General features: G+C 50.1%; 1 protein-coding gene across 2 annotated transcripts; it reads left to right on the top strand.

Moving 5' to 3' along the window:
• The first annotated feature begins 59,252 nt into the window (after positions 1–59,252).
• ESRRB (estrogen related receptor beta) lies at positions 59,253–112,973 on the top strand. Of its 2 annotated transcripts, XM_037501996.1 has the most exons (6): positions 59,253–59,670; positions 79,551–79,667; positions 98,983–99,093; positions 99,546–99,707; positions 107,514–107,783; positions 112,341–112,973. In XM_037501996.1, the coding sequence occupies exons 1-6, from the start codon at positions 59,274–59,276 to the stop codon at positions 112,583–112,585; spliced, it is 1,302 nt and encodes a 433-aa protein (XP_037357893.1). In that variant the 5' UTR covers positions 59,253–59,273; the 3' UTR covers positions 112,586–112,973. The 2 variants fall into 2 exon arrangements, with proteins under 2 accessions (XP_037357893.1, XP_037357891.1); XM_037501994.1 differs by lacking the exons at positions 59,253–59,670; positions 79,551–79,667 and adding an exon at positions 88,687–88,859.
• The last annotated feature ends 29,494 nt before the right edge of the window (positions 112,974–142,467 follow it).

Genomic DNA, 142,467 nt, shown 5'->3' with positions numbered 1-142,467 from the left:
AATGGGCTTCAAATGGTCATCTGGTTTTGAACCACTTACCCTCAGAGCTTCAACTTTCTCCTCAATTGATAAAACGAGAATGATGATACCCACCTGGATGTAGAGTGGCCTGACTATTCCGTGCTAGGGGGCTCCGGCAGAACAATGCCCCGCCCAGCACAGAGCATGACTCCACCCAAACAACGAAAAAGAGAGAAAATGAAAATGCTACAATACCAGGGACAGGTCAAAACAGAGAACACGCCATGTGATGAATGGGAAGTAGAGTTTCTGTCTATTGCTGGCACTGGACAAAAGGCAGACCCACTCAGCTGCAGGAAGATGGAGTAGATGGAGCCATGATGAAGGATGCAGATGCTGAGGGCACTTCTGGACACTTTTGGCATCAGGGATGGTTGCTACTAATCTACTTGGGGACAAATTCCCTTAAAAAAAATCCCACAGAAATGTGGGCAGTCCCCCTGTAGGTTTTTTTTTTTTTTAAAGATTTATTTATTCATGCATACAAGAACCGGGGTACAGGCCAGATTTGCAGGAGGGTGAGAGGATTCACCAGAGACAGAGCAGGGAACAGAACAGGCAGACTGACGAAATACTCTGCTGAGGGGAGCAGCGGGCGAGACAGGAGAGGTCTGCTGCTCCATGTGGGTAGCTCCCTGCCCAGGGATCGAACTCATGCTGCAGAGGCTGCAGACAGCTTCACAGCACTGCACTCAACCACCTGTGCCACCAGGGGAGGCCCAGTCCCCCTGTTTCTGTTTCTCAGGACCACCAGCCGCTCTGTGAGTGGGAAGAGACAAAGAACAACTGGGCAAAAAAAGGAGGTGTGGTGTCTGACCTTGAACTTTAGACTCCTGCATGCCTCTTCCATATAATGGAATTACACTTGGCAATGATGATGGAATAATTAATAATCATCATATTAAATCATTATTAAAACCAAATCATTACTAGAATTATTATTTTCCTGATTTGTTAATTCTAAAACAATTCAAAACAGAGTAAATTTCTATGTTAAAGATCCTATTGAAATTCAGTAAAATTTGTCACCTAGAAATGAACTAATATTTGAACCTACAGATATCATACACTTCAGTTCTGCTATGTTTCACAGTTTAAAATTTTAAGTGCAGAGGCCTCCCTGGTGGTGCAAAGGGTTAAGCACCACACTATGAAGCAATCCGCAGCCTCTGCAGCATGAGTTCGATCCCAGCCAGGGAGCAACCCACATGGCACAGCAGACCTCTGGGCAGCAATTCTGGAACCAGATGGATAGGCTTGAATGGTTTCTGTAAACACACCCCCAAAATTAGGAGGTCCCATCCAGAGGTAGAATACTTCCCCTCGTAAAATAAGGAGGGCGTGTTATCTCATTTTCCTTTCCCTTATAGTTTGAAAGGCCAGGGGCTTCCCTGGTGGTGCAGGGGTTGAGATGCGACCTATGAAGCTGTCCGCAGCCACTGCAGCACGAGTGCAATCCCCGGCCAGGGAGCTACCCACATGGCACAGCAGACCTCTCCTGACTCGCCCGCTGCTCCCCTCAGCAGTGTATTTCAGTCAGTCTGCCTGTTCTGTTCCCCACTCTGTCTCTGGTGAATCCTCTCACCCCCTACATCTCTGGCCTGTACCCCAGCTCTTGTATGCATACATAAATAACTCTTTAAAAAAATAAATAAAAATTTAAGTGCAAATTACTTCAAGGGATCACATGGAAAAACACGTCAAAGTGACTCCAGTTCTTTCTGTGCTGTCTTCATTGATTGGGGATATACCGTTTGCACACCAGTGGAGCACTGAGGCACAGACCAGGGCCAACCCACCCCAGCCTGTCCCACGTTCATCTCTCTCCTTGTGGGGTTCAAAAACCTCTCAGTTTTCCACTTTTCTGCAAGTCCTTTCCACCTGAAGCAAGCCTGAATGATTCTGTGCCTTGCAAACTTTCTCTTGACACGCCCATGTAGCTAAGTGTGTACAGCTGACTTTATAACTTCCACATGGGTTCCAATTCGTCTTAAAGACTAGGTCAAGAGAACATGCTAGGTTGACGCCATATTCTTATGACTCAGCAGTAGCTTCAATGATTGCTTAGGACTTAGACCAACAAAGAGAATTTCTTGAATGGGAGTATTTTATCACTGACATGATTTTGACTTGATGAAGCAAGAGGATAACACAAAAAAGCAGCTGAGTTTTCATAGGTCTTATTATTGCTTGTTAGTACAGATAATGGCTGTCTTATTGTACCCACAGCTGACGCCACCCCCTGGCAGCGTACACCTCCAGGTGTGGCAGACACCCCTGGTCCCAGCAACTCTTCTAACAGGGATTTGTTTGACACTGAACATCAGTGAACTCAGGAAAAGTGAGTCTGGACCCCAGCTTCAGGGAGTAGACATAGCTAACCCAATCCGGGGCTCCATTCTCCTCTGACAGTGACAGGGTTGGGGGAGGGGAGGCACGTGACTGGATTTGGCCCAAGGTGTGAGGAGGCCTGCTGCATGGGGGCGGGGACTCCTTCCTCCAGACTGACGTCAAGTCAAAACAAAGCAATGAAAAGCAAGCGAGAGACACAGGAGCGACAACCCCCCTCCCGTGTACTTGCACACCCCGCCTGGAGTGGGACACGGTGCGGGAGGGAGCTACCTAGGCCAGGAGGCAACGAGCCGCAGGTGAAAGCTGGGCTGCTAAGGATGACAGAGCAAAGAGATTTGAAAGTCCTGGCTTCCAGAAGCTTTGCTGTACGAGATCATGGCTCCTTCTCCTGAAGCCACTGGACTCTCCTGCCCTTGAAGCCAGAAGCACAGGGGCTGTTGCTGGGTGGGTGTGAGGTGGAGAGAAGATGCTCGCCTGAGAAAGCAGCTTAGCTCAGAAGGGAGAAAACCCCAGAGAAGGGAGAGCAGGGCATGTGCTGACCCCTTGGTCTCCGGGCACCCAGGGAGAAGGAAGTAGAGGGCGTGGGGAAGGGATGTTGGGTCAGATGGTCACGTCAGTGGGATTCGGGGGGCACCATCGACGTGGACATCTTGGCAACTGGACCCGAGCCACCCTGTCGGGGCGGGTGGGGGGTTGAGCGGGAGGCTGGGGCAGGCTCCAGCTGGGCCTTTGTGAGCAGTGAGTCTGCACCTGGTGTAGTAACTCCCCGAAGTGACCCACCGGTCGTTGTCCTTGTGTGCTGTCCCCCCCCACCACAGAAGGGGGTGGGAAATAAGAAAATGGTTTAAACTGAGAGAAAGTCAGTGGCCCTGAGCCGTTTGCTGATTCAGTTTTTATCGTAGCCCTGGACCCTAGAAAACAGAGCCTGAGGCCAGCATTAAGCTGCTGACTCTTCCTCTGAGAGGGTAAGGGCAGGGCGCTGAGGACGATGAAAGAGGGAAAGGGAGGCGCGCAGAGGTGCCACCGAGGAGGACCCCGGCTTTGCGGCCACCTCCTGGGAGGCTCCCGGGAGCTGGCGGGCGCCACGCAGGCGCCTTTTCTGAGAGTCTATAAATAAGAAATCAGACCAGTGCACAGAAGGCGCAAGAAAGGAGGGATTCGGGGAGCTACCCTCCTGAATTCCTGGGGTGCATCATCTGGAGCTCCAGGAAGCCAGATTTCAGGTTCTGCAGGAGACTTGGGGGTGGCCCTGGGGGCCCGCAGGGAGTACCCACCAAGAGAAAGAGGAGGCTGTCAAAGGGGCCCAGGGCCACACTGACCGGGAGGTGGTGCCCCAAGTCTTTGTCTTGAAGGATGCAGGGCCACCCCGCGCCAGCCTGCCCTGCACTGTCCCTCCCCTTGTGGGGTTCAGATGCCTCTCAGTTCCCCACTTTTCTGCAAGCCCTTTCCACATCACCCTTCCAGTTTGCTTTCAGAGCAAGCCCCGTAGGGTTGAGCATAAAATTCCATCTGTGCCTTTAGTAAGGGGGAGTAAAAAGGAATTATTGCTGCGCCTTGCTCGGCTGGGTTTTGTAGAATTACCCCAAAGCAGTGTTTATCATGCCATTGAGCTGGAGGCCCGTGTTTAATGTGCTATCTGCTCTGACCCCAGATGTCTGTCTGCTTCGCTGCTCTCCCCAGCTCGTCCGCCGTCCGCCTCGTCGTGGGGTCACTGCTGACAAGTGTATTACCGGTGTTTATCCATATTAAATCTTGTACTGTTGACGGCCTCGCCCCCATTTTTCTAAACTCTCTTTACATCTTCTGCGGCTCCCCTTCTTGCCTTGTTTTGCCCTTCTTGCAGAGGCAAACACTTTCGGGAATTCTACCGAAGTGCCATGTTGCTACAAAGCTTGAGCCTTCATGTGGAATTGGTTCTGACCCATTCATAATTACGGGGTTCAAGGCAGCGGGGAGTGGGGGCACACCAATACGCGCGGCTTCATTCCAATATAGAGCTGGGAAGGCAGCGGCTGGCTAGTGCTTTTCTCATGTAAGAGCACAGTCAAAGGGCCTCCCCAGTGGCGCAGCGGTTGAGCGCTGGGTGGCGAAGCTGCCCGCAGCCTCTGCAGCGCTGGTTCGATCCCCGACTGCTCCCCGGCCACCAGAGGAGGGTCCCACATGGCGCGCAGACCTCTCCTGCCGCCCGCTGCTCCCCTCAGCAGTGTGTTTCGTCAGTCTGCCTGTTCTGCTCCCCGCTCTGGCTCTGGCGAATTCTCTTACCCTCTCGCGCTTCTGACTGTACCCAGGGCTTGTATAAATAAATAAATCTTTAAAAAAAAAAAAAAAAAGAACACCGTCAAAGCTGTCGTGCTAATCACCTCTTCTGGAGGCTCGGCACTTTACAGCTTATAGAACTCTAACATTTGATTTTTTTCTAAAACCTTGATGCATTTGCTGAATTTTTCCCTTACCACAAAACATATTAGAGCAAAAAATAAAAGCATCGCGTCCTGAAAAATCATGAAATGGGTTCTACCTTGATTGAGTCATCAGGCAATGAAAACACATTTGAATGCTCCCACTTTGGAATGTTAATGAATTAATTTTAATTAATATTAACAAGACAGACGAAGCCGACATACTTCTCACTAAATGACAACGCTTTACATGTGTGCATACTCGCCAAAAAGTTTCATGTCCTGGGTGGTTTCCGTGAGATAATTCTCCTGGGGGGCTGAAATGGACACAGAGGCTTGGTTTGTGACTTTGCAAAACAAATCGTTCCTTCTTGCTGGGACCATGCTCGCCATGAGATTCGCGGTTGAAACCATCTTCCACCAAAAAGAAATCTTCCTTTCACCAACGAGGAGATGCGAGGAACAAATCACTTGTGCTGCCATTTGAAACCAACTGTGTTTTATGCTTAAATTGAGGCAAAAATCAAAAGCAAGTGGATGATAAATTAATATGTGACACAGAAGAAAATAAGGTCAAATTTCTTGGTACAAGGGGAAAAAAACCCACAACCTAATGTAATGGAAAATATTTCCTTGGGCAGATCATGCGCTCAGGAGCTGGTTGTTCAGTCTCTCAGGTGCCGGCGCTGTCAAGGCAGAGTCTTCTTTTCCTCTCCTTCCTTTATCGGCTTCTCCTCTCCCTCTTCCCTCCTCCCTCTTCTCTCTCTTGCTCCTCCTCTTTTTTCTTCTAGAAATTGCAGCAGGGGACACAGCCGCTACGGCTCTGATGTGCTCCTGTGCTCCTCGTGACTGGGAGGGAAAAGATCTTTGTTCCCAAGGAGAACCGGGTCTCTGCTCCCTGACCCGCCGCCTGTCTGCTCCCTGCAGCTGCCGCCTTGCCTAGGACCTGCGGGAAGAAGGAGTTGTTTTGGCGAACAGAGAACTTTAATATACTATTCAGTCGTGTTCGGTGATAACGGAATCCTGAGGTTCGAGGGACAAAAATGGAGCCCTGAGATACTTGGAAGTTACCCCAAGGCCCCTGGTGGGGATTTCAGAGAATGAGACGGGTAAGGGTGGCGGTGCAAGGGAGCCAAGCATTTTCCACTGAAGGCATCTCCTTCCTAGGTTATCTTCAGTGTCATGGTGCCCGTGCTAATAGGACATGGGCCTTCCTGCCCCAATAATGGCCCGTTCCAGCTTCAGGAAAAGCCATCCTATTTGCACCGCATTTATCTGTCAGCAGGAGACTATTATGAGAGCACAAACTGACATTGTATTAGTGTTATCAGTTAATTATGAGCCTTGGGATGTGTGCCAGCCAATGGGCTGGCAGTCTGTTGACCACCACTCACGGATATAACTCCACACCCTAAATTCGAGCATGTGAGAAAAGAGGGGGCCCACAGAGGTATGTAGGCAGGGATATTTCCCCTGGCCTGGAGTCTATGGAGTCCTGTCCCCAGAGATGCACCAGTTAGGCTCACTGTGCAGGCCAGGGCCACTGTAACCATCATGGACTGTCCATGGATGCACTTCCTGGACTCGCCTCCCCCAGCCTTCACCCTGGGGTGGAACAGACACGAGCTTGGATGGTGATCCAGACAGTTCCACGGAGCCAACCTCTCCTCCCCGGGCAGGTGGTAAGAAGTGGCTGCACACCTGGTGTGTTTCCAGGCATCCTTCCCACCTAGGACCCAGGGTCCAGGGAACATGGATGAGGGACAGGGATAGCACGACCACTCAGGCAGCGCCTGACATTCACTGAACTTAGGCGGCATGTGGGGGGCTCTCCAAAAATTCCTTTTGGGTCTTAACTTTTGGTGACAAAACCATCAAGCCCTGTGCTCTCCCCAGGCCCACACTCTGTCCCTCGGCTTCTGCCCAGTTGTCCAGTGAGAAAAGCCTCCTCTTGCCCTGGGACTTAGAGCAACACCACCCCTGGAGGGGATTCAAGGCCCCAGAGATGCTGCTGGCTGCTGCCTTACATTTGCAGAAATGGCCTGGGGGTAGGGGAGTCAGGGGGGATGCTGCAGCAAGACAGGGAGACTGCATGCCAAGGCCAGGCTCTGTCAAGGTGGAGACATTCCCCCAATCTGTGGCAGCAGGCATGAGCTGGGTGGGCAGCACAGAGCACAAGGTGCAGGGGTGAGCCTGAGATCTAGATGCAGGCTGCAGCGGCCTATTCTCAGGACTCAGTCCAACCCGGCTGGGAGGGAACCCGGCTAGTGGGGACCTGTATTCTGCTACCTACCACCCTTTTGGGGTTTCTGGACTTTGAGACACAGGTTTGGAGAACAGAGTGGGCTGGATTGTGTCTGGGGGTGTCTCTCAGCTTCTCTGCTGCCTGGGGCGTTAATCGTGACTGGACAGCAGGTCATGGATCTGGTGTCCGCCCTCAGTCCTTCCTTCCCACCCCCACCCCCCAGGAAACCATTCGGGGAAGGGTGTGGACACCAGTGATGTGTGTGTATGTATGTGTGTGTGCGCGCGCGTGAGTGTGAATGTGGAGTGCGTTGCTGATGGCACTGCTTTTGTTGGCTTCATATTCCTGAGGAAAGAGCTCGAACTCAGGAAGGAGAGAGAAGTGAAGAGACTTATGCACCAAAATTCAGGAGTTGAGCCAGTAGAAATCGGAGCCCACAGCGGCGTGCTTTGCCAGTTATTCTCTGTGACCTTGGGTAGGTCACTTCACCACAGAGGCAAATTTACATATTTCCTTCCTTGTGAAAATCTCCTGATGGTTCTTGAGGGTTCCCTGAGCACCTCTTAGCTGTGAGGTTCTGTGAATGGAATAAATACCTGTTTTAAGGGTTTGTCATAAGAACAAAGTGAGCTGCTGTCCCTTTACACCTTCCCTTTCGGCTAACTCGTCCATCTGGGGGTGCCAGTACTGATTCATAGGCTAATGGAGGGGTGGCGTTTTGCAAGGGGGAGATTACAAAGAGCACCTGTCATAGGCCAGTGGTGAAAGTAGGAAATGATAATGGATGGAATGATTTTCAATACTGAAGGAACCCAAGAGCTCTCCCCACCCCACTGTACCCTCTGTCCCCCACATGCACCACCTTTGTTTTCTGGAGCAGAGATGACTTTGGCAAGGTCCCATGCAGTAGTTGGGACCTGGCCCCAGAGTCCTCCGTGCTCTCCCACGCTGCTGCTTCTCCGGCTGGAGGGATGGAGACAGACCTGGCTTTGGGGAGGGTCCCATCCGCCTCCTTGAGAGGGCTGAGAACAGAGAGGGGGAAAGGCTGGCGCATGAGCAGTGTGTGACTTGGTCAAGTCTGCCTGGAACCACCTACCAGACTGGGTTAGGTCCTCAGGGTGCCCTCATCTCCCTTCTAGTAGAGTCTACAGACTCACTCTTGCCAGGGAGGGCAGGAGAAAGAGCTGGACCCCAGGACGGTGTGGGAGAAGGCTGGACTGGCATCGTAGAGGACAGTATGAAAGGGGACACCCCATTCCCACCTGGAGGACCCCCAGCTAGTGCCCCAGAGCGAGGATCTCAGTTCCCTTCATTCCTGCATTAGTCTAGATTTTCACCAACAAGACCTCTTACTTTTCTTCACTTGCTCCCAGTGACTTTGGATCCATTCCTTTGGGCTGTGAGGCTTTCTTTCTTTTCATGCTTCACCAAAGATGCTCTGGCTCCAGTTTAAAATGGCCCACTGACCCTAGAACAAGGACCCGAGTGATCCCATAAACCTGTGACGTCTACCTCCCTTGTGGGACAGCCAGCCCGTCCCTTAGTAGGCTCTGACGCTCTACCCCAAGCTACTGTCCTTTAATGATTCATTGAACAAAATCGTTATCTAGCAACTGCGCAACTGCCCCAGGTACCGTTAAGCATGGGGGTTCTCCAGTGAACAAAAACAGGCAGGGTCCCTGCCCTCGTGGAGCTTACAGTCCAAGGGGGGAGGGGGGTATCTTTCATCCCTATATATGCGTCATTGCAAACTGATACATGACCTGAAGCACAGTGAGCAGCAGAAGGTTTGGGGCAGTCTGAGGTGGGGTGCTCTAGACGCAGGTGCCAAGACTAAGAAGGGAGGCAGAGGGCCACGCGGAGCCTGTCCTCAGAAGCCTTCCTTGTGGGCTACCAGGGAAACTGGGGCCTCTTTCCTAAGTGCAACGAGGAGGGCCCACTGGATGTGTGTTTCCCCAGCACCCCTTGGCTGCTGTTTGCTTAGAGAATGGATCTCGGGGGGGTCAGAAGGAGGCCAGGAAGCCAGTCACTGAGCTGTGGGCAAGGATGGTGGCATGTTGAAGCCAGGCTGGAGCAAAGTGTCTTCACGCCCTTCTTTCTGTCTCTAATGCAACGGAGTACCTATATGGTTAAAAAAAAAAAAAATCCGGGGCTGCTGGGGTTTCTGCTGACAGACATCTTCATCGGTCCCTCTGTGAGATGCCGAGCCCCACGCCCGAGAAGCCCACGCGTTCCTCCACTCCCGCACACGTGAAAAATCGCGGCTCTGATTCCCAGCCTGCACGCGCCTCCATTTATCCAAGTCAAGCATCATCTGCGGCCCCGCTGCCCACTCCCCAGCCCCTCCCCAGCGGCTGACCCCGCCTGGGCGACTCCCGGCCATCCTGTTTTTACCCCAAGTGCTGGAGCCGGGCCTGCAGTGACATTCCATGTAGACATTATTTTGATGATAAAATGATGTCATCCCCCTACTGCTCATTGTCTTCTGCAGAATATAGAAGGGGGAGGTGGTCTCTCCGAGGGGCTTGTCCCCCCTTGAAATAATTCTGTACCTCCCACCTTCCGCACTCATTTGAATCATCCAATTGATTATTATCCTGGTGGCTGGCGCATCTCAAAAGATGAAAAGCCCCAGAAGAAGGATGGGGCTTGACAAATAGCTTGTTTTGGTACAGTGGCAGCCCATAACACTCGGGTTCATGGAGGGAGCAGCAGACAGGGCTGCAGGTGTGTCGTAGCCAGGGACTCAGGTGTGTGTGCTGAAGCTTCTACTCGCGCGCCTCGAAGTGGAGGTGGCAGGGAAGTTGGTGGTTTTCATCACAACTGCATTTTTCTAAGCAGACAGAAAATTTATTTGCTGTGTCCACGTCCCGGGTGCTTTTCTGAGAGTTGCCAAAGAAGAGAGCAACATGGTGGACGCCTAGGGAGAGCTGTTCACAGATGCGCCCCTGCGTCTAGGCATAGGAGAGGGGCGCAGAATCCAAGGCCCAGGTGAGGACAGCTGCGAAGGGAATCTTGCTCTTCTGCTGTCCCGCTGGCTTTCACCTGCTGGCCTTACTTACCCTTTGCACTTCCGGGCACCAAACCTGAGTTTGAGCCAGTGACTTTCTAAGACAGGAGTGGTGGTGGGGTGGGTGTGTGTTGAGGGGGTGCAGGGAGTTCTTGTCCTTGGTGTGAGAGTGGAGAGATGCCATTCATTCCAAATGTGCAAAACCAACGCCTTCCAAAAGGCTGAGAGGTGAGTTCTCCGGGCCTGGCAGGGCAGAGACCAGGTGGTGGGCAGATCTGTAAGCTGCAAATCTATCAAACCACCCCCTACCCCTCTGCCTCAGTCCCACCACCAGCAACTTGGGCAATTTTTTTTTCTTTAATGGCAGAGGGCAGGCCCTGCGGCTGCACGGCCCAGTCCGCCTTCCTGCTCCTCAGGAGGTGGGGACCTCGCGCGGGCGCCTGATCCAGGGAAGGCTCCCCGGCTCGCCCCCTCCCCCCGCCCCTCCCCAGCTCGATTCTGCCACTTTAAGTCCAGCCCCCGGAGAGAGCCAATCGCAGCCACCCCGCGCATCGGTCTCCAGCCTTAAAGCTACAGTGGGGTGAGCGGGCTCAGGTCCCGGCGCCCGCGCCCGCGCCGCGGCTTCGCGTCCCCACCGCCGGCTCGAGTGTGGGCACGAGTGGGCGCGCCGGGCTGTGCGCGCGGCTCTGCTCCCTCTCGCCGGCCCCGCGCCGCGCGCCCTGCGCTCCCGCACCCCTGCCCGCGCCGGCCGTGCCCTTCACCCGCTCCCGGCCAGCTCCCCGCCGCCCGCCGCCGCCCGCCGGGAATGCCAACGCGGGACTGATGGACGCGTCAGAACTCTGCCTCCCGGACCCCCTCGGCTACCACAACCAGTAGGTGCCCTGCCTCTCGGCGCGTCTGTCTGTCCTTCTGCCGTCCCAGGGTGTCTGTCTGTGGTGGGTGTCGCGTTCCTCCCAGGCAGGAGCTGGGGGCACTCGGGGGGCTTCTGAGCAGGGGAGCCGCGCGCTGGCTGGGTTTCCTTCTCGGGGGTACACCGGACTCCAACTTCTCCCGCGCCCCAACTTCTCCCGCACCCCGTTTTATAAACCTCACTTTTAGGCTCGAGCAGCGCTCTCGCAGGCGCTTGTCCCGTCTGCGCGTCCCCCTCGGCCGGGCGATGTTTGCGTCTCAGCGGCCGGGGAGGCGAAGCCCAGAACAGGTGCGGGGTGCGCGGGGCTGTCCCGGCCCGCCCGCCCGCGAAAGCCTCCCGTCGGCCCTTCCACTGGAACATTTATTTCCTTGCTGGGGACTAAAAAAGGATCCCGGCCTGGGGCCGAAATCGGACGTACCTCAGCGGTTTGGAAACTGCGGGCGGCCAGCGCTGCGCGCGCCCCGCGATCTCCGTGGGGCGCCCCGAGGGAGCGCGGCGCGCGGTCTCCCCCGGCGCTCCGGGGGCGCGGGCAGCGGGCGGGCCCGCAGTGCGCCCCGCACGCCCCTCCGAGAGAGCCCGCGTGGCGCCGGGAGCGGGGCCGGCCGGCCAGGCGCGGTGGCGGCCGCAAAGTTGGTGCTCGGCTTTTGGGGAGGCCGCCCCGGCGGAGCCGCGGGCGCTGTTTCCCCCGCCGGGGAGGGGGCGGCTCTGCGCTCGCCGCGCGCTCAGCCGCGGTTGTCCGAGCCGCGCGGGTTTGGGCCGCGGCGGGAGCGCCGGACCCAGCTCCCCGGAACCCTGAATTCCGCGCTCGGGGGATGCGCAGAGCGCGCAGGGTGGGAAAGTGGCGAACTCAGCCGTCCGCCCGCCCAAAGGCGGGGAGCTGCCCGGGGCACCATTCCCGGCTCTCTGGAGTCCTGCCCCGGCCCCCCTAAGGCTTCCCCGGCGGTGCCCCCCGCGGTCGCGCCGCCGCCCCACCTGACCAGGTACCGGCCTCGGCTCCCCCTCGGGCGCCCGCGCCCCGCTGCGCTCCGGGAGGTGCCCGGCTTCTGCTGCGGGCGGACGCGAGCAGCGGCCCCTCCGACGGCTGAAAATAATAGTGATGATAATAATAGTAACGCTAGGTTCTGGGGACTTGCTTAACTTTGTGCTTTTCTTGCTCCTCTTTTTTTTTTTTTTTTTTTTTTTTTGAGGCAAACTAAGCTAACACAGTCAGTTCCAGCTCCTACACTCGTGTTTGTCCCATTGGCCCCTCCCCAGAGAACCACCACATCCACAAAGCAAACACCCTGGATGATGTGGGGTTCAGCGCGCGTGCTTAAACCTCCCCTCCCTGCGCAGACGACCTGACCTCCACCCGGGGGGAATCAGCCCGAGAGGGGGCAACTTCACAGCAGCGTCTCCAGCCGCTGGCCTGCCCGAGCCCGCCGCCACGATGACCTTTGGGGTCTAGTTTTAGGATCTCCCTGGACAGAGGATGCCAATACTGAGACAGTGTCCAAAAAAGGCGATTGAGTTGGGTGATAAGGGAAATTCCTAATTATAATGCATTCAGATTTCCATCAGCTTGAAAAGTGGCTTTTCATTCTCTTTAGAGGTTGCAGGGCTCTCAGCCTGGATGGCGGGGGTGGGAGTGGGTGGGTAGTGCCAGGCGCCGCTCGTCCTAAAGCATAGTGGGAGGCAGCCTAGAGAAACCTCAGGTGTGGGGAAGTGAGGCTGTGAATAATGTTTGACCCTGGTGGGACATTTCCTCACATAAAATTACCAGTATGACAAATATTGGATATTTAAATTATTTAGGTTCCCTCTCTCCAGAGGTGACTTCTTTACTTGGACTTGAAATATATCTCTGTGTATTTGTCCCTGGTGGAAGTCACAGACAATAAATATGGAATTTGTAGGGGGGAAGTCCGGTCTTTCATTGTGTCCGCCAGGAAAGCAGAGGGAGATGGAGGATTCCGCAGCTGGGTAATTCATGGAGTTGAGGGCAACTGTGACCTGAGTTTGAGGAGAAATAGGGGCAAACGGGGACTGTCGGGAAGCAGCAGAGGGGAATGAGGAAACCGAGGCCCTGAGTATCTGGGAAGGGTTTGATGTGGAAATCATTTATAAAGGCAAACTGACAAGGGTTTGGAGTCCCTACCTTTCCTGGTTTCTTTGCAAAATATTAGCTTCTCACTCCACGGGGCACAGGAAAAAACAGAATTATACCTGCTATTTCCGGTGAGGAACTAAGTGTCCCATGAGATGCCATTTCTCCAAGCCCCGGAATGTGCTGGGCAGCAGCCCCAAGCACTGATGAGCTCGCCCCATATACAGATGTATGTCTGCCCCCCACCTGCTGAAGGTTTGCAGCTGCTGCGGTACAGGGGTGCAGAATTTCCAAGGACAAGCTTGTGGCCCTCAGTGTGTGTGGTGGGTTTGGGGGTGCGTGTCTTTCTGACCTCAACCCCAGAGCTTTGTGACAAGTAGCTGGCAGCAGAGTAGCAAAACAGAGGACGGGGTTCTTTGATTTGTGGGAGGAACAGTAGGATGGGTGTTTCTCAGGGAACCTCTACCTGAGGGGGTTTCCGTGTTTCTACTCATATGGCTTCATGACATTCCTAGACTTAAAGGCTATACAGACCATACTTGAGTGAGAAAGAACTCTCCAGACCTGCTTCTCCCCTGCTAACATACAGAGAGCATTCTTAGCGCTTTGGAGTTATTCTCACTTTCTTAGGTGAGAAACAGTCACACGCACAAACATGCACACAGATGCGTCTGTCCCTCCGTACCTCTCTCTCCTTCGTTTTCATTTTCCTGTAGCCACCCCTGTAGGTGACTCCATTACCATTTCTAATCAATATTTTATGTACATATATAATCAGCCAGCGCGGGAGTGGGAGCGCTGGCCTGTGAGCGCCGGTGTATAAATGTGTCCGTGACGGGACAGCTGGAGACCCCGACACCAAACCCAGGGAGCAGGGGGGGTTGCCCCCCACCTTCCGAAAACCACTTTGCTGTTGTTAAAGAAACAAAGAACAAACTGTCCTGCAGGTAAAATATGTGGGTTCACACGTAGGAAAAATGCCACATGGTAATTCAGAATCAGTGACCCAGAGAAAAACAAAGGGGGAAATTAATTTTTAATGGTACATTTAAAAATAAATCAGAGTGAGGACATCAGTCTTGGTTTTCCAAGGGAGGGGCTCTAGGAGATAAAGCTCTCTGTGCATGCTGCTCTTCTGCAGGCGCGGCAGGCGGCTGTGGACGGGAACGGGGTGATAGGAGGCTGGACTCGTGCAGCACCCCCAGGCCATAAACTAGGAGGAAACATTAGGTCAATGAGGAGGCCCTACTCCTGGGAAGGCCCTTTCCAGCTCAGTGAGATCCTGGTAACTGGAAATTTCCTCTTGGAGCTTATAATTTCCCCAGCTCCCTTCATTTTGGAAACAACTGTCTGCTCGACCCATAATTAGGACACAGGAAAACATGTTTCTTCAAAATATTCTTACAATGATGAAACAGCCTGACCCACCAAACAGGAATCTTTTCATTCTATTGATTTGGAGTAATCAATAAATATTCCATTTAGGCTGGGAGAGGAGGGACAGAGGGGACTTTCGGGGAAAGCGCTGCGGGGGAAGTGACTGTGATAGAGATTTCATGTCACAACTCTGCCTTCTCAGAATGTCCCCAAGCCTAGCTCCGGGGCCCCTGGAACTTGGTCTTGAATGCTTGATTCCTGGTCCTTGACATCTGGCCCTTGGGTTTTGAAAGATAATCTAAACTCATTGAAAAAGTTTATCTCCCTCCTCAGTCCCCTGCAAATGCCTACTTTCTTTTGAGTGCTTGGAATTCAACAGAGCTGTGCAGATGTAGCCAGCCAAAGAAAAGGGGTGAGAGAGAGAGAGAGGCTGAGCTTTGCAGGGATTTGGGAGGGTGGGAGGGGTGGGCAGTGGAGTTGGGTGTGCACATGAGCAGGAATTCGGAAGATGGTCAAAGGGTTGGACAAGAGACAGGATGTTTTTGATGCTGTCCTGCAGTGTCCCCTCTTTAAAACTTGCTTTCCAGATGCTGTCAGTGGTGTCCTCAGCATGATTAAAATTTTTATGGTTCTAATGGAAGAGGAAGGAATAGCAGACATTTAGACCATAACCCACTATTTCAAGGTTAAGACCAATCCACACCCCAAACCCTGTCTGCATCCCTTTCCACACCTACCTGCAGTCTTAGTGCTCTGTCCCTCCAGGAAGTGAGGCCCTTGGGGTACAGACCAGCTTAACCAGAATCAGCCAGGACTCAGCACAGCTCTGTTGGGAGCCTCTATCTTAGAGCCTGATGGTTCTTGCCTGAACATTCCATGGGGGCCCCAGCTTAGCTCGAGTGCTTGGTCTCTTGTGCCTGCTGTAGTCTCTGTAGTTTCTGGAGGATATGTGGACCCAGGAGGGGGTTGTGAATGTGGGGTCCATAGACCACAGAAGCCATGAAGGCTACAACTTGGGGATGTGTTTGGACCAGATAAATCGGAGCCCACGTTCCACCTGTTTGCCCTTGAAGCCGTTCACTGATTTCTAGGGATAAATCAAAGATCATTTTAGCGCCATAAGAGCTGATGGATGACCCCTGACTGGGCTTCCTCTCTGGTGAGTTTCCCCTTCCTCAGCTCTGGCGGCTCACACCTCAGGCACCATCATTCACCTGGTTATTCACAGGGGAGGGGCCCACAGGCTTCCCCTGACCCCAGGGTCTCCTGGCGTGGCTGGGGTGGCCTGGGGCGGGATTACATCGGTTGCCCCATCGGCTGGTGTGGTCTGGTCCCTGTGCAGGGAGGTTGTGGTATTTATAATTGCAAATGTAATTAGCAGACCAGCTCTGGGGGACGGGATGCTCAACTTCTCTGCACATCACGGGTGACCCCTGTGATGGCTAGCCGGGCAGATTAACCCTCAGCGGGCCAGCCAGCCCCCTGCTCTGGCGAGGCCCCTGACCTTTCACGGAAAATAGACGTCCCGGGTAACCCATGGCAGGGCCAGTCCCCTTCCTCAGCGGGGTTGTCGGGGCAGTGAGTGGGAGAAGCCAGTAGCTGGTGGTGGTGCTGGGAGGGTTCCTTCCTTTGGCCACTGGGCAAGTGACCCTGGCTTCTTGTGACAGGGTGACCCTGCAAGGCAGGCTGCGCTGGGCATTTTCTCCTTCTCTTTCCCAGACACTGGCAGGATCTGATGGGAGACTTTGGGTGCACGCTGGCCTGGGGCTCGGGGGCCTAGTGGGAGAAAGCAAGGTTCTCCAGCGGATGCCTCAGGACTCCAGCGTGGTCCCCAAGGCCCAGTGGGCAGTAGATAGCGATGCCTGCTGGCCCAGGCTCTGTGGGTGAGCGGCAGGGCCTCCAGCTTGGGGAGGGAGGTCCACTCGGATGTGTGGGGAGGCTGCCATCGGTAAGCGTGGCGCAGTTTGTTTCCGAGAGCAGAGACCTCCCCAGCCAAGCAACCAACAAAGGACACCGAAAAACCAGACATGGAAACATGGGGTCTCCGGGGATTTTTTGTCCCCCTGTCCCCTCCTGCGTGTGCACTTGAATCTGCCTCTGGACTCCCTTTCTGTTCTGATCAGGATTAGAATAGAAAGGATCTTAACAGCACCTTTGTTTATAAGCAATGGCTTAAGGGGGTATCAAGCCCTTTCTTGTTGCTGTTGAAGCCCTTCGCGGAGAGGATATCTCTGAACCCCAAACATCAAAAGCTGCATCTGGGCCTAAGAGAGATTTCACCGAAGAAGGTCTGCGTGTTTCACGTGTGTGAAGGTGTATTGCTGTGGGTGTTCCTCTTTAGGGTGGGGGTAACAGGGGAAGGGGGCTCTGCTCTTAAACACGGTCCTCCACTGCCTACTGTACCCCTTACTGGCTGAGGTCAAGCTATGTCTACATTCCAGCGGGGGCTGCTGAGCCTTGGGGTTTTTCCATGGCGTGAAAGCCACACCAAGGGACCTGCGGACTGGCTATCCCTGCAGCTGAAGGAGCTCAGGCTTTCTTAAGAGGCTCTCTCCAGCTCTCTGGCCTGGGTCGCGCCGGCAGGGAAGGGAGCCTGCCGTCTCTGGGATGACAGATGGCCACGCTCAGAGGGGCAGCTCTGTTCCAGGCTCCCGACTTCCCCTCTCTCCCTGGATATAGCCATCGACAGGCTGTAGCTTAGAGGGTCAAATGGTTTCTGAAGTCATACTGGTTCATCTGCCCATGGGACTTTTAGTGTGGAATTGGACAAGATGGGGAAAAAAAAAATCTATCTGCTAAATATCTTAAATTCAGAGTTGTGTGAGCTGCAGTTAAACTCAAAACAAAGTTTTTCCCAGGGGTTAGAGACATAATTTTTTTTTATCTTCATTTGGCTGTGCTTTCTAATCTATATGCATTTTTAGTCCCAAAGAATTCCCCCCCTGTCTCCCCCCCGACCCCCCTTAGACTTTAAAATATTCTGTTCAATATTGCCATTCAGTGTCCCTGGGTCGAGCCTTTTCTTGGAATGGTTTTCTGAATAATGTTATTTTATTTCTCAATGTCATGTCATCCAGAGGTCAAAAGGCAGTTAAACAAACTCTGACAAGGTTTTGTTTTTAATCTTCGGGTTTCAAATGTGATCAATTTTCATTTAAAACTATATCAGGGTCCTCTCCTGCCAATCACACCCGCACTCAGCCTCATGCCTGAACACCAGGGTTTCCCGAGATACTGCATGGAAACTGCAGGCGTGTGAAGTGCCCAATTAGAGTCAAGCTTTCTGGAGAACTAGGAGTTTCAAAACCCCAGGTGTTGAGTGTTATTTTAACTAGACTGTCTTTTTTTTTTTAAGTGCTGGAATTAACTTGAATCCGTAAATTAGTTTCTTGTTTTATTCTTCTTGTCATTAATTTTTAAATTTGAATTCTAATTACTTAGATGTATGTTTTTGCCATCCTTACCTGATGTGTATTTTTTAAAGGATACCTGGAAAAGCACTTTTGAACATCACTGGCCTTTTCATCTGTTCTGGTTCTGAGGGCAGAGAGCAGGAGGCAGGTGGAAGGGGCTGATGAGATGTTGCTTAAATTTTACAATGTAACATTTTCTTTTGTCTCCACTTCTTCAATTTCCTCTATTTTCATTCAGCTTACTCTTGATGACTCTTGGCCTTTCATCCTTCTGAGATTTCAGATGTTTTAGGGGAAAACGGGTAGGCTCCATGGGTCCGTGTGTGCGTGTTTGAGTGTGTGAAGTGGCCGAGCTATTTCCAGGGGCTGAGCATGATCAGGTGAAGTCCCAAAGCGGAGCGCCTGTTCCTGGCCACTCTGTTCTGGTTCAGCCATCAATACCTTGATCCGCTGTCAATGGCCTGCTCATGTTTTGGTGGAAATAAAGACGGTGAAAACCTCCTGTTCACTAACATCCAGTTTCCGGGCTGGCTGTGTCGGTTGCCTGAGGAAAGAGGTAAGAGGGGCTGGAGGTGTGGTGAGGAGCTCAGGAAGCCCCAAACTTTATTCAAAGCCAATTTTCAGTTCTCTCATCTTACCTGCTACTGCTCTGAGCTCTAGTTTGGGTCTTAGTGATGCCGAGTAAATGAGCTAGTCTACGCTTTTGTTTTTGCCTTCCTAATCGATAGGCACAAAGCCTTTCCCTTTGATGGTGAAATATCCCTTCGGCGCGCACGCAGAGAGCAGTATTTATCCTTTCCCGTTTAGCTTTACTCTTTGTCACTCGTCTCTTGGGTGTGTTCACATTGTCTACCTAAGCAGTCAAGCTAACAAGCTTTGGCAGAAAAAACACTGCTTTTACAGAAATATTAGCAATAATGCCATGCATGAATGTAATAATGATGACAATGGTAAGAACAGCTTGTAGCTTTTTCTCCCCCCAAAGCGCAAAGCAATTCTCTGCCCCGGTCTCTTATAGTAACTGGACAAAGGTTGCCGCGTCTTCCCTCCGAACAGAAATGTCTTCCGGGGAACATGCACAGGCTTGAGGTTGCATGTCTGTATTCAACCAGGAGCTAAAATTGCCTGCTCTCGGAATATGAACAGACCGGTCGAGGAGAATACCGTGTTAGCCACCTGCCCCCCCTGAAAAACACTGGGTGTGTTGCCTTTGAACTAGGGAGGGAGAAATGCTTCTTGTTGAGGACGCTGTGTCAGGTCAGACGCCACTGCCACCAGCTTCTGGTGGCACCAGCCCATGCCATACTCAGCCTCCCAGTCCCCACCCCCACCACACACACACCCTTACCTCTTTCATTCCTTGGTTCCTCTGGCCAAGTTCTCTGGAGAGGTTTGCAGACCAAAGGCACACAGAGGACAGGGGGTTATGACTTGGCACATATGAATAGCTGGGAAAAGAACGGTGTGAAGAGAGAGGCAAAGTCACCTCTCTACCCTTGATCGCCTTCTTGGCCATTCAGCTTCTCCCAGGCCATTGTCCCTGTGCCTGGTGCCTCAGCCTGTCCTCTGCGGCCAGAGATTAGCAGAGGGCACTGGGGGCTGACCCTTCTGGATTCCCCTAACCCCTCCCGTGACTCCCAGCCCCTCTGTCCATTGCTTTTGAAATTGGCGCTGCCTTTGCTATTTCCTCTCTCTCTCTCTCTCTCTTTTTTTTTTTTGGTGTGGGACCTTGGAAATAGGCAGTTCATACATCAGCCTAATAGACTAGGAAGCATAAACAGGAATATATCAGGGTCCTATGGTCATCTGCATTTTTTAATTTCTACTTTAATATTCTTACTCATGTTCTTACTCAATTTTTTTTGCTCAAAAGAAAAAAAATTTCTAAAGCTTTGGTTTGTTAATTGATTATTAACCAATTTAACAAACAAAACATCCCACCCCTTAGGAGCCCCAGCCAGGCCATGGGGCTGTGCTGCTCAGGTCAAGATCTGCTTTTCCCTTCAATCCGCAAGAAACGTGATAGCTTCAATTCCCTCGCTGGATCCCGAGTAAAAAATTAATTCATGAATAATAAAAACCAATCAGTCTTGTTGAGTTTAAGAAGGATTAGGAGAAAGGGTGTTTTTTCTCACTGAGAACATTTGGAATCTGCGTGTCATTGTCACCGAATGTTCGAGGTGGCTTGAGTGGGGTCTTTATTCACAACAAATGAGCTGTTTGTGATCCGTGGTGTCACGTCTTCCTCAGCAGTAAGGCAAATTTACTGATGCCTGGTTCGGGTTTCCCACCCGCTTCTCCCACTTAATCCCATACCCCAAGCCAGCTATAATTCATTGAAATTAGGACAGTTTGCTGTATAAGTGGCATATAACAAAATAGCAACAGACCTGGCATTGCATTATGAATAAGTCAGGTTGTTGATAAAATGTAGTCCTTGGTTTCCCGCCCCCCCTTTCTAGGATGTAGTAGACCAGAAATGTACATACCTTTTCAAGAACTACAGAAATTAGGTTTGTAAATACTCTTTAGTTTCCACTAATAGTATCTATCTCCCAGGATTGTTGTGAAGTTTAAATAAGTAATTTACAAGGACCAGACACATAGTAGGTACACATTAAATGTTCAATATGATTACTTTTTAGATGTTATCTTTTGGAAGTAATTTTTCATCCCTTTGACTTCACCTCACAATGAGAGCCTTCCTCAGCAGTGGGTTTGGGGTGCTTGATCTGATTACTCTGTTTAATGTGATCAGTGTGGCTTGGGTTTCCCTAGGTAACACAAGGGGATTAGAGAAGGAGTTACAGGTTAAGGAGGGCATGATAAACAGGAAATTTCCTCTGAATAAATCCCTATATCCTCCTAGGTAGAGTTGTGCAACAAATACAGGACGGCCAGTTATTTGGATCGCAAACAACAATTTTTAACATAGGTTTATTATACAGTATTTGCTAAATCTGGCATCCTTACCCATAGGTGTTTTTCATATTGCACTGATTCAGAAACACATTTCCCTTAGTTTTTCTGCTTTTCACAAAAGCCAAAAGAACAATTGTGTTTAATTTTTTTCAAGTTGTTTTTTAAATGAAAATCCTTAACTTTTTGCCAATATTGACTTGTTAAGTTGACCATGTCCTTAGAAGTTAGAGCATTCGAGTAATTTCCAGATCTAGTGATAGAGTTGCAATGAGGTAAATAAATCTGCAATGAGGTAAATAAATCTGCTATGCTGAGTCTCCCAGCATAGCACCCACAGCTACTGAAGTCCACCTTAGGGAAGAACAGGGGTAAGTGGAGTCGTTTTGGGAACCTGAGTTGCTGAACTGCTAGAACTAGAGACTCCTGCAATTGAAAGCTCCCCTTGCACCTTGGAGCAAGGCCAAGCAGGGGTCTCCCCCTGCAAGCCCACAGAGGACAGGAGACTGACCCTTTGGAGACATTCCCTAGGAGGCTGCGAGGTAAACCACTCAGTTTAGGACAATGGGCTGAAACTGAAATGGAACCAGCCAAGAGCGTGGATGAACTGGGGCTCACTGACCATGGGCTAGGGAACCCCAGCCTCTCTGCACTCGCCTCTCAGAGCAGCAAAGGCTCACAACCATTGTTTTAAGAGAGGCACCCTCAATAGCTCAGCGTATGGGAAGAGCTCTAGAGCCCCCTACAGGCCCTCGGTGACATTGCACCTCCTGGGTGCTGGTCCCAGGACAGAGCCTTCCTCTGTGGAGCTACCCAGCAGGTGAGCCTGCAGAAACGCAGGATCCTGGAGAAGTGAGCACAGACTCAGGCTTCAGAAAGCAGCCCTGGTTTTGGAACTGCCTCTCGGAGCCATGCTCCATGCTCCTTCGCACTGTAGCTGCCTTCTAGTGCAGTGTGCAACCCCTCCCTACCCACACGTGCACACCTACATACACACTCACTGCCTCTGTGGCTAGTCCAATCTCCTGGCAACTTGGTCTGAGAAAAGCCCTCCAGCTGCGTTAGCACAAGCAAACTGTGGATTGTAATAACAATGGTAGTAATTGACATTTAGTGAGCACTTAGTATGTACCAAGCTTTGTCCTAAGAACACTTCCTATATTAGCTCATTTCTTGCTCACAGCAACCCTGCAAAATAGGTCCTATTACCATCCCCATTTCATGGGCAAAGAAGCAGAGACACAGAGACATTAGGTCACTTACCCAAGGTCACACAGCAGCACAGCCAGGATCCCTGAGGCCCCCAGATGGTCTGGGCCTTTGAGTCTGTCCTCACCATACTTGGCAGCTGAATCTCAGCTTCTCAGCCTGTATTTTCTCCCACCCAGCCTCTCCTCTCATTCCCTCTTCACCAACTTGCCAATGATTCCTAAATGCGAATCTCCGCCTCCCACTCCCGTGTCTGACTTGCATTCCCAGGGCTTCCTCACACCAGCAATACAAAGTCGGATGGCAGCATCACACTCCAAACCCACATGCCCTATGTCTTCCTGTCTCTCCTTCCCTTGACACAGGGACCCCAGGCGAGGCATGGAGCTATCTTCAGCCTTCTCTCCTTGGGCTGGACAACTGTTATCTAAACATACACCCCAGATCTATTCTTTCCTATTGTTTCTTCCTCCTCTCACTCCTCCTGCCTGGAAAACTTCTATTTATTCTTTAAAATCCTGCTCGTGTAATCCCCTTGGACTGAAGCCATCCTTGCTCTGACCCCTTCTGGAAGGAGTTAATCTCTCCTTGCAGCCACAATCTAGCCTGTGTCCCTGCCTGGAATGTAATCTGTTATTTTGGCATATGTGCCTATCTTTCCCCACCAGATCATGTGCCGACAGGGTGTGAGTCTGTGCCCATGTCCCTGGTGCCTACAACAGCACCTGGCACAGAGTAGGTGCTTAATAAATGCTTGTGGGGCTACTCCAGGGGCCTTAGAAGTGGGTTAAAGGGAGCTTCAGGGAGCAAAAGAGGGAGGGAGGTAGAAAGCTTTGGGGGAAGCTGCAAGGGCTATATCTGCGAGTCTGTTGCTTTGCTGGCCCACGGGACAGGTCTAGCTGGCCATTGGGCATCTGGGCCTTCCCTGGGCAGTAAGTGCAGTGGTCAGAGGAGAAGCTTGAGCTCCAGGTTAACTTGAATCTAACTCTTGGTGTCCAATGTGTGCTGGAACCAGCTCAAACTGGCTTGGGAGAGCCAGGAATTTTGTGAGTCAATCGTTAAACACAACCATTGTTGTGTTTGTATGTATGCAAATGTTTGTATGTATGCAAAATGTATGCAAATACACAGTGTATTAGAAAGAGGGGCAATAAGTACTCATCACTTCCTAATGTTTTACTACATTTAATTCTATGTTTTTGGAGTAATTTTACATCTAAGGTGCCTGCATGGTGGGCATGCAAGGGGGTGGTGAGTTATGGCCCTTCTCTTCCCAGTTGGGCATCCATGAGGCCACGTTGCTACCTTGAAACCGGCCAGGCTGGGAGTGTTCCCACCATGGAAACTGGCAGCTGCTATGGTCAGTCCCCTTCACCCAACCAGTTGTTAAGTGTTTGGCCCCACAGCATGGCCTGTCTGCCTCAAGTCCAGCCCTGTGCCCTGGACAAGTGACTTAGTGTCTCTCTGCCTCAGAGTCCTCGATTCCTTTTGTTGGGTTGCTATAAAGATTAAAAATGAATAAACATAAAGTCTTTGAAGCAGAGGCTGGAACACAGTAAGTGTTCAATAAGTTTGGTTCTTTTCAACCTTCTTCGTTGTCCCTGTTGAAAATCCTCCCAAACAGATGACCTTCCAGAGAGCAGTATATACGTTTCATGCTCAGAATGTGAGGCTATTGCCTTTTCCTGCTGGGCCTTTGCCCCCGGGGCTTACTGGAGTAGCTCAGAACAGAAAGCAGAACACGTTACTTTTCCAAGGGGAGAGGCCCTAGTGGTGAGGACGATGCCCCAGACATAGGGCATGTGGGTTTGGACGATGTGTGGGAATAGGACCCCAGCAGCCACCTCCATGACTGGACAGGCGAGGGTGGCACAGGGAGGTCAGGAGAGGGCCAGTGCAGATGCTAAGACCCGTCAAGCTTCAGGGTGAAGGGAGGCTCTGAAGGTGGCTGCAGTGGGTCCCTAAGACCATGTGAGGGGGCAGCTACTCTCCCTGAAAATGCTAGGGAGCACAGCCAAGGGTCCCTCTGGTATTGAAGGGAATATTCTGGCTTATTCCCAAATTTGTGCATGTGCTGTGAACGGGTTGAGTTGGGATTGCATTGGCCGTGCTGCCGATGCTGGGGATGGCCCAGGGAAGTGGGAAGTTGAGAGGCTCTGGCCTGCAGCTCCCAGGAGAGCAGAGCCCAGGAGAGGCCAGAGTGAGCTGGAGCTCCCCAAGATTCCTCCTTGGGCCTCACCCAACTCTGCCCTCCACAGAAGTCTTTGCATAGGCAGCTACAGGCTTTGACATCAGGAGGCCCAGCTCGGTGACTCCTGTGCGTACCTGACCAGCCCAGTGCTTTCAATGCTAAGTGAACTGTGTGGGAATGGGACCCCAGCAGCCACCTCCATGATTGGACAGGCGAGGGTGGCACAGGGAGGTCAGGAGAGGGCCAGTGCAGATGCTAAAACCCGTCAAGCTTTAGGGTGAAGCTTACTGCTAGCCCAGAGACACCAGGTTATGGCTGGAGCTGCACAGCTTTCTGGGCCAGAAGGTGCATCTTGTCACCTGAGGTCTCATTTCCTTCTCTGAATCCTTGGTCTGTAGAGAAATGCCCTTGAAAATGGCCTTGCCGAGGAGACAGCCTCTCTGCCAGCTCTTCATGAGAGTTGTCCCTGAGCTCCTCAAGGGCCGATCTGGATCTAATTCATTTGTGAATGTGTAGCACAGGCCGGCATGGGGGGGCCATCTTGGATACATTTGGAGAAAATTTGCACTTTGGGCTGAGTGGTTGGTGCGTCCCCTGCATAGTTGTACAGGTTGTTCACTGATCAAGAGTGCCTGGGTGAGAGGGTAGGTAATGTCTCAACCGAATTCATGTTGAGGCCCATGAGGCAGGGGAGAGAGAGGGTGAGTACCCAAGGGGTTTGGGACCTACATGGGGGTTGAGGGACCCCAGACGCAGACTCATGCATTGGGCCTGGCCTCCTTGACTAACAAATACTCCGATTCTCTACCCCCTCTGTGTCTGTCTGCCCAGCACCACGCCTGCAGCCTGATAATTTTTCAGGCTTTGTGTTTCTCAGCAGGCACAGAGCAGGAAGGGGCACCCAGGCCCTGCTCTTGCTGCTGCTGTTAAATCAGGATGCCCAGGGGAGCAGAGACATGCTGGGGCTCTGTATTCTCAGACCTACCCTGCCAGGTGTTGTGGGTGTGGGTGTGGGCAAGCCAGGGGCCTGGTGGACAGTGTCCCATGGTCCTGGGCTCCAAGGGCCTCTGTGAGTAGATTTTAAGGAACTGGAGTTGAGCACCTCATGGGGTGCAGGAGGGGAAGGGAAGCGCTGTATTTATTGGGTGTTTGAAGGCATGAGCTCTAGTTTTAGAGTAACACCGAAGTAGGGGATCCCGACCCCACGTTAGGGAGGAAGAACCTGGGGACTGGAGGGGTTAAGTGACTTGTCCACTCAGAGTGGGTCTAAATCCATCTTCCTGAAATAGCTTCGAACTCAAGGCGCCTGGAGAACCACGTGCCATGTGGCCCTGCTTCTCTCATGGAACCCCTGTGGTTCCAGGCCAGGCCTGCTGTCATTTTTCCCACTACGTGAATGAGTGACCCAAATTGAACCTCTCAGCTGACCCTAGGCTCGGGAAGGGGGAGCATGTGGTTCATGAGTCTGTCCCCCTGGCCTTCCTCCTGGGATGGCTGTGCCACGTAGAAGTGGTGAGGTGGGCTGCTGTGCTGAGACGGGAGGAGCAGGGAAGAGTGAGGGACAAGCTCTGGGTCAGTTCTCCGCATGGCCTTGGCCTTTGCAGAGAGGAGCCGCTTGACAGCGGTCAGCGTGTTTGAGCTGGAACTTGGGCCTGTGTGACCAGGGCCTGGTTTCCTCTGACCCTGGGGCACAGTGGAGAGGAAGGCCTCCTGTGGTCAGGGTGGTGCTGTGGCCAGATGCTAGCAGACCTGGGGTGGTGATCTTATCTTCCTTGTGTACCCCAAGTCCCCCCCCCGCTCCGCAACTCCATGCCTGTTCAATAGAACAGTCCCAGGAGGAGTCCCTGTGTGCTTGACTTGGGACCACAGTAGGGAACCTCCTAGCTCTCCCAGGCACCCTTCATCAAAACGTTCTCATTAACCTACAGTGTCCTAACACGGCTCTAGTAGATATCCCATGTGTAGCAGTGGTGGTTAGACATGCTCAGGCCCTGCAACCACCCAAGTTTTTACTCTGTGCCAGACGCTTGCTTGCCTGTGGTAATTGTAATAAAAATAGTTACACATGGCCTGACCATGGATCTTTTTTTGGTCTGCAAATGTTTTTATCTAAAATGCTTTACATTATAGGATATGAAGACATTGCATAAAATACCTTTACTGCAAAGAAAAAGGTTACCTGGGATCAGTGCAGTCCCAGAAAACAGGAACCCCAGGCAGCCACACCATGCCTCAGGGAGGGTGGAGGCCAGGCCCAGTGCCCAAGTGGAGGGTGTGGCCCTGGTAGGCAGCTGTGTATGGGTGAATCTGTGCCCACACGCACAGACCCAAGCTGGAGGATGTGCCAGGAGCAGGTGCCCACGTAGGGCAGGTGGACCCGCAGGTCCTCAGTCCGCAGGTAGCTCAGTCTAGTGCTCCTACTCTTGCCTGAGATCTCACTTTCCAAAGTCACCTCAGCTCCTGGCCATGCAGGTGAGGCCAGACTGGCAGACGTAGCCACGCCAGGCTAAACCAGTTTCTCTCTGATTCAGCAGCTCTTTTCTCTTCCTCCATCATACTTTCTTCTCATCCTTTTCTCTGCCTCTGTCATCCTAGGCCTGCTCCTTTGTAGTTTTCTCTTCCTGCTGCTATGACAACAGTAATAAAGACTCACTCCTGGGAGCCCCCGTGGCTGCTGTGCAGGACTTCCTACCTCTCCGAGGGAGAAGGGGGAACAACACCGTGAGAGGCTCCTCAGAGCCTCAGCCCTCATTTTACAGATAGAGGCTGAGGCGCAGAGCAGGCGGGCCGAGTCTTCAGGCCTGCCCCTCTGTGAGGAACTAAGCCCTCTGAACCTGTTGACCTCACCCCATTTGTCTTTGCCCTCAGCTGCTTTAAGGGCCAACACGGACTGGTCCTGAGGACCTGACCTTGAGCCCTGGGAACAAGCGCTACAGATCACCGACCCCACGTGCCACTGTCTGTTGTCACACGGCGCACCTGCCTCAGGCCAGGCGTGGCATCTTAAGTGCAGGAGCCAGACTGAAACCAGCACCGGGCTGGACAGACTGACACAAACAATTCTGATTTTAAAAAGTCAAAGAACTTCTGTTACCCTCAATCATATACAGTGTTGTGAACCAATATCCCCTCAATAAAATAAATGAGAAAATGCAACATCAAAGAATTGGAAGCATTTCCACAGGTGGAGACTGGTAGGAGAGGAGCTGATTGTCCCCGGCAAGGTGGCCTCCTCCTCTGAAAGGCTCTTCTGCTGTCCATCCCCAGGCGGGCTTGTAGCCCCCTTCGCGCACCTCTTCTGGGATCGCCTCTCGTGGCTGTTTTCTGCTCTTGGTGACCAAAGTGGAAACACGCGGTGAGGTGCTTGTCTCTCAGTGCGTGAGAGGAGGAGACAGGAGAGAGGCAGTAAGGACTGTGTTCTCCGGCTCAAACTGGTGTCCTCTTGCCTCAGTCATGGTTGGCATGGAAATAAGAATGCAAAGCCCTGCTGCCAGCCTGTGGGTGCCCCCAGGCAGCATCCAGCTACTGCAGCCCACGTCCAAGGTCAGCACCCAGCTGGCCATCCCTGATCTGAGGTCAGTGTCAGGCCCGGCAATATTCCCATGCAGGTAAACACAGCTGAGCCGGGAGGCAGCAGCAGGACTCCCAGGAGGAAGGAGAGGGGCTCCACCTGCACCAGGTGGACACACAGAACAGACAGCCCCTGTGTGGGATGCTGGAGGAGGTGGGACTTTGGATGTCAGACGGGGCTGAAGCCACCTGGCACCTCTGACCTCCTGCCTTGCTGTGCAGCTTTGGGTGAGTCCCCAACCTTTCTGTGCCATGCTGGCTTCAAGCGTTTTGGGAAGTTTTAATAAAGTAACGCTCATAAAATGCTCACACAGGGTGCTGTCAGGCCCTCACAAAGTCCCACATGCCCCAAGCATGCTCTATAAACTGTTGCTGTGGCTGTTGAAGGAAACAATGCAGATTCATTTTAAAGTATCCCTGAAGTATGAGTTTGTTACATAGCTTTCCCATTAATGAGGAATAAAGGCACCAAGGTTATGATATGGGAAATCAAGGAATGTTTTCTATTAAAAGGAAGCCCTTACGGGCCCCTCTGGACTATAACAGAAATATAGGCAAAATAGAGTTAAGTAGAAAAAATGCAGGTGGCTGAACAGAATATATCGTAAAGTCACATGCATGGCTTTTTAAGTTCTAAATGCTGGGTACACACTGGAAACTTCTGGAAGGAGACACAGAAAGCTGTCATTTGAGTTACCTCTGGGGAATCTGCTTGAGAATTCTGGAATTGGGGAAGATTTTTTTACTTTTGACTTTACCCTTTTGATGGTATGTGAGTATGTATTCTATAATGAGAACAATTTGAATTTAAAAAGAATTTAAGGGCACCAAAGCAAGCAAGCCAACTTACAAACCCTCCCACGAAAAACAGAAAGCAAAGGGTCCTTATACAAAGTTAGAAGCCGGCGTTCTTAGCGGCTTCCAGAAATGGCCTTTCTCTGCCCTGGCTGTCTGCCCACCGGCTCCCCTTCAACTCCTTGCCTTGCATTTCCCAGCCAGCCGGCAAGGCCTCCGCTAGCCATTGCTCAGAGGAGCGTGCTAGGGAGTTAGCCCTCGGGCTGGGCGCCGTGGATGAGGCAGCTGGGCTCTGCCCAGCTTGGCAGGGGTTGGCCTCTCCACTTGGTTCTTTCTACACTTCACGCCTCACATGGCCAGGCCGATGGAGTCACTGGGGGATCGTGCCTGGCCGAGGGGAGCTGCCCCCCTACCTAGGAAGCCATTAATCTTGTGTCTGCGCGGCTGCTCATCCCCCCACTCCAGCCGCCCTGGCAGAGACCAACCCAGGAAAGGACATGAAAGGGGCGCTGGGCGTCTCTCCATGGTGGATCGTGACCCTGGAAATGCCATCTGGCTTTTCTGTGTGTCTTCTGACACCAATTCCCTAGGTCGGGACACATCAAAGAGAACCTCGTCTGGTGACATTTCTCATTATTCCTTTTGGCAGGGCCTCAGGATTCAAGGTCACAGGCAGACAGGTGCCTCCAGGGGCTGCCTGTGGTGCCTGGGGCGTCCCCGTCCTGGGGAGGCCTCTGGGAGGGCCTTGCAGAAGGTGGCCCAGGACAGCCTAGAGGGCAGGACCCTGACCACTGCGCCTGGTGGGCCAGTCCCACAGGGCCAGGCCCCACAACAGAATCACTGGCACCACCCAGTGATTTCCTTTTCTGTATCCCGACTCTTCTCGCGCAAGGCCGCCAAGTGCCAGATGCCCTGTGTGGGCCATCAGCAGAAGGGTGGAGTTCAGCCTCGTCCCTAGGAATGCCGGCTTTAGTCACAGATCTGTATTTTCTTAAAGAAAGCTGAGGTTGCTGGCTTTGGAGTAATTCCAAAATAGAATTACTTGGGAAAAAATAATTTGGGACGTAAGAGAGGGTCTTGGATTAACCTGAATGTCTGGGGCTCGGAAATGGACTGCTTGGAGCAGTGAGTTGCCCGGCGCAGGAGGTGTGTAAGTGGACAGTGGACCCGTGTGGAATGTCAGAGAGGACACGACTTCGGGCAGGGGGTTGAGCACTTGGTCTCTTTAGAATAATTTCCTTCATTTCGTATCAGTGGGGAGCAGAGGGGTAACCTTTGTGGGGCCTCATCGGAGACATCATCTCACTTTTTCATTGTGATCTTTCCACTTTGGGCCAGTGGCTCTGCCCCAGCTTGCACTTGGTAGTTTGGGTCAATAACCCTGTCTACGTGTTGATATGTGCCAGGCACGGCACTGCATGCTTTCCCCATTTTATGCCTTTGAATCTTCGTCCTGCAGAGGAGGCACAGAGGTATTTCATTTTACAAGTGAAAAGTCAGGGGCACAGAGACTGAGTAGCAGCCCCAAAGGTCACAGTGCTGATAAAAGGCAAAGCCGGAATTCGCACCCGGAGTCGCTTCCGTGTACACTGCTGGCACACCTGCAGCTGACACACGCTTCCCCTGGGTACTTCCCTCTCTTTCGTGGAAACTGGCCCTTCCTTTTGAGAGTTTACCCCGCAGGGTTTAAAGGCAGCCAAGAAACTGTGCTTTGCTGCCTCTCACCTGGCAGGTCCAGTGGGCGGGAGGCCAGAGCTTCCCCGGAGCCTCAGAGGCACCACCTGAGGCAGGCGGGGGCCTCCATCTGGAGAAGGGGGTGCATCTTACCAGAATCAGCCTTTCTAATCGCTGACACCCTCTTCTGATCGTTGTACAGATGTTGAAACCGAGGCCCAGAGAGGCTGCAAGATTTACCCAAGGTTAATCAGCTTGGGGACCGTGGTGTCAGACTCAAATCAGGGTCTGCCTGCCTCTTCAGCTCATTCTCACCTTCGCAGTCCTGAGTTCTGCAGTTCAGCGTTGCTGTCGTGTTGCGAGGATGCTGGGAGAACAGAAAGGGTGCAGTCGCTGGGGTGGGTTAGGCATCATTCGAATCGTCGTTTCCAAATGGGGCCCTTGAGGCCCCAGAGTGCCTTGCTGACATCAGGAGTTAGGGGCAGCGTGGACCCCTGGCCCCTCCGCACCCCCTGGCTCCACTTGGCCTTTGTTGCCAATGGGCCCAAACACTGGAGGCTGGTTCTCTGGCAGGGAATGGTCCCAGGGGCGTGAGCAAGGGGACGAGGCTGGCTGATTTGTTGGATGGCCGCTTTGTTATTTTAAATCAATGCACACGTCTTTATTTAAACGGATGAATGTTTTGGCTAATCTGACAGGAAGCTCACAGTGGAGGAGTCCAAGGTCCTAGCATGGCCTCTTTGGTAGATCTGTACACTGAGCCTCTGAACCTCCATTTTCTCATGTGCAGGAGGAAGATGACAGCTCCCAGCTTCTGGTTCGGTACAGGGCAGGGTTGTGTGAGATCTGACCCCCGGGGGCACATGCTCTGGCAGTGCCGCTATCAACCACAACTTGTTAGGGTGTCTGAATGGGCATCATCTTCTTTGAATAAACTCACTGGTGGCAAATCTTCTTCCTTGGGGGTGGATTTAATTTTTAATGCAGCCAAGGTCATTTGGAAGCACATGTAGAGAATTAGCAGGGTGACAAAGCTGAGCAAAGCAATTCTCGATTACAACGAAAAGTGAGGATGTGACTCTATTTCTTAGATAACCTGGCTCTGAAGGGGGTTCCCAAGTTGTGCTCCAAAAATGCTTTGACTGTAGTCAGTGTCACCAGGAACTGGGTAGAGAGGCCCAAGGTGACCAGGTTGAAGGGGACAGCTCTTGCCGAGTGTATAAATATCAGTTGGTCACGATGGGTCTCCTGACTTCGCGCTCACACCCCGCTGCTCCTAACCAGCTGCACATGCAGGTGTCGGGGGACTCGGTCAGTTGACAGGGCCACAGTCAGACTCAGGTCTTGCTCCGCACAGAACAGGTAAAGCCACGGCCAGGTGCCTCCAACTTTCTTGTCCTACAAGGCAAACCTGCAAATTACCCAGCAGAATCCATGCTGCTTCGGCTGGGAGGGTCAAACACGCTGGAATGTCCGAAAGTCCAATTGGAGGCAAGTGGGAAAGAAGAGGACACCCCTCCCGGCCCCAGCCTGGCACCTCCTTTGCGCTTGAGAATTAGCCTGGCGGGAGGAGCCCTGAATGTGGGCACTTACTTTATTCTCCTTTTCTTGTGCTGCCACCCCCTGGAAAACTCCTGGAGAAGCTGTGCCAGGAAGGCAGGGATTTAGAGGTTTGAAGACTTGCTAGCCTGGAGCATAGTTTGGGGAGAGAGCGCAAGGGCCGCGCACTCTGGTCTCCACGGCCCGTCTAAAGACTGTTCAAATAAGAACAGAATGAACAGAATCGAGCGCATCTCGAGCCTCTTAGAAACCCTCCTCTCAAGTGGAAGCTTGTTCTTCAAGCTGAGGGCCTTTCTCACTGGGGTGTTAGAAGGGGTTTTCGATTTTGAAATGAGGGTTACACGAGGTCCTTCTTTTCTTTCATGTTCTCACTTGACGGAATAGTCACCCTCATATTGCTTCCCAAGTTCAGTGGCAATGGGGTTTATCTCGCGGGATGGAAAGACAAGGAATCCCTGACATAGAACCCAGAACCCAGCGGTCAGGTGTCCTCAAGCTGTGCAGAGAAGCTTGGACCAGGTGAAGACACAGGAACAGTGTCCCTCCCTGCTGTCCTTCATGAAGGGGGAGCCCAGGAGGTGGGGCTCTGCCCAGCTCCCCAGGAGCGCTCCTCTGCCCCCCGCAGGGTGGGGAGGGAGGTGGGAGATTTCTTCCTGCTTTGGGGCCTCAGCGTCTGTCCTCACCCTCCTCTGAGTTGGGCCTCCTGCAGGGAGCCTCCAGCTGTGAGTCTGAGGAAAAAGACTCCTGCAGCTTCGCTTCGTGGTGATTGCAGTTCAGGTCCAGGCCTCTGCAGAGGCCTAGATGTTCACGGGGAATCGAGAAGAAAAAAGCCCTCAACTTGGGTCAAAGGAGAAGGGAACAAAAAAGGGAACTCTGAAAGGCACTGGGAATTGTTGCTCGTGAAAGAATCTGCCTTCTTAACCCCGCTTCCATCTTTTCAGCCTGAAAGACTTCAGATTAAAGATACCACGCTGAGCTGAGCGGCCCAGTGATATATAATACTTCAGAGAGCACCCTGGCGCTTGTGCTGGGGGTAGCTCCATTTTCTGGAAGTGGGTAGGACTTGAGACCTACAGATTCCGACCCTTACCTACAGTATTTTCTGAAGGCTTCAAGGAACTCAAGTACTTCGAGATCATCTTTGGGGAAGGGAAGTTTTTGTGGTTGCGTTAGTCAGGGTTCTCCAGAGCAACAGAACAAGAATATACGTGTGTGTATACATCCAGCGTGTACATACGCTCACATGCATACATACGAATATATAAATGTATATCAATCTCTCTCCCTTTACGTAGCTATACCTGCATGTGTATTTACAGCCAGAGGTGTAGGTACAGATAGAGATTTATTACAAGGGACTGGCTCGAGTGATTGTGGATGCTGACTAATCCCAAGATCTGTGGTGAATCAACAAGTCGCCGGGCCTGAAAACCAGCAGTGCCCATGGTGTTGTTGCTCTCCGGCTTCCAGCAGGTTCAAGACCCAGAAAGAGCCGAGGTTTCAGTTTGATACAAAACCAGTAACAAGCCCATGTCCCAGTTGGAAGGAGGGACTCTCACTTTGTTTTTTGTTTTTTTTTTGTTGTTGTTGTTATCTTTAAAGATCTATTTATCTATGCACACAAGAACTGGGTACAGGCCAGAGGTGTGGGGGGTGGGGTGGTTGGGTGAGAGGATCCACCAGAGACAGAGTGGGGAACAGAACGGGCAGACTGACTGAAATACACTGCTGAGGGGAGCAGCGGGCGAGGCAGGAGGGGTCTGCTGTGCCATGTGGGTAGCTCCCTGGCCAGGGATTGAACTCCTCCTACTGCAGTGGTTGTGGATAGCTTCATAGTGCTGCATCTTAACCCCTCGCGCCACCAGGGAGGTCCAAATCTCTCTCACTTTGGAGAAGATCTGATCTGCCTTTTTGTTCTTCTCATGCTTTCTGCTGGATGAGCCCCACCCACCTTAAGAGGTACAGTCTGCCGACTTATATACCAGCCTCCTCTAGAAACCCTCAAGGACACACCCAGAATAATGTCTGACTAAATATCTGAGCATCTCGGGGCCCATTCAAATTGACACAAAATTAGCCAGCACTGTGGTCACATGAGTTTAGGACAGTACACTCTGCCCTGTTGTAGGCCTCCTGTATAGCATGCTGGTATAGAAAATTTCTGAGAAGTCCTGCAGGGAAGAAATCTATTTGACTTGTTCATCCCAGTGTTTTCCTTATTGATGGAACCACTTTGTGTTTTTTGCCTGGAGGGAGTAAGACAACTGTTAAACCCCCATGGAATGGGGTTCCTAGGACCATGCATTGGGGAACACTGCCCTGAGACATCCAGGTCAGCCTCACTGCTCCTCAGAACTTCCCCTGCCTTGACCTCCATCCCCCAAACACTTAATTCTGGCTTCTTGGTCTCTCTTCTCTACGCTGTCCGTTCTGCTGTGCTAGCTCTGAAAAGGTGGCCTGGCCAGGTTGGAGCCTTCCTGCATGGTCACGGTCAAACCACATCCAAAAGTAAGAGGACTCAAAGCAGAACTTTCTGAGAGTGCTCATGAGGCTGCATGAACGGTGCTAAGCTCAGTGCTAAGCTCTCTCTGTGCTTGTTCTCATTTAATCTTCCCAGCCATCCCTTGAGGAAGGAAATGGAATCTCATTTTACAGAGAAGAAATAGGCAGAGAGTTTCTATGACTTTCTAGCCAGTGGGAAGGCAGGATTTGTACCCAGGTGTCTGTTCCAGAACCATGTCCTTAACCATACCAGCCTGCTTCCTGCTGTGTCCTTTAAGAGAAAGGAAGCAAGGCCCAGCCAGACAAGTGACTTGAAACCAGACAGAGTGTTCACTGACAAGATGCCATTTGATAGCAAAGAAGGAAAATTGGGAGGCCTGGCATAATGCCAGTCAGGGAAGAGAGAATGTGTGTGTTCCTAAAATGCGCTCGTGTTCCAGAAGAACACGACTCGGGGTGCCCTGGGTCATCTCTGCCTTGCTGGTGACAGCACCCACTCAGCCCCGCATTCTCTTGGTGCATGAGTGACCCGTGCCCTCAGGGGTGATCCCAGAGCTGCAGGCTGGTGGAGGTGGTAACAGGCAGCAAAACCCTGCTAATTGGGAGCAGGACTTCCAGCCCAGTGATGGGCATGGCTGGGCATGGCATAGCCTGGGTGCTCTCAAGTATCTGGCACACTGTCTGCCTCCCTGCTTAGTGAACAAGGTTGCTGTGTCCTATTTTACAGGACGGTGTGCCATGGAGGAAGAGAGATGTGTGTGTGTGTGTGTGTGTGTGTGCGCGCGTGCCTGAGTGGATATAATTGTGTGTCTTCAGCAGCCAGCACCCACCAGGGGCCTGGCCCTGACACAGAGTTACCACAGTAGTGTATTTCATGTGTGCACTTGCACCGATGTGTGTGTGTGTGTGTGTGTGTCACACATAAATGTATTCCTGCAGCTTACAGCACTTTCATCCACACCGGACCATATCATTCCATTATTTTACCATGACGTTACTCGCCCTCACCTTATCCTTGTTAATCATTTGTCCCTCCCATTAGAATAAAAATTCCCTGAGATCAGGAACCTTATTTTCTTTGCCAGACAGTGTCTAAAACATCGCAGCACTGAGTCAATGTTATGAAAGAACGCGCACACTGCTTTCAGGAAATGCTTTCGATCAATTTACACCTTCCAATGGGCTGCCACCTCCTCAGCAGTGCCCCTCAGGAAGCTGCAGTTCCTCTCCTCCTCCTCCCTCCATCCCTTCCCCTCCTGGGTCTTCAGTCTCCCCTGGCTCCAGCCCGGCCACCTGAGTAACCTTAATGATGTTTTTTGACATTTTTTCTGAAAGACAAAAGTCATTTGGAACCAAGCACGTGAGTGGTCTGTTGGCCAAGCTGCTCGCTAGTCCAGAAACGATACATGAGGTTTAGTCATCAGGCTTCTTTCACAAAATAGTAATATCTTTTTTTGAGGAAGGCCCACCGGTGTCCAGAGGATAGGGTGCACCCATCCGGATTTCCTGGTGAGGGCGCTGGGGAGCTTCATTTGGACACTGAGCCATGGGCAGGACAGATGCGCCTGGCGGGTCTTCCTAGAGAGCCAGGGGGTGAGCGGCACTGAGTGTGCGCGAACACATCCCCGAGGGGATGCAGAGAGCCTGGAATCTTCCTGGCCCTGCTGTGCTCAGGGCTGTGGCCCACCCTCAGGGTTGAGCAACCCTCAGCCCAGAGCCCCTCCAATTTACTATGTGTCACCTGGACCTGGGCAGGGACCCTGCACTGATGTCCTCTCCTCTGTACTCCAGCCCAGCCCTGCCCTGGGTGGGCGTCTTGCTCTACCCTGGGGTCCTAGCCCGCCTGGAGGAGCAGGACGCAGCATTGGGGGGCTGGCCTCTGCAGGGGCTGGCGTGCAGGTGGGTGGGACACAAGGGCTGAGCCTGCCTGGAAGACTGTACCTTGCTGGGGAGATCTCTCGCTCTGTCCCCTGCACTAGTCTCTGGGCAGCACTGCCCCTTCCTGCCCATGCTCAGGGGCCCTGATCCCGGGCCCTGTGCCTGAAGCCTGACCCACAGTGTGGCCCTGTAAGCTACACACACTCAGCTAAGGCTTTTTTAAGATCTTCACCAATTTTGTCACACATGCTAAATGCCTCATTAATATGATCTTCATTGTGAAGACTGTAAGTGTTAAAAATCATTTGGAATTTTTTGGATGCAAAGAAGTTATTGAACTTGACTGGATTTCCTGGAAATCATCGGTTCAACTCAGAAACTCTTACCAAGGCGAGCTCCCCTGCTGGTTATTTTCAGGTATGATGAGGTTTATGACGACACCGTTAACCAAGCAAGTGGACCTCATGCCATGCCTTAGGACATTTAATCAAACATTTAGAAGGTTTTGATTTCACTGTTTTCCTTTTCATATTTGGGGATTAATACTCTTATTTATTTCAATCATGTAAAGACCTTCGGGAAAATCCACAGGCCAGAGGCCTGTGTTTGGGCACATACTGTGAGGTCTGGGGCCCCTCAACATGTCCATTAGGGAACTAGATGAGCTGACCCTGTTCCAGCAAGGGGATGGGGGGAGGTGGGGAGCTAGAGGGCTGGGGAAGGGCAGGAAGAGGGGTGGAGGAGGAAGAGGAGTTGGCTGGAGAAGTCCAGGGTCTCCCTAGGATGGCTGGGCTAGTGGGTGGAGCTGGAACTAGGAGTCCAGGCCTGGTTCTGCCTCTGGCATTGGGGGCTGAGTGCCCTGAAGCCAATGAGCCCAGCGTGGGTTTGCTATTTCCAAAGCAGTTAGATCCTCCCACTTGCTTGTATCAAGTGGCTTGTGAATCCTCTGGGTGCAGCTCCTGGGTGGGTGACTGTGGATGCCGGACTTCATGGCCTCTGACAGACACCAGCAGCACACGGCATGCAGCCATGTATGCACCGGCAATCTCCCAGGGCAGGGCTTCAGGCTGCAGTTGTCAAACCAGGCAGGTTTGAAAGGCCATTTGGCCTTCACCCACAAGGAGTGCAAAAGACCAGGCTGGTAGTAGCCTGGGTCGTCTAGTCCTATTCAGTGATTCCATCTTTCAGGCATTCCACAAAATGTACTGCGTGCTTTCTTAGAGGACCCAGAGGGATTAATACAGTCCCATCCTCAAGGAACCTAAACGATAAATGATGCCCCAAAGCACAAGAGGAGCAACCCCCTCCATGCACAGTGCTCACACACAGTAGGTGCTCAATAAGTCTTTGCTGCTTGAGCAAGATGCCGGGGGAACATGGAGTAGACCGTGAGAAACTCGCCAGGGAAGACTTCATGAAGGAAGAGAGAAAAGGCATTCCAGATAAAGGTGTGAAAGCCATTAAGTTTTCAGGAAGTGGCAAGAAATTTGGTGGGAGTGGAGAGCGAGAAAGAGGTGACTTTTATGGAGTACTCAGCTCCAAGCAGGCATTGTTCTAAGCCCCCGTTGCATCCCTCATCTCTTTAACCCTTGGGATGGGTCCTCTTGCTTTCACTCTCACCTTGAGCCTCAGTTTCTCCAGGGGTTTCTCCTTGCTCTGTAAACCTCTTGTGCTTTGGGGCGTCATTTATCATGTAGGTTCCTTGAGGATGGGACTGTATTAATCCCTCTGGGTCCTCTAAGAAAGCACGCAGTACATTTTGTGGAATGCCTGAAAGACGGACTCACTGAATAGGACTAGACGACCCAGGCGTCCCTTGCAGTTTCTTGGGGGCATGAAAGCTGTGCACATGGGACATCTGGGGAAAGATGGCAGGATTCACAGAGGACTTGGAAATAGTGGTTACTGCGGGGAAGCTGGCTGGGGGCAGGGATTAGCGGAGAAAGAACGCCACACCGGTCCCTGGACACTTATGGTGTCTCTCAGATTAAGTGACAAGAAACCTTCAGGGGAAGGAGTTGGGGTAGACTCAGTTTGGAAGGAGGAAGAGAAGATGAGGGGGGTGCTGCTCCCCTCTCCCTGAGGGAAGGATGCTGTGGCGACAGACTTCTGCCTTCATACAGTGTGTACATTTTATCTCCACAGACTTCTTGCAGACTTGGTTTAAAGATCTCAGCTCAATACCATTAGTGTGTATCTGGAGAGGGCCCTTTGTAAAATTGATTAGAAAGTGGGCTTTTGCATGTGGGGTGGGGAGTGGGGTGGGACCTAATCAGATTTGAGCACTAGATGGTATCTAATTCCCCCTGCATCTAGCAATGGCTTGGGGACCTCCCCAGGAACCAGGGCCCCTAATTTGGTTTGCGAATACATTAGCCCAACAAGCTGAGGGGCTCCTTTGGGGAGAGGGTTTTTGGGGGATGGGGTAGGGAGACGGTGAGAAGGCTGAGGGAATGAACGGGGTGGTTTCTGTCTGGGTCCTGGGTGGGTTATAGCCCAAAATTACCAAAGATGAATTTACCCAATCCAAGAGAGTGAGGCAAACGTTCAGGGGACTTGTTATTGTAATGCTTGCCACTTAACTGAGCCCCTATCTCTGTGTGTATATATATGCATATAGATTTCATTTTAAGCCCTTTTTAAAAAGAAAAAAAATCACATGTATAATAAAAAAGTCAAATGAGAGTGAGTCCTGCCTGCTTGCTGGGAATCTTGTGGATGGCCTCCTTCCACTCACTTCCTTACCCTGTGTGTGTGTGTGTGTTTATGTGTATGTGTGTGTGCACTCAAGTGGCAGTGTGTGCTGCAAAATAAGTGTGGCATCAGCACCTAGAGTCAATGCCCACTTTCATTACAGGTTATAATAATAGTGCCCACCTCATCAATTGCTTGGGAGGTCTGAGTTGAGAGGTTGGCATGGCCCCCGGCACATAGTTAACTCTCAAATATTAGTGCCTGTTGGCCTTACTAGCCTCTAGTACATTACTGGTCTATCTATTATCTGCAGGTCACCGCCACTAGAACATAAGAATAGGATTGTTCTTATATTACTAGTATAGTATCTACTATTATGTACTTATAGCACAGTATTATTAGTGTCTAATATTATTAAAATATAATTCTAACCATAGCAGAATGGTTTTGAGTACAATTAGTGTCGTTTCAGGCATACAGGAGACACCTAATTAACATGATTTCCCATTTTTGTTCCCTTCATTTTATCTGCTTTAAATCAAGATCTCAGTTCCCTCTTATCTATGTTCTGAAGCTTATTTCTGTAAAGTGTACCAGTTTTATTTCTCACTCAACGTATTTGCTGAGCACCTGCTGTTTACCTGCACTGTGCTATATGTGGGAGGACACAAAGACAAATAAACATCACGGACCCTGCCCTCCAGAGGCTAATAATCAAATAGGGGAGACCCACTGAGAATGCAGAATAATTGCAGGCTGACCTGGCGGGGGTTGGCGGGGGGAGTAGGGGAATGGCAAGCGGGTAAAGGGATAGACTTTCTCTGCCCACAAGGAGGGTTTGTAGTGACAAGAATAACTGGGCCCTGATGCTGTGCTGTAAATCCCAGAATTATGTAACAGCTGGATTATAGGCGATTATTAGCTTTGCTTAAAGATTTTTCGTTTACACGAGGATCAGCTGCAGGGGTTGCTTTAAATAGCTAGCTTGGCTAACACATTTGTATTGCAAAGAAAAGGTGGATGGGAGAAAAACAGAGGACAGGACTGGAAGTGGCTAAGCCAGCAGCAGGACCGTCATTTTATCCCTTGGAGCCTCAGTTTTCTTGATGAAAGTGGAAGTTCATCCAGTCCTGGCATTGCTGCTGAGATGCTGCTGCTGGATGTGGAGGGCCCTGCAGGTGTGTGGTGGCTCCAGCTGCAGGGTCCTGGCACATGAGGTGGGGCAGACACACAGCATGGGTTGGGGTGTGATGTGCCAACTCTGCAGACACCCCAGGATTGCACCCCCACCCTACCGAAGTTCCAGTGTTTAACCCCTTTAATCTAGCACCCAGGGATTTTCTGGAATCAGCCCTTGCACATGCCTCCATCCAGAGGTACTCTGATGCCCTTACCTACCATTGTCCTGGCTCTACCCTCTGCCATACAGCCCTATCCTGCTGCGCCCAAGCTTCCTCCACTTCCCTGGACATGTATTGCTCTTTCACATCTCATGTGATTTGAACATGATGGCATCACTGCCTCAAAGGCCATTCCACACCTGCTTCTTCAATTGGCCTTGTTCCCATCCTACCTGTCCTTTAGAACAGCCTAGGTGACTCTGCCTCCAGGAAGCCTTCCCTGATTCCCACCTCCTCAGGAGGACTAGATAGGCCTTCTAGCTACTTCAGGCGTCCCATGCATATGGGAGTGTGACTCTTTTGTAATACTTTATTATTGTCCGCTTGTTTGTATTTGCTATGAACTGCTGAGCTTTAGGGGCAGGGTCCCTGTTGTGTTTGACTCTGTAAATGTGTGGGAAATGAAATTAAACACAGGGCAGTAGTAACTAGTTTTTATATGAGGCCAATGTGCTTCATCCCTGGGAACATAGAACACCCCTTCTCCCCCAGAAGCATATGGCATGTGCTGAAGAGCAGACCTTGGTGTTAGACCAAGGAGTCCAAATAAGCTCTGGCCCTGCCCCAGCTGTGTGATCAAATTACTTTGCCCCTCAGTTTCCCCATCTTTAAAATGGGATTGTAAGAGTTCTGACCTCTTAGAGTTGCTGTGAAGACAAAATAAATCAGCCAAGCGTGCTGCACGGACACTGCTGGGACTCATTCCGTCTGCGGCTGTGGGTTTTATTCTCCAGGGCCCTGGAATTCTGCCCTGTGGGTCCCCCTAGGGCCCAGCGCCCTCAGGTTGCTGAGCTTGCTGTTTCTCTCCCTCTCTCCGGTGAACTTTCTCCCTTCCCCCACCCACACCAACGAGTCAGCACAGAACTAATCCAATTTGACTTGATTATTAGTCATTACTTTCTGCTGCTGTTTTTGTTTATTACTTTTTAAAAAAAAATCTAGATTTAATTGAGTTGATTGATTAGCACAATCACTGATTGAAAGGTGATCCTTGGTGACCCTCTCCTCTCCCCACCTGGATCTCCCCCCAGAGAGGACCCAGGCTGGCTGCTGGCATCGCCAGGGCTTCTGCCCCAGGGGTGCACAGTAGGGGCCCAGTGGGCTGTGAGCCAAGTGTCTGGCTTTGGTGGGCCAAGTGACCTCTAACCTGGGTTAGTGACCAGGAAGCCTTCCTTGATTCATTTACCTCTCAGAACCTGAGTTTCTTCCTCTGCAAAAAGGGGATTGAACTAAAAGAGCTTTGTCCATCTAAGAACCCTGCCCCCTGCTGTGGTCTGTGAATCATTCGTTCATTCAGCATCCCAGAGGCCTGCGCCAGGCCAGCACTTAGCCAGGTGGTGCTGGATCCAGACGGAAGCAAGATGCAGCCCTGACTTCGAGGAGCTGCCGGGGAGACGGACTGCCAGCAAGCCCGGCTTTCATAACTCCAGTGTGTTCTGGGGTCAACAGAGCTTCAGAGGGGAGTCCCTAATCCAGAAGAGTCGTTGAGGGGGCCACGTCGGGGTTTAGCCCAAAACAAATAACAAGCAAAACTGAACAGACTGACAGGAGAAGTGACCTTGATGGAGGTCACCCCTCCCTGCCAAGCACCTTCTCGTTTTTCTCTTTAAACCCCCCCTTCCCCCCACAGCTCTCTGAATAAGGGGATATCAGTTTTACAGAGGAAACATGTACGACTTGGAGAAACCGGGTTACTTGCCTGGAGTCCCACAGCAAGTGAGTGAAATGGAGTCTGAATGATACCGAAGTGGATCCTCTTTATACAGCTTCATCCAGCATCCATGTTACAAAATCAAATAATTTGAGGAAGGGTTTTTTAAAAGGTCAACTAATTTTCTGCAAATATCACATCTCTTTTCATTTTTGAATGTTGTCTTCCATACACACCCTTTTTATAATGTGATGTGTGTAGCCAGTGCCAAGGTCCTGAGGTAGGGAAGCTCTTGGTGTGCTTGGGGAAGAACAAGGAGGCCATGTGGCGGGGAAGCGGGAGAGAGAGTGGAAAGGGAGCCAGGGACTGGATTTTCTCGCAGGCTGTTTTGCCATTGGGCTTTCCACAAGTCCATCACTTGAGCTGGTGGATGCAGCGCTTTTACCAACACGGAGGTTGTTTCCAGCCATGTTTGTGTGTGCACACGCGTGTGTGTTTGAGATGTCTGTGTTGTAATAGTCACAGGTCACCTTCCGAGTACGTGGCTTTTGCTTCTGATGAACTATCTCGGGGTCAGTGGGTAGGGGTGAGAAAACTACTTCAAATGTTTGATCGTCAGTGTGGCTCTAGACCAGGAAGGTCACACTGTGACTTTGGGCGGAGACAAGGCCTTCCAGGCCACGGCCTGTGTGCAAAGGAGCAGAGCCGAGCTAGGAGTGGCCAGACTGGTCCTACCTCCCTTGTTGGGTTTCCTCCTCACTATCCTTCCGTTGCTATCTATGGTTTGTCACTTTTGTCACAGCAAAGAAACTGACAATGGGGCCTCCCCGGTGGCACAGCGGTTGAGCGCTGGGTTGCGAAGCTGCCCTCAGCCTCTGCAGCGCCGGTTCGATCCCCGGCTGCTCCCCGGCCTCCGGAGGAGGGTCCCACATGGCGCGCAGACCTCTCCTGCCGCCCGCTGCTCCCCTCAGCAGTGTACTTCGGTCCTTCTGCCTGCTCTGCTCCCCGCTCTGGCTCTGGTGAATTCTCTCACCCTCCCATGCTTCTGACTGAACCCAGTGCTTGTATAAATAAATAAATAAATAAATAAATAAATAAATAAATAAATAAATAAATAAATAAATCTTAAAAAAAAAAAAAAAGAAACTGACAATGAATTAAACTCTGTGCTTTATTCTGATTTCACTCGTGTTTCCACTGCTGGCCCTTCCCCTTCGAGGATCCCAGCTGCAAGCCCACCCTGCATTTAGTTGTCACGCTCTTTACTTTCCTCTCTCTCTGACAGTTTCGCAAACTCCCCTTAGTTTCATGACCTTGAGAGTTTTGAGGCCTGCTGCCTGGGTATTTTGCTATTGCATTTCTTTCTTTTTTTTTTTTTTTAAGATTTATTTATTTATGCATACAAGAACTGGGGTACAGGCCAGAGGTGTGGGGGGTGAGAGGATCCACCAGAGACAGAATGGGGAGCAGAACAGGCAGTCTGACCGAAATACACTGCTGAGGGGAGCAGCAGGTGAACCAGGAGAGGTCTGCTGCGCCATGTGGGTAGCTCCCTGGCCAGTCAGGGATTGAACTGGCATTGCAGAGGCTACGGACAGCTTCACAGCACTGTGCTCAACCCCTTGCACCACCAGGGAGGCCCTGCTATTACATTTCTAAACTTTCTATTTCCACTTGGAATCCAGATATTGAGGCTGTGAAATGTTGAGGTCAAGCTCAGAACTCAAGAGCCCAAGGGGCCTGGATTCAAATCCTGGCTCTGTCCCCAACCACAAAGTAACACTGAACCAGGAAAACTTGCACCCCATATGCTCCCCCGTGACAGTGGGGGCGAGGGCACCTGCCTGGAGAGGTCAGCTGGGATGTCCACGAGTGCTCATGACTCAGTTCTCATCCGTTTCATCTGTGGCCGGGCTCCTGGTGGCACCCTTGGCCCGAGCCACCTGTTCACTCCCTCTCCAGGAGCCAGGGTTGTGAACAACCAGACTGGGCGGGCTGGTGGCGGGGGTGGGGGGGGGACGCGGGAGAAGCTGACAATTTGGCTTGAGGCTGCATTTGGCAACGCTTTGGAAAATATTCTCCTGATTTGATCGTTACAGTAACTCTGTGTGGTAGTGAGATGGGTTCACCTGCTTTAGGGAAGGTAAGGAACCTGCAGAAGGTCATGGAGGAAGCTGAAGGCAGAGCTGTGACTTGGGGAGCCTGGGGAAGCCGGGTTTGGAGTTCTTGCAGGGTGTCCTGGCCTGAGCCTGCTGGGTGGATGGGCGGGCAGCTCTGGGTGGATGTGGATTGCAAAGTCCTGCTCCTGGCTCCTGGGGTGGAGGCATCTGTTGCATTTCAGGAGGACTGGGCTTGGCTTAGCAAACACACAGGGCCGGAGACTGGAGAGTTATGGGTCCCCGGTTCCCCCCATCTGCACACGTCATACGATCTCAGGCCATTGTATTACAAGGAGTGCTTCATTTTGTGGTGTGGATTTTTTTTTTTTCTTTAGGTGATTTCATTTTTAACCCTTGAGTTACCTACGAAACCAGCATGAGTAAAAAGCTCATGACTAGTGTTCTGCTTCCTGGGCAAACCCCAGGATATGGCTTCTTTCTAGAAGGCCCGTGTGTTCCCTACTATCTCATTTGGTATTTGCCCTAGGTGCTGTGTGTCTGCAGGCCTCTCTGGCAGATGGCTAGATCTGTCTCCATTTTCCAGAAAGAGACGTAGTCATGACTGAGGCAAGACAGGGCAAGTGACTATATCTCAAGGACACACAGTCTTGGAGCTGGGGCATATTAAGAACTTGGAAGACCCTTGTGCTGTTTACTATTTTTGCAAAAGCCTGAAGTGTAAGCTACAATTTTGCTACAAGATCGGAGGCCACCCTTCACAGAGGACCTAGGAGTATATGTTGGGAGTGGGAGAACTCACCTTAGGTCAGTGCAGTGTGAGGACAAAGGATAAAGAACTTTGGCACTTACGCCAAATACCCAGGTTTACCTTCATTTCAAACAAGGGACACAGCGGTTCTGAAAAAGGGTCCGGGTGGCCTGTGACAGCCAGCCCCTTGATACTGGGAGCTCCTAACCGATCCACTTGGAACTTTATAAATTTAGGACTCAAAGCTCTGCAGCCCCCTCCCCAGTAACACACACATGTGACATGGCTCTGACAGCTCTCCTGGCTCTCAGTGACATCTCCTGCCTGTCCCCGGTGCTGAGATGTGCCCAGGTTTCCAGATCTCTGAATGGCCAGTGTCCCACCAGCAGGCTGTGTTCACTGCTCCCCAGTCCTTTTGGTCCTGGTAGCTGGTCTCTGGACACTGGTCACTGAGCTTGGGGAGTCCAGCCCAGAGTTCTGCTAGGCCTGTTGCCTTAGTCCATTTGGGCTGCCATAGCAAGAGAGCACCAAGTGGGTGACTTATAAACCACAGAGACTTGTTTCTCACAATTCTGGAAACTGAAAGTCCAAGATGCAGGTGCCGGCAGGTTCAGTGTCTGGTGATGACCTGCTTCCTGGCTCTTGCTTGCCTGTGTCCTCTGGGGGTGAAGGGAGCAAGGGAGCTGTCTGGAGTTTCTTCTAGAAGGACAGGAATCCATGCATGAGGGCTCTACCCTCATAACTTCATCACCTCCCAAAGGCCTGTCTCCCAATATCATCATATTGGCAGTTGGGTTTCAACATATGAATTTGGGGACACACATATGGTACCAGCTTTATCTACCTCATGTCCTTCCTTGCGCCCACCAGGAAGAGGACTGAGGTTCTTTCTCCTTTGCCACCTTTAAAGGCCAGATTGACCAAGAAAGGAAAGAAGGAACTGAATTTGGGGTCACCACACTTCTCCAGAGAAGGTCTTTGAATTTTGTGGGGGGGAGGGGAGATCCCAGGGTAACTGAACCCTCAGTGGGTGTCAGGATAGATTCAAATTCCAGACCTTACTTTTCAACATACCAGAGAAACTGTGTGAGCCATGAGACTCAAAATCTATGTTGCGTTGATTGATTTTCCCATCTGTAAAATGGATGAAACCCCCAAAGTCATTGTGAGGATTAAATATGGCCGCTATGGAAAGCGCTGTGCTTATGAAGACAGGAAATTTAACAGTATTATTATTCCATTCAACAATACAATAGTGCTCATGTCTTTTTTTTTCCCCTCCAAATGGTGTCCTTACCCAATGAAGCTGAGGAGACTTTTTGGATCTGGTTTACAGAGGCAGCAATGAAATGCAGGGAAATGTAGCGGAGACTGGAGGCCTCTCAACAAAGCTGGGGCTGGAGGGTCTGGGGTGCTAGGAGGCCACTGTCTAGGTTAGGGATGGCCCACCCTGGCACCCTGCAGTCACCAGGACCTTCCCTGGTAGGAATGACAATAGCCCCTTCCCACTGCCACCCTCTACTCCCCAAGAGCAATTCTGCTCATCCACCTCCCTGACCTCTCCGACTCAGCTGTCTTCCCCACCCGCCCCCCTGACTTGCCAGGGAAAGGAGGGCCCTAGTCCAATTCAGTCTGCAGGGGGTGGGGTGGGGTGCTGCCCCTCTCCAGCCAGCATCAGGGCTGGTGTCATTGCCAGCAGCATCTTGAAGGAGTGAAGTTTGCATTAGTGAGTGGACATTGAAATGCAAAATAACATTTTGATGGAGCCAGAAGGCCATTTATTTATCAAATCAATAGTCAAAGTGCCCCTCCTGGAGGAGGCAGCATGATAAGTGACTGCATTGCAAAGGGCAGGCCCATTCAGCCCTCCTGATGGCCCAGATTAAAGAAGGGCAGGGCGGAAGGAACATGGGAATGGCCCCACCTCTGCTTCCCCTTTGCTTATTTTCTTCTTAGACCCTGTTTTGTTTGTAGGTTTTTTTTTTTTGTTTTTTTTTTTTGGCTGTTGTTTTTGTCAAACCTCCTTGCTGTGACTGAAAGGAGCTGCCCTCCCCCCTCCCCAGAGGGGAGAATTACCTGAGAAATAATTGGAACAGCTGAAGTTTATTGAGCATTTACTATGCACTAGCACTGGTGCCCTTTAATCCTCAGGAAGAGTCTGTAAGTCTTGGCATCTTCATTTTACCCATTTTACAGATGAGGAGCCTGAGGCATGGAGGGGTGGGTTAAGCAGCTGGGTGCACAGCCAGTAAGTGGAAAGTCTGGTGTGTTAGACCCTGGTGACCTGGGTCCTATTCAGTCCCCTCTCTCAAGGGCAGGGAGTGGCTGGACCCTTTGCTCGTCTACAGGGGGCTCCAACTCTGAAATCAAAGCTACCTTTTCCTAATCCCATTTCCTACAGGATTTCATAAAGAACACCCACTCTTGTGCTAAAATATCTTTTCAACTTTTCAAAAACCAGGTTTTGATGAAGGGCCTCAGACACTAGCCCCAAACACTAGCCTCTCTAAGTTGCTTTCAAACATATTAATCAGGGTTTTGAGGGCTTTGAAAACTAAAACAGAAAGTATGAAAAATCCACTCGTTATTCGTAAAGACTTTGAAGCAGGATTGGTGGGCTTCTATGGGGCAGGAAGATGATGTGGGTCCTCTTGGTGGGCCTCCTGGACTCGGGTCTCAGCTCCGTCCCCATGGCAGCAGCTGGCTCCCTTGCTCAGACCGGCCTGTTGGGTGCCTCAGGTCTGTGACTGTCACATCGTGGGGGGCTGCAGGTCTTAGGGACTCATCTCCCACCCACAGAACGGCCTCATTCACTTGTTCACTCAACAAATATTTATTGAGCACCTATTGTGTGTGATTCAGACGTGGGAGAATGGTGGAGGAGAAAGAAAGGAAGGAAGCAGCCATAGCCTGGCCCTTGATCCAGAGGGCAAAGGTGGAAACATGATGGATGCACTCAGTAAGCAGTGTGGCCGGCATGGCGTGACAAGGGGGACAGGATGGGGGCAGCATCGCAGAGATGGCGAGGCAGCCCCCAAGGCTTCAGAGCTGCGGTAGCTTTCCTGGGAGTGTGTCAGGAAGCCCCTGGCTGTCTAGAGTGCAGGAGTCTTGTCACTTACCATCCTCCCCCTCACTCCAGTACTTCGCGGCTGTGTGACTCCTGCCACAATCTTTAGCCCCTTCTGGCCTCAGTTTCCTCACCTGCAAAATGGGGGCACATTCTGAGAAATGCAACCTCAGGTGATTTGGAGTTGTGTGGGCGCCATCAAGTGAGCTGACATAAACCTAGATGTACAGGTTTGGCACGCTGCTGTCACAGATGTGCCACGCTGGCTGAAACCTGGCACAGCACCTTCTGTGATTCCGTGCCTGCACAGAGCAAGCCCTTACCATCACTGCATCTTCACCATCACCGGGGCGGAGCTGCAATAGTTAAAATGTGCTCCTGAGTTAAAATGTCTCTCTCATCTGCCCAGACTACCTGATAGCATAAGTTGAAAAACTGAGTCAAGTATCAGGGGTGCTGGGAGTCTTAAGCTTTCTGTGTCATTCCTGCCATGCATCAGGCCAAAGAGAAAAGGCCCGTGCTGTGAGCAGGCAGTGGATGGAAGGGTTGGCTCCCTCACTGGGTCTATATGCTGCCTGTGGGATCATACAAGGAAGGATGCCGGGAAGCCCAGCAACAGCACACAAAAGAGATAGATGTGTGATGGCTCGAGTAGAGTGGAAGTCAGTAGTGTAAGCAAGCCCCTTAAAACAACAGATTCCATCTTCGGGTTATATGAACAGAAGTATAATGTCTAGGAAAAGGGAGGTGTAGTCACTGCTCTGCTCTGCACTGGTCCGAACTTACCTGAAGAACTATGCTCAGTCTTGATGCTCTTCTTTAGGAAGAGTAGACAGAGCCCATGGATTATTCCCTAAGGAGGTAGAATGTAGGTCCTTGTGAGGAGAGGGTTCAGCGGGGAGCAGGGAGCTGCCTTCTGCAATCTGGAGGGAAGGCTGTAGTATGGAAAGCTTAGACTTACTCTGCAGGTCCTGAATGGAAGAGTTGTGTGAACTATATCTGGAAGCTTCAGAGGGAAGAAGTATTTTGGATTTTGACAACTAACTTTAAAAAAAATTGGGGAGTGTTCTGAGGTGGAAACAGCTGCCTTCTGACCACGGGTGTCCCTGGGATCTTCAACAAAGGCAGGCAGCTGCTTGATGACAGGGACAGACCAGAGTCCTTTGATGTCGGCCTGGCCTGAGTGCCCTGCCTGCCTCTCCTGTCGTGCCACCTTCCTACCCCACCTCCCTCTCCCTCCTTCCCTCCCTCCCTCCAGCCACACCAGCCACCTGCAGATCCTCTGCCACAGAGCTTTCATTTCTTTTTTTTTTAAGCCTTTTTAAAAAATTTATGCATAGAAGAACTGGGGTACAGGCCAGAGGTGCAGGGGGAAGGGGAGAGTAAGAGGATTCACCAGAGACAGAGTGGGGAGCAGAACAGGCAGATTGACTGAGATACACTGCTGAGGGGAGCAGCGGGGGAGACAGGAGAGGTCTGCGGCACCACATGGGCCACCTCCCTGGCCGGGGATTGAACTCAGGCCATAGCAGTGACAGTGCTGAGACTTAACCCCTAGGCCACCAGGGAGCCCCCAGAGCTTTCTTTTCGTGCATGCCTCCCTCCTCTTTCTTCTGGCCTTGCTGAAATGTCACCTCGTTAGAGAAGGCTTCTCTGGCTCTCTCCCCTTCCCCTGTTCTTTCTTCATAGCATTTGCTACTGACCAAATGTATACGCTTTGGTTGTTTATTTACTCCACTCATGGCGGTGGGAGCCTTCGCTCTAGCACAGACAGCTCAGTGTTTCCGTGGCTTACCACAACAAAACTTTCCATCTTGCCCCCTACCACTTTGGTGGGGTTGCCTGTCAAGTGGTCATTCAGGGGCCCAGGCCCCTTCCAGTTTGTGGTTCTGCCACCCCCAAGGCTTTGGATCCCCTTCCTGGATCCTTTAGCTCCATCCTTTGGAGCCTCTGCCTGGACCCTGTGTGCTCAGACCGGGAAAGACCCAGAGGGGGCTGGAGGTGGGAATTGCTGGGGGAGGTTTTTATGGGCCAGACAGAAGAGGGATTCACCTCTTGCCCACATTCCCCCGGCCGGGACCCAGTTACAAGGCTGCGACGGCCAGTGAGGGTGATGGGGAATGAGTCTTCCGGTGCCTGGGAAGAAAATGAAACTGTGTTTAGTAAACGCAACAGCAGGCTCAGCTAGTCTTAGTTATCATGTTTCATTGGATCTATGACATCATCTACTGTGAGACACCATTATTTTTGGAAGCGCTGATTAAATGAACCTACGGCATGCCATCAATTCCAGAGGCATTCTGAGTGCCAGGATGGGAACGTGTGGAGGAAATGGTGCAGCTTGAAGTCAATGACATATGATGGCGCCCCTGCTCGAGGGCAGGAGGCTGTGCAGTGGGCGCACCAACCCCTCCCTGGGCTGGGAAGTGGCTGGCACCCAGCACTCGGGAGTAAGAGAACAGAGAATGGCTGAGGGGGAGTGGATGGGTGTGTGTGACCTGCTCTTGTGGTGAAGTGTCAGAGCCCCCCTTGGGTGCGCTCCAGTGCCAAGGAGTCCGGCAGTCTCACTCGACCGAGCAAAGGTGCTTCCAGAAGCATAAGCAGCAGCCAGTAGCTAGGAAGCCTCCCAGGCGTCTGGCCTGGGGCTATGCACTTTTCTCTGCTGCCAGCTATGATAATCTTCTCCCCCCTGCACATTGGTGCGAAGTGTGACCTTGCTCACCTTTGAGCTGTCCATCTTACTGCTCCTGTCCCTGGAGAGGCAGCCCTGACACCACAGCCCTCATGAGAGAGACCCACTGGTCCAGCTTGGGTCAGGTGCTCACCCCTGGGTCAGTCAGCTGCGTCCGCAGGGTGGAGGTCTGTGAGAATGTGGCAATTCCTGGGGGAGCCCGGGCAGCACACAGGTGCAAGGAGGAGAGAGAGACTGCTGGGGTCGGATGTCGGCTCCCAGGAGGGAGCTTCTTTAGTTCAAGTGGTTGGTGCTAATAGTGCTCGACTAAGGAGGCCCTTGCCTGAAAAAGGACTTTCTTGGTGGACATTCCTGCTTGCAGAGCGGGCACGCAAATGCACGACTACTTGGGTGGGAGGGGAGATGCACGGATGGATGAATGATAGGACAGAGGGACCAAGACAGTCTTGCTGTAGGATCCAACTTTTTTTTTAAAAAAAAGATTTATTTATTTATGCATACAAGAGCTGGGGTGCAGGCCAGAGGTCTGGGGGGTGAAGGATTCACCAGAGACAGAGTGGGGAACAGAACAGGCAGATTGACTGAAGGGGAGAAGCAGGCGAGTCAGGAGAGGTCTGTTTCACAATGTGGGTAGCTCCCTGGCCGGGGATCGAACTCGTGCTGCAGTGGCTGTGGCTAGCTTCATAGGTTGTGTCTTAACCCCTTGTGCCACCAGGGAGGCCCCAGAAGCCAACTTTTTAGAGTGTAAGTGGAGGCCGTCTCCACGTTACAGAAAGGAGTGCCGGTAAGACCTGCTCACGTGTACTTAGTGAGCACTTACTGTATGCCAGGCACTGTTCCAAACTCCTCTCTGTGAACTCACTGATCCTCAGGACCATCCTGTGAAGTGAATACTGTCATTATCTCTGCTTTACAGACAAGGAAACTGAGGCACTGAGAAGTTAAATTACTTGTAAGAGAGAGAACTGGGATGCAAGCCCAGGCAGTCTGGCCCCAGCCACGAAGCTCTGTGGCTGCACATGGGCTACAGTGGGGAGCAAACGCTGCCTAGAAATTGTTGTTCCGTGGCACTGGGTGGGATGTGGGTGCCACATGCTTCCTCCAGGGCAAAAATAAAAACACGTTCAGGAAGGCTCCAGGTGAATTCACAGATGTCAGCTCTCCAAGAACTGCTGAAAGGGAGAACCCCAGAGGGTGTCCAGGGGCCTATTTCTGAATGAGTGACGCCCTCCTTCCGCCACACGCACCCTTTGTGGTGATCCAAGCCCAGGGTGGTCAGTGGGGCCATGTGTCTGTCCAGGGAAGTCACCGGGTGCCTCTGGGTCTTGCAGGGAGCAGCTGACCGACAGCACCGAGATGGGCCTGAGTTTCCAAGTGGTCTCACCTAGAAGGTCCACTTTTTCCACTGCATGCAAAACTGTGGGCTGGGCCAGCAGCTGCGTCCCCTGTGGCCCAGCTCTGTCCCTGGACCGGGGCCTCCCAGCCACCCTGGCGGGACAGCCCCCGGCATCCATTTGTCTCCTCCTGCTGTGGCGGCGTCTCTCTCTTCTCATTATGATGGATGCAGCCTGGAAAATCATGGATAAAAAGCCCCGATTGAAAGGCACTAATTACCCATCATTATTTTCTATGCTGTAATTTGTGTGGAATGAGATTTCAATCAGTTGTCCGGGATCAGCCTGGTTTTGACTAATCTTTCTAACGACAAGATGCTTAATTACAGATTTTCGCCTGAGCTCTAGCAGGCGGAAGGCAGGCTGTCACTGAAGCCGGTTTGCTATTGGGTCATTTTGCAGTCCTGGGTCCCAGAGGGGCCCCCAAGGGGAGAAAGAGCGGGTGGAAGGGGTACCCCTGAGGAGACCAGGTAGGCTGGATCGGTTGCGCTGGTTCTGAGGGTGGCAGCGGTGTGGCCAGGAGCGTGGCCAGTGGCCTCTGTCTGCGTCAGCTTGGTCCCCAGGCAATCGCCAACTCCTGTGTCTCTAAGCCCCCAGCCAGCCCACCCAGCCTGGCTCTGGGTAGAGACTTTGAGCAGCTCAGCTCCTCATCCGGAAGCCTGCAGGGCTTGCAGGAGAATCCCAGAGCGCTTCGGATGCTCTCGGTCAGTGCGGCCGTGTGTCTGTCCAGAGAAGGGTCCGCTGTTGCAAGAGTCACGTGTGCAAGATTTCAGGGACTGCAGTGGCTGATTCGGAACCATCAGGGTTAGGTCAGTGGGGATTAAAGAAATATCTGCGTTTAAGAAAAATATGTAATCAGTGATGTCCGATTGCACAGGACTGGATTAATCATGACCTTTGGTTTATAACTTATCGTTGGTCACTTCCTTCCTCTCTGCTCTGCTGCTCTTCCCTCCCTCCGTCCCTTTCTCTTCCCCCCTTCTCCTTCTCACCCTCTCCTCCCTCCCCCTCCCATCCTCCTCCCTCTCTTCCCCTCTCCCCTCCTCCCCCCCCTCTCCCTCTCCTCCCCCCCTCCCCTCCTCCTCCTCTCCCCCCCTCCTCTCTCCCCCCCCCTCCTCCCCCCTCCTCCCTCCCCCCCCCCTCTTCCTCCTCCCCCCTCCCCTCCCTCCTCCTCCCTCCTCCTCCCCCCTCCCTCCCCCTCCTCCTCCTCTCCTCTCCCCCTCCTCCCTCCCTCTCCTCTCCCCCTCCCCCTCCCCCCTCCCCTCCTCCCTCCTCTCTCTCTCCTCCCCCCCTCCTCTCCCTCCTCCCCTCTCCCTCCTCCCCCTCTCCCTTCCTCCTCCTCCTCTCTCCCTCCCCCTCCTCTCTCCCTCCTCCCTCCTCCTCCTCGTCCCTCCTCCCCTCTCCCTCCTCCTCTGTCCCTCCTCCCTCCTCCCATCTCCCTCCTCTCTCCCTCTTCCCTCCTCCTCTCTCCCTCCTTCCTCCTCTCTCCCTCCTCCTCTTTCCCTCCTCCATCCTCCCCTCTCCCTCCTCCCTCCCAGGTAATAAATGCCCAGGAATCCACATCCCATCAGGAATGCTAGGACCTTGGCAGTTATTCCCATCCAGCCACATGATCCTGTCTTTTCTGCCCCCCTATTAAAAGCCCATTCTGCATTATTTTTTTCCCCATTCTGCATTATTTAATAATATTTTTAAAGGAAGTTTAGCTGTGTTACTTTCAGAAGCCCCAGGGGCAGGTTGATAACAAATAAAGCCTTGCCGGAGGCTCCCAGTCTGCTTTAATGAACTGCCCCATGGCCCCTGCTCGGCACATTAATTACAGAAATGTATGGAAGAGTCCTCCGTGTTCAGAAACCATTTTTCTTCTGTAGAGTGGATTCCCGTTTCAGGCTTATTTATCCTCTTAATTTGCTGAACCAACCCCTGGCCCTCCTGGTAAATGGCAAGCTCCTCGTGCAATTATCTTCCAGATCGCGAGCCTTGGTTGCGGGAAGGGCCGCTGGGTTTCCTGGAAGGCGTTTCCTGGGGAATCATGGAGCAGCCAGCTTGCACTGAGTGCTTGCTGGGCACCAGCCCCTACTTGTTTCCCCTGCGTTAACTCATGCTCACCCTGAGCAGCCTCTAAAGGAGGGCCACGTGGAGCCCATTTTGCAGAGGAGGACCCTGAGGCCCACACAGGGTCATCTGTTTACTTTAGTGAGCAGCTTCCAGGTGGTAGACCTGGCCAGTCGCGTGCCAGTTCAGTGACTCAGCTGCTTGCCTCTGCTCCAGGGCTGGCGCAGCACAGAAGCAAAGGAGAGCTTGAGGGGTGCGAGATTTTTTTCTTGCGCCTGGTGGGGTGAACTCTGTCAGTAGAGAAAAGCCACCCAAGTTAATCAGGGCAGTCCATGCCCCTCCCTTCCAGAAGCCTCTCTGCTACTGCCTGCCCGTCAGAAGGCCACTTCGAAGGGGCTAGATTCCTGGGGTCCCATTTAAAAATGTATTGTCTCTTGCTAGTGGCCTGGAATTTCTTTTCCTCCCAAGGTCTATGCAACATAACTCAACAGTTTGGGTTTTACTCAGAACTTCCCTGTGTTAGGAAAGTCTTCAACCCACTTGGCTGCTGGCAAAGGCAGAGAGCCCACCCCTGAGGCAGGAGAGAGGCCAAGTCTAATCAGGTGGTGGTGAAATTGAGGCCAGGGCAGCTCTGGCTGCGCTCCTGTTAGATGGATCCAGGGGAAAATGGCGCCTTCAGGGACTTTGGCCTCTGCCTACGCCATTTCAAAGACCACTCAGATAGGGTATCTGTTGCCTCCTGGTAAAGTCAATAGTCATCAGCCCCGTTGGAAACTGTGTCCCAGCCACCACAGCTGAGCATCTCGACGTGTCTCCCTCCCCAGAGCACAGTGCCAGCCACCCCACCCCTCTCTCTTATCCGGGGCTGTGCTCTCCCTGCACCCCATCTCAGCCACCCTCATTGGGGCCACACCTTCCTCAGCCTTGGCTACTCCTGAAATCTTCCCTAACCCGGTGTCCCAACCAGGGACACCTGGCTTATTTCTCCTCCTCTGATGCCTCTGACTGCTTCTCTACCTTTTCCTGGTACTGCCTTCTCTCTATCCTTCCTTTGCATTTTGCTTCTGGATAAACAAATATCTTGAATGGCAAGGGAGTGGGCTGCTTTCCTGGAGGGTCCTGCCTCTGCAGCACCTTCCCTCCCCTACCGGGTGCATGCGAAGCCAGGCTGCCAGAGGGACTCGGTGCCCCCCCGTCCCCAAGTTCTCTGCTCTCACACTGTGGATCCAGACATGACAGTGAGGAGGGTCCAGGACTTGGGAGATCTTCTCTGCATTTGTGTGGATTGTAAACATGGGGCCTCCGCCCAGTATGATGCTTTCTGCAGCCTGGCACTGGGGGAGCAGACTACTATAGAAAAAAGACCCAAAGAACCTGGGCCTGGGACAAACTGCTGATTTGAATCTCAGCTTCTCCTGTCACCCGGGTGACCTGGGACAAATTTTAAACTCTAGCTTTTCTCTTCTGTAAAATGGGGATATTCGTGTCTGGCAGTCAGCTGTGAGGATTCAGGATGATGGTACAAAAGGTGTCCAGCATATGACTGAGCTTGATGAGTGGCCACTGGTCTGGTTCGGCCACTGACCCTGCAGCAGAGGGCCAGCTGGGAGTGAAAAGAAGAGCCTAGAAGGAACTTTCTTTTTTAAAAAAGGATTTATTTTTATTTATTTATGCATACAAGAACTGGGGTGTAGGCCAGAGGTACAGGGAGTAAGAGAATTCACCAGAGACAGAGTGGGGAGCAGAACAGGTGGATCTACTGAAATACACTGCTGAGGGGAGCAGTGGGCGAGACAGGAGAGGTCTGCTGCACCATGTGGGTCAGCTCCCTGTTCAGGGATCAAACTCATGCTGCTGTGGCTGGCAATAGCTTGATAGCCCTGAGACTTTAACCCCTGCGCCACCAGGGAGATCCCTAGAAGGAACTTTCAACACAGAAGAGAAGCTGTGTCCTCCTCAGGGTCTCCATTCAGTCTGCAAATATGAATGAATAAGTGAATGAGTGAATGAACAAGTGCATGAGCAAGCAAATGAGTGAGTGAATCAATGAGTGAATTGTTATAGGACAGGGAGAGGGGCAGCCCAAACCCCGCATACCTGTCTTTTTTAAATGGGTTCTGCCATCCGCCGCATCAACACAAAACACATGAGACTTTAATGGGAAGGATCTTTAATAAAACTAGGAAACAATACAGGTAAGGCAAAGAGTCTAGTTTCTAAATGAAGCACCCAAAGTTACCCGTCCCCTCGTGGGTAAAAGTCTATCCAAATGGGATTGGCCCAGAGCAAGGCCCCAAAGCCTGCCACAAGTCTAAAGCATCTTCCAGTGGGGACCCACAGAAAAGGGTCAGAAACAACCAGACAAGCCCGGAAGGAAAAGAGCAAAATCAACATCAAGATAAAAGCTGCCATTGTCACCTCCCCACGGGTCTCACCCACATCTGTGTCACCCAGTCCACGACCAAAAGACAAGCGCAGTTTCTTCACGTGTCTCTAGGCTCCATGCGCCTCCTCCAGGTCTCCTGGCTCCATCTTGCTCCTTCCTTCCTCAGTCTCTTCTGCAGCTTCTCCTCTTCCTGCTCAGCTCCACCCTCCCTTGGGTGGGGCAGGGAAACTCCCCCTTTCCTGGGGGCCACCCTGTTGCAATATGAGTGTGTAAAGCAAGACCAGAAGGGCACAGCAGGGAACTCACGTCAGACCTTTCTTCCAATTCTTGTGTCTCTCCTTCCTGTGAGAGTATGAACTTGAGACTGGGGGCCATGCCCACCATCTTCTGTTATCTGATCAGCACTTGGCACATAGTAGGTGCCCCAAATCTGTGTTGACTCTCCCTGGAAAGACATTCTAGTGGCACAAAGATAATGGTCATTGACAGGGAGGGCTACAGGGATGGGATTGTTAGATCCCCTCAGCTGGGACTAGGGCACCAAATTCATACCTTGGCTTTCCACATTGACTGAGATCAAGGTCAACTTTGCTTCCTTCTTAGCTTTTGGAAGCCACTGGGGATGGGGTCCAGACAAGGTGTGTCTTGGCTGCAAAGATCATAGCAAAATGCTTTGTGTCCTTCTGAACCAACCAAGGAGAAGGGCAGGAGGGGAAACTGAGGCTGAGGGATGAAAACCCTGCCAACTTTGGGTGTCCTTCAGGGTTGGCTGAGCCATAAACTGGGTGAACAGTTGGGAAACTGTGGCCCACCATCCCCCTGGACGTGGCTTCGGCCTCTCTGTCTACTTCCTCTGGACAACATGCTTCTTGCAGCTTTAAGGGACAGATCTGAAGCAGGCAGATATAATACATGCTCATTGATTAGTCATTGCTATAATTATTGTCTATGTCAAATGTATCTCCCAAAATCTCTGGAGATTTCGTGAGTTTGGGGCCGGAGTCTGGGAGTGTTTTTGCCCTGTAGGATTTATCACAGTGGCCCTGGGACAATCTGAGCTGCAGAGCTCAAAGATGCGAACAGGAGGGGCTCACATAGCAAAGAGCTCCGCTCGGCTCTCCTCCATCTGCCCTGTGGAAGATGCCTTCTGGCAGATGACCCTGAGGTGCATGTTCCCCGGACCCACCACTGCTGGTGGGTGGGGGGAGGCAGGTGGCCTTGAGGAACCCAGGGAGATGAGGGCACAGGAGTCAGGATGTAGAAGGGTCCATGGAGACTAATCTGAGCACCCTCTGAGATGCAAGGGAAACTTGGGGCTTGGAGGAGAGGCATCTTGGGGGACTTGGGTACATACAATTTGAATCAAAGAGTCCCAGGTGCCTCTGTTTCAAACTCTACATTCCAGGAGATAACCAACTTCAGAGCGAGAGCTTGCCTGCTCTCTTCTGTTTATCAGAGGCCGCTCCCATCTTCTGGTGACAACTCCCCATGGGCTGGGAGTTCCTTGTCTCACATATGCAAGTGTGATGGTCCACGCCATCCCTGGGAGAGAGGTCTGTTAGGTACCAAATCATTAGTGGGGCCAGGGACACTGGAGGCCCCTCCCTCTGCATTTGCTGGTATTGGGGTGGGCGGGGCCTTTGTAAGTATGGTAAGGCAGCCTCGTCCCTTTCCTCAGGGGGCTGCTCAGAAAACAGGGACTACCTCCTAGTGTCATTGGCAGCAGGACCCGGACTGCTGCCCCAGTAGACACTCCTCCATTGAGACCCTCGCTCCCAGCAGGGAGGCGTCTCCCCCCACTAATGGGGTGTCCTACCTGCCGACCTCTCTGGGCTCTCTCCCTCTCTCCTCTTAGCTGCTCCTCAGGCAGCACTAGACCTCCTCTCTGCCTCCACTGGGGCCACATGGCCGGGGGGACCCCGCTCCAAGCCCTGAACCACCCCATCCCTGCTCACCCGAGCTCTTGGGTGTGGGCTACAGCTGGAGGCTCCTGACAGCACACCCCCTTTTTCCTACTTCGAGCTTTTCTAGCCCACCCTGACAGCTTTTCTAGCCTCTCCCGAGAGCTGGGAGGTGTCGGGTCACACCCCTGCCACGGCTCACCCACCCAGCATGGCTCTGGGAGGAGGGGCTTTCATTCTAAGACTCTGTGCAGTGACCCGCCCTGTCAGTAATGCTCCCCCCTTTCTGGGTGAGACAGGGGGACTTGAAGTTTGAAATAGGGTTAAAGAACACCAGGAACTACAGGGAGTCAGGGTGGGAAGGTACCCCCTGCTGCCTGATGGAGACACAGAGTTCTTTGTGGGGGTGGGGTGGGGTGGTGCATGGAAACAGCCTGTGCTGGAGCTGGAAAGGGGAATGGGAGAGGGCATCCGGGAGGGAGCCAACTCCAGCTGGGCCTCATGCAAAGCCAAAACCCAAAGGGCAGCCTCCCCAGCCCTGCCTTTTGCCCCGGCAGGTGACTTGGCGCCTCAGGTCCCCCCTCCATGGTGGCTAACTTCAGGGGAACTTCCAAGCTTGGGCTTGTTTTATCTGATGCCCCAGTGGTGCCAGGTGAAGTGGGTGGTGAGGTCTGGTCCAGGGCCTAGCAATGGTAGCCTCCATCTATCCATTTTATAGTTTTTCTGGAAGCGGTTTTGTGCCTGTCTCCAACCAGCAGTTTGCAAACCAAGGGGTGCGGTGCCTAAGCTGGCCTTTCTTGATCAAAAGTAGGTTTTTTTTTGAGAACTCAGAAGGTTCCAGGTGACAATACCAGAAACCTGCTCTGGGGCTGTGCGGTTTCTTGACCACTTGACCTTCTCCGCCAGCATTTTATCTCCCGGGCTTCAGCCTAGAGGCCCTCGGGCCAACCCTCCCATGGTGCAGGAGCCCAGAGCTAATTCCTGGGGCGGGCGCCACACCCACCGCGCCCTGGGAGCTGACTTCCCGCCCTCTGTCCGCAGGCTGCTCAGCAGGATGTCCGCAGACGACCGGCACCTGGGCTCCAGCTGCGGCTCCTTTATCAAGACGGAGCCGTCCAGCCCGTCCTCGGGCATCGATGCCCTCAGCCACCACAGCCCCAGCGGCTCGTCCGACGCCAGCGGCGGCTTCGGCCTGGCCCTGGGCGCCCACGCCAACGGTCTGGACTCGCCGCCCATGTTCGCGGGCGCCGGGCTGGGAGGCGCCCCGTGCCGCAAGAGCTACGAGGACTGTGCCGGCGGCATCATGGAGGACTCGGCCATCAAGTGCGAGTACATGCTCAACGCCATCCCCAAGCGTCTGTGCCTGGTGTGTGGGGACATTGCCTCTGGCTACCACTACGGCGTGGCCTCCTGCGAGGCCTGCAAGGCGTTCTTCAAGAGGACCATCCAAGGTGTGTGCCGAGGGGGGAGGGCCTGGGTGTGGGTGCGGGTGCAGCTCCTAGCGCCCTGGACCCTCGGGCTCAACAGGAACCCAGTGGTTCCCCAGTCTGGGCCCCTTTTCGGTCTCCTGGAAGGTTTCATTCTGGGATACTGGGTAAGTCCTGCACCTGTTTTTGCACCCCGACCCTCCTCCAGGATGCTGCACCAAAAGCCTCACCAGAGGTGTGCCTCTGACTGGTGTAGGGTGCACTGTCAAATGTGTGCCCCGCAAAAAACTGATTTTTGCAGGGGAAATAGCATTTTTTTTTTAAGTTTTATTTATTTATGCATACAAGAACTGGGGTATAGGCCAGAAGTGTGGGGGGTGAGAGGACTCACCAGAGACAGAGTGGGGAGCAGAACAGGCAGACTGACGAAATACACTGCTGAGGGGAGCAGCAGGCGAGACAGGAGAGATCTGCCGCGCCATGTGGGTTGCTCCCTGGCCGGGTGTTGAACTCGTGCTGCAGAGGCTGCGGATTGCTTCATAGGTTGCGTCTTAACCCCTTGCGCCACCAGGGAGGCCCCCGGGAAATAGCATTTTTTGACCTGCCATGCCAGGCCTCTTGAGATAGAGAGGATCGCCTTGGTTTTAATCGTTAATTGTGCTGGTGAAATCATTATTTTTCTAAATTGTGACTGAGTCAAGCCTGTCCCATTGGCGTGGCTGACTTCAGCCTCTTCACTGCAGGGCAGCCCAGCCAGATGTCCACACCAGGGTGGCTGAAGGCTTCACTGGCTGGGGGAGTGAATCCTTCTCAGGAAGGCATGGAGAGATAAACCGGGGTAAGGACGGGGCTTTTACCAAGTTCAGGAGACAGGGTCCCACCTGGAGAAACTGTCAGCGCTCAGCTGGCCTCAAGAACTGGCTTCTTTCATTGTCTCCCATCTACTAAACTAAGCACCTACTAAGCTCAGCCTTTGTTCTAGGTGCTGGCAGTAGGATAGATAGAAAGCCCTGCGCACTCACGTAATTGAAATGAGCTGGTCCTGTTATAGGGCAGCCCCGATACAAAACGGTTTTTATACCCAACCTGGCTGCTTAACTCCACCCTCAGGTCCCAGCCACCTTCCCTTTGGTGGTGACGGGATTTGTCTTTCCCAATGTCTTGATGGCTTTGGTCTGGAGTGGGGGTGGGGTCCACAAAGCCTGTATGGGATTAGCTCAGAACATCCTTTCCCCCTAACAGCCCCACTCTCCCTTAACCCCCCCACCCCCACCACATGCTGTCACCAAAACAGCAGCCCCCTGGAAAACCCAGCCTGCCCTGGCCCTGCCTGGCTACCCCAAGATGTCCTCCGTGTTTCCCTCCCCCATTTCCCTGTGCCCTCCCCAGAAGGTGCCATGGTCCCAACTTCTCTCAGCAAATACTGTTGAGTATCTTCTGCATCAGTGGCGCTTCCCTGCATGACTCAGTTTATTCATTCAACGTTTATCTGTTTAGATTTCTTCAGCAGACCATTTACTCATTAAGCCAGTCGAAGGTTTCCGTATTTACATATTACGTAAGACAATATGGTAGATAGTTAACCACCCAGGCTCCTGAGTCAGCCAGCTCCATCTGTTACCTCACAGCTAAATGCCCTGAGGCATGCTGCCTCAGTTTCCCCTTTGTAAGTGATAGTACTGATTAAGGAGATTGAGTTAATATATATCACAGCACTTAGAATATTGCCTGGCAACTAGGAAGTGCTAAATAAACATTTGCAACTATTACTTTCACTTTTACAATATTACTTGAAATATTATTACTAAGATAAGTGATGCATAATTTGCTTCATCTTACAGAGCAGCTTTTGTCATTGCATATAGTTAAATAAAACAGTGTATTATTATTTTGACTTAACAGGATTTAAATTTTTAGCTGTACATAACTTATTTTTTTTAAAGATTTATTTATTTTATGCATACGAGAGCTGGGGTGAGAGGATCCACCAGCGACAGAGTGGGGAACAGAACAGGCAGATTGACCGAAGTACATTGTTGAAGGGAGCATTGGCGAGTAGGTAGAGGTCTGCTGCGCCATGTGGGTTGTTGCTCCCTGGCCAGCTGGGGATCGAACTTGTGCTGCAGAGGCTGCGGATTGCTTCATAGGGCTGTGCTTAACCCTTTGCGCCACCAGGGAGGCCACATAATATTTATTTCTTAACCCTTAAAAAAATTAATATGATAAGAATTCAAGCAGTGCAAAAGAAAAAAACAGAAAAGAAGTCCTCCCTAGGTCCTGGTTCCCTGTACCTTCCCCCAAAAGAACCACAATACCATCTTTCAGCAACTATTTGTTGAGTATCGTTTGCATCAGACACTGTACCAGTTTTAATCTCCAGGACAGTGAATGAATGCATCCTGGTTCCTACCACCTTTATGCCCCCACGCCTGGAGGGAGCCCTGGAATTTCTCTATTTGAAAAGCACAACATAGTATTTCAAGTCTCTTGCTTCAGGCAGGGTTGCAAACCTTCAGTCTCATATCCAATCAAATATCACTGGATATTTGACAAGTAAGCATGAGATGTTTAAGGCAATGGTTAAGCTGTTAAGTGGGTGAAATAGCAGTCTTCTTCCCAAATTGGGACATGGCCTGGTGAGGTTGCCATTATTTCAGATTATTGGAGGTCAATTTTTGAAAAATTGCTTTTTAAGAAACATGTCCATTTTCTTCTCTCCATTTTGTTCCTAATGAACTAGAGTTCTGGATCAACTTTTATGAAAGCAGAGGCTGGTGTAGACCAGAAAACCAACTGTACCCTCAACAGAGGCCTGGTGTTGAGCATGTCCTCAGCAAATCAGGAGGACCTCAGCACTTTTTTTATTTTATTTTTTTAAGTCATCTTTTTTATGTTAACATTTATCATTTTTTAAATTTTTTTAGACAATTTTTGCTTCTCCCCACCCCCTCAGATTGAGTCCCCATAGAATTTCCTTCCCCTGTGCTCCTCTCTCCCTCCCTCCCTCTGATCCCTCTCCCTCCTCCTCCCCTGCAGGATGTCTCTGGTTTATAATTGTTTATTTTTACTTTGTTGTGTTTTGTATTGTTATTATTTTTTACACTGATGTCTTATTGGGTTCCCCTATATTCCTGCTATAAGTGAAACCATCTGATATTTTTCTTTTTCCTTCTGGCTTATTTCACGGAGCATAATTCCTTCTAGTTCCATCCATGTTGCTGCGAATGGCATGAGTTTATCTTTTTTGATTGCTGAATAATATTCCGTTGTGTATATATGCCACATCTTCTTGATCCAGTCATCTTATTTTTGGGCATTTGGGTTGTTTCCGGGTTTTACTTATTGTAAATAGCGCTGCAATAAACATAGGTGTACAGGTGCTCTTTTGAATCACTGTTTTTGTAGGACCTCAGCACTTTTGTAAATAGTCTTAATTATTTGCTATCCTGAATAGGATAATGATCTCTTCCTAGAAGTCAAAAATCAAACAGCAGCCCTGTACAATCAGAACTGAACGGTTCTTGTTGCTTCTATGTTAGCTTCACTTTCATCACCAGAAACAGGTTTCTCTAGGACAGGGGACAGGAAACTGTAAGGCTGACAGATTGCTCTGGTACTTTTACTAAGAATTGTATTTGTTTTGTTTGTTTTTTAAAGATATATTTTATTTATTTATGCATATAAGAACTGGGGTATAGGCCAGAGGTGCGGGGGCAGGTGTGTGTGTGTGTAAAAGGTTTCACCAGAGGCAGAGTGGGGAGCAGAACAGGCAGATCTACTGAAATGCACTGCTGAGGGGAGCAGTGGGCGAGACTGGGGAAGTCCACTGTGCCATTTGGGTCAGCTCTGGCTAGGGATCAAATTCATTCCATAAGTGGCTGGTGATAGCTTGATAGTGCTGAGACTTTAACCCCTGCGCTACCAGGGAGGCCCCTGCTCTTGTACTTTTATTTATTAAGTACTGTTTTTGCTTTAATGATGATTTTGATTTTGTTGTTTCTGAATGGAAGTCATGGGAAAATTAGGAAAAGTATAGAGAGGAAAAATATGACCTGTCTCGACACCCACAGACAGAAGCTAAGAACCAAGTGAGCCTTTATTGAGTCCTTGTTCCAAAGAGACTTGGTCCAGGTCTTCAGGAAGACTATGGAGCCTCAGTGTCAGGGTCCAGTCCCAGACACCCACCCAACTAAGGAGGCTCTGCAGACCATTTTTCAAAAGTCCAATAACTTGGGCCAAGGGCCTGTAGTTATCCAGAATGATCTTTTCACAAACAGAACTGGGGTACTGGCCAGAAGTGCAGGAGGGTGAGAGGATTCACCAGAGACAGAGTGGGGAGCAGAACAGGCAGATCTATTGAAATACACTGCTGAGGGGAGCAGTGGGCGAGACAGGAGAGGTCTGCTGTGCCATGTGGGTTGCTGAGTGGCTGGCTGGGATCGAACCAGCACTGCAGAGGCTGTGGACAGCTTCATAGCGCTGCGCTCAACTGCCTGCACCACCAGGGAGGCCCTCCCATTGAAGATTGATCAACCCCGGGGGCAAAGAAAAAGAAGGCCGACTTGGCCAAGGCACCACCCCTAGGGAAGGGAGTGACCTGGGGTCAGCCTGATGTGATTAAACTACAATTTATCTGATTAACATCTTTCTGATTATGATCTAGTTCCCTTCTAGGACTTTTGCTTGGAGTGAATTTGCAGGTTAGGCAGATTGCAGTTTACACAGATCAATTCTTGTACTTGAGGGGACGGGCCTTCCTGAGCATATACAGCCAGTCCCTGAACCTGCACCTGTGGGTCTGCCCTGAGAGCTGGCACCCTTTCTGGTGACGGGATCCTAGAGCTGAGTGCCAGGTGCTGGACAATGACACTGCCCCCATGGTAATCCCTTCCCTTGTAAATAAACCTTTTATTAACCTTTCCGGTGTGCCTGCAGTAGAGTATTGATAAGTCCTTTTAAGCGCGCGGGTGAGGACCCACAGGCAGGCACCCCGTTTTGTATCGGGGCAGCCCTATAACAGTAATGAGGACCAAAGTGATGAGGTGGCCTATTGGGGAGTCAATTTGGGGGTCTTTTCCAAACTGTACCCCCAAACCTTCATCCTCTTGCACTCTCTCATTCCCAGCAGTGACCCTGCCTGCTGTTCATGGAGACACTACAAGTTCTCAGATGGGAACTCCCTCAGCCTGTTTCCCTCAACCCTCCCCATTCTCCCACACCCACAGGATCATTCATCGATAGAACACTGAGTTCTTACCACCCACTCAGTGCTGGAAGACTTGTCTGCAGACTCAGCTCTTCCCAGGCATTGAATCCAACTCCTCTCCACTCCCAGAGACCCTCCATCGCATCATCTCCTCTGTTTTATCTTATTCTTCCACAGTCACTTACTTTCCATCAGCATTTAAATACCTCTACTATCTCCTGATTTAAATAAACACTGGATCCTCTTAACCTTCAGCTTCCTGTGTCTCCCTTCTCATCCTCCCAGTTCTTGACCTGTCTTATGCCAAACATCTGCCCGTGGCTTCAGTTTCCTCTGGAATGAATCCCAGTGTCTCTTGCTCTCAACCTCTCCCCTGAACAACGTCCCTTTAACACTTAGTGAACATTTCCATTTGGGGAACTTGGAAGCATCCAGAAAGCAGTGCATCCTAAACAGAAGCTTTATCTCTGCTGTCTCACTCCCCCAGTATTCATGCCAGAACCCCAGTTCTTACCCTTAAGTTTTCTTCTTGCCCACACTACCACCCCCCAACCCAAGCCAGCATCACAGCAGCCATGTCCTGTTCATATTCCTTTCTCCATGTCTCTTAACCCAACAGCTTCTGCCCATGGCCCCTGCTTCAGTCCAGGCCACCACTGACCACTGACACTACTACAGTAGTGTCCACTCTGGGTCTGGTTAGTGTTGTCAGAGAGACCTTTCTGCACACACATCTGAACATGTCACTCTTGTTGCTTGCCTGTGGGTAAGATCAAGGCTCCAGAACATGACTATGAGGATGTCTGCTGGGATCGCCCCACGCTGACCTCACAGCCTCGGCTTCCCTCGCCCTTGCAGGCTGGGGGTCAGCCAAGTGTTTTCTTCGCCTGCTTCTCACGGATCCCGTCACACCCTTTCTAGACTTCGCACATAATCTACTCTTTGCTTCCCTCCTTCAGCCTCTGGTCCCTATTTTGGTGCATCAGGTCTCAAATGAGCTAGTATTTCCTCCTGGAAGCTTTCTCTGGTTTCCTCTTCTCATTTGACACGGCCGTCCCCCTCCTGGGTGCTCTGTAATCTTTGACCAGCACCCCAGCACCCCTGATTATTGGTATTACTTATCTGGTCCTCCAAGAAGAGCACAAGCTACTAAGGATGGGGTTCCATTTACTTGGGTTTTCACAGAGCCCCACACCCTCCCATAGTACTTGGCACACAGGAAGTTCTCAGAATCTGACTAGAAGGCCATTCCCAGAGTGATTCCCCATGTTCACCGTTGGGGCATAATAAGGAATACCAGAAAAGTTTGGCCAGTTTGCGTACATGATCTTTTTTAAAGATTTATTTATTTTTGTGTAGACAACTGGGGTGTAGGCCAGAGGTATACAGGGGATGAGAGGATTCACGAGAGACAGAGTGGGGAACAGAACAGGTGGATTGACTGAAACACACTGCTAAGGGGAGCAGCAGGCGAGTCAAGAGAGGTCTGCTGCGCCATGTGGGTAGCTCCCTAGCCAGCAATCGAACTTTTGCTGCAGTGGCTTCAGATTGCTTCACAGTGCTGTGCTTAACCCCTTGCGCCACCAGGGAGGCCCTTAAGTTGCATATTTTAAATCACATTATATAAAACTTATTTTTTGTGACAGTTACTCTATTCACATTTTGTGAAGGGGTGTTATCAAATGGCTGTGATAGAGCCTTTGCCTCCTCTGGCCATTTTTTGTTATTTGACAAAGTACTTCAGAGCATACCATCTTCTCTCCAATCACATTACCTGAGGCTTCCTGGATGAGGAAGTGCTGCCTTCCCTAAAAAAGTTTGCTTTGAGCACTAAGTACAGTTCCAGAGTATTAAACAGTTCTTCATTTGTGTCAATTTACAATTGTGATTTCTACACCTGTCAGTTACTAGATTGATTTTGACACTCAGCTTTTGTAATTGGAGGCCATATTTCCAGGAATAACTAAATTTGTGCTAGATTTCTTCACACCCTTCCTTATTGATTCAGTCAGGTGACTAGCATTGATTGCCATCTTTGGGGGGCAGTGGGTCTTCCCCACAGAAGGTGCTGTTCAATATAAAATGGTTGATAGGAACCCTCCATGTGAGAACCTCACAGAGGCCCACATACAAAGCAGCTGCCTCTCTTTCTATGGCACAGTATTTGGAGAAGGCCCCTGCCTTGCATTTGAGCTCATGAAGCAGTTGTTCACTGCTCGGTGAACATTGGGTCCTCACCATTGAGCTGGGTGCTGAGGAAGCAGTGCCCCTACCCTGGTGGACTCGCCTGAGAGGGGAAGGCAGACCACGAGTGTGATGATAGGAAGAAGCACAGTGACAGTGCTGCAGAAGAGAAACCAGTGATGAGGCTACGGTGTTTGGGACGGGCATCTGATTTAGACAGAGGGCTTGGGTGTGCTGCACTGAGGTCGTGACTGTCCAGGTAGGGGGTGCACTTAGGATCCCTGGGACTAGCTTCCAAGCAGAGGACACAGCAGATCTCCTTTGGGGCCAGAAGGGCGGGCCAGTGTGGCAGGTGTGAGTGCGAAGCCAGGCAAAGTGGAAGGAGACGGGGCTGGGAGGCTGACCATGGAGAGGGCCACTTGGATTTTCTCCTGGTTGGAGAGGAAGCCCTTAAGGAATGCAGGATGCATGGCCACCATGCCTGTGTGAGGGTGAAGTCACCTGTACCCCATCCCAAGTTCCCAAGTCCCTGGGACTAGCAGGTCACTGGGAGTAGCAGGTCACTGGGAGTAGCTCCTGGGTCTGAGACTTGAGGAGCAAGGAAGAAAGAGGCCCTGGCACTGCACTTCCTCTGCTCACAGCGGGCCTGTGCAGGCCTGTTAGGGAACTCCCACAGGAGAGGGGCTGGGGATGATTGATGGGTTACCCTGCTTGGTCAGACTCCAGGCCTTTTGTTCTGGAGAATAAGGCCTGGGATCCCTGGGGATGGGGGGGTGGGGGGAGAGGCAGAGACAAAGCCTGAAATGGGCGGGAGTCCACAGCCCCAGGCTATCCCAGCCCTGCTGCCTGCCAGCACTGACCTTGGGCAGGGACTTGAGTCTCTGGCCTCAGTTTCCACTTCTATGCAAGAGTCAATTAAAACCACATACTGTTTGCTGTCTGCGGGGTGCTGAGAGAGTGAAGGGAAGAATAAATTCCAGTTCATTTATTCATCCAGGGTTCAAGTTAGGTGAGGCACAGAGCCCAGACAAGTGCCAGGAGGGCTTCTGAGAGGAAGGGACATTTAAGCAGGAGTGAAAGGTGAACCTGCTTGGCAGAAAGAACAGCAAGACCAGGTCCAGAGGAGTGGAGAGTCCTGGGCCCAGGAAGGTGGGGCTCAGTGGTAGCGGACGGACTGGAAAAGCAGCTTGGGACTGGAATGGAAGGACTTCCTGGGTAGTGCTGAGGATGAATTGAGCAATATTTAAGATTTGAGAGGTGTTTTACCTAGTTTAGAATCCTGACATTACAATTTCTCAGGTATGTCAACTTGGGCAAGTTAGTTTCTCTGGGCCTTAATTTCCTCCAGTAAAATGGGACTAATAATGATAGTTCCCACACCTAGAACATTCTTATTGAAATTAAATGAGCCGTGCACACAATGTGTGTTGCCTAGTGCCAGCATATGATAACCGGGAAATAACTAACAACTGTTTTGTTAAGCTTAACAGGAAGTTTCCAACAGAAAGGTGTCTGAGCAGGGTATGAGTTGGAGCTCCTTTTTTAGCAAGATAATTCTGGCAATGATAGGGGATGTTCTAGAAGTGGGAGCATCTAGGGGCAGGCATGCCAATTAGGAAGCAATTTGAACAGTTCAGTCAAGAGATCTAGTTAATGTCCATTTAGGGACATCCGAATTGGAACCGTGACAGAAGGGTTAAAAGGAGAGGTTAGGTCTGAGAAACTTTTGAAGGTGGATTTAGTATAAAGAGTGAGTATGGTGACCATATGTGAGACTGACTTCCATTTCTAATTGATTGAAGCCACTAGGGAGAGGCCAGCCACTAGGGGAAAGAAGCTCAGAGTGAAGAATTTTGCCAGTGGAAGGGTGAGCTGGGGTTGGCATGTGGATAAAGTTTGGGATGAGTTGTATCTGATGGGTTTGTTAGAGGGCAACCCCGATATTGAACGGGTTGCCTGGCTGTGGGTCCTCACCCACGCGCTTACAAGGGACTTATGAATACTCCACTACAGGCACACACAAAAGGGCAATAAAAGGTTTATTTACAAGGGAAAAGGAAATAAGGAAATGTACAACTCCGGGAGAAAATAGGGAAATAAAGTCTTTAATGCGTCCTACCTGATCCGCCAACCTGGAAACCCAAAGGCACTCTCAGAACTGGCTGGACGCTGCGAGCTGGTGGAGAGTGAAAATGGGGGACCCCTCCAAAGCCCACGTGTCTGGCTTTTTACCAACCTGGCTGCTTAACCCCACCCTCAGGTCCCAGCCACCTTCCCTTGGGTGGTGATGGGATGTGGAGTTCCCAGTGTCTTTGGCTTTGGCCTGGGGTGGGGGTGGAGTCCACAAAGCCTGTATGGAATTAGCTTTAGGACATCCTTTTCCCCTAACAATTCCCCCCTTTCACTTTTTGCCACCATTTCCATAGGACTTACCTTAGAGAGTTGGAAACAGGGGCCTGCAACCTAAGAATGGAACCTGAATGGGGGTTATTGAAACGTGCTAGAGCTGTAGTTCTCAAAGTGTGGCCTGCAGACCGGCAGCCTGAGCTTCACCTGAGAGCTTGGAGGAGTGCAGATTCCCAGCCTACCACAGGTCTACTGAACCTGTGAACTGGGGGTGAAGGGTAGGTGGGCCCAATAATCTGATTTTATCTGCCCTCCTGGGGACCTTGATGAGGAAAGCTCCCAAGGAGATGGAACGGGAGGATGAGGGGAGCAACCCCCATGGGATGGGGGTCAGAGCCTTGGAAGGAGCCTGAGGGGTTCATATTTTGTCAGCTCAGAGAAGCGTGTCTCTGAATGTGGGGGTGTCACTGCTTTCACGTGCACATCGAAACTCGCAGAAAGGGACCTGTGGCCTGGGGAAATCCGAGACAGGTGTGAACCCAGCATGCCAGCTCCTTGTTGGGCCCAGAGGATGCTTCTGTGGAGAAGTATGCAAACAATGACTGAAAAGGATTCAGGGGCATCGGGCACACAATATTTAGCAGAGTCTTCATCTGTTTGTTTTTCTTACATTTTCTCTCTTATGTGAGTACAAGAATGCTCTTTGGTCAAAATTTGTATCTAAATAAATCACAAAGAACTCTTTTAATAAGAAGACCAAGATGATAGGTGACAGGCGGCCCATTTGTAATTTGTAGGTTATTTTCTTTCTTTTATTTTTTAGATTTATTTATTTATGCATACAAGAACTGGGGTACAGGCCAAAGGAGTTGGGGATGAGAGGATTCACCAGAGACAGAGTGGGGAACAGAACAGGCAGATTAACTGAAATACACTGCTGAGGGGAGCAGTGGGTGAGTCAGGAGGGGTCTGCTGCACCATGTGGGTAGCTCCCTGGCTGGGGATTGAACTCATGCTGCAGTGGCTGCAGATAGCTTCATAGGTTGTGTCTCAATCCCTTGCGCCACCAGGGAGGCCCTGGAGGTTATTTTCTTTCTTCCTTGGTGGTGTATAAAATCATGGTGCAGTCTTACCACAATCATTTTAGATTCAGTGTGACAAATATACACATGGTCAGCGGTGGTGCAGCATCCCTTTGGAGGCAAGGGAGATGAGATAGAACAGAGGAGTGGTTTTTAAGAGGAGGTGATAGTGTCTGCTGCATCAGGAAGGACTCAGGAGCACCCAGGGGTGCTGATGGTATTTGAGAAGTGGGAGATAGATTGCTGTTGAATTCTCAGAATCTCTGGATGGGAGGTTCTTGCTTTTCATTCATTTGCTTGATCAACCGATATATTTTCAAGTGCCAAGCCCTTTATTTGAGATATAAAAATGAAAACCCTAACAACCTCTAACCCTAGTAAGTACACAGTTCAGAAGAGGGGACAGCATGCAGAATTCCCACCAGGAGACACTAAGCTCGTTGCTTTAAGGTTCGGAGGGATGGGAGTAGCGCATGAGGCCTGAGAGGATAGACAGGAAGGAACAGGCAGGCCTACCTGGAACAGAAGGGAAGAAGGTATCAGTGTGGGGGCCAGGTAAGAGCCGAGGCCCAGAGAACATGGAAGAATTTGCCAGGAGGAGTTGGAGGTAGAGGGGAGAATGAGAGAGCCTGGGGCTCAAAGTGGCTTCTGCAGCCTACAAACTGGGTGCCTAAGGGGGAGGGTGGCGGGGTGGAGACCAGGCTAGATTGGTCAGGGATGGCCAGATAATAAAGGGCCTGGTAGGAATTTTCCTGGAGATTAAATTTCAGTCTTTACACAGTGAGGAGAACTTGGATGATTTCTGAAAGTTAAAATTTAAATTAAATTTTTAACTCTTTTATCAAAATGACATGTGCACTTAGCTTAAAAAGTAGAATAAAAGCAAAAATCTTAAGCTGAAAAATGACAGCTCCTGACCCTCCCACCTTCAATCCTTAGTTATGGGTCTAAGAAAGCTTCTATTATTTTTTTTTAACTTACTAATATGGTTTTACAATTATACTTACTGACTTAGCAATTTTGACATTGCTTCTTGACTTCCTGTTATGGAAGGGTTAATCCCAATCACGCAGCCCATCCCAACGCTTTTGTCAGAATCTGGCTACATCACAATCTTAGTTAAATCTATTTGCCTCCAGCCAATTCCTCCCTGATTTGTCCTTGACTTTTCTCCAGGACTTTTCTCTTGCCTTCTGGATCCCACCTCTTCCCTTGTTGGTCCCTTCCTTTGTTATTTTAGGGGAAGTACCTACTCCCAGGGAGGCTGGAAGGGCATCTGTGGCAGTGTCAAGCACTGATGCCCTTCACACATTACCTGCATACCATGACTTGGCTGGCATAGGTCTAGTTGAGAATTATTGTCCCCACCCCCAAGAATGTGGAACCCACTGCTGCTTGTCTTGTAACTTCTAGTGCTGCTGTCCAGAAGCTAGATTCCTGCATTTAGAAAAAGCATAGTGTCTCCCTCTTTCCCAGATGTGGTTGTAGGTTCTAGGAAACTGCAGTGAACAGAGACAGCAAGCAGTCTGTAAATAAATGAAGGCAGGTGAAGACGGCTAAGGAGAAAAAAGAGCAGGGAGTATATACAAAATGGTGTGAGTGTGTGTGTGTGTGTGTGTGTGTGTGTGTGTGTGTGTGTGTGTGTGAGAACACACTTGCTTGAGAGTGTGCATGCAAAGGGGCTTTTTCCCTTAGAGTTTCTGATGTGGAGACTAGTCTTATTCTTGATCCTTTTTGTATTTGGCTTACTTTTTGCTCTCCCTGAAGGTTTTGAGAAACTTTCTTTTCACTGATTGAAATTTGATGATTTTTAGAAACACTATGTTGTTGTTGTAGATCTTTTTATTCTTCTGTTTATATTTTTAAATGATTATCGATTCCCAGGGAGTTACGAATTAGTGTAGTAATAATGCAGAAGGATCCTGCATGCCTTCCACCCAGAGTAACATCTTGTATATAGGACGATGTTACAGTCAGGAAACTGATGTGGATAGAATCCACCAACCTTTTTCATATTTCAGCTCTTGTATATATAGTTGTTCTATGCAGTTTAGTCACTGTGTAGGTTCCCTGACACCCTCAAGGTACAGTGTCAAGATATAGTTCTAGTTCTATTACTTAGCGGCCTTGGTGCTACCATTTATAGCCACGCCTACCTCTTTCCCTTTCCTGACCCTTGTTTGTTCTCTGCATCTGTAATTTTGTCCAGATCTTTGATCAGCTTTTTTTTCTGGGCTCTTAGCAAACCTTTTGGTTTAGAAATTCATATTCTTCAGATCTTAAAATTTTTCATTATTCCCTTCCTCCTTCCCTTTTCTCTTTCTAAAACCCCTAATGGTTGGATATTGAACCAAACATTGGTCACATTGTATTTGATCAGATGTAATTCTTACATATTTTAAGCCTCTTATCCAGCTCTTTTGATTTTTGTGCCATTCTAGAGTAGCTCCTTAGTAATGCTTCGGGATTTTTTTTGTGGCTTTCATATTTTTAATTTCTCTGAACTTCATTTTATACTTTTTTTTTCTTGCATGCTGTTCTTGTTTTATAAATGCAATATTTCTTCTCAAGTTGACATTGTATTGATTATCGCTTTGTGAGACTTGTTTTTGCTTTCTGCTTTGTCCTGGTTTCCTCCTGATTACATTAATACCCCCTTTATCCCTGCTTGTCCATTTAGGTTAGTTTTTTTTTTAAAAAGATTTATTTATTTATGCATACAAGATCTAGGGTATAGGCCAGAGGTGTGGAGGGTTGAGAGGATTCACCAGAGACAGAGTGGGGAACAGAACAGACAGATCCACTGAAATACACTGCTGAGGGGAGCAGTGAGTGAAACAGGAGAGGTCTGCTGTGCCGTGTGGGTTAACTCCCAGGCTGGGGATGGAACTCATGCCATAGTGACTGGTGATAGTTTGATAGCACTGAGACTTTAACCCCTGCACCACTAGGGAAGCCCTCGATTAGTTTTTTATATTGAAAACTTTCCATAAATGTATTGGAAATCCTTGGCTCACTTAAATGCATTGGAAGGTAGGGTGGGTGGACAAGAATTCAGATAGGTGTAGGAGGAACATTCCATTAGCTATTTTTTATCAGTTGGTCTTCTTTCTGATTGCTGTTCCTCCAGAGAAAAAGCCTACCCATTCCTATCTTCAGATTGGGAGGGGTGGAATACGCCTCTGGCTGCTAGAATTCTGGGGGTAGGCTTGGGGAATGGGGCTGGGTGGACAATATTCAAATCATCCTCTTTTCAACCTCGGCTTCCCTGGTTTAGTTCTGAACTAGGAGTCCCTGAATCCAGAACTTCACTTGCTTAGATTCTTCAGAGATTAAATTGGTATCTCTTGTGCAGGCTGTGGGAAGACACTGGTGGCCCCATGGAGTGGGATTGGGAATCTGGGTAGCTAAGCACTTAAAAAATAGTCAGGTTCTTGGAAATTATGACTAAGTGAAATGATGTAAAATGAAACCAGGTTCTTGAATAATATTTAGTTCAATGTTGACTGGACTGTTTTATTTCTTTGCATCAATGTCATAATGAAATGATGTTGAACAAAATGATATTTTGATAACCTGCTATAGCGAAATCCAGCAAATTTCCCTGTTTTTAGCCCCATACCTTGCTCCATTTTCCACCATCCCTTGAGTCTTCAGTGCCAAAGCTTTCTGAGGTACTACAGAACAAATGATTTATTTTTTGTCTGGAATGCCCTGCTAGTCCTTAGTGACAGTCCTTACTCCTGGGCTGCCATCAGGTGGACTTGGGGCAGGCATGCAGACATGTGCTCTGTGCACCATGGCAGAACAGAGGGCTGCTCAGGCTTTGCAAAGAAAAACTTGTGTATGCAATTTTTTTTTTGGGGGGGTTGATAGAGAACTGGGGTATTAGCCAGAGAACCTGGGGAGAGGGGCGGTGAGAGAATTCACCAGAGACAAAGTGGGGAGCAGAACAGGTGGATCTACTGAAATACACTGCTAAGGCGAGCAGCAGGCAAGATAGGAGAGGTCTGCTGCACCCTATGTAGATCAGCTCCCTGGTCGGGATTGAACTCAGGCCATAGGGGTGATAGTGCTGAGACTTAACTCCTAGGCCACCAGGAAGGCCCTGCACAGGAAAGCTATCAATGTTCCTCCAGCAGCAGCCTGGGGAATAAATTGATTGAAAGGGAAGTAGAGATGAGAGGAGTCTGGTGCATTGGAGTTGAGGCAAGAGATGGTGAGGGCTGGAGCTGCGGCAGAAGGGGAAGGCAGGAGGAAATGCTGAGAAAGTAGGAAGGGATCTCAGGAGTAAAGGACAGAGCAGAATCCCAGATGCCGCCTTGGTTTCTGACCTAGGTAGTGGAGTGGGCCGTGGCCCTCTCACGGAGGCAGGGAATGGAGTAAGAGGGGCGGGTAGGTTGGAGGAGGAGCGGAGGGGCTCCGTGGAGGACGTCCAAGGGGCTTCCAGGTGGAACTGTCCTTCAGGCAGAAGGCTTCTGTGGGTGTGGCACAGACAGTGCGTCTTGCCAATGAGAGCGGAAGCGAGTGGCATGAGTGAGCTCATCCAGCTGATGGGGGGAGGAGGGAAGGGCAGAGAGTTGAGGATTGTGGGCCCCATGGAAGTGAAGGGAACACTCTGTCCTCTAGGAGGGAGATAAATAAGGGAGCCAGCCCAGGTGACTGCCAGCCTGGCCCCCACAACACATCATCAGCTGAAAATGGTGCTCTGACGTTAGCCAGCAGCCTCTGAACCCGGGGGTTCCCCAAGAACCCTTTATCAAGCTCAGCAGCCCCCATCCCTGAGCCCTTGCAGCTGTTCAGAGACAACTGATCAGGCTGCCCCTGGGATTTCCTCTTGGGCACAGGATGAAAGAGAGTTGATGCTGGGTATTTCCCTTGGCCTTGAGCTTGCACCGAAACCCAGGTCAGGTTCTCAGTGCTCCTGCCTCCCCGGGGCACACAGCGTCAATGCTCAGGTTTGGATCTGGGAGGGTGATCTTAAAGTCTGTAAGTGTCAGAATGGGCAACTAGTGTCAGGGCTGACACCTAGAAAGAATCCTTACCCGGGAGTCTTCTGGTGTTTCTACTGTGGCAGCCTGCTTGGGGCTCGGTAACTTGCTTGCCAATGCATGCACCTCACTAAGCCTTTTGTGTGCTTTCTTTCTTTTCTTTTTTAAAGATTTATTTTATTAGGGCCTCCCTGGTGGTGCAAGGTGTTAAGAAGCAACCTATAAAGCTGTCGACAGCCTCTGCAAAAAGAGTTCGAGCCCCGGCCTGCCAGGGAGCTACCCACATGGCGCAGCAGACCTCTCCTGTCTCGCCCGCTGCTCCCCTCAGCAGTGTACTTCAGTAGATCCGCCTGTTCTGCTCCCCAATCTGTCTATGGTGAATCCTCTCACTGCCCCCGATCCCCCGACACCTCTGGCCTGCACAAAAAGATAAGTCTTTAAAAATAAAAAATAAAATGTTCCTCCTTTAAAAAAAGATTTATTTTATTTATACATACAAGAGCTGGGGTGCAGGCCAGAGGTGCGGGCGTGTGTATGTGAGAGAGGATTCACCAGAGACAGAATGCGAAACAGAACAGGCAAATCCACTGAAACACACTGCTGAGGGGAGCAGCGGGTGAGTCAGGAGAGGTCTGCTGCGCCATGTGGGTCAGCTTCCTAGCCGGGGATCGAACTTTAGCTGCAGTGACTGCAGAGAGCTTCGTAGGGCTGAGACTTAACCCCTTGCACCACCAGGGAGCCCCATGTGCTTTCTGTCACCAAATCTGTACAACTTTATGAGCTGGGAATGGACTGTGTCCATTTTACAGGTGGGGAAACTGGGGCCCAATGCAGTTAGGTGACTTGCAGGAAGTGGAGCCTGAGTATGTCTCTACTGGGCGCACTCCCAGGTTAGAACCCCGAATTCTGCTCGCCGTTGCTAAGACCCAGTCCTCAGAGAGCCCATCCCCAAACCTGCCACGTTCAGCTGATGGGGAGTGTGTTCCTGAGACCTCCCAGACTGCCCGGAGAGGCCACGGGAATTGTGATGAATTAATCTCATCACTATCTGGAGGCACTTACAGAAATTACAAGGCAAGGCCACCAGCCCAGCTTTGCTGGCAGCCAGCCGCCAGAGCCATAAAACAAATTGAAAGGAACAAAAGTAAATATCTCTCTGTCTTGTGTGTGGGTGTACACACACACACACACACACACACACACACACAGACACTCACACGTTCAAGAACATGGCTGGAGTTCTTGCAAAAGTTAAGTTTTCTTGTCCTGGAGAGTATAGGGGTCAAATCAGCAGACATTTAAAGCCCCCTTAAGCAGCAACTCTGGGAAACCATCCCTCGTGCCCCCTCAAGGGGTGACAGGCAGCTGCTGAGCCCAGTGAAATGACAGGTTGCCAGTGGCATCCAGGGCAGCTGGAGTCACCAGGGCGGGCCTGAGAGCTCACTCAGTGTGGCCCAACCCAGCCACACTACCTGGGTTCACGTCATTGCTCTTTGTCATCTGTGAGGTGGAGAAAAAGATGACCTGCAGGGTTGCTGGGAAAATTAAAGTTTCAATACATGTGAAGTGAACCCACACTGCTTCATAGTGAGCGTTCCTAGCAGTAGTTCTCAGCGTGTATTGAGCACCTACTGTGTGCCATGGACATCAAAGAGGATCTGGTCCAGGGGGAGGACACAGCCCAGGGGGGAGGAGGAGGAGCACCTTCTTGAGTGGTGCTCGAGAAGATTAAGATTAAGCCAGCCAGGTGAGGAGGGAGGAGCCCAGGGGAGCAGGAACGGATCCTTACGCAGAGCAGTGGGATGCTGAGGCTGGCCGAAGGGGCGGGGTGGGGAACAGGGCCACATCTACAGAGCCTTCTTAAGCCAAGATGGATTTGGGTGAATTTGTTATGTATGTGTTTTCTCTCTTCTGTTTGTTTTGATTTTGCCATGATTATGTGACCACTGGAGTCATTTCCCAAGAAGCCACACAAGTCGAAGTGACCTAAATTCAGCACCATCATCCATCTCTGTGATTTCATAACTTCAAAGCACTTTGTTGTGCTCATTCTCAGAAAATCCAGGCGTTGGAGATTTTTAGATGCCACCTGACAAACTCAGCTGCTGGGTCAGCAGCAGAGGCCTGTGATTTCCCCAATCTCCTTGTGGGGTGCAGGGTTGACACAGGGGCTCTGTGTGACCTTGGGTTAACTTACTTCAGCGCTCCAAGTCTTGGGACTTAGAGCTGTGAGGTGGGGCACAGATGGGCCTGCCTCAGAGGGGCATTGAGACTTGAGGTAGCTGATGCAGATTGTGCACACAGTAGGTGCGCAGTGAAGGTAGCTGGGGTTCTGCTAATGTGGATGGTTGTGTGAGTGACCCAGGCTGTGTGGGTGACCTAGGGCCAGCGGGCTTTTCAGGGGCTCCCTCTGAGCTCGGTGGCCTCCTTGCTGGGTGAGGTGGGCCCCAGAGCACCCCTGTCTCAGAGCAGGGTCCTGGGCCCGAGGAGGGGGATTTGGGCAGCGTCTGGGCATCACTTCTCCCTGCCCCCTCTGCAGGTGGGTGTCTGGGTGTGGGTGGACATGGGCTTAGCACTAGCCTAGAGAATCTGGTGTCTGGAAACTATAGGCTCAGACAGATCTGAGGAGTCAAGGAGACAATGAAGAAGTACCATGTGTGGTCTGTACCTCCTACTGTTGTTGACCCCCCTCTTTCCCCTCCCCACTTGCCTTTCCTTTCACTTCCAGGAGTGTTACCAGGTGTTTTGTGAGATGGGTGTAGACTGGTGAGGACCCAGGACGATGTACCCTCATATTCATTAAGAAAGGCAGCCTCAGCCTGTCCTAACCACCCTGTGAGCTTTGCAGCAAGAGACCCCGAAAAAGAACAGTGTCCTCCAAGGAGCACTTGAAGGTTGGGTCCACCTCAGTAAGACCTGCATATTTACAGTGCACAGAACCACTCTGCAAATCTCCACAGTGGGTCTCAGCACCTACTTCATGGAATTGCTATGAGGATTCAATAGTCATTTGTTTTCCTTGTGTGCTTCTGTGTGGCAGGGTGGATCTCAGTGGAACTGGAGATGGGTGGGTGGGCAGTACCCACTCTTACCTTGTTGGAGCGCACAGCCTACGGGGAGCTCGGGGTCAGACCATCATTATAATCCACTTAAGGGGTAACATGGGAAATTAATCGCAAATCCCCTCTGTGGTAATGAACTGTCTCCTGGACTCATTCATTCACATAGAATAGTAGCATCTCACAGTTTTGTTTTGTTTTTTTTAAGATTTATTTATTTATTTATGCATACAAGAACTGGTGTGCAGTCCAGAGGTATGGGGTGGGGGCGGTGAGAGGATTCACCAGAGACAGAGAGGGGAGCAGAACAGACAGTCTACTGAAATACACTGCTGAGGGGAGCAGCGGGCGGCAGGAGAGGTCTGCGCGCCATGTGGGACCCTCCTCCGGTGGCCTGGGAGCAGCCAGGGATCGAACCGGCGCCGCAGAGGCCACGGGGAGCTTCGCAACCCAGCGCTCAACCGCTGCGCCACCGGAGAGGCCCACACTTTACAATTTTTAAAGCAGTTTTACAGACATAATTTTACATCATCTTTTAGTTGTTAGCACCCTGTTTTGCAGATGAGGAAACAGACATGGGTGAGAGGAGAGTGACTAACTCAAGCTCAGCAGAACCAGGGAGGCTGGGCCTCTGCAGTGAGATTCAGGATCTGGGTCCTGGACCCTGGGCCCTGAGGACGCAGGGCATGTGAGGGCTTTTTCCGTGAGTTGGGCCCAGGTGGGTGGGCTGAAGGACAGTGGTAGGCTTGGTCTTCTGGACAGCCCAGGGGTGTCCTCTCCCGGGATAAAATCCCAGCCTAGTGAATACTGATGTCTCAGCCCCGCAGTGGCATCAGAACTGAGCGTGACCATTCTTCCCAGCTGTGGCTGCCTGGCCCACCCAGGCCTGGACGTGTTTAGGAGAGTCGGAAACACATTGACAAGTACCTCAGAGTACCTACTTGGAGAACCTGTGAGAACCCCGGGACTGTGTGTGCATTGAGGGGAGGGGCCATTTCACGCGTCCAGCCTCTGGCAACTCTGTGTCTGGTTGCAGGGAACATCGAGTACAGCTGTCCGGCCACCAACGAGTGTGAGATCACAAAGCGGAGACGCAAGTCCTGTCAGGCCTGCCGCTTCATGAAATGCCTCAAAGTGGGGATGCTGAAGGAAGGTAAGCAGCCCCCCACATGTGGAGGGTCACGTTGGCCAGGAGCCTGGGGAACACTCTTCTCGTTGGGAGTCCTGAGCCCCCTGTGAGGATGCAGAGCCATGGAGCTTCTCAGCATACAGCCCCTTGCAGGGGCTCTGCAGGGGCTGAGCAACCCCTTGAGCATCCCAGGTTAAGACCCTGCTGCCCCTGGGTGCCTCTCTTTCTCACACCCTGCGAAAGCTGTGGCCTCCGGCTCCTGTGTGGCTCTCCAGTTCCTGAAGGAGACACAGGGTTCGGAAGTTACAAGTTCTCCATGAAGGATCCTTTGGGGAATCCACATGGCCCCAGAAAGCTGGTGTGGCACTCTAGGGAAGGCCACGGTTTGGAGGCAAGCCTCTTCCACCCTGACAGGGGAAGGCTTAAGAGACCCTTTGACCTCTTAGGGGCTGGAGCAAGTGGGGTGTGAGGAGCAGGACTTGCTGCCCAGGACACCTAACGTGTCCTCCCAGCGAGGCAGTGAGGGGCAGCCTCTGCCCTGGGAGGGCTCACACGGCATCCTGCCTCCTGGAGTATCGCCCCCCGGCCCCCACCAGGTGCCCCTCCTCGAGGTGTGTCCTCCCACCAGCAGCTCTAGCCTAAGAGTGAGTTACAGATTTTGAAATTTCACTAAAAGGAGAAGAAATGCAAAAAATATTGTAGTAATAATGTTTTTAGAAAGATTGCATGTTGAGATGGTATATTCTGGATATTTGGGTTAAAACAGAACAGAGTGACGTTAACATCACATGCTTCACTTTACCTTCTCTGGTGTGGCTGCTAGAACATTTTAAATGACACGTGACTATTTGGACAGTGCTGCTCTGGGCTCTAGGTCTCATCTTCACCTTCCTATTGCTCTGCTGGGGGAAAGGTGTGCAGGGGTGGGGGTAGTGATGACCTGGTGCGGTGCGGTGCGGTGCGGTGCGGTGTGGTGCGGTGCGGTGTGCTGTGCTGTGCTGTGCTGTGCTGTGCTGTGCTGTGCTATGTGAGTGTGCTTTCAAAAGGAGTCCAGTGGAATTCTTACAGAACAGCTTTTGGGATTCTGGGCCCTGGAATCTTTCTAGAAGTGGGAGAGGCAGGAGAAGAGGTGTGTGCAGGAAATGGGATGATGGGGAGGGGCTGGGGGAGAAAAGGAAGGGGTGGGTCTGGAATGCAGCTGCTCCCTGGGAGGGGGCTTCTGGAGCCCAGCCCAGCCAGTAGGAGCCCCAGGGCATTTCTCCCACCTCCTCTGGAGGAGAGGTCTGAATTTAAGATGTTCCCTCTGACAAATTGGACTTTGCTGTGGTGTGGAAGTTGAGGGCCCCCCACTCCCTCTGTCCAGTGCCTGAACCTGTAAACAGAAACTCTTGAAGCAATTCAACTACCCTATGTCTGTACAACATGTTGGCCTTTAAATGCCTCTCATTATCTGCTTCATTCAACCCCTTTGAGATGGAAGTGGCCACTCAGCTCTTCAGACACTTGCCAGCTGCCTCACAGGAGGTCAACTTGAGAATGAACCCTCTTTCTAGAATAAAAACAAGCTGTTTGGGAGCTGCAGAAAAATGTATGAAGGCTCATTTTAACATCACATACTATTGGTCTTATTGCAGTATAGGGTCATCCAAGCTAGTGGCTGAATTGGTCCCTTGAATCCTCTGGCAAAGCAGCCTTGGTTTCACAGATGAGGAAACTGAGGCCGAAAGGCCCTCAGAAGCATGCTTTAGGGCTGATCTTCCACCTTCCCCCTTGAAGTGCTGGGAACAGAAGGGCTTCTAATTCTAAGCCTTGGCAAGACTCCTTGCTTTGAAGTCTGTGAGGACAGGGGCCACACCTTGTTTTGGGAGGCTGGTGTCAGGATGCTGAGTGGAGCTGGGGCCAGCTCTCCTCCAGCCTGGGCTGGCTGGACCATGTGGCCTGTCTGCTTTCTTTCTAGTATCTGCGGAAGTCAGAGTACAAGGAGGTTGCCTGGCAACCAATGTATTCCTGAATTGTAAGGGTGAGAGTGTAGGGCCATGGCGGTTGGGGCAAGATGACTCTCCCACCCTTAGTCATGCTCTGGTCTGAGGGGAGTTGGGCCCAAAAGTTAGAGTCTCCAAAACGAGCTGCCCCCCTGGCCTAGATCCCGGATAGGAGACGCTTCTAATACTGGGCTTTCTCCCCTCAGCCCCCCACTGCTATGAGCTAAACAGCAGGGGAGGCAGGAGGAGAGATAAGGAAGCAGTAGATACCATTTGAAATCCCTAAACCATCTTGTAATGCTGAACAGAATATTTAGGGGCCACCTAGAGCTGGGAGGAGAGTGTGGGGACTTCCTAGTGGTGCCCCCAGAAAGGAGAAATGACATGGGGGACCCTTTCATGTCTGAGAAGCTGGTGGCCCATTCATTGGCAACAGCAGGTACTGGCCCGGCCACTTCAGAGAAGGGAGTGGGATGCTGTGTCCACTGGTGGGTCTAAGAGAGGACTCCAGGGCTGACCCCAGCCACAGGGGCAGCATCCTGCCTCCCCCCATATGTTCCGTCAAATTTATACTGAAGTATAAAGAAACTCGGGGCGGGGTGCGGCCTAGGGAAACAAGTGCCAGGGGAGAGGACCTGCAGGGTGGGTCCTATCACTGACCCCCTCCCCGCTGTAAACAACCCTGTGGTTGACCAGGAGCAGGACACAGGATGCAAAACGGGGACCCTAGGGTGGCAGCCACTCATCTGGGGCCTCTGGCAGGAGCTGGGCAGATGTTGAGGTAAATGCCCAGGGCCCAGCCTGAAGAGGCCCTTCCAAGAGCTCTGCCTGAGAAGGAAGGTGGTCACCAGAACCCCCTCCCCCACCCCGTGCTGGCATTTCTAAATCCAAAGGGAGATGTCACAGAGGCTCCATGGTGGACAAAGCCGAGCGCTTCCATTCAGTTCCCACCCCCGCAGCAAAGCCCTGGCGAGATCCTGGGATCTGGAACTCCGAGGGGACTGGCCCCTCAGGAGGAACGCGCCTCGTTGAGGAGCCTGGGTCCTTGCCAGGGTACTTGGCAGCAGCCCTGGCTCCTACTTTTGTTTGTGTGCCCCCTCCCTTTGCAGGAGCCCAGCCCCCCACCTTCCCCATCCTTTCCACTAACACCCACTCCCCACCCGCAATCACCACAGGCTCCCTGCCTCCCTCTGCCTGTCGTCAGACTCTAACACGATGCTGAAAGGCAAATCAGCCTTCCCCAGGCAGTCCCTCGCTTTAAGGTTCCACAGTGGGCCTCAGGCATGGGATATAGGGGCTGGGGACCCGGGGCTTGGGGGTGGGGGGGGCTGGGGGTGCAGAGAATGTGAAGGCTGCTTCCCTGCTCACCTCCCCCCCACATCTGAACCCTGTTGCTCCCTGCTGGCCAGAGGCTGTGGTCCGAGTGCTACTTACAGAAGGGTCTATTTGTTAAGTAAAATAACCCAAGACCCGGCTACATGATTCGAGGGCTATGGGAAAGAGGTGAGAAGCTGGCTTCCTTTGGCTGACCCTCTGCCGTGAGGTAGCTGTTGGTTCCAGCATCTGTGGCTGTGGGAGGCAGGTGTTGCTCAAGGGTCTATTTCGCTTCGAGAAGATCCAGGGGATGAGAGTCTGTATCTGCAGGGAAAAGAGGTTATTGGACTGGTGTCTGCCCTGCCCCTGCCTCCGAAGGTATTCTTGCTGTGTATTACTCCCGGCTTGCAGTCCTGGGCCTCCTCCTTCACCTGCGGAACAGGTGTGTTAAAACCTGCTCTCCATTTCCAAGTCACAGCGGGGACCAGATGGGACAACCTGGGGCAGTCTCCCCGCAGACGTCAGCTTTCTGGCCGTGTTGCATATTGCTTCCGGGTCTTCCTCTGCACTCCACTTTCAGCAGCCGCCCCTTGTTAAGTGCCCAGCTGCCCGCATAAACCTTCCTGGATTTACTGCCGGGAATCTTTGAGGGAGGCACACCATTCACTGCCTTTCGTGGAGGCCCCCCAAGTTTTCACAGTCTTCACAGTTTTGGGGTTTTACCAGCTTTCCCCAGCATGCTTCACTTTCTCCTCACCTCACTTCACCTCCCTTAAGTCACCGCCCCCCAGACCTGCTCCATTTCCTCCTCCCTTCAGCCCCTGCCTGCCTTTCCCCAAGTGTTTTCTAAAAGATATTTGATTTCAGGGAAAGCTGGGCTGACATCCATGCAATATGCTCTCACTCTCTTTGTGCTTGTTGGGCAGGCGAGGGACTCCTCCGGGGATTCTGGGTAATTGGGTTAGTGGCCAGCTCATGTCAGGAAATTAAAAGGAGGCCCCGATCAGGTTCCCGCTGCATGGGATTTAATGGCTTTGTATTTATAGAGTATTCTGCCTCTAGCCCATGCCAGAAATACCACTTTTCTGGCCCTGTGAATGAAGAGAGAATGAAGATGAGAGACGACTTGCCTTTAAAAATTCTTTTTCTTTTCCAAAGTACATGAGTGTTCTGAAACAAACCAGCTCTCGGCACTTGAGAGAACAGCTTTGAAATGGAGCTCGAGAACATAGACGTGTGGTGTCAGGCGTGTGCATATCCAGCACCCCATACACTTTCCTCTTTACACACCCACGTGCACATTCACACGTCTGGCCGCTCACGAGGTCTTCCCCGGTGGCCTCTGGGCCACTCAGGATGTGGACCCGATGGCCCCTCGGGGGAGTGGTGACTGGATGAAGTCACACTTCTGGCCTGGTCTGTGCCGAATTCTCACTGCTCATTTGGGGTTTGGGGTGTCAGTGCCTTGGGGGACAGCTTTTAAAAAAAAGATTTATTTATTTTTATACAAGACCTGGGTTACAGGCCAGAGGCGCGGGAGGGTGAGAGGATTCACCAGAGACAGAGCAGGGAGCAGAACAGGCAGACGACAGAAATACACTGCTGAGGGGAGCAGCGAGCGCGACATGAGAGGTCTGCTGTGCCATGTGGGATTCTCACCAGCTGGCCGGGATCGAACCCGCACTGCAGAGGCTGCGGACAGCTTCACAGCGCAGCGCTCAACCCGCTGTGCCACCGGGGAGGCCCACCTTGGGTGACAGTTTCAGTGGCTACGTAGATGCTGTAAAACCCCAGCACACATCCTCCCTCAGCAGCTCCTTGGGCCTTGTGCTTAAACCTCTCCCCTTCCTCTGCTGTAAATTGGGAATAATAATAATGGTGGCCATTTTTGTCTTGTTCTTGACTCTCTGCCACAAAGTGCATGTTGGCCGCTGTTGGAGGTAGATATTCCTTATCATGTTAAAGAATTGATTTTGTTCTGTGATCCAGAAGGCAGTTATGAAGCTGCTATGACTTCTCTCCTCACTCTTTGACCAATGAACTTGCCTCACATTTTCTTGAGAAAACAGAAGCAGTCAAGTGGGGAATCGTTTACCCTTTTGCTGAAAACAAAGCAGGGGTTAAGACACAACCTATGAAGCATGAGTTCGATACCCGGCCAGCCAGGGAGCAACCCACATTGCGCAGCAGACCTCTCCTGTCTCACCCGCTGCTCCCCTCAGCAGTGTACTTCAGTCAGTCTGCCTGTTCTGTTCCCCATAATGTCTCCGGTGAATCCTCTCCCCCACAACACCTCTGGCCTGTGCCCCAGTTCTTGTATGCATAAATAAATAAATCTTTTAAAAAAATCCACAAACTTACCTGCTGCCCCAGAGTCCACCCGGGAAGACCTCGTGAGCTGCCAAATGTGTGAATGTGCACTTGGGTGTGTAATGAGGAAAGTGTTTGGGGTGCTGGATGTGGACACACCTGACACCACACATCTGTATTCTCGAGCTCCTGTTCAAAGCTGTTCTCTCAAGTGCCGAGAGCTGGTTTGTTTCAGAACACTCATGTACTTTGGAAAAGAAAAAGTATTTTTAAAGGCAAGTCGTCTCTCATCTCTGACCTCTACAGCTCTCTCTTTATCAAGGATGTACTCGCATGCCAGCATCACCAGCCTCTTTCTTGCTATGGGATCATTTTCGCCAGCACACAAATAAAATTGAGAAACCCATGCTGAATTTTGACCCCTCATCTTCATCCAGCTACTGCGACCTTGTCTTCCTGCTTCTCAGTAAAACTTTCCCCCAAAGTTGAAAGCACTTTCTATATCAACCTCTTTCCCGCATCCATTTCAAAACAAAATAAAATCCCTGAAGTATAAACATTGAGTAGATCCAGAGGAATAGTTAATGTATATTTTATTTGGGTTAAGGCTAAGCTTTTGTTTTAAAAAAAAAAAAAAAGACTCCCTCCCCACCACCTCAAAAACAAAAGAAACCTCCCAAACAAACAAAAAACCCACACAGAAACTTAGGCAGGATAAAGTTGTTCTTATGCCACATTTGACAGTTCAAAAGTCACATGTGTTCCAGGCGTTGGCAGCTTTGGCATCCTTAGCAAGTGGATTCCATCTGTGGACAAGATTATCTCCATCTCTCAGCCAGGAGGAAGACGTGCTGAGGCCAGATCATGGGCCACCCAGAGTGGCCCATGATCCTTCTATTCACAGCGAGTCTCACGGCCACCTCTCTGCAAAGAAGTTTGGGAATTGAAGTCTTTATCTGGGGCGGTATCTGCTTGGCTAAAACTCCATTAGTCTGGAAGAAGGGAATAATATATTTTAGAGGAAAGGCATTTTAACTTGTCAACAATATATGTACGATATGAAGACAACCAATAACCTTTCTCCCAGTTTAAGAAAAAAAAATTACCATCAGTACCCTGATCTTGAATTTTTTTTTTTTAACTTGAAAGTTCAGAAGTGAATGATCTTGAATTTTTTTTTAAAGATTTATTTTATTTATTTATGTGTATAAGAGCTGGGGTGTTGACCAGAGGTGCAGGGGGTGAGAGGATTCACCAGAGACAGAGTGGGGAACAGAACAGGCAGACTGACTGAAATACACTGCTGAGGGGAGCAGCAGGTGAGACAGGAGAGGTCTGCTGCGCCATGTGGGTCACCTCCCTTGCTGGGGATCAAATTTATGCTGCAGTAGCTGCCAATAGCTTCATCGTGCTGAGACTTAACCCCTTGTGCCAACAGGGAGGCCCCTCTCAAATTATTTTTCCTTTGTCTTAACGATTCCTACAAGGTTCCTGAAACCAGATTAAGATCTGTCCTTGTAGAAGTACTTTTAGAGGTGGAATTCAGAGGACCCAAGGAGCCAGTAGGCAAGATGGCAAGTTGCCTTTCCTTGGGCTGTCAGCTCTACGGTGGTAGGCAGTCTCCCATCCTAGAGTTGAATGGTTTCCCAGACAGTGCTGGGGACCAGGAGGCCAAAGAACGGTGGTTGATTAGCAATGTCTTCCACCAACTAGGGAATAGAGGGCAGTGGTACATCTGCCGGGTGTTTGTCATACCTCATCTGGTGCAACTGAATTAAGTGGTTTGCCCAAGGCCATAGAGCCAGCAAATTGCAGAGCTGCATGGAATCTAGTCTTCTTGGTTATGCTAGAATTCCTTCTAAGAAGCCTATCCCAACCCAGTGTAGATGACCTGGCCAGTAGCAAAGCTCATAGTCCTTCCTCAAAGGGGCAGGGAAGGGAGGAAGGACCAGGAGAACTGGACTGAGATAACTACCCTTGTCAGATGTACAGTTCTGGAGACTTCTTGGCAGCTGGGAATATAGGGGTAGCACAGTCTTGCTGAAATGTGGAGACATAGTACCTGGAGAGAAGTGTATAAAGCACAGAACTTCAGAAGATTGTACTCATCCTGGAGCAGTTGGCCTATGTCCTGACATACAGTCTGTTGCTTGAAGATGTTTCTATCAATGGCAGATGCATATGTGACAACTGGGTCACTAGGCCACACTGTGCAGGCCAGGTGTGTGGTAGCTATTCTGCCTGGGTCTGTATAGTTACACTCTGTGATGTTTGCCTGATGGTATTAGTGGCAGGTGTGTTTATCCACCCCCAAGACTCTGTTTTCTTGGCTTTTAGTGAGCAGGCATGAGGCACACTTAGCCATTATGATGATATGGCCCCAGGGAAAGAGGCAACCACCGAATAGTTATCCTGTCTGAGGCAGCAAGGTGAGCTCACCTGTCACCTAGAAGCCCCTGCAGGGCAGGTGGGCAAAGGAAAGCCCATAAAGTGCAGGGGGTGTGGACCAGTGCTTATGGTATTTGCTGGGTTGTGGCATCCTTCACTCCATGACCTACAGCTTCTGGGCCCCCAGGAGTCCAGGGTACCAAGGTCACCTTTTGGTAGTTCTCTCTTCTTCCTGGAGAAAGGTCATCTGTAGTTTAGTAGAACTTGCAAGTAGGGAACCAGCCCCTGAGTTCTCTGGGATGAATAAGTATCCGTAGTAAAATAGATTGAGCAAGTGCTGCCCAGACCTGGCAGGTCATCAGAATTATTAGAGAATATTTCAAAAAATTGTCCATTCCTGGACATAGCCTCAGAACCTCGAAGGGGTAAGTCTTCAAAGTCTGCAGTTTCGAAGCTTTCCAGGCATGCTGATGATCCTCAGGACTGTGGTCTCAAGTGAAAGGCTAAAGAGATAAATACTTGGAGTTCAAGGTTCAGCTCTTCCCTCTGACGTTTCCTGGCTGTGTGGCTTTGAGCGAGCACCTGACTTTCCTGAGCCTTAATTCCCACATGGAAATAATAAGCGTGTGCTCCCCTCCCTCTGCGTTGTCAAGCACGACAAGGGAGATCTGGAAATAGCTTTGTAAACGGTGAAGACTTGCACAAACACAGGCCTGCTGACATCCGAGTAAACCAAGGATGTTGAATTGGGGGTGAGGGGCGTGTCTGGGTAGGGGGGAAAGAAGGGTCTTGACTGTGAAAACTGCAGCGTCAGGAGAGAGCCTGCCCTTGGACCTGGACAGCGGCAAGCTCAGAGGCCCTTCCCTCCCTGGCCCATCTCAGCCTTTTCTGAGGGCAGAGAAATGTGCGGGCAGAGCCGGGGTCAGGCTCCTGGCCAGGTGCAGAGCTTTAGCCAGTTATTTTTAGTGCCTGGGTATAAAAGAAAGAAACCTAAACTGCCTGCACACTTGGCTATTTTTACTTCCGAAAGACTGGGATCGCGTCCAGCTTTGGGAGGGAAAACGAGATGAAAGGAGGGAGGTGGAGGGAAGCAGGACTTATTTTACTGCCATTAAGAAAAAAGTTAGAAGCCTGATCTTATCGAGTCAGCAAGTGGACATCTGATCCAGGACGTGGCAGCCGCTGGCTCTGGATTCCCTGATGTGCCTGCTGTGGATTAGAGGTCAGCACAGGGACTGTGGACCTGGGGAACCTGGCTTGCCTCGTCCCAAGGAGTTTCTGCTCTGGACTGGCCCTGCAGTTTCTTTGCTGTTTCCTGTACCCTAAGTGGGGAAGTGGGGTGGACCTAGTGGCTACAAGCACGCCAGCCCTGTGGCACTGCAGCCAGTGGGCAGAGTGTGTCTCCAGTTGTACAAATGCAGCTGCAGTGCCTGGTGGGTATATTCAGGAGAAGCTGTGTGCCCCTGGGTACAATACTTAACCTCTCTGAACCTGCCTATCTTAAGGGGTTTTCTTTAGCATACCTGACCTTGGTGGTTGTAACCAAGAGGATGTGTTTCTCTTCCCTGGAGAAAGCTGGCAGTTCAAGCCAGACCCTACCACCTTCAACAGGCAGATAAAAGGGGAAAAATTACTATGGAGTACCTAGCATTTTGCTGTTACACATATTTTATGTTATTTCATCCACTACTCTCAAGAAAGGTGAAGTATGTTTTAATTTTTTAAACTGCTTTACTGAGATAAAAATTTCACCCCTTGAGATTCAGTGTACCCATTTAAAGTGTACAACTCAATGGCTTTAGATATATTGCATTATTATTATTTTTTTAATTGTAGCAAATATATATAACACAATTTGCCGGTCTGAAAACCAGTTTGAAGTGTGCAATTCAGGGTTAGGGTTAAGTATATAGGGTTAGGCATTAAGTATATTCATTATTTTACAACCATTACCACTCTCTTTCCAAAACTATTTCATTATCTCAAAAACAAACTTTGTACTTATTAACAATATTTCCCCATTCTCCCTTCTTCCCAGCCCCTCATAACTTCCTATCTACTTTCTCTATAAATTTGCCTGTTTTAGATATCTCATGGATGTGGAATCATACATCTGTCCTGCTGTGTCTTGTTCATTTCATTTACCCTATGCTTTGAAGGTACATCCATGTGGTAAGTTGTATCAGAACTTCATTCCTTTTCAGGAGTGAATAATATTCCATTGATTATCACTTCATCTCTTGATGGATACTTGGATTGCTTCTACCATTTTGTTATTGTTGAGTAATGTTGGATGAAGTGAATATTGACATACAGGTATCTGTCCTAGTTCCTGGTTTCACATCTTTTGGGTATTACACCTAGGACTGGAATTGCTAGGTCATTATAATTTTGCTTTTTTGAAGAGCTACCCAGCTGTTTTCCACAATGGTTGCATCATTTTATATTTCCACAAGTAGCTAAATACTTAATTAAACTTCTACTTTGAGGTAATTATAAATTCACATACAATTATAAGAAATAATAGCTCCTACATATCCTTTACCTAACTTCTCTCAGTGGTAATATCTTGCATCTAGTACAATATCACAACCAGGTTATTGACACTGATATAGTCAAGGCACAGAATAGCTTAAAGGAAAAGTATTTAATAACAGTAACATTAGCTAATATTTGTTGAGCACTTACTGTGTGCCATCTACAATATTTTAAGACTTTTACAGGTATTGACTCATTTCATGCTGGGAGATAAGTACTATTATCCCCGTTTCACAGATGTGGAAGTGAAGGCACAGAGAGGCGAAGAAACTTGTTCAAGGTCACTTAGGCAGTAAGGAGCAGAGTCAGGGATTATGTACAGGCCTGACCCTGAGCCTAGTGCTTCTTTCGTCTGCCTCAGAGGCACAGAGCTCTCTTAGATCATGTCACAGTGGCTACTCTTAACAAACACAGCCACAGCCAGAAAGGCCTGGGTGTTTACTTCCAGGCCTGGGTTACTCCTCCTGTTCACGTGATCTTGCACCCCCCACCCCCCCCTGTTCCTTGCAGGGTAGTCAGGCACACCCAGCTCCCTCCTCTGTTGGTCAGGAGTAGGCAGGAACAGACAGCTCCACCCAGGGATCCCCAGAAAGGAACTATTTACAGAGGGGTGGGTGGGATTGGGGATACCAACCAGAGGTGGTGATGTACCCCAGAACTAAGGGGGGGGGCTTTAACCCCAGTCTGAAGAGATGGGGTGGGAATTGCTCCAAGAAACCCATGAGAACTGTGGCTGTATTTAGAGTTTAAAGTCTTGGTCACACTGCGGCCCAGCAGAATGGGAGGGAGGTGGGGGCCGCAATGAGGAATAACTACCCCAACTTTCCTGGGCCCTGATCTTCTGCAGTGCCTCCCAGCAGCAATTCTAGTTGGAAGCCAGAGGGCTAGGAACCCCAGTGATGGATTGAGGCAGAGTAGAGTGGGGAACTGGAGGCACCACTGACAACAGCCAGCCCCCCACCAGCGCACAAGGCTGCTTGCTCAGCTCCGAACCTGGCTCTGACTTCAGGGAACCCATAGTAGGGGCTTTCTGCAGATTATACACAGCGTTTTCAAACTGCCGCTGGGCAGAATCCTCCCTCCAGCGACAGAGGAGACCATCCCTTCAAGGCTGAGTCCCTGCCTCCAGTCCCTGCTCTGAAGCACAGCCCCTGGCGCCACGAAAGCCTATTTGCTGTGAGCCATGCTCCTGGGTGTGCAGTGTGGGCCTGGCTCAGGGTCTCTCGGCTGCTTTTCTTTGGCCATGGAGACCTTGGCACTTTGAGAGATACAGGATGACAGGGTGGTTGGCAATCTGGGCTCTGGTGTCAGGCTGCGTTTCTACCTGTGTGGCCTTGGCAAGTTAATGAATGTCTCTTAGCCTCACCCTGCCCGTGTGAAATGGGATAATAACAGAACCTCCCTTATAGATTGCTGCAGTCCTAAGTGAAACAGTACGCACGCAATGCTTAGAAGCCTGAACCAGGTGACAGTTAATCAGTAGATGTGAATTTTTGCTTCTACTTGTGTCCATAAGAATGAGAGGGGGGCCTCCCCAGTGGCGCAGCGGTTGAGCGCTGGGTTGCGAAGCTGCCCGCAGCCTCTGCAGCACCGGTTCGATTCCCCAGCTGCTCCCTGGCCACCGGAGGAGGGTCCCACATGGCGCGCAGACCTCTCCTGCCACCCGCTGCTCCCCTCAGCAGTGTACTTCGGTCCTTCTGCCTGCTCTGCTCCCTGCTCTGGCTCTGGTGAATTCTCTCACCCTCCCGCGCTTCTGGCTGTGCCCAATGCTTGTATAAATAAATAAAAAAATAAATCTTAAAAAAAAAAAAAAAGAATGAGAGGGGGTGGTTATGTTGGCCACGGAGGGGGCAGCTCCTTATCTGGTCCTGGGCTCAAAGGACTATTTTCCTAGGAACGGTATAATAGTGATTTTTAATTTCTTTTGTATTCATGGCACACTCATGAATATTGTAATTTTGGCCTGCAAGTATTAAGGAATGGAGCACTGTTCAGCAGTGGTTAAGACATGGTATGTACTTACTACAGTATTTGGAGATCTGGAACATTTTACATATAAGCATTATTAAATATAAAATTCTATTTTACACATAAGTGTTATTACTTTTAAATCCAGCAAGTATTAAAAGATGATGCTATCTAATAATCCCCGGAAAGCAACTGTAAATAACTAGTATTTTCATGTACTTCCTGAGTCTCCTTTGTAGAGATTTTACTAACATAAGAACAGAGACAACAAGGCAACCCTCACTTCAAGGTTCCTCTCTGTGCATGTGTCTATAAGACTTACGTGTCTAATTTAAAAAGTAATTGCCTGTTGTATCAGTAGAATTGCTTTCTGCTCCAAGTTAGAGAGGACTTGCCTGCCAGTGGCTTAAGCATGGAGAACGAGATCCATTGCTTCACTACCAGAGTTTGGAGGTGCCAGTCACTGCCACCGCACTGGCTCCTCAGCTGTAGTGTCAAAGGCTCAGAGTTTTTCTGTCTTTCTTCTCTAGTGTTCTCTGGTGTCCTCACATAGTTGCCTCATGATTGCGTGGTGGTTGCCATAGTTCCAGGCTTCACCTTCCAGGTTAGGACAGGACAAAGGCAAAAATAGCTACACCAAACATTGCTTCCTTTATGAGAAAAGCTATGATATTTCTAGAACACCCCTGTCATGGATTTCCCCTTACATCCCACTGGCCAGAAGCAGGTCCTAAGATCTGTCCTGTGTACCTGGGAAACTGGGGAACAGAGAGATGCAGTGTAAAGTGTACATTGTCTCCATGAACAGATTCTGGGTTCTGTTAGCATGGAAGGGGGGACCGGAATGAAAATTGGATAGATAATGTCTGTCAGACCTAGCTATCAGAATTGCTGATTTACTTTTTTTTATTTTTTTAAATTTTTTTTTATAGAGGCATGTTTTATTTATTTATTTGTTTGTTTGTTTGTTTGTTTTGTTTATACAAGCACTGGGTACAGTCAGAAGCGTGGGAGGGTGAGAGAATTCACCAGAGCCAGAGCAGGGAACAGAGCAGGCAGAAGGACCGAAGTACACTGCTGAGGGGAGCAGCGGGCGGCAGAAGAGGTCTGCGCGCCATGCGGGACCCTCCTCCAGTGGCCGGGGAGCAGCCGGGGATCGAACCGGCGCCGCAGAGGCTGCGGGCAGCTTCGCAACCCATCGCTCAACCGCTGCGCCACCGGGGAGGCCCAGAATTGCTGATTTACTTCTAAAAGGATCCATGCTGTAACCTCTTTCTGCAGTACTCAGCATGAGACTCTAGTCTGTACCACGACCTCAGGGAGGGGCTTATTGTTCACTAAAGTTGTGACTATCATACTGAGAAAATATAAAAACCCATTGGCAGATAGTATCAACATAGTTGACCAATGTTTGTTTAGGTGAGTGCAGGGAATTCAGTTCTCTGTTCATTGTCTTTGCTTTTGAGGACCTGACTGTTCTCAGTTCAGACCATACCACATCAATAAAGACAAATGCATGAAGACAGGGAGGTGATTGGCCTGAACACACTGTAAGTGTAGAAAATAAAGGGTGCTTGGCCATGAAAGGGGAGTGTCCAAGGTTGCTCACATCCACAAAGTGTTGCTTGTGGAAGGGAAATAGTTTTTAGTGGATGGAATGGAAAGTAAGAAGTGATCCGGAGACAGACTGAGCTCAGTACAGCGGAAGCTTGCTTGAGGAATGAGCTGCCCTGAGGGAGTGAATTTCTGGAGGCTCAAAGAACAAATGCAAGCTGTGGAAAGACTGAACCCAAGGCTTTCACTTCTGAGACCAAGGGCTTCATTTTAACTGGGCGTATTTTAATTCAGACGTTTGAATGCCTTCTATGGGCTGGGTGCTGAGTCTGGGCTAGAAAGATAAATGAAAGTCCTTGCCCAAGAGGTGTCCACAACTCATCAGGAAGACATGCATTATGAAGGGTGGTTGTTTTGACCATTGTAGCTGTAATAGAACATTACAGATGGAACCCAAGAAGGGTGTGGCCATCTCTGCCAGGGGCAGTATGGAAAGGCTGCTCCCTATTAACCTGGGCCCACAAAGGTGAAGCCAGGGTATGAATCGCCTTTGGGAATCTCTAAAATTTCTGTGGGCAGAAGGATAAGGCCACTTTACTCAGGTGGGGGCAATGCTGTTCCAGTCTCCACCTGTGGGAGGAGGGTCCTTGGGATGGGGAGCCACAGGTCTATGCCACAGGACCCCTCCACCCTAAATGATCATTAGCAGCCCCGACTGTGGGATAGTATGGGGGGAGGGAGAGCTCAGAAAAACGTAGCAGACCTGGGTCCTGCCCTCTAGGACTTACTGGATCAAAGAACTGATGATATTACAGGCCCCGACAGGTGAGTGCCCAGGACAGTGGTGACAGTATCTGGTCTACTAGAATCACTTCCCAAGGTACTAAGACTTTTCTCATAGTTATGTCATTTGATTGACACCAAAGCCATACATAGTGAGGTGAGCTGGTCTCACCATTGCCTCTGTACTTGGTAAAACCAAGACCGAGAGGGCCAACCTGGCCAAGGCCGCATCACCCATAAAGATGGGAATGAGCCCGGGGTAATTGGATCATGGGATCCCATGGGCTGGAGCATTTGTGCCGAGGACTGGGAGGAGCAGGCAGGAAGCACAGAAGACAGTCGCATCTCATACCAGCTCTCAGTCTATGCACAACCAAACCCAATGAGCTTTAAACAAAAAAAGCAGAATAACCCAATAACTGATAAATTCATTGATTGGAACCATTGACCATCGTGCTGTAAAGATCTAGAAGAGAAACTTTAGAGGAGAGTTTTCACTGGGAGGTCATACCCTGCAGCTGCGAAGGACTTGGACACTTCTGTGGAAAAGGTGCTAGATCTCTGAGTCTCAGTTATTGTTGTTGTTTAATTTATAAAATGGGGATAATGACACCTGCTTTATAGGCTATGGATTAAATAGGACGATACCTACAGAAAGTCCCCTATAAATTAGACTGTTATTAATGTGGTTTACCAGAAAGCTGTATGCAGAGCTGGGGAGAGATGATGATGAAGGTGGCGGTAGTGGTGATGAAGGTGATGGTGATGGAATAACTCAAATTTTCTAAGTGCCCGCTGTGTATTGGTACCATGACACATCCTGATGTAGGGCAGTGAGCGCCCCTGTCCCAAGGGGCTCCTGATCATGAGGGCAACCCAGTGCTAGGGATCCCAGGAAAAAGCACTTAGCCTGAATGGGGGGTAGGGGAGGAGGCATGTTTATTTCTGTATTTGTCCTGACTTTCTTGAACACCCAGAAAGACCAGGCCCTAAATCAGAAAGAAAAACTGTCCAGATGGGAGCAGCAACCAAGGTGGCAACTGCCCATCTCCTTGCTAAGGGACGGGCTCCTCTTGCTGACAACTGCCTGGGCCTGGTGGGCTGGGTGGGAGGGGACCATCCACGAGACTGTTTCTAGGAGAGGAAGTCAGTGAGGTGGGGCAGGCAGGGGCCCAGCCTGCCTCAGGAAAGTGAATCCACAGCAGGTCATGGCCCGTGGTAGGGACTCCGGAAATAGCCATTCTTACCGTCCTTTACAAACTTTGAAGCTTAGCATTTTCACTGTTGGTCTGGTGAGCTTTCCAAGTGGAAGAGCAGAGCTCAGGGGAGGTTTGGGTCATTGGGTGTAGCAAGCAGGGATGAGCTGCTTTGAGACCGTGGCATGGGTGGGGTCCTTTAAACAGGGAGCTCTTCCCTAAACTCTTTCAAAGGACAAAGCATCTTCCCACCTTTGTGTGCCTGTCCCTTCTGCCCTCCCCGAAGGGGCTGGGAGGATGAGGGGGGCAGCTGTGAGCCCAAGTCCTCCAGGCACGCAGCTCTGTTAGGTCTTGTGCTGGATGGGAGTCCCCTTCCAGGTCCAAGGTTGACGGAGTTGATCAGACAGCCCCACCCACTAGGATGCTGCAGCGCAGCGCTCCTCAGATGCTCATGCACCATCACCTTGTTCAAATGCTGACTCTGATGCCACCAGGCCAGGCCTGAGATTTTTGCATTTCTAATAAGCCCCCACACACTGCTGAAGCTGCTGGCCTTGGACCACATTTGAGAAGGAAGGCAGCACACACACTCCATCCGGTGCATGCTGCCCCAGGCTTTGTCTCACCACCATCTGCTCAGCCTGGACATGTCAAGTGCCAGTGACTACTGGGAGAGGTGACCAGATACCCCAGCATCCTCATCTGCTGCAGGGTGACTGAAGTGCTCTGTCTTCTCCGCTCATCAGTGAAGTTAAACTTTAGTTGCCCGCAATGGGAACCTCAGGAACCTAACTTGTCATTGAGTTTCTTCCTGAGACCACCTCCCCGATAAGCTGCCTGCCTGCATATCCTTGGATCCCTGGAGAATGCAATCAGAGGTGTGGTCAGTTGTGACCTCAAACATTCTGACTCACACAGCAGAAGGGAAGCTCATTGGAAACATGGCAGGAGGTTCAAGGACCATGCTTGGAAGTCAGACTGTTATAGGACAGGGAGAGGGGCAGCCCAAACCCCGCAAACCTGCCTATTCTATGTAGGGTTCTGCCATCCGCCGCATCAACACAAAACATATGAGACTTTAATGGGAAGGAACTTTAATACAATTTGGAAACAATACAGGAAAGGCAAAGAATCTAGTTTGTAAATGAAGCACCCAAAGTTACCCGTCCCCTCGTGGGTAAAACTCCGTCCAAATGGGATTGGCCCAGAGCAAGGCCCCAAAGCCTGCTACAAGTCTAAAGCATCTTCCAGTGGGGACCCTCAGAAAAGGGTCAGAAACAACCAGACAAGCCCGGAAGGAAAAGAGCAAAATCAACATCAAGATAAAAGCTGCCATTGTCACCACCCCACGGGTCTCACCACAGTCCACGACCAAGAGACAAGCGCAGTTTCTTCAAATGTCTCTAGGCTCCATGCGCCTCCTCCAGGTCTCCTTCTGGCTCCATCCTGCTTCCTTCCTTCCTCTGTCTCCTCTGCAGCTTCTCCTCTTCCTGCTCAGCTCCACCCTCCCTTGGGTGGGGCAGGGAACCTGGAACCTCCCCCTTTCCTGGAGACCACCCTGTTACAAGACAAGGTCAGAGGGAGCCCTGGAGAGCCCAGGCGCAGGAGATGTGCTATTTTGGAGTCTGGTCCAGGGCTTTCCGCACAACTACTGCTGCTGGGTACCGCTGTTGCCCCCTGCACCACTCCCAGTCCTCATCCTTTCTCCGTCTTTGTGCCATTTGATCCTGATTCTAGGCCAGCTGGCTGTACTTGTTACTAGTGCGTGCTTTATGTTCCAGAGTAGACAGGAAAGCCTCTCCGCACTGAGGTGGCTGGGCGCAGGCACCCAACAAAATTAATCACAATAGGGGAACTGCCTTAAATAGGAAGCAGGGGTGGGATGCTGGGTTGACCTTCATCTTGAAAATATTTCACTGTGGTCAAGTTCAACCTCAAGTACAAAAGCTCCAGACCTGGGGGTAATGAAGAGGCTGCTGATGACAATGCAAAGCAGCGCCTGACCCCAAAGAGAAGTTCCCTCAGGCAGTCCGCTGGGCTGGGCATGGATGCTCTGCCTCCTCCTGCCCTCCAGAGGGAGGGTGTGCTCTGAACCCTGATGGGAAGCACTAGGGGGCAACAATGTCACCACTTCCCATCCCAAGTGCCTTTAGGGCAATCACATTTAAAGAGACTGTCCCTGTCCTTTCAGTAAACAAGGTAACTTTACTTTCAGTTGCTCTCAGACTCTTGGAAACTTCCTTTTTTGACCCAGAAACTTAAATTTAGTAGTTGCGCATTCCAAGAAATAACCAGAAACCATCAGCAGTATGAGTAGGATCTAAATCCTGTTGTCAAGTTATTCCTGCCTTTCTCTTGCCTCTTCCCAAGGAAGGCCTGAACTGATAGGGCTGGCAGGGGAGGTGCCAGAGCCAAGACTGGGTGCTAAGGTGCTGCTGTTTTGAGGACAGGAACAGAAGTCTAACTTGACTAGTAACAGTCCCTTAGGGACTGAAGGCATCACCAAGCCTTCTTTCTCTTAGAACTCTGTCTCTGCCTCTGAGCCTTTATGGGTTTTAATCAAGACTTATTTTATGGTAAGGAATAAAAGGAAAAGGTTTCTGGAAGGTAGTGTGGACATCATGAGGCGACCTCACAATCTCTCCAGGACAGGGCCTCACTTCTGGAAATGGAGGTGGCCACACCTGTTTTTGCACCTGCTGTCAAAGGACTTCAGGTTGATTTTCCAGATATCACCAGGGGCACCTGCTTTCCTGTCCAGGGAACTTGGTGTAGATGGATGACACTCCCAAGCTCCATGCTAGAATCTCCAAGAAACTGACTCTAGTTAGCAGTGTCCACCCAGATTTATGCTTCTAATGTAGAATGTTTGAAATCCTTGTAGGTCTTTTGCGGTGTTGCCAGGATGTCTTTTCTCTCGGCAGCTTAACTGCACCCCCTAGTCGCCCACCGATCTGGTACAGTGTGTTCTCTTTCCCCAGCTCTGGGAGGATGCTTTTGTTGTACAGTCCCTTCTGGAGACAGAAAGTCTCAAGGGATGAAAGTTGCTTGGGGTGGATTTCAGGAGGATCCTGAATCCAGACAGGTAGGACCAGGCTGGACCGCCCTGATGGGCCATTACTCTTACGCAATTGTTTTAAGATGGCCTAACCACCTAGCCTGATGCCTGCCAGGGGCGACTGAGAAAGGCCATCTGGACAGGACCCCTCAAGGAGTCAACTTCAACCAGTGTTGAAGTGCAAAGTCAGTGCTTATACCCCGGTGACACTGAACAGCTCTGAGTGGTCTCTCTTTCCTCCCCAACAGGTGTGCGCCTTGACCGGGTGCGTGGAGGCCGTCAGAAGTACAAGCGGCGACTGGACTCAGAGAGCAGCCCGTACCTGAGCTTACAGATTTCTCCACCTACTAAAAAGCCATGTGAGTGCCAGGGCGGCCCATCTATTGTCAGCATCTGTGCCAGGGGCATCCGCATCTCTTGGGGAAATGCCATTTTCCCACCGTTGGGCTGTGGGACACTGTGGGTCTCGGGGAGGGGACATCGGTGCCTGGAGTTGGTGTCGATACATCAGGCTTCCTTCAGAAGACCTTTCCATAGGGGTCGTCACAGAATGACGCAAACGATGCACAGTGCTGGCAAGCATGAGCCCCGCCTCTAGATCATGTTCCTCTTGGGAGAACTCACCAGGAAACTTCCTCCGAAGAGAAAGTTCTCAGTTGCCCAGTCACTACCGCCAGCACCCTTGTGCGGTCAGAAAGGGGAGATTACAACCACATTTGACTTTCCTGGGGCTCCTTGGAACCCCCACTTTTCCCACTCTGATCCTTTCGTCTTTTCCCAGGCCTTGACTTTCCCCCTTTGGTTGTTGCAGTGACCAAGATCGTCTCCTACCTGCTGGTGGCAGAGCCGGACAAGCTCTATGCCATGCCTCCCCCCGGCATGCCAGAGGGCGACATCAAGGCCCTGACCACGCTCTGTGACCTGGCGGACAGGGAGCTTGTGGTCATCATTGGCTGGGCCAAGCACATCCCAGGTGAGCCAGTGGGTCAGGGGACAGGTTGGCCAGGGACTCTCAGCCCCTCTCCCTGGGGCCGGGAACCAGAGGCCTGTGACACCTTCCAGACCTGTTTTATTCTGGGCTCCTCGTCTTGTGCAGGTGGAGGTGGCAGGTGTTCCCAAGGTTTGGTCCTGTTCCTGAGCTGCTGAGTTCTGGAACTGCTTGTTCTTCTTCAGAACCAGTTATCACTCTTGAGGGGGCGTGATTGGATATACAATTGATAACATTCAAAGAGCACATTCTGTGAATCCTTAAAAGCCAAAGAGCAGAGTTTTCTTACAGACCTCATGGGAATTATGCTGGCAAATGATGCAGAAGAGGAATCGACTTTCTTGCTTCCTAAAAGAGGCAGGGGGAGTGGCGTGGCTAAGGACATGGACTTGGGAATCAGGTTGGGATTCTGGTTCTCTGTCAGCTGCATACTTGCTGCAAATCTTGGGGGCCGGTCATCCTACCCCTGCAAACCAGGCTAGCAGCAGGGCTTTCTTCATATGTGAAGACGAAATTCGAGTCTGCGTGTGAAGTGTTTGGTGCATGCTAACTCTTGCCAGTGCTAACGGCACTAAGACCACCTGCCTGATCTCTAAGGGAGGCCTGTCTCTTGATTTGGATTCTGTGATTCAAGGTCATTCTGGCTTGGGAAGTAGGTATCATGAACATGTTGTGGGTAATACAGACTTCTCTCTCAAGCCTGTGGCTCAGCACCCCTCCTTCAGTTTTTTCTGGTTTTGGCTAAATGATGTGAACTGATTTTTAGGTCCTGACACCCTGGCTCCATGTGCTGGAGATGACCTGCTGTCTCTGGGCAGCCACCGCCGTGGGCTCGGGAGGCTGACGAGCTGTGGGACACGGGGCAGTTCATCTTCCTGCCCGGAGATCCCTTGTGCTTGTCCCCACTCTGAGATGAAGATAGCGGGTGTGGTTATGTAATGCGGGGTCCTAGACTTTAGATGCCAGGACCCACTGTTGGTTGCGGTGCGTGAGAAAGTCCTTACCTCAGACTTTGTGCGCACAGCTTACCGGAGGGAGCTTCCTGGCAGAGGGGCTTGGAGGTGTCCAGTAGGCAGTAGGGAGCCTAGAATTCCCTCTGCAGGCACTCCCTGGGGGCCCTTTGGGCATCCTGACTCAGGAGGGCCCCACTGGGAATCTGGCTAGAGCACCCTTACTAAGGAGCTCAGCCTCTTGAGATTACACACTCAGTAGTTTTTCAATCTGCCCTGGGCTGATTCAGCACACATGTGGGGTCAGGCCAGTACTTAAGGCCCCTCAGCCTGGATTGCTCTACTAACCCAGGGCCAAATCGGGCACGGCTCCCCTTACTCTTGCCCCCCACCCCTCCCCACACACACCCTCCTCTTCAGGGTTGAGCAGATCTGCCAGGACCCGTGGCTCTGGAGTGGCCCCTGGCGGTGCCCTGGGCCACTGCTTCTTTCTACCACCCGTGCCCACAGCACCTGAGGGGGTGGAATTGAAGAGAGGCATTGTTTTCCCTGCATGCACCTTTCGGGGCTTCCCCCAGCTCCGTCTCTTGTCTGTGGGAAAGCTACAGGGCAGTGGGTAGAGCAGAATGGGGGTTAAGGACTCAAACTGAATTCAGACAGACCTGGCTCAGATCCCAGCCCTGTCCTGGCCTTTTCCTGGCCTATGCACGAGATATTTCACTTTTCTGAGCTTCAGTGTCGGGGCTTGTGAAATGACAATCACAATGGAGCCTCTGTCGCCAGGTTCCTGGCTGACACTTCACCCAGACCCAGCATGTAGTGGGTGCTTAATAAAGGATGATCTTGTTACTGCTCATAGTTAAAAGTCTCCTTTCATATCACGTCTCCTTGTCCAAAGCTAAGTTCTTTTTGATTAAAAAAGAAAATAAACATAGGGGCTTATTTTTCTGGCTCACACGCTAATTTGCCTATTTTGCATAAATCTGCATGCCAAATTATTTGGGCCTGACCTTGTTAAAGGTAAAATGAATTAGCAGATTCTCCTGCCACTGCATGTAAATCTCATATTAAGGACAGTGACCCATCAAGTGTCTGATACATTTAAACGAATTGAGTTAAACTCCTGAAGACCTGTTCACTAGCCCTTACAGAGAGAGATTGAGTGGAAAGGATGCAAGCCAGGATACCCCCATCCCTGGATTTGTGTGGATTCCTGCCCCTTGTGGTAGCTGGACAGACAGACAGAATGACGGACTCCTTAAGACTGCTCAGGAGTCGAGCTGACCAGGAGTTCATGCCTCTTTCCTGAAGCTCAGGACATGACGTCTCATTCCTCAGCACCCTCTGCCTTCTAGCCTGGAGCCTGGCACACAGAGAACACTTCATTGTTGCTGTTGCATGCAGTTATTGAGCACTCACTGTATTCACAGTCTCTTGCTAGAAGTTGTGTCTGCTAACCATAAAGAATTAGGTAAATTTTGGCCCCAAGTATCCCATTTGGAAATAAGGTGGAGATGTATAAAACACCAAAAATCTTTTCATGAAAAATTTCAAATAGACAAATGTAGATTAAATATATTAACTCCCCATACCCTGCTTTAATAGTTTGTCACCCCACAGCCAGTCTTATTTCCTCTCCTCCTACCCTTTCCCATCTCCTGTTTATCCTATGCCATAAGGCCAGTACAGCAGCTCCAGTAGTTTCCTTCAATATGTTTCATTATAATATTGATGAGAAAAAAACAATCTTATTCATGACCTTCAGTGAGGACCGACTGACCTTGGAATGCAGGGAGAGTTAGGAGGAGCACTGTGAGCTGCAGAGGGAGAGAAGAACATAAGTTAGACCTTCAGGATCCATGAGCAAGGGCCATGGAGGAAGATTCTAGAAGGTCACTCGGCTGTTGTGGACACTAGTTTGCACACTGCTGCTGACATATTCATGCGGGCACTAAGCCACCGGCTTAGCCAGAAGGAAAGATCATCTGAGCACAAACTCCCTCCCCGCACGCCCCTCCCTTTTACACACGGAGGACACTTTCACAAGGGCGAATTCTGAGAGGAACTTGGGGCTGAGTAGGATTTGCTCAGAGCAGCCGCCATTCTTATTTGAGTCAATCGCGGTGCTGGTTTGTGCCTTGGGCTGGTTTTCCAAGTATCGGTTGCCCAGAGGACAAGTCCAAGTCCACTGCTTATTCCCCATGATTGAGAAATGGGAACAAGAGCCAGCAGTGCCGTGGTTAGGCAGTGGGTATCATTTGATGAATGGCAGGATCCAGATGTTATTAGCTGATTCTCCTCCCATCCTGGGCAGCCACGGGGTGGCTCTAGCCAGGAGCCCCTCCTCCTGCAGGCCCTGGGGAGTCACACTAACCCACCTCTGCCCAGACTGACAAGTGCACGGCCTCTGCAGGGGACCCCCTGAGGCCTCCTCATGGAGGGTCCCCCAGCGACCCTGCTCCCAGGTAGCTGCCGTCTGGCTCACCCTGGGGAGAGAAGAACGCCAGCGGCCAATGAAATATGGGCTGCCGAGTGACAGCAGCTGTGTCTGGAGTGGCCTCAGATCCTATAATTACATCTCCCTTTATTACCTCTGCTAATGGCCCTCCAGGTCGACAGAAACGATAATAAATTAACAGATTATGAACTCCACTTGCCACAAATTATGTGCTTTTTTTTTTTTTTTTTAAATTCCAGGAGCTCATGCTGTCAAATCACTGGGGGATGGGGCTTGGGAAGATTCTGAATGTTATTAGATCTGTTGGTGCAGATAAAGCAACTTTCCTGTGGCCACTGGGGTCCAGGAGGAGACCCTGCGGAGAAGGGCACTGAGCAGCCTGCTTGGGCAGGGCCCATGCGCATTGAGGCAGCGCCAGCTGGGGTCAGCCAGGCGGGGGACAGTCCTGCCTTCCCAGGGCCACAGTCCGGCCTCTGCCTGCAGCACCATTTCTTCCCAGAATTGCTAATTACTTGATGGAGGCAGAGACCCAGCCCAGCTTAGAAAAGCAGAAGTGCAGGTTGCTTTGCTGAAGGGCAGGGAGGACCCCTGGAGGACCCCTTTCAGTCTTTGTTTGGATTTAAATAAAGGAAAGAGTGAGGGCTGGGAATGAGGAGTTGCAAATCCCTCCTATTACACAGCCTTCTGGGAAACGTGTGTGTGTGTGTGTGTGTGTGTGTGTGTGTGTGTGTTTTCATTCGTATTCTCTCCTTTTTTCATTGAACTATATAAAATAGCAGCTCTTATTAATGTTAAACGGTGTTCTAAATGTTTCACATATTAGCTTATTTAATCCAAACAACCCTTATGAGGTCAGTAGTATTGTCATTCCCATTCACAGATGCAGCAACAGGCAAGGTGGGTGGGCTTGCTCGGGGTCACAGCCAGTAGTTCCCAGAAACAAGGTTCTGATAGGCCATCTGGGCTGGTTGCCACCCTCTCCTTACACTCCTGGGCCTCTCCCCACCTCCAACAGTCCTACCTCACTCTGTGTATGGACTTCTGAGCTGCCGTTCATTTAACTAATAATGACCTTTACTACATTTATTTAACAAGTACCCATATGACGCTAGCAGTGAGGTGGTTTCCTCATTTAGGTCATTTCAAAGTGATCTAACAAACACCCCCTCACATTTATCTTTGTGTATTTACAAATACTTTACTTGGAGAAATTCCTAGCTGTAGGATTGCTAGGTTGAAGGGAGCATACCTTTTATTTTATGCTTGATGTGATTTTATTTTTGGACGTGTTAAATATGGGCAGGTTCATAAACCAAAACTGGACAGAAACGTATGCCCAGAATCCTGGCCTCTGTCCCTCTCCCCTGCTCCTCCTTCCTTCCTTCTACAGATAATAGTTTTTGTTTCTCATTTTTCCTTCGTGTTTCTTTTTTCAAATGTTAGAAAAATATCAAGTATCTCTTGCTTTTCTTGCACAAAATGAAGCTGCTTCTGTTCGTTATTCAGCACCTTGGTGTGTGCATTTGGTTTTGCAAAGCTATTTCCAGCTTCTTTTGAAGAAGCTGAAGGTGGGTGCAGGGGCTGAGTCACCTACTCAAACCAGCCTAGCAAGAGAGGTTTGGACCCAGGCCTGCAGGACCTCCTCTGGTGGTGGCACAAAACTCAGCCAGGCACTGCTACCCTCCTGCCCTCCCTCCTTCTGCACCTATCCTGCTCCTGATTCTGTTTGCCTACAATTCAGGCAAAGGTTGCTGAACCCCAACTTGCGTCTAAGGGGCTACATGGGTCTAGCCATGTTCTTTTGGTGCTTTTCCTTGTCACTCTGGAGTCAAGCTTCATGGGCGTCTGTCCATGTTTTCTTTGCTACGAGCTTTTATTGGGCCCCTTTGCACCAAGTCTGGTGCTCGGCAGCAGGCTGGAAGATGAGCATCTGGAGACCGTGCTCCCAGCCAGGGAGCTTAGAGCAGCCAGCTCTGCCATGTCCTTCCAGTCGTACTGTGCTTGCTGTGTGCTCCTCAGAAGTCCCTCCCGCCATGAGCCTTTCATAACTCTTGCATTGGGGCCAGACATCCCCTCCCTCCCCTTGCATGCTTTTATAGAACTCTCCATCTTGCCGCAGCTTTTCTCATACTCAAACTTCATGGTAACGTAGTACTTGCTGTCTTTCCCTCTTGACTGTAAGCTGCTGAACACAGCAGCCAGTCCCTGGCTGAGCTGCCATTATGCCCCCCGTGGCTTGCACTTTGGTGCTCAGCAAATGAATGAATGAAGGGGCAGAAACTTGCTGTTGCCCTTCTCCTGGTGACCGTGATGCCTCTCAGGTCTTTCCGTCTTCATTTCCAGAAGTCTAGCTCCCACCTCACCCTCCCGCTCTGCCTCCTTCCAATTCAATTGTCTATTCATTTCGCTCATCCACCTCCTACATCTTCCCTCCCAGTCTGTCTGCTCTCAGACCCCCCAGTGCAGCCCCACACTTCCTACATCCACACCCCCCATGTGCTGGCTGATTGGTATCTGTTAATTAATGTCGCCCAAGGCCTCTCCTGCTCAGAGGCCCGATAAGGGAAATTGGATGTCCATTTCTATCTATCTTTTATTACCTCCCGGCTCTCCCTGCCACCACAGGCAGCCACACACCCTCCCCACAAGGGGATCCTGACCCCTCTGTGTCACAGCCTGTCCCCTAGAAGGCACATCAATCCAGGCTCACTCCGTGTCAGTCAGTGGAACTGTGCCAGCCCTTTTGTCGCTCACCCACAATGCCAGCCGCCAGGTGGTGACCCGTGGCTTGGGTGGAACAGGTCGACCAGCAGACTAAGGGGATGCTCACGGGAGAGGGTGGCCTGCCAAGTTAAGGGAGCGCCCCAGGAGGGCGCCCCAAGGTGAAACACTCACAGATGGGAAAATAGGAGGGACAATGATTTTTACAGACACAGGGTAGCCGATGAGGGAGGGTGGGGTAATCAGAGTGATGGGCCATCTCAGGCCCCGACATGTCCGGGGGGCACAAGAGCCAGGCCACAGCCCCTGGTGACAGCAGCCATAGTAGCAGCCCCAGCCATCAGCCTCCCTGCTCAGGATCCTGCAGCACCGCCTCCCTCGTGTCTCTCCTCAAGGTCCAGCCCCAGAGCCCTGCAGCAGATGGGGTTTCGGAGGCAAAATTCTCTGGAAATTTCAGCTGCCCATGTCACAAGGATCAAATGGCTCTGTTGATACTTTCCTTCCTCCAGGACCTCGGCCATGGTCACTGCTGGAATCAGCCATGGAACTTCTGGCTGAAGCCTTGTGTTTAGTGACCAATAGGTTTGAAAATCAGCTTCCTCCTTCTCCCCTCCTCCGCCTCTTGCTCTCTCAATTTTCATTGACTTTGCCTAGTTGTCATGCAATTCCAGTTTATTATTTTGCAAATGAAGGCTTTCATCCCCTCATTCTTAGTAACTGTCAGCTCAGTAAGCGCCTTGCTGTGCTGTGATCACTGTCTCACTCAGACTCTGATGCTGGCACCAAGATACCCATTTCCTAGATGAGCAAGCTGAGGCAGGGGAAGTTGCACAGCTTTCACAAGGTCGGTCTACAGATGGCGAGGGGGGTGTGAGTTTCAAGTCCAGGCAATCCCAGCACAGGGCACAAGACAGACTCACAATTCTGGAGCCATCTCCACCCCCACCTACCCCCTCTGGAGTCAGCGTGAGGAGGCAGCTCTGTGAGTCCAGGCTTACAAGACGTGGGTTGCTGGGTCATCATTAGATGGAGAATAATGGTCAGGGCAGTGAGGTCTGACTCCTGGGAGAACAAGCTGCCCTGTGAGAAAGTGACCCCTGATCCTGGGGGCTCCGGAGCTCTTAGCTGCCCCAGGCTGTGGTCACTGGGGCCTTCTGTAGCCGGGAACAGCTGAGTCCTCAGTTCCGGTTGGAACCCGTGGTCTCCCACAGCTGAGACTGCATCGAAGATCAAGTGTCACTTTAAAACATCAAAACTAACCCTGGTTTGAACAGAGGCAAGCCGGGGCCACCTCCCCCCACCCTCAGACAGGAGGGTCCTCTAGGCTACTGCCTCCGATTCTACTATAATTCAATAACTTCTTAAATTACAAGTGCATTTAATTAATCAAAAAGCCTCTCCAGACATTTGAAAAATACCACAGAACTAACAATAATAATGATAGTAACTGTCAACATTGACTGAGCCCTTATTATGTAAGCCTTTTCCATGAATTTCAGGTCTGAGTCATTCTCCACGGGAAGGACACTGAGTCCAGCAGGAACAGAGGGAGGAGGGGCAGGATCCAGAGGTGCCTGGGAACCCACCCCCCAAGCCAGTCAGGTCCCAGGGGGGCCCCTGACCTGCCCTCTTCTTACCATCTCCCTCCCCCACTCCTTGCAGGCTTCTCAAACCTCTCCCTGGGGGACCAGATGAGCTTGCTGCAGAGTGCCTGGATGGAGATCCTCATCCTTGGCATCGTGTACCGCTCGCTGCCCTATGATGACAAGCTGGTGTATGCGGAGGACTACATCATGGACGAGGAGCACTCCCGCCTCGCAGGGCTGCTGGAGCTCTACCGGGCTATCCTGCAGCTGGTGCGTAGGTACAAGAAGCTCAAGGTGGAGAAGGAAGAGTTTGTGACCCTCAAGGCCCTGGCCCTGGCCAACTCAGGTAAGGGAGGGTGTGGGACATACAGGGATAGCTTTAAGGGTGTCTTTGTGGGCTGGGAGCACAGCTCTGGGGCTGTGAGTGGTAGGGCAGGCATGAAGCTGCTAGAGCTTCTTGCATCAGGGGTGGCCTGGAGTGCAAACAGTGGTGCTGCAGGCCAGCGTTGGTGGAGAGCTTCCTAAGCTCTAGTTTGCAGCATGCTATGTTGAGCCCTTGACATCCAGGCCAGTGGCCTGGCCAAGGACACAGATTCTACAGTCGGGTTACTAGGAGTCAAGCCCCACCTCTACCACTTGGACAAGCTGTTTCATTCTGTGCTAGCTCTTCTCCAGCAAAATAGGGACAGTCATCCACAAGATGATGGAAGGGATTTATTTATATCATACATACAATACGCCTGGCACATGTTAAGTGCTCAGCTTGTTAAATGAGCCATGAATTTACTTAATCCTCACAAATTCTGTGAGCGAAGTTCTTATTAATTTAACCCCATTTTATGGATATGGAAGCGAAGACTTGAAAAAGAAAAGCAAATTGCACAGAACCACATAGATAAAGAGTGTCAGATCTAGAATGCAGATCCTCTGATTCCAAAACCAACCCTTTATGCCCATTCCCTGAATCTCCCAATCCTACTGCTCAGGCAGGCAGCAGGGGAGAACTTTTCCAACTGACTTGTGTAGTCTGGCCTTCAAAGGAGGCCTTCCTCCGTCTCCCCAGCACCCACTGACTTCTGACTTGACTATCTGGGGAGTGGACCTGGGCATTGGGGAATGTGGTGAGTGAGCTTGAATGTAGACTATGTCCACTTTTAGAGGGTGTCCACTAGGTAGAGCACCATGCTGGGTGCTGGGGGGGGCATGCAGAAGGAGGAGAATGACATCAAACACATGCCATTCTGTGGGGCAGCGTGTGGTAGAGTTGATTTTCCACATCTGGGTCAGGTGGACTCAAGTTTAGTAGGAGCGTGAGCTTGGGCGAGTTGGCCACCTTCTTTGTACTGTGTGTTAAGTGGGGATAGTCAGGACCCCCTCCAAGCACTGAATGTAAAACACTGAGCCCAGTGCTTGGCCTACAGGAAATGTTCAATAAATATCAATTATTATCGTTATTGATATCGGGGAACACAGACAAGGGAGAGCTGGTTCCGGAGGTGGGGAACAGACTGTGGGGTAACCAGCCGGTGTGCTTGATGTATCATGCTTTTACCAAAGCCCCTGTCTGGAAAAGCCTTAGCCCCTGGCAGAACTGGACAGCTGGTTCCCCCTAACATGGCTTCATAGCAAACTCAGGGGCATTGTTGGTGTCCCTCTTAGAACCCCTTTACTGGTTAGTGCACCCATGTCCCAGCTGCTGAGTCTTGCTGCCAACAGCTCACAGCGCCCTCTTCATCAGAGACCTCAACTCCCCTGGGCTGTGTCCTTACCTTGCCTTCTCCCCACCCCGCGCCCTTACCCGCCTCCCACTCTTCTGGAAAGTGAGCCTTCCATAAACCCCACACACAGAAACACCATCTAAGATTCTGCTGCAGGGGAGCCTGGGCCAATACAGAGAATGAAGCATTTTATTTTTTAGCTCCAATCTCTTTCATGAATAAACTTAGGCAAAATAATAATCAAGCTTTTACATGCTTCCACAGAGACCATTTACACCTTAACATCCCGAAATTGGAATGTATTCTTTGCTGGAGAATGCTAGTGCTATTGGCTTTTTTTTTTTTTTTTTGGAGTTTAGACTGACAGAATAATCAAGCAGGTCATACTATAGAGTCCCTATATCACCCCGCCCCGTACATAATTTCCCCGATTGTTAACATCTTGCCTTAGCGTGGCAATTTATTACAATTAATGAGTCAATATTGATACATTATTATTAACAAAAGTCCATCGTTTCCACCCCACCTTACTCTGTTTAGTTCTGTAGGTTTTGACAAATGCAGTGACAGGTCTTTACCTTTTCGTGACACACAGAGGGTTGCATCTGAAGCAGCCCTTGCCACGGGGCCAGAAGCTGGGATGGGCAGACTCGGGGACACAGTGAGGGCAGAGGGCCAGGGTAGCACAGCCAGAGGCAGCCAGGCTGGCCAGGGCCCAGAGGGCATGGCCTTGATTTTGGACCCTCCTGACCCCTTCACTCCAGCCCTGGAGATTAAGTTGTCCAGGCTGGGAGAGGATCGTGATGAGGTAGGAGGCCACTCAGCTATCTCCTTCACCCACCCTCAGTGCCAAGCCTTCCAGACAGTCCCATAGCATGGCAGGGTGGCTCGGAGCACGAGCACACCTTGAATTTCAGCTCACCAGGAGCTTTGTCTGGCAGCACACTTTGTCAGGGAAGATGGGGCTCCTGGAAGCTGGACTCCTTGCCCCTGTGGCATCTACCAGGCCATTCTGGAGCTTACATGCAGGTACAAGGAGGCTCAAGGGGGAGGAGGAGGAGTTGGTGCCCCTCGAGGCCCTGGCTGCAATGTGGAACAATTAGGTGCAGGCAGGAAACAGGTCGAGAGCAGCCCTTTGGGGGCTTAGGCTAACAAAGCGTCTGGGGTCAGAGCGGAGGCTCCAGGGCTGTGGGTTGTGATAGGGACAATGCAGGAAGCCATGAGGGGGTATGGGGAGTGACCCATCCAGGCAGAGGGGTGGGGTAGTCACCCAGGCAGTGGTGACAGAGGAGAGATGGGCCCGCGCAGGTCTTTGGAGAGGTCCTTGCAGCCCCAAAGACCACCATGGGTGTCACAGCTGGTACACAGGATAGGACCACTCGGTGTGATGCAGGGGTTGACGTGAGGCTGGGGGAGCACAGGAGATGGCTGTGGCCCCAAAGCACAGCCCCGTGGGACCCTGCCATGGTCGTCTTTCACCCCCCAGCTCTGGCCATCTCCGAGACTCCCTGACAGCAGAAAAAATTCATAGCTATTGATTTTGTAATTAACAGTTTATCAATGCCATCGATACAGACTTGCTGATGGATTGCGAAGAAATTAATCTTACAATGTTATTTTATTTCATTTTTGGTCGAAGGCAGCTGCCAATTTTGGCCTCCTTGGGGAGCGTGGGGGTTGGAGAAGAATGACTGGAGGCAGGCGGCGAGCCTCGGTGGGGGCTCCCAACCTCACAGGGACCGTCGTGGGTGCACGCTCCATGAACAGCGGGAGTGTGGAGTGGAGCCCGGCTTCCTCTCCAACACACAAAGGAACAAGTGGCAGAATACTGGGGAGGCGTCTTGGATATGGGGCCAGTAATACCCCAGCCCTGCAAGAGCACTAGTTCTGATCTGCCGTCACAATTACACTAATAGCCCACACTTATTAGGTACCTTTTACTAGGGGTCTGGTAATCGAGTATATGGTCTTATTTGCAGCAGTTTACAAAGGAGGATATAATCTCAGAGAACCTGAGTCACAACATCTAAGACTCCGAAGCCTTATCTAGCATTTTACCCCGACCCCCCAAGAAAGAGGCAGGAGGCAGGGCCTGAGTGTGGATACGGACGCTTACAGGGCATCACTGAGGTCAGCCAGTTGGTGCAGCTGCCCTTTGTAGTCTGCTAATACACCAGCCTCAGGTGCACAGCGGTCGCCCTGCTCTTGTGGACAAATACCTGTAGGTCACCCGCCTTCCTTGGACATCCACTCAGAACTTAAAGTTCACTGGGCTCACATGCACCCTTACCCACCCACCTTTGCAGTTCAGAGTGGTGCATTATTTTCTCCAAGGTTAGGAAGTGGGTTCTAGGAGATTCTGTTGGCTTCACCTGAGCTATCAAAGGGTGCCTCCCTGACCTGCTGAGAATTAGGTAAATTTCTTTTGAACCTTTATAGCCTGAGTTCAACACCACCAGCCCCCACCCAGATTCCTCTACCCCTGTGTCCCACATGTCATCCATGCCATCTCAGCCCATCACCATGTACCCTACCACAGGGCCCCCAGACACAGGGTCCCTTTATCTCTGTATTCCATAACCCTTGTTTTGTAAGGTGAGTGACTGCACCGAAGAGCTGGCGTCTGGCAGCAGTAGCAGCATTAATAGCAGTGATGACAGTGGTGATGGTGATGGTGGCAGCAGTGGTAGTGGTGGCATTGGTGATGGTGGTGGCGGTCATGGTGATGATACTACTAGACAGGCACTTGCTTTGTGACAAATTCTCATTTAAATCCTGACCTCTAATAACTCTTTTAACCCCTGGAGGGAGGCGTGACTGTTTCATTTCACAAATGAGAAAAATGAGTCAGAGAAATTACAGAATTTGCCTAAAATGAGGGCTGCAGGATTCCAGCTCCCCAGTTTGCCTCTGGAGTCTACCTGGCACCTTCGGGGTAGTGCCTGGTTTGTTGACACTCAAGCCCCTTGGGGTCTTCTGCCTCCTTGTGGCGATTTTTCACCAACGGTCCTTTGTAGATAGAGAGCCCAGTTTCATCACTGGCCTCGGTGACCTCGATGGGTAGCTTAACTATGCTGAGCCTCAGTTTCCCTTTCTGTAAAGTGAGGCTTTTGAAGGCTGCAAAGCAGAGGCCCGAGGCACCCCAGCCTCCAGGGCCGCCACTGACACTGCCCTTGTGCCCATAGATTCCATGTACATTGAGGACCTGGAGGCCGTCCAGAAGCTGCAGGACCTGCTGCACGAGGCGCTGCAGGACTACGAGCTGAGCCAGCGCCATGAGGAGCCCCGGAGGACGGGCAAGCTGCTGCTGACGCTGCCCCTGCTGCGGCAGACGGCCGCCAAGGCCGTGCAGCACTTCTACAGCGTCAAGCTGCAGGGCAAGGTGCCCATGCACAAACTCTTCCTGGAGATGCTGGAGGCCAAGGTCTGATGGCCTGGCACATGGACTCGCTCCCCCAGACAGACAAACGGATGGCCCCCGCGGAGCCCTCCACGGCCACCAGCCTCGCCCTTCAAGCCCTGTATCGTGGCCACCAGCCGTCCCAGAGGAAGGGGATTCTCGCCTCCCGCCGCGTGCAGACACCTGGGAGATCGGGCGGGAGGTGGGGCCTGGGCTCATCCATCACTGGCTTTTTCTTTGGGGTGTTTTTCCTTCCCCGTGGGCAGTGCTTAGGTCTGGGCCAGGGCTGACTCCCCTGAGACTGGAGACCCCCGAGACAGCACCCCCTCTCTCCACCAACCATGTGCGTTTCCTCACTCCACCTCCACCCCAGGGCCTGGGTGGGCAGTGCTCAGTGCCCAGGGCTCAGGCACACTCCTGTTGGTGCCGCCTGGGCCAGACAGCAGGTACTTTCTTCCAAAGGTCCTGCCTACTCTGAGGGCTTTTGGGGCCCCTCAAGAAGCTCATCGCCTTCCACAGTCCAGAGGACTCCCTCACTCCATCCTTCCTCTCACTCCAGCCTGGGCTCCCCAACAGAAGAGTAGCTGCCTCAGCTTGCTGTTGTCCTGGGCACCTGGCCCTCGGTGCACCGGCCCCTGCCCTGTCGCCTGTCCCTGGAGTCCCCTGCTGCTCCTGCCCCTACCTCAGGGCTCACTGGAAGTGGGTTCAGCCAGCCAGGATGACTTCAGAGCCTGCAGCTGGGAATGGTGCTGGCACAGAAAAGAGGGCCTCCAGACAACACCCCAGATTCCTCCTCTGCTTGCTTCTCTCCCTCTGTCAACTCCAGGGCAGGTCCGGAGCAGGCGGCAGGTGGGAATGTGTGGGGCCTGGCCCCATCTGAGTGTACCCTGGGCACGCGATTCTAGACCGGCAGTCCTAGAAGGGCGGGGGGAGCCGTGCCAATGTCTGCCAAGCATGGAAAGGCCTAGCTTTCTGGATTGGCCACCCTAGTTTTTCCAGATTTTCCTGGTTTTAGTGCTGAAAGGCCTGTGTTCCAGGAAACCCCTCAGTCCTGGGCAAATAGAGAGGTGAACACCAGATTTCTGGGATTGATCATGAAAGTCTATTCCAACCTATTTAAGAGGCAGCCCTGCACCCTCATCATGGCTCCCCACTGGCTGAGAGCAGCAGAGAAGACCTCCAAGGGTGAAGGGGTTTTAGGCCTAAAGGAAAATGCCCCTTCAGAGCAGCTATTTTAGGGATCAGGGTATCCGCATCTGAGACACTTTCCTGCAGACTCCACACCTATCCTAACCCAATGCCCCTCACCTGAGAGGCCTGTGGAGCCCGCCCGCCCAGCATCACTGGTACACCAGGGGGCCAGGTGCCATGTTCCATGGCCTCCCAGATTTTCCGTGGACAACAGCTGCTGTTGGTTCTGCCTCACCAGCCTTGTGCCCCCAGACACCTCTCCTCCCAAATTTCCATGTTGCGACGTGCCACGGTTACCTGGGCAGGAGGGTTGGCTGAAGCCCAGCAGCTGCAGACTGGTGCTTTGATGTCTTCACTAGAACACGTCAGATGTCAGGAGTCCCCACACATACGCCCTTCTCCGAGTCCAGAGTCACTGACAGCTAGTGTTGAGTCTTCACCCCTTGAGGTCTGAACCAGAGAGCCCCCTCATGGTGAGAAAACTGGGGGCTGGCTCTGTGGGAGCCTCCTGAGTCATGGTGCTGTGTGCTTGAGACGGTGTGGGGCAGCACCCTCCCTGGTGACCCTGTGCTCTGCAGTGTCACTTCCTGCCCTGGCATGAGGACCGGGGTTGTCAGCCATGGCAGGGGCTCCTGCACCACCAGCATTTGCCCATCTTTCCTAGAAGCATCTGTGACTATTGGAGCAACACTGGCTTGAAGAGTGTGGGCACTTGGCACGCTCTGCTTTGATGCACCTAGTGCTTCTGTGAGTACCCTGACATTAGAGCCCTGCTAGCAGGGGACCGTGGTCCTGATGAAGGCCTGTTGCCAGGGAGGCAAAGGCTGCTTTTGCACTAGACTTGGGGACTGTCCATGGTAAGGCCCTGGTGCATGCTCCATGTGTTGGATGCTCAGAGGGAGTTTAGGAGCCAACTTGCAGCCTCAGCAGCTTCAGGCCCTCTCTGGGAGGAGGCTCTGTCAGTGGGGGATGGCGACAGGAGAGTTTAGGACACCCTGGCACCCCAAACAACGGAACTCCAGTTGCCCCCCCTACATCTGTTCCTGGAAAATCTGTAAGAGGAAATAGCCCTTCTCGGTTGTACTCTCACGATACAGATCATTGAAACGAACCAAGAAATAAAATGTAAAAATCCAACCTGGAGAAGGTGGTATTGGCTGGGTTTTGTTTGGTCCCCATGCCCTCCCTCTAAAGCTTTCAGACTGGTTTTGTCACATGCAAACCTCGATAGTGGCCCCCAGTTTTTGCATCCAGGAAAACTGGCTATTTCCCGGGCCACGATTTAAAAATCAAGTAGAAATGTCACAAAATCAGAGCAAGACATTGGTTGGGAGTCCCTGGCAGAGACACTGCACCTACACTGCACCCTTTCCTCCAGACTCCCTCCGCCCCGCCCCAGCGGATGGGAGAACTTGGTCCTGGGGGGTGGGGGAAGTGGTGACAAGCTCGTGGTAGGAAGACACGGGCCCAAGGCCACGGAACAGCACCAAAGAAAAGCACTATGTGGAAAGATTGTTTTATTTTCTGATGATGATAATGTGGCTGGAATGGCTTCTTAAGATGTATATATTTTTTAAAATGGCAGTCCCTCATTGCATCACCCACCTGTACCTGTTTCTGCCTCTGTGTGTGTTCTCCCAAAGACCCCCTCCCACCCCCTGCCATGTAAATCAAACACCCTAGGATTCTTCCGCCCTGGCCCCATGTATCTGGAATCTAATAAATAAGGAACGGCCTACTTGAGAGTGTCTTCACACATTATCTTGCCAGCCTTGCTGTCCCCTGGACGGCGCTGCCCCAGGTCCCAGGCTGATGCTAGCAGAGGCCCGTGGGAGAACCCGCTCGGCTTCAGCGTTCTCTGTGTGTTCATGTGGGCACCAAAAGACATGTTCAATAGTAAAACCCAGGCACGCGGCTTGAGAAGTGCACCTGCTCCCAGTCTGAGCAGCTTCCTGTGACTGTTAAGGGTGTGGCACTCATTTTCATCAATGCCAGAGAAATAGTGTCATGAACCAAAAACAAAGCATTGCCCGAGGATTTTGAAATGCATCTGTGCTCAGGTTCACTTACAGCTGACAGCACAGGCCCATGTATACTAGGCATACTCAGGACCATGAGAAGCTGAAAAGGGCCTGGGAGAAATCCTCTAAAGAGGACTGTATCAGCATTCCTTTTGTTACAAGTAAAAGGGACCCGGTTTCTAATGACTAATGGGCTTATTGCCTTGAATATATGTGAAGTCCTATATAGGGCGGGCATCAGGCAGGGTTTGATTCAGGGGTTCACAAGGTCAACAGGACTATGATTTTACTTTTTTTTTTTTAAAGATTTATTTATTTATGCATACAAGAGCTGGGGTACAGGCCAGAGATGCAGGGGGTGAAAGGATTCACCAGAGACAGAGTGGGGAACAGAACAGGCAGATTGACTGAAATACACTACTGAGGGGAGCAGTGGGCGAGACAGGAGAGGTCTGCTGCACCACGTGGGTAGCTCCCTGACCGGCAGGGGATCGAACTCATGCTGCAGAGGCTGCGGATTGCTTCATAGTGCGGTGCTTAACCCCTTGCGCCACCAGGGAGGGCTCTGATTTTACTTTTCTGAGTCTCAGTCCCACCCTGTTCTGTGTATTTTGTCCTCAACCTAGTCTTCATGGTAACAGTATGGCTGCCAGCTTTTTAATTCATATCATGGGCTGAGAAAATCTCTTTTTACAACTATGGGCATTATCTGAGCTTTGTTCTGAACCCCAGTGGTTTTGTGCCTATCTCTTGATGGATCACTGTGATTGGCTTAGGGAAGGTCTGGTCCCACTCCAGTCTAGCTGCTTGCTACACAAGAAGGGTTAGGTTGGCAGCCGTGGCCACACAGGAGATAACCAGCTAAGCTTGATACCCACATAGTCCGCAAACGTGGACAGCTCAGCATCTGGTTGACTTTCAATGAGTTTATAAGTTTCCTGAAGCTTTTGGAAGCTTCAGCCAGGGAGGGCAGATATCAGGAAGATAGGACCTTCCTGGAAGGTAGGCCCCACGTGGTAGTCTTTAAATTAAATACTTAGCAACCTTCACATATAAAATGTATTAAGTGTTGGGGAATGAACATTCCCAGTATGGATTATTTTTAGGCAATTTCCCAGTCATCTTTGCTACATCTGCACGTGTATGTTTACCTATGGGCACACACACACACATGCACACACACACATGCACACACGCCTAGACAAATACATCTGGTATTCATGCTATTATCTTAAAAAATAATTTTAGGAAAGAGGGTCAACATAACATACAATGCAATCAAAATAGAAACATTTACTGAATTCTCTGTATTTTAGGGTTTTCTTTATACCACTTCCATTCTTACAGATAATTGTGATCAGATTACCTCATTTTTTTTTTAATATTCTTTTTTTTTTTTAAGATTTATTTATTTTTTTATTTATTTATGCAAGCACTGGATACAGTCAGAAGCGCAGGAGGGTGAGAGAATTCACCAGAGCCAGAGCGGGGAGCAGAACAGGCAGACTGGTGAAGTACACTGCTGAGGGGAGCAGCGGGCGGCAGGAGAGGTCTGCGCGCCATGTGGGACCCTCCTCCGGTGGCCGGGGAGCAGCCGGGGATCGAACCGGCGCCACAGAGGCCATGGGCAGCTTCGCAACCCAGAGCTCAACCGCCGCGCCACCGGGGAGGCCCGATTACCTCATTTTTTAAAAAAAGACCATATATATATATATATATATATATATATATATATATATTCATTCTTCAACTATCCTCCCTTTTGTGTTAGCAAAATCTTCTAAGAAAAGGGAAAAACACAACAAAAGGTCATTCATTCATTCAACAAATATATTCTGAGGGTCTGCCCTGTGCCAGGCATGTTCTGGCTTTGGAGACTATCAGTAAAAGGAACAAGCACACTCTGTCTTAGTGGAACATGAAGTCTGGTGGGAGGAAGAGAGACCATAAGCGCAATAAGTAACCAAATCATATACTTTGTTAGAATGTGATAAGTTCCATGAGGGGAAAAAAGCAGAATATAAGAGATCAGGAATGGGGAGTGAGATATAACATTGAAAGGGGAGGTCAGAGCTTCCTTAAGGAAGATGTTACAAGGAACAGCTCTCCAAGCAGAGGGGCTGGCTCGTGCAAAGGTCCTGAGGTAGGAGAGTGTCCGGTGAGCTTCAAGGACACAAGTATAGGAAACAAGTATGGCTGAAGTGGAATAGGTGATGTGAAGGGAGTGGGGTAAATCACATGGGGCATGCAGCCATGGTAAGTGTGGCTTTCAACTCCTAAGAGGAAGATTTTGGCCAAAGGAGCAACATGGTCACATACGTCAAAAGGCGCCTTCAGCTGCTGTGAGGATAACAGACCAGGAGGCAGGAAAACCAACTAGAACACCGCTGGTGAGGAGATTGTGGCTTGGGCCAGGGCCAGAAGAGTAGCTGTTAAGAAGTGTGTGGGTCTTGCATCTATTTCAAAGGCACCAGAACTTGCTGGTAAGTTAGGTGTGGAACACGGGAGGAAGAGAGGAGATGTGTGTGATTCCAAAGTTTTTTGGCCCCAGCAGCGAGAAGAGTAGGTTTGTCATCCATTGAGGTTGAGAGGCTCTGGAAGACAAGCTGGGGGCTGGGTGGGAAATCAAGCTTGATAACTTTAAGAAGCTATAGAATGTCCAGGGGGAGACACCAAAGAGGCATAGGCTTGGCCAACTGGAAAACAAGGAATGAACTTCCCTCAAAGATTCATGTTCTCGCTGATTTTCTTTACCAATTGTGAGTTCTGCTCACACTCAGCCAACGCCCTCCATCACCCTCTAGTCTCAAAGGCAGTATAGTAAAATTCATCTCAGAAACTTGATTTTGAGAGCAAAGAGGGCAAGTAATCACCTTTTAAAGCCACTTTTAAAAAAATTATTTATGCATACAATAACTGGGTACAGGCCAGAGGTGTGGGGACTGAGAGGATTCACCAGAGACAGAGTGGGGAGCAGAACAGGCAGACTGACTGAAATACACTGCTGAGGGAGCAGCGGGAGAGACAGGAGAGGTCTGCTGCGCCACGTGGGTAGCTCCCTGGCTGGGGATCAAACTCAAGCCGTAGTGGCTGGTGATAGCTTGAGAGCCTGAGACTTTAACTCTGCACCACCACGGAGGCTCTCATGCCACTTTTTGACAGTTGAAAGAAAGGAGCCTAACTGACCTGGGATGAAACACGTTGGCCGTCACATTGCGGGGGACAAAATTTTGGGGACTGCCTACAAATTCCTTCTCACTTATCTTTGGAGAAAAAAACCATCAGCCTAACCTTATGGGCCAATATTAAGGTGACATTTCTATCAGCATCCGGCAGGTCCCCGGAGGGGTGGGGGTTGGGAGGAGGCTTAACCTCATTAAGAGGACTCTCAGCAGTACCATCAGAGGTCAGAGCGTAGGCAGAGGGGTCCTATGTCCCCAGACATGACACAGAGGATCTCAGTGGGCAATCCTTGGCTTGCGTCTTGGGTGGTGAAGGCAGACAGTGGTGTCTGGAGCTCACACTGTGTCCCTCAAACCATGTCTCATAGGCGTTTGGTACTGGCTAAGGTCTCCTGCAGGGTGGACACGGGAAGGGGGTACCAGAGTCAAGCACAGAGGAGGGAGCTGGTAGGTCCCTGCCTGGCTCCATGCTGGGGTCTCCACCCTGGGGTGGAGTGGGATGTGGGAGCGAGCAGGAGGCCAGCGGAGGAGGCACACCTGGGACAGATGTGGTGGAGTGAACTGGCCAAGAGGAAAGAGAATTTGACTCAGAGGAAACGTTCTTGGAAGGAGACAAAGCTCCTCCAGCTTCCTCTGGAAATTGCTTTGTTTAAAATGCAAAGTGCAGATGTGTTTAGATGACATCTCTGCATCCATCACCCTATGCAAATAATGACCCTGGGGAAGAGAAGCCCCTGTAAGTCACCCGATCCCCTAATCGAGTGTGTGGTGATGGCAGGCCCGGGGAGCAGTGCAGGGGTGGGTGACAGCTCGCCACCCACAAGAGGGGCTTGATAAGGGGTGGTGATGGAGGGAGCTCAGCCGGGGAGGGGGGGCACATCTGTGCCCAGTGATGGGGACCAGCTCAGCCACCTGCACCCTGCCCCCAGGGTAGCTGCTCTTGGGTGTGGGCTACGGGCTGCAAGCCACTATTGCGGGTGATTGAAGGACAAAACTCTAAACTAGGAGCTGCTGGGCTCAGGGACAGTGAATTAAATCTTTCCCCAGTAAGTGGGTGAGTGCTCTCCCTTGAACACTCTGCCCCAGGGAAATGGGGGAAATGGAATGCTGGGTGGGGTGGGTGGGATGGGGCTCTTCAACACAAGCCCACCCTCTGATATCTCCATCAATCATCTTGCCAGAGCCTTCCACACAGCACTCCAGACTCGGCTTGCGTAGCTTCATAGACAAGACTTATCCTGGTGAGATTTCCCAGTAAAATTCAAGATGCCCACTTAAATTTGAACCTTAGATAAACAGGAATAATTTTTTTTTTTTTTTAGTATAAGCCTGTCCCAAACATTGCACAGGATTATTTGTTATTTATCTGAAAATTTGGCAACCCTACACCTGGAACAATCCATCTCAATGTGATTTTTAAAGTCTTTGCCTGGTGTACAGGATAACTGTTTGTAGGGTTCAGACTGTTATAAATTTTAAATATTTTACAGCACCATCTATACAGAGTAGCTTTTATCAGCAATGATTGAAGACATAAATTTGTATTTCAAATAATCTTCTTAAGACTTTTGAATGATCTGAGCTTTTTTGTAAAGGCTGTTCCCATTCTAACTTTAAAAACAACTAACCACTGAGTCCTGAGTTGAACCCGCCTCTGCCATCCTTTCATTTCTGCCTACCCTACCCCCCCATCCTGGTTCTGCCTTATGGATGCAATAAGCCTACCCTTCAGTTCTCTCCACAAACCTTCAGTAATGGAACCAAGCTCAGCAATCAGATTCCCTTGGGGTTCTAGATCCTGAGCTCTTGGATGTTCTCCAGTAGCTTCTTGCACATCAACGGTAGGCTGGGTTCAGGAGCCTGAGTGTGAGCCTGCTGCTAGTACTGAATGTCACTGTGTGCAAATCCCTTGGTTTCTCAGACTGTGCCTGTAGTTGTGAGTTTTTAAACATGATGAGACACACTCACATAGACATCCTCAAACACACATCAGTGAATTTCTAGGACTCGATCGGCACATGTCATGAAGAGCCGGCAGCTGAGCCAGTGAGTAAACCCTTTGTTAGCACAGTGTGTAGGGTGGAGGCAGACTGAAAACCTCACCTACTCCTGTATTTTATTTTGCCTCAGTTGTAAAATAATTTTGAAACCTGGGATGCCAGAGTTGCTGCCTGTGGGCAGCCCCTCCTCTGGCTCTCAGCCCCAGAGCACAGCCTGTGGGCAGTGCAAGCAGCATTGGGTGATGGGCATTTTACCATCTGCCACCAGCGGTCCTGCTGGGGTGCAGGCAGAGGGCAGCAGTGATGGTGGACGGCAGTGGTTCCCCTACCACGCCACCCCAGGGCATGCAGCCCTTGATTCAGGGCTTCAGCGGGGAGCATGGGGCCCACAGGGCCAGCTCCAGTGCTGCAGCTCCTCCAGCTGCAGGCAGTAGAGAGGCCTGTGGATTTGGTGTCTGGATCGCAGAATGGAGGATCAGGTGTGAGCTATGAGCTGATTGGCAAATGGCCCAATCAGCCATAGGATTGAAGCTGGTCCAATCAGACTTGTAGATGGGGGACCGGAAAGAGGTTATCAGGGAGGGCAGGAGTGACCTTGGGATACTGATTTATTCACTCTCTCTGAGACTGGGACTCGCTCACTCTGTCCCTGGCCTCCAAAGAAAGAAGAGGGGCTGAAAAGCTTCACAGAGAAGCCAAAGAGCTTCACTGAGGCTGGGGGCTGCCGCCCTCCAGCCCTGCCTCTGACCTGGAAGAAGAACCAGAGGCCCTGGGCCCGGGACCTCAAAGAGCTGTTTGTTGTTTGTGTGGCCAACAACTCATGAAGTGCTGTTAACATGGTGTTTCTGACACCTCTTGGAGACTGGGTGACCGGCACATTGGCCAGTGCTGTCCATCACTGTTGATGGGTGCTTGACACTCTGCCCCGGTGTAGGGTAAGGAAAAAATGTCAGGTTTTCCTGCCCTCCCGCCATTAGGACAGATGAGAGAACCCTGTGCTCCTGAATGCATCCTGATGGCGGGCACCTGAAGTGGATACACCTGGGCTGAGAGACTGGGTTTTTAAGGGCAGCGTCATGGGGACTCCAGCAGAAGCCAAGAAGAAGCCAAGATCGAATAGAAGCTGAGAGAAGAAGAGAAGCAGAGAGAACACCAGAGAGCACAGATAGAGTGACAATTTGCTGGGGGCTGGGAGGACTGCCAGCCTCCCAGCCCCCCAGCCAGCACCCTTGCCTGCTGTGCATCTGCTAAATCCCAATAAAAGACCTGCAAAAACTACTGAGGACTCAGACTCCTTCTTTACCGGGTCTGCTGGATCCTAGAAAACCTGCACTGTGGTCTTCCTGCCCCTACACCCGGTCACCTCTGAGAGCTGATAACTGCTTCTGATCATCCAGCACCACCTCCTGGTGTTGCTGCCTCCATTGCTGTCTGGTCCAGGGTCTGGGGCTGCCCATCCCGACCTTCAGTCTGTGGCTGTGGCTGCTGCAGTGTCATCTCAGGGGCCCCACCTCTGAGCACCGCCAGCTTTGGTGAGTCGAATCTTGGCCCATTGCTTGCCTGTGTGCCATGAGCTCTAGGCTTGTTGGCAGGATGGCACCATCTTAGGTAAGTGATCTTTTGCTTTGGAATTTTGGACACAGTGGACACTATCTGGGGTGAGCTAGCCAGCCATTGTGGCCTTGAGAGCGCTTTGATTCCTCTGTCTGTTCAATAAACCCCATTGTTGTTGTTCCATGAACCTGAAAGATCCTGCAATTGTGCACATGTATGAAGAACCCAGGCAGTGACCTGTCCTCCACTGGGCACTGTCCTTTGGATGACTACAGTCCACGCTATAGCTCTTTCAATTTGACATGAAAAGAATAGACACCAACCCAAATCCCACAGAGCTACATTTACCTGTCGTAAGGCTCTGCAACCCACTCTATAAGTCTATAGAAGCAGGACATGTCAGAATTTGCCATGGATTATAAAAAATATCAATACAGAGAGCCTCTTTGGTGGTGCAGGGATTAAAAACACAGTGCTATCAAGCTATTGCCATTCACTGCAGCCTGACTTAGATCCCTGGCTGGCCAGGAAGCTAACCCATATAGCACAGCAGACCTCTCCTGTCTCACCTGCTGCTCCCCTCAGCAGTGTATTTCAGTAGATCTGCCTGTTCTGCTCCCTCTCTGGTGAATCCTCTCACCCCCTGCACCTCTGGCCTGTACCCCAGTTCTTGTATACATAAATAATAAATCTTTAAAAATACATGTCAATACAAGGGAATTAATTAACCAGGACACAGCTCTGTGCATCTGAGCGCTGGTAACAATAGTGAAGCCATTTGACAGCCCAAAGTACTGCACAGGTGAGTGCAGTCTGTCTGACTCTCAGGTAGCCAGCAAGCCTGCCTCTGAAATTCCATGCAGTCACTCACACAGTGAGCTGGAGAGGGTCTCCAGTGGGCTGAACTTTGACATCAATGAAATTGCCTTCAGAGACACTGTCGTAGGCAAAGGGACATCTCAGAAGACCATGGTAAGCAATCGGTAGCCACCTGGACAGAAGTTGCAACCTCTCCCCAGTAGTAAATTAATAACCCTGCCAACAGGAGAAAGACCATTTCCAAGTAATTCTGAGAAATGAATACAAATTCTGGGTGTTCAGAATTTGTATTCATCTATAGTCAGGTCAACTTCATGCATCAAATAGACAAGGTACCTAATGGGAGGAGGCATTAACTTATTTTTCAAGTTAGGCCCAGGTTCCTCTGGGACAGTGGTGATATACCACCTGTATTTCCAAACAACTGGCCCACGTAACTGGAGGTTCAGAGACGAAATTCTGATTTACCAGTGTCTTTCATTTTAATTATAACCCCATCTTTCCAAAGTTCGTAGTTGTAGTACATGTTTGTTGATAATGGCGATGGGTAATTACTCCCAACAAAATGTCTGCTTTTCCATGAGGGTTGAGGAGGCAAAGAGAGAGAGGCCAGCAATGGACCACCATGGTTCCTCTTGACCCCCAAGAGGAGGCAGCCACCAGGCCAGGCCAGACCCTCCTTCAGAGGCATCCGTGCAGATGACCCACCTCAGCCCGCCCTCTGCCTCTTCAGCCTCCACTCCAGTTCATTCAGCAGCCTCAAACTCTCAGTGTGTCTTTGACTTTACCACAAAGATTGAAAATTCTGGAATTTTCCAAAAGCAATTAAAAACAGGTTAATATTGATAGAATGATATGTAAACCTCTTGTCTTTCCATTTCTTGGCCATGCCAGCAGCAGTGGAAACTGCTCTTGTTTTCTACAGTCCTTAGTCTGCCAGTGGGTAAGTTTGGGTCCTCCGGTAAGCAGATCCTGGGATGTAGTCAGAAATCAAGTGGTTGATGGGGATTTTTGTGGGTCTAATAAAGTAGCTACAAAGTCCATGTCCACCCAGAACTTCAGAATGTGATCTTATTTGGAAGTAGGTCTTTGCAGACATTAGTTTTGGATCTCAAGATGAAATCATCCTGGATTTAGGGTGGGCACTAAGTCCAGTGACTGGTGCCCTTAGTAGAAGAGAAAAGGACACAAACAGAAGAAAGTTCCATGAGGCAGAAACTGGAGCTGGACAGCGGCACCAGCTGTGGTTTTTTTCCCTGGGACTTCACAGTTACTTCCTTGCTGGAATGCTTGAAGGCAGGGACTTGTCCAATTTATATTTTATCACCCAAGGCCCCAAACACAGTACTTTGTCCAGAGGAACTGCACAGCAAATGTTTAGGAACTGAATTCAATTGGGGGTTTCTAAGAATCATCGTGGAAGAGTTTCCTCAGGGGCAAACACAAAAGGGCTCCCCTTAGTGGCAGGGGGGAAAGGCAGAATGGGGAGTTTGGATTGGAAGTGGGGGTTGGGAGAGAATGAGAAGAAAGGGGGAACAGGCAGAGGGTGCCAGCTTTTACAAGAGCATGATAAATGATAACAGCACTGGGAACAAAACCAAACATCCTTCATGCTGTCAGCGCAATGAAGCCAGCACATTCCAAGACGCGGGCGCCAGGCAGTACCTTGCTTTCAGAAGAGGCACGGACGCTCAGTCCCCTTCTGCTCATAGTCAGCAGCCCAATTCATCTTCCTTGGGGTGTCTTCTGAAACTGGGGGGAGACGGGCATCCTGGGGTTGGTGAGAGAAAGGAAGTCAACTTGAGCCAGCTGTCCCGTGTGCCTTCTGGGGCAGGAGTGTTGTCATGTGGCCCCCATGGTCTCTCCCGTGCCTGGGGTCGACCAGATGATGCTGGCATCCATTTGTGTTACAGCATTTTACTTCTTTTATAGAGTCCTAACATTAAAGTATATATGCTCTAAGGATAAGCGAACTAAAACACACTGGTTGGGGTAATGGCAGGGGCCCAGGGACTTCCCTAGCGTACATTTTTTTCTTTTGTCCACAATGTGAAGTAGAAGCAGCCCTGTTCTTAGTCGGAGAACTTGCCCACATTTGGGGCCCAGCTTGGACACAGAAGAGCCAGGGACCCCAAGCAAGTCATTTAACCCCTCAGAGTCTAGATTTCCTAACCCCTGACTTGGCTTGAGTAAATGAATTCTAAGTTATGTTCCAATTTTCTCATTCTTTTACTCTCTGTGCAATTGGGTGGTGGATATCTGTGGTTTTCTCAAGCCTAGCATTCGTTCTGTCTCTTTATGATAACAGCACCCCACTTCTCATTTACTTTCCATGTGGTCTGTCAACCAAATTGCCTTCTGCCTACAAGGGGCGGGGCCAGTTCTGACCTCTGCCAATTAGACTCTGGCATAGGGTCAGATGATTACTACCCCCTAAGGGACGCTCTGTGGTTCCAGCTACCAGATTGCTGCCCTCCAGTGTCACTATAATAAAACCCCTGTCCCCCAGAGTCACGTCTAGGACTTGTGATCAGTGACCTTGGTGACAGTGTTCGAGTCCTGAATCCAAGATCAGGAAGTGATTGCAAATGATGTGGCTTATCAACAAAGTTGCACTCAAGCTGGGGAGACTTCTGAGAGTGAAATAGGGAGTGAATTTACTGAGATTTGCTGCCTGTTTTCTGAGAGAAAGGAGCACATGGCCAACAATAGGGAACAAAATTCCAAGAAAAAGTGGAATCCCCCTGAGAGCATACCGCATGTCAATTCACCATACCAAGTGGAATCCTCTGTGCTCAGGCCCAGATGTGGGTGCACCTGTGAGTTGAATGATGCTCCCCACCTCAGCAGATGGGACCAATAAGTTAGTTCACATAACCTCAGCAACTGACTTCGACCTAACACTGTCCAACAGCTCTAACAAGACAGCAGGAAAGTAGCAACTAGATGCCTTCTGTGGATTGGTAGAGCAGGCCTTGCCCACAAAAAGTCCTTAACAAGTTTTTTGTTGAATGTCTGAAGACTTCATAGCTGAGAAGAAAAAAACTTGAGCAAGAGCTGAGATCAGGGGCTTGTCTTTGCTAAAATAATTTGAGCATAAAAATGATGAATGGAATTTTGATGATGAAGCATAAAAATGATGAAGCAAAATTTTATTTTGCTTTGTTTTATTTCAGTGTGTATTAGAAAAAATATTGTTAATATGTCCAAATATATGATCTACAGATATTTTGCTTGAAAAAGGCTAAATTATTTAGATACATAAGGCTAAAAAAGTGAATTGATTTAAATAAAATAATAAGTAAATATTGATATAAGTGGGATAAGGATTTGGTGAGCTATGCAGAGGTGAGCCAAGTCAGCAGTGCTTGTGTGAGAGGGGTCTGGGCCCCCAATTACTACCTGCAGCCATCCTGTCCATCCTGTCCTTCCATAGCATTGCTGGGTGAGGAGCCCTCTTGAGTCTATTCAGTCCCCCAGACAGAGGCTGGACTTGCTCACAATGCACCCTCTGTCTCTAGTGCACATCGAGTTAATAGGAAGCATTGACAGATTGAATGACAGTTTTAAGCCCTACCTTGTTCTAGAAAATAATTAAAGTAACTAACACAGAACAGACTTGCACAGAACCAAATAATGACACAGCCCTTTTCACAACATGCTTACCCTGTCCAACTGGTCAACCTCTCTCATCTACTTGAGAGGTAGCTGAAAACCACCCCCTGCAGTCTACTCTCATCCAGTCCCACTGCCACTGGTTAGGTCATTTCACCAGTATCTTTCATATGAATTACCATCTGTCATCATCTCTTGACTCTTCTCTCTGTTTCCAATCTTGTGCCATCTAAGAAACTTCTTTTTGTATAGTAGCCAAGAGTCATATAATATGACAGACATATGCTCTTTTTTCCTGAAAGCCTCTGGACCTTTGCACATACCATCCCTTTCTTCTTGAAATGGCTTTCTCTTTCTTCTTCCCTCATTCCTCTGTAGCTTCAGGATCTTCAAACATCACCTCCTTCAAGAAGCCCCTCAGACTCCTAAGTGTGAGTCATATGTTCCCACATTTCCTGCTTTTATCTATCATAGAACTTACAAAGATGGACATCATTATTGATTTTTTTTTATCTGCCACGTAAGTCCTTAATGACTTTGAAGGCAGGGGCCATGATTTATTCACATTTATAGCCCCAGAACCCAGCCCAGTGATGGACTGAGAGTAGATATTCAGCAAATATTTGATGATTGAGTAGCTGATGGCCACAAGTCTGGGAAAGTTCATGACAAATGAGCTTGTGACCGTGGAAGCTCTTAACCACATTAGCGCTGTTCACCAAATATTTCTGACCTCCCACATGGAAAACAGTAAAATTGTACTCCCTGTCCACACTGTGGTGGATAGGGACCCTGTGATCATCTGGTTATAAGGGGAAATATCAAGTGTCACTTCTAGGCTGAAGCATTTAATTGCCAGAGCTCTCTTTCCCTCTGCTTTGACATTCTACAATAATCCAGATGGTGGCTCCTCCATCAATCAGTCTCCTGAAGTGAAGACAACACTGAGTAGAACCACCAGGTGACCTGTGAATAACAAGTAGGATAAATGACAATAAACCTTTGTATAGTAAGCATCTACCTTTTTTTAATCAGCATTATCTAGGTTGTCCCAAGTGACATACCCATCCAGTCCATAGGGCTTGAGTGATTTAATCTAAGTTATGTTCTATTCGTCTACCCTCTTTCTGGTCCAGTTTACTGCCCATATTCACCATCTGACCAGTCCCTCTCTCACCCAGAAATAAGAAGGAAAGAAGGAAGGGAAGGGAAAGGAAAGGAAAGGAAAAGAAAGGAAAGGAAATCATATAACTAGAATCCAGCTGAACAGCCAGTCTCAAGAACTACGAAGTTCATGGTGAGTTCACCACCAAGGTAGACCAGCCCTCTCCAACTGCAAAGGGAGGTAATTTTCCCTCTAGCTTTTAGGTAGCCAGTTAGTTGGGAATCCTTAAATTTTACAGAGTATTTGCCCACTAAATCTGATCCTTGCCCCATTCCTACCATGTGTATCCTGGGATAACTTTTATAGGTAGGTAGATACACCCCATGGCGGAAAGGGCTCACATGTCGCACAATGTCGCACTCAGGCCGTCTAGAAGTCTGGTTTCCATAGCAAGAGTGGATATCTCTCGCAACTCACAAAAGATCCCTAGTCCCCAAGCTTCATCAATGAAGGGCTGTCTGTTCTTTAACACACTGAGTGAACATGGGTCCCCAGATAACAACCCTATAAACCACGAGTGTCAAGAGTTTTGGTTGGACACCAGCTGACCCAGGTTGCCTCTAGCCTTCAAGCTCTGGGGTCCTAACATGGGATCCTGGCACTTCCATGCCTGGAGGGGCACATACACCATATAAAACTATATATGTTCCAGGCTTTCTTTAATACCCATTACTCTTCATTAAGCCTAATTAGAATGCCACTGAATAATCATATTATTCTAATGCGCCATGTAATGATTAAGAATAATGGTAATTTCCATTTTTCTTCCCCTCTCTTCCCCACCTTCATTTTTTTCTCCTCCTGCAGAAAAGCTACATATTTACCTCTTTACAATTTTTTTTTTCTGCTTGACTTTGTTCCTTCTAGTGGAGATTGGGAGGTTGTTAGCTGGGTAATGACCATAATGGTCGTCTGAAATTTTTGTCACTGAATTCTCAGTGTCAGTTAGAGAATAAGGCATCAAATGTTGCTGATATGGGTGGTCACAGGACAGAGAGAGGAGAGTAACCTTGATAGGATAAGCACATGTTCTCCTGGACATTTGTTCACTTAATTTTCACAGCAGTCATGCAATGCAAATTATAACTCTCATGGAAGGACCATTCAAGGTAAAGAGCATGGGACCTACAAGGTGGATATGAATAAGCAAAGCAGAGGAGAGAAAACGAAGAAAGAGAATGGAATTTGGATGCTCTTCTCAGAAACATCCCCCTATGGCATCATATGGAACATCATAGAAAGCCCTTCCTCCCCAAACCCTGATCAACTGGCTGCACAGACTTGCCCAGATTTGCTGGGTAGAAGGGGTAAACTTGAGATCTGGGACTCTGAAGCTTCCTCTCCTCAACTAGGTAGCCTCCAGTCTTGAAATAGAAGGCTCCTGGAAAGTCAGTTGTCAATATAAGATGTGTCCCTTGTATATGGTAAAGAGCACGGAGTTTGAAATCAGAAGGATGTGACTAAGTGTCTTAGTTTCTTTGAGTCTCAGTTTTCCCAAATGGAAATTATAATGCTTACATCATAAGACTGTGATGGTTCATATAGAGTGCCTACCACATAAAAGGCACTTAATAAAATGTTAATTTGATGTAAACTCAGTCATTCTTCATATGAAATTGTATTATTTAACTTTAGATCTTAAAAGATAATTTCACCAGGTATGGATTTTAGGTTGATGTATCAAAGGTAATATCATCATTGTTATCTGCTTCTATTATTGGTTTTGATAAATGAATGACCACCCATTCATTGTTGTTTTATAAGTGATCTGTCTTTTCTTTCTGGCTGCTTAAAAAATATATCATTTTTGTTGATGTTTTGAAATTTTACTGTGATATGTTTGGTATGAATTTCTTTTAATTTATTATACTTAGAATTTGTTGGCCATCCAGGTTGTGAGAATTGATGTCTTTCATCAACTATGGGAACTCCTCAGGCATTATCTCTTCAAACATTGAATCTTCCTCATTCTAATCTCCTCTCAGGACTACAGTTAGACTTACCTTAGAGCTTCTCACTCTACCTGTCATGCCTCTTTAGCATCTTATTAATATTTTATACTTCCTTTTCTCTTTGAACTAAACCCTGGAAAATGTTTCAATCTCCCTTTTGTATCATTAGTCTCTTTCTCTTCAGTTGTGTCTAGTCTTCTGTTTAATCCTTCCATTTAAATGTTAACATTTAAATGTTAAGCTTAATTATCATGTTTTCCATTTCTTACAAGTCTATTTCTTTTATTTCCATCTGCTGAAATTGCCCGTTATATTCTTATATTCCTTGTTCTCATTTTCAAACTTTTATTTCTTCAGATGCACTTGCTATTGGCAGAATGATGGTCTCCCAAAGATGTCCATTTCCGAATCAGTGGAGCCTGAAATATGTTAGGTTACATAACAAACTGAAATTAAAGTTGGCATATTTGTGGGGGGTCTATTGGTAAGGTTTTTATTCTGTTTTATTGATCTGTGTTATTTATCTCCACACCAGTTCCACACAATTTTTGTTACTACAGAATTGGTGCTAATTCTTCTTTAAACATTTGGTAGAATTCTCCAGTGAAATGATCTGAGCTTGAAGGTTTCTATTTTGGGAGTTTTAAAATTACAAATTCAGTTTCCTCAAAAGTTATTGGGCTATATAAATTATCTGTTTCAATTTGGGTGAGTTGTGGTAGTTTATGCTTTTTTAGGAATAGGTTCACTTCATCTCAGTTGTCAAATATATGTGTGAAGAGTTATTTGTAGTATTTGTTTTATTTTTTTTAATGTCTGCAACATCTGTATCCCTCATTTCATTTCATCAGGTAATTTGCATTTTCTCTAACATCTTTGGCCATGTTACAAGATGTTTGTCATCTTTTTTATATTTTCAAAGAACCAATGCTTTTTAAATTGAATTAGATATTTTTCCATTTCAACCTCATTGATTTCTGTCCTTATCTTTTTTATTTCTTTCTTTTTATTTTGGGTTTAATTTTATCTTATTTTTCTAGGATTTGAAGATAACAGTTTAGATTATTGCCATAAGATTTTCCTCTTTTCTAACATAAGCATTTAATGCTACAAATGTCCCTCTAGCACAGCTTTAGTATGCTATTTTTAAATTTTCATTTAGTTCAACTTTTTTTTAACATCCTTTGACACTTTCTTCTTTGACCCATGGATTGTCTAGAAGTGTATCATTTAGTTTCCAAATAGCTGGAGAGTTCCCTGTTCTCTTTCTGTTGTTGATTTCTAGTTTGATTTCATTTTGGCCAGTTAACATATTCTAAGTGATTCCAACTCTTTTCAATTTGTTGAGATTTATTTTGTGGTCCAGGAAATTATCTGTCTTAGTATATGTTCCAGGGGCGTTTTGTGGTATGGAGTGTTCTATAAACGTTGATTAAATTCTTTTGGTTTATGGTGTTGTTGAGTTCTGTAGCCTTGCTGCTTTTCTGTTTAGTTAGTCTATCAATTGTTGAGAGAGGGCATTGAATCCAACTATAATGGATTTACCTACACCTCCTTTCAGTTTTATTAGCTTTCGCTTTATATATTTTGCAGTTCTGTTGTCTGGGACATGCACATTTAAGATTGCTGTTTTCGTGGTGAATTGACTCTTTTATCAGTATGTCATGTACCTCTTTTCTTTGTGTCTGGCAGTCGATTTTTTTTACTTTGAAATCAATTTATCTGAAATTAATATAGACTCTTGTTTTCCTCAGTTCGGTATTTGCAAGGCATATCTTTCCCATCCTTTAACTTTTAATCTTCACTTATTATTGCATATAAAGTGAATTTCTTGTAGATGACATAAAATTGTTGTTATGGGCTGAATATCGGTATCTCACTAAAACTCACATACTGAAATACGAATTCTAATGTGATATTTGGAGATGGGACCTTTGAGAGCAATCAGGTCATGAGGATGGAGTCCTCATGAATGAGATTAGTACCCTTATTAGAAGAGACCAGACTGCTACCTAACTCTTTTTCTGCCATGTGTGGCTGTAGGAAGCCAGCTGTGTACAACCCAATGCTAACCAGAGTCTGCCTATGCTGGTTCTATGGTCTCAGATTTCCAGCCTCCAGAGCTATGTGAGAAATAAATTTCTGCTGTTTAAGTCACCCAGATTGTGGTATTTTGTTAAAATAGCTAAGCTAAGTAAAGCAGTCTGGACATATTTTTAAATCTTCTCTTTGTCTTTTAAGTAGTGTCATTTACATTAATGGGTCATTTCCATTAATGTTATTAATTAGTTAGAAGTCAAGTTTACCCCTGTTGGTTCTGTCTGTGGTTTGTTTCTCTGTTTTTCTTTTTCCTAACTTTCTCTGGGTTACTTGAACTTTTTTTTAGAATCCCATTTTTATTCATGTGTAGTTTTTTTTTTTTTTAAAGATTTATTTATTTTTGTACAAGAGTTGGGGTATATAGGCCAGAGGTGCAGGAGGGTGAGAGGATTCACCATAGACAGAGTGGGGAGGAGAACAGGCAGAAGTGAAGACACTGCTGAGGGGAGCAGCGGCCAAGTCAGGAGAGGTCTGCTGCGCCATGTGGGTTTCTCCCAGGTCGGCCGGGAATTGAATCCATGTTGCAGTGGCTGCGGACAGCTTCACAGCATGGCGCTCAACCCTCTGCACGGCCAGGGAGGCCCCTTATGTGTAGTTTTTTTTTAAGTCCATCTCTTTCTATAGCTTAATACCCATATACAAACACCACGTATATATAAAGTGTACAAAAAACCTCCAACTATTCATATGTATGTGTGTATATATATGGAGTGCATATATATACACATACACATAATATATTAAAAATAATATATGGAGTATAAAAATAATATATATAAATAATATATATATGGAGTATATATGATCAATTTACTGGTGTCATCATTTTATCAGTTCAAATAGTACAGAAAACTTACCTCTCTTTAGCTTCTTATACCCTTCTTTATTATACAATTGTTTTACATATTTCTTTTACACACATTTAGAACCACATCAGTGTTACAATTTTTACTTCAACTATCAAACATAAGTTAGAAAGCCCAAAAGAAAAGAAGTCTATTTTATTTTTCCATGTTTTTGCTTACTGTGTTCTTTCTTCCTGGTGTTCCAGCATTCCTTATTTTACTCTTTCTGTTGAGAGAACTTTTCTTAAGCATTCTTCTTTGTGAGGTCTGATGGCAACAAGAGCTCTTGGTTTTCTTTCAAATTATAATATCCTCATCTCCCCCCACTGCCCCTCACTGTTTCCCCCTGAAGGATACTTTGGTTGGCTATAGAATTCTTGGTTGATGATTCTTTTCTCTGTATACTTTTTAAACTGTTGTGCCATTATGTCCTTCTGCCCCGACAGTTTATGACGAAAATCTGCTTTCCCCCATAAGTAAGTTATTTCTCCATTGTTTTCAATATTTTTATTTGTATTTAATTTTTAGAAGTTCAACTATGTTATGTGTTTATGTGGATGTCTTTAGATTCATCCTGTTTGAGGTTTTGAGTCAATGGATATAATTATGTCTTTTCTCAAACTTGGGAGCATTTTCAACAATATTTTTAAATACTTTTTTCAGCATCACCAGCCTTCTTTCTCTCCTTCTAGAAGCTGATGATACAAATTTCACTCTTTTGAGATAGTCCCAAATGTTCCCTGGGACTCTATTTGCATTTTCTTAAGTATATCAAGATTTGGATTTGTTGGCTTCAATCTGTTGTTGGTATCATAGGGACAGGAAAAAAAAAAAGGACAAAAGTCTAGCCTCAAGAAACTTAGCATGAAGAAGTGAACCAGGTACCTATGTGAGTAAGAGCAACACCTTCTACAGTCACTGTGATGGAAATAGGCCCGGGGAAAAAGACCTGGTCAGATCCCCTTGGGGCCTGGCTTCATGGAGGAAGAGTTGTTGAATTGAGTACACAGAATTCTGGATATATCTCTAGAAAAGACACTTTCTTGGCAGGTCAAGGCAAGGGCATCAAGGTATGAGAGTGGGGAGTGGATGAGAGTGGCTCTACAGAGCAGCGTTTCTTAAACTTTAATGAAAACATGAATTACCTGGATATTTTATTTGAAAAGCAGGTTCTAATTCTCACTCAGTAGGTCTGAGGTGGGTCCCAAGGTTCTGGTAGCTCTGATGCTCCCAGTCTGTGGACCACACATCAGTTAGCAATAGTGGAGTGTGGACTTTGGATGTGACTGTGTTCACTTCCTAGTCACCAACTAGGCAAGTCACTTAAACAGCCAGGTTTCTGTGTTTGTGAAATGAAGATCACAATAGTTCCTGCCCCATCAGGGTGCAGTGAGGACGTGTGAGTGGTGATGGCACATAACCAGCCCACAGTGAAGGGGAGAGAACTGGGCTGTTTATCTGCCCTTCTCCAGCTGCCCCAGGCCCTGCTCACTGGCTGCTTAGCTGCAGGGCCTATATGGACCTGGCGATGGCACACACAGGGTTAATGCTTGTGCTCTTGCCCAGAGACAAATGCTTTGTGTTGAGGAGTTGCTGCTGGGAAGAAAAAGGAGGGGGAGAAAGAAGGCCCCTTTTTTATTATTCTGAGGTGCATTTTAATTTGCACAAGCGACGTTGTGTCTGTGATGGATGACACAGAGGGAAAAATTACAGCCCAGGAAGCCCAGCAAAGGGGGAAAAAAATAAAGGAGATCGAGCAAGGATTAAAAAACAGCCCATTGTGATGCTGCATCTTGATCAGGGGCCTGGGACTGGGGAGGCTGGGATGGGCAGAGTCCGGGCAGGGTGGGAAGAAGAGAAAGGGCACAGAGGTAGGGGCAGCTGTCCGACAGGAGACCAGCCTGGACCACATGGATCTTGGAGCCTAAGACTTTTTCCTCCCTGAAATCCTGGCAGGACTGGGAGTCTGTGCCTGGGAGGGAAGACAGAGCTAGTCTTTGTCAATTTGAGAAATTTGGAAAGTTCACTTTCGTTGCCTTTGATTTCCTCCACTTTCTGCCTCTGATTCCCCTCCAGTCCATAGTCACCATGTCTGGGTCATCCAACTGGGGACTTTTTGGGGCACTCCTTAGATGTCTTCTACTGACAAATCTCAGGGAGCTGGGCACTCCCTTGCTCCTGGAGCTGGGGTTCTTCATAGCAATCCACACAAGGACAGAGTGAGTTAGGGATCTAGGTGAGGCAACTCATGTTCTGATTGCGCATGAGCAGATCCCTGATGAGTGCCAAGGGAGATACAGACATTCTTCTCTTCGCTGCTGCTTAGAGGTTTGTCACTGGGCTCACTGACTGCAAAGACCAAGAAGTCCTGGAGCTGCCAGGGTTGGCTGGCCGGCAAGGAGAGAAAGAGCTGAGCCACTGGCTGGCAGAGGGAGGGTGGGTGAACTGGAACCACTACCTGCACTCCTGGGCTCCTAGCTCAGCCTGATGCCACATCCACACTTGGAGAGCTCAGCCAATAAAGGCCCTCATTTGCTTCCATCTTTGTGCCTCTCACTGGAACCACACACCCCGCCCCGTGTAGGAAGTCTTCTCTGAAGGACACCCAGAAGTTTCTTGTGCTATCTCACCAGCTCTGCAGACTTCAAGGTGGCTTTGCACACTCAGACCATAAAAGGATCATGAGCGCCTTGAGAGAGAAGCACACTCCCCCTCATCTCCACGCGGTCCATCTTGAGGAAGACAGGGTGGGCAACTTGGTTGGACTATGATCCTGCTGCCTTGGGCTCTTGGCTCTCCAGGGACACCTTCCTCCCCAGTAGTCACCAGCCTTTGCAACATGCTCCCTAGAGCTCAGGGAAACCTCTCTGTAGGCCAGGCCTTGCAGAGGCCTGTGGAGGTGGACCAACCAGGGTGCAGGGCCTGTCTGTGCTGCCCTGTGTCACGCCTGCGTCCACTGCTGATAGCTTAGCCTTCCCACTAGGATATGAAGGCCAAGCTCTCCACACCGTCCCAGCACAGACCAGGCCTTAGGAAGTGGCACCATGGAACTCTTCCTACCACAGTTACCATTTTCATTCTTTTCACTCCCTCTCTTGGGTTAGGTCCTTGTTACTCTGGTTTGGATTTTTGCAATGGCTTCCTGAACTTATTTGCATCCCCCTTCCTTACATCCCGACCCTGTCCAGAGGAGCCTTTATCCCTCCTTGCAGGGGCCTACCTAGCTCCTCATTTGCAGCCCCCACGTTTTCCTGAACATACAGTCTCCATGTCTCTTGCACCTCTGCCTGCCCGGACTCCCTCATCATCGCCTGTGAAAATTCTGCCACTTCTCCACATCACCTCAGTGGCCTTCCCTTCTGCATCAGCCAGGAGGCTTCAGTAACCAAAGCCCTGGACCTCGGTGGTACAGAAAAAGGGCCCCTCCCATTCACCTCGTGTGTTTGCCACGGAGGCCACTGGTCACCCAGCTCACCTCCCAGAGCTGCAGGCTGCAGGGCGCAGCTGTTAGAAGGTGTGTAGTGGCTGACCCTCTCCCCCACCCGGCTGAGGAGTGGAAGTCATTCAGTATGGTTTCAGCCGCCTTGCCCATGACTGGTTGGGGACAAGGCTGGGCTAGTGTGAGCCAGCAGGGTGTGAAGACAGACTTGCCTGGGGCTTCATTCTCACCCGAGTGCAGCACAAAGTCAGTCTGCTCCTAGTGGGTACCGTATTTGTTTCCTGAGACTTCTGTAATAATCACAAACCAATGTCTTAAAAGAATAGAAATTTATTCTCTTTCAGTTTGGAGCCCAGAAGTGCAAAAGCAAGGTGTTAGCAGGGTTATACCTCCTCTGAAGGCTCTTGGGAGAGTCCTTTCCTGCCTCTTCCTCTTCCTAATCTTAGTGGCTCCCTTGGCTGATGACTGCATCACTCCAGGCTCTGCCCCTGTCTTCACATGTCCCCTCTATCCTGCCTCCTCTTTCTGTCCCTTGTAAGGACAGTTGTCATTGGCTTTAGGACCCACCTGGATAATAAGGGATGATCGTATTTCCAGACCTTTGATGCCATATGCAAACCCTTTTCTCAATTAAGGTCACACTCAATCATTTCCAGGGCATGGACATATCTTTTTAGGAACCACCATTCACCGCACTATAGCCACTTGGCAATCTTGAGGAGAGCCAGCCTAAGACCACCATAACACAGAGAGAAAGGCAGGGGCAATAAATGGCAAAGAAAACTAAGCCAGGGCCCTAATCATTCCACGCCTGAAGCTAACCCTACCTCTCTAGTTCCTGCATGTGCATGCGCGATACATTTCTTTGCTTCTGGGCAGGCTTGCTATTATTTGCATGCCGTCCAGCTTTGACCACCTGTGTGTGTCCCTGTCCCTGGGGGATTTCGCTAGGCACTTACCTGGCCTCAGGTTTCTCCTGCCAGGTGGTTCTTCAGGTCTCACACACTGTTTCCTGGAGATAATTCAGCCCTTTTCCTGTCTCTTGGGTTTTGAATCCTCCCTTGTTTATGTCATCCTGGCTAAATTATACACGTAGATTTCATGGATCAGCCATTAACCTCACCTTCATGCAGACAGTCAAAGTGATCAGGTTCCTCTTCTGCTCAACTCACCTCTGCCCGGGCCCGCCACCTTACCCCTCTAGTTTGTAACTTCTATTCATCACACCTTTGTTTATAGCCTTTCAGCCAGCCCCATCCTTGAGACAGTCTCTGTCCAGGCCAATCTAAATTAATTTTGTCAGTCAGATTTCATGAGACACTGAATCAAAGGCTTTTCGAAAAATCAAAAAGCACTAAATCTTCAGCAGCCCCTCTTCCCACTAATATTACAAATGAGTTAGCATAAAAAAGCGTTATGATTTCCCGGCATGACTTCTGTGTAAACCTGCCAGCTCAGTTTATAGCTCAGGCCTCTGTTGCCCTCCAGCTGCTTACTGGATTTTCTACTCATAAAATTTATCGTAAATTTTTAATCATAAAATTTGTTCTATGGCTTGCCTACAAACGGAACTTATGGCTTCCCTGGGGGGAAATTGCTGGAATCGGTTTTCTTCCTGTTTTTCAAGTCCAGTGCCGTGCTTCTCTCTACGTCTCCCATGGCTCACCCTCACTTTTTGAAAGTGGATGTCAAGAGTTCCTTAAGTTCATTAGCTAATTCTGGCCAGACCTTTCGTTTTCATGCTCTCGGACCCTCTGATTTATGTATCTCCCTAGCATTTAATTTCTCTAAGTGACCCTTTACCTGTTTTTTATTATGACTTACTAATTGCACCCATTTCCTAACTTTATTTTTCTTATTAAAGACAGGTTTTAATAGGTAGTTCATTTCTCAGCCACTTAAGGACCCTGATTAATTTCACTCACCTCCTAGTCACTCAGGAATGGATCACCTTTCTTGCTAATATTTCTTTGTCCCTGACCTGACAGTTCTGGAGCTTGCACTTGAGAGGCAGGTAAATGCCTGGTTAAGTGCACGGTCTCTGCTTGAAATCCTGCCTCCACCACGACTTAGGGGCATGATGTTAGTGAAATTCCCTGTGTCTTACTCTCCTCATCTATAGAAGGAATAGAACCGAATCTAAAAACCTCAGAGGGGGGACAAATTTGTACAAAGAGATTGTACAAATAGGCCAGAGATTTGTACAAATAGGCCAGGCCCTGGCATATAGCAAGAGCTTAGCAAACACTAACTGAAGCATTCTGGGGGGAGGGGCTAGGCTCTTATGCATCCAAACGTTCTCAAAAATTCACTTTTTCCTGAGTAACACCTTTGTTTATAGCATTGAGAGAGGTTGAAGATAATGGTTACAGAGCTGAATAATTTTACCAGGTCCCTATCCCCCAGAACTCTCACCAAGGTACAGCCAAGTAGCCTGAACCATGCCAGGGCAGCCAGAGAGGCAGCAATACAGAGCACATGGGGCACAGAGGCCGCCTGTGTTAAAGAAGGAGAGAGGTTTGACCCTCAACACCTGTTTGGAGGCCAAGCCTGGTCTTCTGGGAAAAGGAGTGAGAAGGGTTACGCCAGGCTCAAGGAAAGCCTGTTGAGAAAAGTGTCACTTCCCCACACTGAGCTAGCACATGCTCACAGTTCTGCGCGAGCTCACGGGGTCCATTCGCTTGGCTCCCAACCCCTTTGGACTAGGGCCTTGGCTTGCCTTCACCACTAGGCTTGACAACCCTAGTTGGGCAATAATGGGGTTCCATTCCTGTCAATGTGTCTTCCTGGTGCCAACAACTCTCTTCCTGCACCCCAGAATCCCTACCTCAGTGAGATACACTAATGGCCCCTTTGGGCCTCTCCCTCTTTCTTTGGGCTACACATTTTCATACACTGTTGATTTCTTGGTCTTGTCCCAACCCCTGAACTTACCAGTGAGTAAGACAAGTTTCCAGAGGACTCCTCACCTTAATTCTCCCACCACCACAGCAGAGGAGGAAGGCCCTGTTCCTCCCACCCAGCTTTCCAACCTCTTCCCTACTCATCAACATCACCACACGGACAGTCTTCTCCATATCCCTGGCCCCGTGGGCCAGCATGGAATCCCCTACATTCATAGTCCTTTGGGCCAGTTTCCACTTTTTAGAAACACATCCAATGAGTCATTGCTGAGCACCACTCACCACTCTAGCCCTTCGTCAGTGGCATCAGAAGCAGGTGTTAATCCCAGAATCTGACAGTCAGAAATAGGGAGTGGAGGAGGCAACCCTGCTCCTCTATCGGTGGCCAACACAGGGTTTGAACCAGGTTCTAAAGTCTATCCAATTCTAAGATCTTTTCTCGATAGCACACAACCTCCCAGCTCCATGGTCTTAATTCTAAGCCTTTAAGCTGAGAACAATTCCAGGGCAAAGTGATAGTTTTGAAGTCTTGAGCCCATGGCAGCCCCCCTACTCTATACCATGGGGGGAGGAGAGTAGTCTGAGCCAGGGTGAAGACTAGAGCCCACCCTTTAAACCAAGGCTTCTCAAACTTGGCTACATTTGAGAATCACCCAGAAGACTTAAACAAGGACCAATGCTTGGCCACATCCCACATCCACAAAGTCAGAATCTCTGGGGCCAGTCCCAGGCATTGGTATTTCTTAATGCTTCCAGGTAATGCCCATGTGCAGACACAGTTGAAAGCTACAGACTGAAACCAGCGTTTCTATGCTTTTTCAGGTAGCAGTATCACCTGGGAAGCGGTTAGACCTCATATCACCAGGCCCAACCCGGTTTCCTCCTAATAGATCTGGGAGGGGCCTGAGCATTGCGTAGCCGATGAGTTTCCTGTGCTGCTCCTGCTAGACCGCACTTTGAGGACCCCAGACAGCCTCCCTCAAGGCTCACCTAATCACACAGATGCTGCTCCATACCCAGATGTGGTGTGTCTCTCCTTTCACCCCACCTTGTGTCTCCCTCCCTTGGGGGACCCACTGGCCCACAGCATTATATGGACAGCAGGAAGAAAGAACTTTAATAAATTAAGAGGAATTTCAGCTGCAGATAAACATGGCTGATTATGAAATGAGAGGACAGGGAGCAAAATAGTTTACTGACTCAAAGGCCTGCCTGAGTACAGCCCTCAGTCGGAAGAGGTCACTGTCCACCCGTGGCTGGCAGCTTTGGTCTCCTAGATGGACCCGCTGGGGAGACAGGGCACTTTGGAGAGACCTGCTCGCCATCAGACCTGCCACCTCTGGCTGTAGGGGTGTGGCCAAAGTTGCTCAGTTTTCTACTCTGAAAAGAAAGGCCTGGGAATGATCTGTCTCATGGTCCGGTTGTGAGGACAAGAGTCGGTAAGGTGTGAAAGTGTCTAATCAAGAATGGCAGCTGGTGACCCTCCTGCTATGGTCTGGAGTTCTTGCTTTTGCTGCTGTCAGTGTCCCTTATGTAAAGATTCCCAGCAACAAATTTTTGCTTGTAGTGTAGAGGAGGGAAAGCTCTTGTCTGCTCAGCAGGGGTGCTTTGTACTGATTAACAGTCAGCTGTGATATTTTCCAGGGAAGCTTGGGGCTAAATTCTGTGCAGTTTAGACAATCATCTTTAACCTAAGTTTTCTGGTGTAAGTCGCTGTCCCTTTGATGAGATACTCCTTTCTTTGTGTACCTGGGTCTCACTCATCACTGCTACCTAATTTTTTGCCTTCCTGCCAACTGCTAAGATGCCCCAAAAGAGCTTTGGACCTCCCTGCTGTGCCTGACTAGATAGCTACTCAGCCATGTTTGCTGGGTGTCTGGATGTGAAAGACCTAAACGAACACGAGAGATCGAAAACCTTTGTGGGTGATGACAGATTTAAAAGTAATAAATAATGAAACGCATAGAAAATGTATGAGAACTGCAAGTCTCATCTGTGAGAGGGAATCAATTCTATCAATTTAAGTATCACTCTGGAGAAGTGAAAAGCACCAGGTAGTGCTGAATTCAAATTCCAGATCTCAGGCCTTCCCTGGTGGCGCAGCAGTTGAGCACTGGGCTGCAAAGCTGTCCACAGCCTCTGCAGCGCCGGTTCGATTCCTGGCCGCAGGCGAGGGTCCCACATGGTGCAACAGACCTCTCCTGGTGCGCCAGCTGCTCCCTCAGCAGTGTATTTCATCAGTCTGCCTGTTCTGTTCCCTGCTCTGGCTCTGGTGAATCCTGTCACCCTCCTGCACTTCTGACTGTACCCAGTGCTTGTATAAATACATTAAATTAAAAAAAAATTTAAGAAAAACCAAATTCCAGATCTCTACTTCCTTCCTGCCTTTCTTTTTATTAGGCAGTTTCCCTAACCATTCTGAGCCTTGATGTGGAAAATGGAATTAATGATGTCTGCACTGTGGACTCCTTAAGAGGGGAGCATGTGAGGTGCGGAAACACCTGGTATGGTATCTCATTCCTTGGAAGTTCAGTGAACTGTTGGCTATCACCTGCCTTGGAAGGATTTAGATCCTGCAACACCATGAAGTCTGCAGAGGGAATGGCAGCAGTACTGCCTGGGTGCAACAATTAAGGAGGCCCTCACTCTGAGACTGTGCGAGTGCAGGGTCTGCCCCCGAGAGCAAGTGCCCCTGCTCTGCCCCTGAGAGCAAGTGCCTCCTTAAATTTATGACCTCCCATTCTTTGCTGCAGCACCCTATCCCCTACCCTGGGCTTCTGGGTGACTTTTTACATCTCCACACCCCATAGACAATTTCATTTAAATGATCGACACAAAATTGACTTGGAATCCATTTTGGGGGTTCTCCAACCTATAGGACCCTAGTTTTCAAATCCAATCTAAGCAGATGACCTGTGCTGATCCAGGTGGGCATGCAAAAGTGAGAGGCTAGATCCTGCCCATGCAGCTGCTGAAGGAAAAAGCAAAGTCCTCCATCCCACCCGCACAGAACTGGGCACCTTTCAAAATCCATTGTGTGCTTAATGAAGGACTGAACTCCACGAAACAGGAAGGAGAACTGGCTTCTCTGTTTCAGTTATTGGAAAGTAGAGAAATAAGTGATTT

This window comes from Talpa occidentalis, unplaced genomic scaffold (assembly GCF_014898055.3).
Source record: "Talpa occidentalis isolate TD23 unplaced genomic scaffold, MPIMG_talOcc4v2.1 talOcc4.11, whole genome shotgun sequence".
NCBI lineage: Eukaryota > Metazoa > Chordata > Mammalia > Eulipotyphla > Talpidae > Talpa > Talpa occidentalis.
The sequence above is the reverse complement of the archived record's forward strand: the minus strand, read 5'-3'. Positions and strand labels throughout refer to the sequence as shown.

What these genes read in the sequence shown, in the direction of transcription:
- ESRRB (XM_037501996.1), top strand. Translation starts at nt 59,274, where the DNA reads ATGTCCGCAGACGACCGGCACCTGGGCTCCAGCTGCGGCTCCTTTATC. An exon ending in CTTCAAGAGGACCATCCAAG is followed by an intron (nt 59,671 to 79,550) that starts GTGTGTGCCGAG and finishes GTCTGGTTGCAG; the next exon opens with GGAACATCGAGTACAGCTGT. An exon ending in CTGGGCCAAGCACATCCCAG is followed by an intron (nt 99,708 to 107,513) that starts GTGAGCCAGTGG and finishes CACTCCTTGCAG; the next exon opens with GCTTCTCAAACCTCTCCCTG.